Source organism: Mesoplodon densirostris, chromosome 2 (assembly GCF_025265405.1).
Source record: "Mesoplodon densirostris isolate mMesDen1 chromosome 2, mMesDen1 primary haplotype, whole genome shotgun sequence".
NCBI lineage: Eukaryota > Metazoa > Chordata > Mammalia > Artiodactyla > Ziphiidae > Mesoplodon > Mesoplodon densirostris.
Genome location: NC_082662.1, coordinates 82,112,167 through 82,256,345, shown reverse-complemented (window position 1 = coordinate 82,256,345; position 144,179 = coordinate 82,112,167). Strand labels below are relative to the sequence as shown.

At 35.4% G+C, this 144,179-nt stretch overlaps 1 protein-coding gene across 13 annotated transcripts; it reads left to right on the top strand.

Annotated features, from left to right (window-relative positions):
• Positions 1-27,019: 27,019 nt before the first annotated feature.
• Positions 27,020-139,936, top strand: ZNF644 (zinc finger protein 644). 13 transcript variants are annotated; one of them, XM_060090099.1, is made up of 7 exons: positions 62,852-62,913; positions 102,495-102,615; positions 102,990-103,075; positions 118,135-121,172; positions 121,354-121,959; positions 137,407-137,509; positions 138,257-139,936. In XM_060090099.1, exons 3-7 carry the CDS (start codon positions 103,059-103,061, stop codon positions 138,447-138,449), a joined length of 3,957 nt encoding a protein of 1,318 aa, XP_059946082.1. In that variant the 5' UTR covers positions 62,852-62,913; positions 102,495-102,615; positions 102,990-103,058; the 3' UTR covers positions 138,450-139,936. The 13 variants fall into 13 exon arrangements, with proteins under 13 accessions (XP_059946075.1, XP_059946085.1, XP_059946086.1 ...); XM_060090092.1 differs by lacking the exons at positions 102,495-102,615; positions 102,990-103,075 and adding an exon at positions 27,020-27,104 and having other exon boundaries at positions 62,853-62,913; XM_060090093.1 differs by lacking the exons at positions 102,495-102,615; positions 102,990-103,075 and adding an exon at positions 27,132-27,273 and having other exon boundaries at positions 62,853-62,913.
• The last annotated feature ends 4,243 nt before the right edge of the window (positions 139,937-144,179 follow it).

Genomic DNA, 144,179 nt, shown 5'->3' with positions numbered 1-144,179 from the left:
TCACTTGGATTTTGGCCTTCCAATTTCTTACCTAATGATAAGATGCTTTTAAGAAGATATTTAAAAACATATTTTACCCAGTATTTTTCAGTTGTTTTTAGCAGGAGGATTAGTTCAAATAATCTGTCCTCATAGTTCTAATATTAACATGTAATAAGTACTCAATAGAAAGTCACTGATATCTTGTCCAAATGGACTGGGGAGATCTATGAAGATATGCTCAGTCAAATGTGTGCACCACAGAATTGGGACTTGCTCAGTAGTGTTTCTGAAAGTGTGCTCTTGCACTGTCTGCATCCTTTGCCGGAAAGGCAGATTCTGAACCCCGTCCTGGGCCTACTGATTAGAATTTGGTAGATTCTGCATTTTTATAATACTGGCAGGTAATTCCTATGAGCGCTGAAGTTTAGAACAACTGAACTAAGGCATGGTTCTAAATTAGATCTCATACATTCTCAGAAATGTCTCTTTTTCTAAAACCTTCTCACCTGGAATATGCATTAGCAAAGTACTCCTTTATAAGAGAGATTATTTCTCAGCACATCTTTTCATTTTCTTTATATTTTTAATACATATTCATAACAGATTCTGAGTGACAGACTTAAATTACCATAAGGAGTATATAAAACATTAAAAATCCTAAGAAGGTTTGACAGCATAGCCTTCATAAAAAATATAGAAACTGGAATCCAGTTATCAGCTGGATGGGAGAATTTAGACCACCAACTATAATTTAAATCACAAACCTGGTATTCCTAATCAGCATAAAACTTTTCACAGCTGCAACGAAATAAAACAAAAATTAAAAACAAAACAAAACAAAGGACACTTTCTTGATACATGAAAGCATACAGTATGTGGATTATATTTTTCTGTAATAGTGTTTTCCTTTGTTTATTTAATGCCACAAATATAATTTCTTTATCTGAAGTCTTATCAAAAATTCATATTCAGGGCTTCCCTGGTGGCGCAGTGCTTGAGAGTCCGCCTGCCGATGCAGGATACACGGGTTCGTGCCCCGGTCCGGGAAGATCCCACATGTCGCGGAGCAGCTAGGCCCGTGAGCCATGGCCGCTGAGCCTGCGCGTCTGAAGCCTGTGCTCCGCAACGGGAGAGGCCACAACAGTGAGAGGCCCGCGTACCGCAAAAAAAAAAAAAAAAAAATCATATTCATATAACCTTTGATTCCAGTGGAAGTCAGACTTTGGAAAGAACTAAAAAAAATAGTAATTTATTATAGAAGTATCCTTATTAGCACATACTTTTTTTTCCTCTTAGTATTTGGAAATTCAAGTGGATAGATATGTGATAACATAGCATAGAAATATTAATGGTAGGATTTGGGAAGCAGTATATGGGTGTTCACTGTAATATTCTTTCAACTTTGTTTTGTGTTTGAAAATTTTCATGACCAAAGTTTTATGACAAAAGGCTTATAGCCACATATAGCTAGTCCCTGCATATTGGTCAGCGGCAGATCCGCCACAGCCCTGCAGCACCACACTGCTCCCTCGCCCTAGAGTATCCTTCCCCTCCCTTGTTCACTTGACCAAAGTCTCCACTTTGTTCAAAATTCAATTCAAAGATCAGGACTTTTCTGATACCCCCCCACCCAACACAGATCTGGTCATGGCTTCATTCTTCTGTACTGCACCTTATACACCCCACATACTTGGCCTAAATCAACACATTATTCTCTTACAATTTTAGAGGTCAGAAGTCCAAAATGAGTTTCACTGAGTCAAAATCAAGGTGTTGGCAGAGCTAGTTCCTTCCAGAGGCTCCAGTGGAGAATCCATTGCTTTACCTTTCTTTCAGCTTCTAGTGGTCCCCTATATTCCTTGGCTTGTGGCCTCTTCCTCCATCTCCAAAGTGCATCACTCCAATCTCTGCTTTCAGCATCACATTGCCTTCTCTGTGCAGTAAAATCTTCCTCTTCCTTCCTCTTATAATTGTTAGGACACTTATGATTATTACATTTAGGGCTCACAGGGATAATCTAGGATAATGTCCCCATCTCAAAATTCTTAACTTAATCATATCTACAAAGTCCTATATAAGATAACAGTCACAGGTTTGGGGGTTAGAGCTCTGATGTCTTTTTTCAGCCTACCAAACTGATCTTTTTTGGTGTAAAAGTTAAACATACAAGTATGGTTAATTTATTCTGAAAGTCTACGTTGTTCTTACTCTTCAATATTCTTTTCTTTTTTTCTTGGTACAAGTATTTACCATATGAGCAAATAATATAAACATTACAAACAATAAAAATATGTAACTAAGGCAAATGGACATGCATATATTTCAGAATATTTTGTAGATGGGAATATTGTGAGCCTGAAAATGCAGAATTTTAGAATCAGGGTGTATATTAGACCATGACCCTTCCCATTCCCCCACAAACATACACAAAGTATTGCTTCCCCTTCACAGGCTCAGACCCTACAGCCATATTTAGACTATGGAATTTCACCCACATTGATAGGATGAGGAATAGACACATCAAGCTGGACTAATCAGATTCTTTCTTCCAAGGAATTTGGAATTTTCCATTCAGAGATGATAATGCTAACCAATGTTAGCTAGCACCTGAACTTAGGTAGCAATCCCTTGGCACACATATGAAAAAGCAGAGAAAGTGGTCTATAGAAAAAGAAGAATAGAACAAAAGTACAGAGAAACCGATGAGAGAACATGTGGTCCACAGAGAAAGAAATGAATAGAGCACGTGGTTCTGGGCTCTTTCCAGGTTCTAGTTCTTCATGAAGTGCAATGGTACATTGTACGCCTCTGTTTCTTGAGGTAGTCCTATAGTCTTACAACTCTCTCCACGTTCTTCTCTCTCTCTTTTCTTTTTCCTTCTTTTTTCCTTCTTTTTTTTTCTTGTTTCAGCTATTTTGAGTGTATATCTGTTATTTGCAGTGAAAATATTCATTATTAAGACAGGGTAGAATCTTCACTGATGCACCCTATTCTGGTATTAGAACAGGGACAATGGTTGTAGATTTATGCTTCAAAACATAGAAATTTCTTGTACATAGGATCTTACCTTTAATGAAAATCTAATCCATGTTTGAAGGGCTTTTCTTTTTTTTTTTGAAGGTAAAACTATTTTACGATGAATTTCTAGGTAACATTGCACATTTGAGGGATAAAGGATCCCAGTTTATAGGAAAATTCCTTTTGCTACTTTTTAAATCTTCTGATACCGTATTTTTCACTCTGAACATTTATCTACAGGTTATGTTGTTAAAACAACCCATTTGTCTATAGCTAAGTGGGTCTTTGTTTTCCTTTGCTCTTAAAAAAATGAATTTAGATTTGAAACAATCTGAATTTTGATGCTTTCTTTTTACCTAGAGATTGCTTCAAAGTTTAGCTGTCAGTGGAAAAGCTTTCTCTAATTTTCATCTCTTCATTTTGACTTTCATGAAAGATAATTTTTTAAAATTGTTTTCTTCTTTTCTGCTTTGAACACTAATTAGGCACAAAGGACAACTGAATTATTCCCTCAAATATTAACCTTTACACTTGTAATTTATTATGAAAAAAATGAGTTTCCCTGTCTGGAAAACAAAGTGGAATCTCAGGTTTGTCCCATAAAGCTTTACGGGATTAAAAAAAAAAAAGCGAGAGCAAACAAAATAAGAGTTTAAAATTTCTTTATTTTTGCTATTTTCCCAAAGGCTTGTATAATGCAGAACCCTCCTCTATAGTTGATAGAACAATATAAAACTACTGATTATTTACTATTTTTGACTTATAAAAATGGTGATTTCATACTGTTCAATCTAAAAGTTTCCTCATTTAATCACATATAATTTTGGTCTGTTTGAGAAATACTTTCCATTGTTTTGTTTGTTTTATCTATCTGTTCTTGGACATTTTCTATTTGGTGAAATGTTCATGGCTATCAAATGTAGTTTTTGTTTTTAGCAGCAAAATGAACAAGTTATTTCTTTTTCTCTTTTATATTATAAAATAATTTTTTTAAATGTAGACCATATGTGCTTGTGTAGATTAAATTCTAAGAGATTACTTTTGTTTTAAAACCTTTTCTTCTTAAACAGTCCTCCTATTTTTGCTTCCTTCTCTATGCTTGAATGAGGCACATCTGTTTCTGTTTTCAGTGTTCTTTTGTTACAAGATGAAGTGGAATATCAAAGCTCTCCTCCTTCAACAAGGAAAGAATGCTTTTGTTTTGTTTTTTTATTTCCTTTTATTTATTTTCATTGGTTTAAGAATTACAAATATTGTACAAAAAGGATGAACTGCTCCCTGAAAATATTCAAACAATAGGAAGCACAAAGTGAAAGCCCCTCTTCCATCTGCTTTGTTTCTACTCCCTAAGGGGTAACCACTGGTAATAGTTGGTGCGAATCCTTCCAAACTTTTTCCTATGCATATACATACGTGCGCACATATGAAAGTATGTATGTGTATATCTGTATCATTAGAAATGAGATCAAACTAAAAAGATCATTATCAACCTGTTTTTTAACCCATTAATAAGTAGTGAGAACACTTCCAGGTTAGTACACACAGATCTACATTTATTGACTACGATTGTATGAATGTGGCATAATTTATTCAACCACTCCCCACTGATGGAGATTTAGATAATTTCCAATATTTTGCTACAACAGCAAATGCTGCAATGAACATTGAGATACATCTCTTTTCTTTCTGTAGCATAGATTCCAAGAGATGGATTTAACTGAGTTAACAGTCTATATACTTAAACTTTTCAAAGGTGCTGCCAAATTGCTCTCTAAGGAGGAAATTGTACCAGTTTAAACTGCTCTCAATACTGTATGAAAGTACTCTTTTCCTTCTACTGTTGCTTTTATTGGAAATTATCAATCTTCAACATTTTTACTAGTCTGATAGGTACAAATTTATACCTCACAGTAATTTTTCTATATTATTTTCCTAATCACTAGTGAGATTAAGCATTTTGACAGTGTATTTGTTGATCATTTGTATTTTTTCCTTGATAAATTGCCTGTTCATAACCTGTATTAGTTATCTATTGCTGCATAACAAATTACCAAAAATTTAATGGCTTAAACAACACACATTTATCATCTCACAGTTTCTGTGGGTCAGGGTCTGGCACAGCTTAACTGAGTCCTTTGCTTTAGGTTTCTCACAAGACTATGGTTTCACTTGAAAGTTTAACTAAGGAAGGATCCACTTCCAAGCTCCTGTGGTTGTTGGCAGAATTCAGTTCCTCAGGGGCTGTTGGACTGAGGGTCTCAGTTCCTTGCCTACTGTTGGCCAGGATCCACTCTCAGTTCCTTACCATGTGGGCCTCTCCAACATGGCAGCTCAATTCATCAAAGTGTGCAAGTTGAGAGGCAATAGACAGCTAGCAAGACAGAGGTCACAATCTTATGTAACCTAATCACAGAAGTGACCTCCTATTGTCATTGTTGAATTTACTGGATCCTGGCTACATGTAAGAGATTACACAAGAGGAGTGAAAATCAGGAGACAGGGATCACTGGAGACCATTTTAGAGTCTTCCCACTACATATCTTTTGCCCATCTTTCAGTAGGACTGTTTGTCTTTTATTTATTGATTTGCCAGAGCTCTTTATATACTATAGATATAATTGTGTGGTGGTGGTGGTAGTGATAGTGGTGTGTGTGTGTATGTGTGTGGAGAGAGAGAGAGAGAATATTTTCTCCCATGCTTAGCAATTTAACTTTTATTTAGTTACTCTTGTCAATCTTTTCCTTTATAGCTTCTGAATTTTGTTTCTTCTTTAAGAATTTCATACTGTCCCCATACTTCTTTTAAATTATATTTTCTTATAATACTTCTTAGTTTTGTTAAAAGGGTATTTAGATCCTTAAGTCAAAAGGAATTGATATTTGTATGATATGTAAGTGGAAAATTTACTTTGCCAAAAGAATGATCAATTTACCTAGCACCACTTACCAAACAGTTCATTTATTTGATTTTTAAGAATTAAATGCTTTTTAAAGGTTTGTATATGTATGCCTAATTTATTCATATAATGGGATGATATACTAGCAGCTTCTGATTTTTTTTTCCAGAGATGTCCTCTACTGTGAACACTAAGTACTTTCAACCATTTAACTAAAGATATTTTGGAAAGATAATGGATCTGGGTTATTCTATCTCTGATAGTTACATCTATGAACCTGGGGTAAGTTACATCCCCTTTTCTTCTACCTCTGTATAGTTCCACATGTACATCTTTTGGGCACTTATTTGCAGTTGTTAATTATTTGTGTAATTAATGTCCGTCTCCTCCCACTAAACAATAATTTCCAGACTAGGTACCTCTTGGATTTTGGTTTATCCTTGAATTCCCAGTTCTTAGCTCAGGGATCAGCACATAGTAGGTGCTCAAAAATGATTTGTCTGGGAAATGTATGCATGCATACATTAATGAAAGAGTGAATGTCATTTAACTTCTTTGGGCCACCAATCTGTCATCTATAAAATGAAGAAATCAGGGCAGATTAATTCATTCATCCATTCAAAAACTTTTTATGCGCCCACTAAATGATCTGCAGTTCCCTTCAGAGAGACAAAATACAGTGGGAAAAAAATGCCTAGTACAAGTGTTGTATTTGTTTATATCTATCTATCCATTTATCTCTCTCCTTTCTATGTATAAAATTTCTTTTTTCCTATAAACGTTAGTTACAATTGGGCTATTAGTAAATCCCCTATAATGTTGAATAAATTATTAAATATGCAGAAATATTTTAATCTTAATAAGTTCTACTATGAGTAGTATTATAATTGTTGATTTTTTTTGAAATGTGTCCATTTATATTTGAGGAAGTTTTATTGATTTATGAACGTAGTTGGGTTAGTTTTATATCTTTTTCTTTTTTTACTGCAAACTCTTTTCATGTTTTCTTTGTAAATGAAGCAGATAACATGAATGTAAGAGATATAAAAGGTTTATATTTGTTGTGTCTCATTTATTTATTTTTCATTCTGCAGTTCTGTAATTGGAGCTACAGAGTGTTACACTTTAGTTTCTGCAGGCTACTGCTTGCTCTTTTTCTTCAGTTTACTATACCTTAGTGCAAATGTATTTTGCTTCCTCAAATAGAAAAATTTTAAAGAAAAAATGTTTTTCACTCCATATAAGGAAGGTTTGCTGTTGTTGCTGTTTCATTTATTAAAGCTACTTTATTCATCCAGTATTTTTCAATTTTTCAATATTAACAGACAACAGTATTTCTTAAAGTCTTCCAGTAGGTTTATGGTATTTATTATTTACTTATTTTGGAATTGATATTTGAGTGACATTTTTAAATTTAAGTAAACTATCTGGTTTGGATAAGTACATTCATTTCAAGAGAATTTACTTTATCAATAAAATTCAGCAAGAAAAGTCTTAAAATAAATAATGATCTATAAAAAAACAGCAATATTTTCACCTGTTATTCTTCATGTATTAAAAATGTTGTAATAGGGCTTCCCTGGTGGCGCAGTGGTTGAGAGTCCGCCTGCCGATGCAGGGGACACGGGTTCGTGCCCCGATCCCGGAAGATCCCACATGCCGCGGAGCGGCTGGGCCCGCGAGCCATGGCCACGGAGCCTGTGTGTCCGGAGCCTGTGCTCCGCAACGGGAGAGGCCACAGCAGTGAGAGGCCCGCGTACAGCAAAAAAAAAAAAAAAAAAAAAGTTGTAATAAACAATTTTTTCCAGAATTTTCTAATGATCTTTCAATAACTGAAAACTATTCAGTACTTGAGCACTTATTTTCTATAAGATTATATATTTAGTATTGATGATGAAGGACAAATTAAATGACCCTTTCTTATAAGTATCTTAAACAAGTGGAAAAGAACAGTTGAGAATGATTTTGACCCATTGACCTCTGCAGCCCACACACCACACTCTCACTGCAACTCTTTCTTCCATGATAAACTACCAGTGTCAGCAATATTCTGAAGAGCTCAGAGCACTTCTTTGAGAGCAGCTCCCGACATGCCTATTACACATTTACCTATAACTAGTAGCTATAGGAGAAATCCATTCTCCTTTAAGATTATATGGTACTGATAAAAAATAAACTATTTTCAAAAGTGTTGTTGATTTTTTTCTGATAATAAAAATAATGCCCACAGATACCTAAACAGATGGAGAGCTATACGATGTTCAAGATTTGTAAGAGTAAATATTGTTGAGATGGCAATTCTTTCCAAACTGATCTGTAGATTCCATGCAATACTTAACAAAATCTCAGGAGGCTCTTTTTTTTTAGTAGAAATTGAAGCTGATCCTAAAATTTATGTGAAATTGCAAAGAAACTAGAATAGCCAAAACAATTTTGAAAAAGAAAAAACATGCTGGAGGACTTTCACACCTTATTTCAGGTGATACTATAAAGCTATAGTAATCAAAACAATCAGGTTTTGGCAGAAGGATAGACATACAGATCAATGAAACAAAATAGAAAGTCCAGAATTAGACCTAAGATTAACTGATTTTTTTACAAAAGTGCTGACCTAAATCAGCCAGAAATAATTTTTTTTTCAAATAATAGTACTAGTATAATTGGACATCTTTATGCAAACAAAAAAAAACTTGGTCTTTACCTCACTCATACACAAAAAATTAGCTCAAAATATATCAGTCTATAATATATAATAGACCTAAATGTAAGAGCTAAAGCTATGGAACTTTTAGAACAAAACATGGGAAAAAAATTTGTAACCTTGGGGAAGCGATAATTTCCTAGGTGTGACACAAAAAGCACAAATAATAAAATTTTTAAATTGATAAATTTCACTTTATCAAAATTTTAAAATTGTGCTCTTCTCAGGACACCATTTAAAAAATAAAAAGACGGGCCTCCCTGGTGGCGCAGTGGTTGAGAGTCCGCCTGCCGATGCAGGGGACGCGGGTTCGTGCCCCGATCCCGGAGGATCCCACATGCCGCGGAGCGGCTGGGCCCGCGAGCCATGGCCGCGGGGCCTGTGTGTCCGGAGCCTGTGCTCCGCAACGGGAGAGGCCACAGCAGTGAGAGGCCCGCGTACAGCAAAAAAAAAAAAAAAATAAAAATAAAAAATAAATAAAAAAATAAAAAGACAAGCCATAGACTGAGAGAAATTATTTCAAGGCATATATTTCATATAGGAGTTGTATCCAGAATACATAAAGAATTCTAACAACTCAACAACTAAGACAACTCAACACAATACATTGGCAAAAGATTTGAATAGTCACTTCACTCAAGAAGATGTACAGATTAAATAAGCACATGAAAAGATGCCCAGCACCATTAGTCATTAGATAAGTGCAAATTAATATCACAATGATGTACTGCTACACACTCATTAGAATGGCTGAAATAGAAGACTGAAAATACAAAGTGTTGTATTGGATTTGAAAAAACTGGAACCCTCACACATTGTTACAGCCACTTTGGAACAATTTAGCAGTGTATATAAAGTTACCATATAAACCAGAAAATCCACTCCTATGTATCTACCCCAAATAAATGAATATATATGCCCACACAAAATTCTTTTTATAATAGCCCAAAACTGAGAATAACCCAACTGTCCATCAACTTGTAATGTAATATATATATTACAACATCAAATGTAATATATAAACAAACTATGGTATATCCATAAAATAGATAAATGAAAAAACTCAGCAATAAAAAGGAACTATATATTTAACAACATAGATGAATATCACAAATATCATACCAATTGAAATAAGCCATAGACAAAAGATTATTTATTGTAAGATGCCATTTTTATGAAAATTTAGAGAGGGCAAAACTGTAGAAAGTAGATTTGCAATTTTCTGGGGCTGAGAGTGGGAGAGGAAGTTGATACAAATGGAACTTTTTCTAGTGAGAAAAGTGTTCTAAAACTTGATTGTACTGATGTTTGTGAAACTATATAAAAATTAAAAAAACCATTCAATTGTATATTTAGCATAGGTAAATGTTGTGGTATGCAAATTATACCTCCACAAAGCGGTTAAAAATAAAGCACAGGGCTTCCCTGGTGGCGCAGTGGTTGAGAGTCCGCCTGCCAATGCAGGGGACATGGGTGTGTGCCCTTGTCCGGGAGGATCCCCCATGCCGCGGAGCGGCTGGGCTCGTGAGCCATGGCTGCTGAGCCTGCGCGTCCGGAGCCTGTGCTCCGCAACGGGAGAGGCCACAACAGTGAGAGGCCTGCGTACCGCAAAAAAAAAAAAAAAGAAAAAAAGCACAAACAGTTAAAAGAAATAACAAATTGTGAGAAAATATTTACAATATACAATCAACAGAAGATTAATATCCACAAAATATAAAAACTTCTTTAAAATACTAACAAATAAAATATCTACACTATTTAGAAATTAGATCTAAAGGGTAAAAATCACTCTCATACTTCTATGAACATATTATCACATTTCCTTCCAGACTTTTTAAATGCAAATTTTAACATAGTCGAAATTATAATTTTGTAAGCCAGATGTATTTTGGGAAGTCTGAACATTTTTAAAAATTATTTGATGAGGAGTTCCATGCAATCAACAAATTATAACAATAAAAGAGAGGAGCTCTGGCTAATAATAATGGGCAAGAAAACACATTTTGTTAGTATGGAATGAAGTGAGTAACAAATATATATTTCTTCTCACTACCACTCCTCTCTCTTTGTGACAGTAGTTAGAGCTTAACCTAAGAAATGCTATTAGGCTTCTCTTTCTCTGGTCCATTTAACCGTTAATATAGAAGTAGGAAGTCAAAGGATCTTGAGTCCATATTTTGTTTCAGGAATTGTGTTGATGGATACGGCTGAGGATTCAGCAGTGACCAAGAAGTGACAGCCTTTCAAAGTCTCTGTATCTGGATGGAAGCAACCTATGTGTCCATCAAAAGATGAATGGATAAAGATGATGCATTATATATATAATGGAATACTACTCAGCCATTAAAAAAATGAAATTTTGCCATATGCAATAACATGGAAGGACTTGGAGGGTATTAAGCTAAGTGAAATAAGTCAGACAGAGAAAAGACAAACACTGTATGACACTGCACTTACATGTGGAATCTAAAAAATACAACAAACAAGTGCATATAACAGAAAAGAAACAGATTCATAGACATGGAGAACAAACTAGTGGTTACTAGAGAAAGAAGGGGGGAGGGGCAATATAGGGTAGGGGATTAAGAGGTACAAACTATCGTGTATAAGATAAGCTATAAGGATATATTGTACAACATAGGCAATATAACCAATATTTTATAATAACCTAAGTGGAATATAACCTTGAAAAATTATGAATCACTATATTTTACACCTGTAACTTATATAATATTGCACATCAAATATACTTCAATTAAAAAAAATAAGGTCACTATCTGGAGGCAAAACCAGCATTATACAAATAATTATAAATAATTAAATTATTACAAGATGTGAGATTAAATCAGAATCCTGTGTTCATTTGTCAATGCCCAAAGTATAAGCCCACCCTTGGCCTTGTATCTTTTATGTACCATTTTCCTCATAATGTTATGTATTTTCTTGCCCCTCATTCAGCCCCTCCCTCATTGCTCATCTTCTAAACCCTTCCTCTCTGACCTCTGGATCTGTTCTAGTATCAGCAAACTGACCTACATTCTCAGACGCATCCTCCTCAAACTGGCTATTTAACATTGTAGTTCATTGAAGCTCAGGTCTAACCTCCTTCCCTTCTCTATAATACCGCCCCAGTTGAGTTCATCCTAACCCATGATGGTGATCTACTTGCTGATAGCTCCCAAATTTCTATCTCCAGCCCAAGCTGCATCCTTGAGCCCCAGATCTGTATATACAATTGCCAACTTGACATTGCCACAGCACATCTTAAAGTTATCTCAAACTCAACATGTCCCAAATTCTGAATTTGTGAGTTCTGACTGCCCCATTTGAAAAAAAGAAAAAGGAAGGAGGCAAGAGAATGACACCATAATCCATGCAGTTGTATAAGCTGGAAATCTAGAAGTCATCACTGTTCATTGTCTCCTCCCTCCTCCAACCCCCATCTGAGCTCTGAATAAACTAGCAAGTAAATTAAGAGTGAGGAAAATACAGATCAATGTGTCAGCTTTCCTACTGATGAAGGCCAGGTTGAATAATGTGATGCAGGTGTGTGGCAAAAATGAGTTTCATAACTCCGAACCCCAGCTTTAAAAGGATTTACCTACGCTGTCCCTGACAGCACCAGACCATCAGAGCCCTCTACTTACAAGGACAGGCTCTTTATCAAAAAACTTGACCCCTCTGCAGACCCCAGAGCACATGTTCCCTGTAGGCGAGCCAGTCTTAAAGAGAAGAGAGGAAGGGCTGAATCTTACAAGCCCAGTTACTCTCCCAAACTCATCCATTATGTGAAAAGAGTATGAGATGAGGCAAAAAGCCAGGAAATTTTAAGGAAAATGCCTCTTCATGAAAACCAGAGGAGTAGGGAGGCATCACTCTCCTAATACAATGTAATATCAAAGCCTATTGATTTCATGTCCAAAATATCTCTGACAACATTACCTTCTCTCCATTTCTATTACCACCTCCCTGATCCAAGCTAACATCATCTCTCAACAAGACCTCTGCAATAGCCTTCTTACCATTTCAACTACTGGAAACAACCATTCTCTCCTATTTCCTATCTGTTCTCCACACATCATCCACAGTGATTTTCACAATGCAAATTTGGTCATATTTTTTTCTTCCCATCCCTTCTTCTTTCCCCCTTATCCATGGCTTTTGGGCCCAGAGTGAGGGGTTGTGAAGGTTTCAATGAGGAAGTGACTTCTAAGTGAGACCTTAAGAATGACTAAGTATAGTTAGGTGAAAAGAAGGAGAGCAAAGCATTCCAGGCACAGGGAACAAGTGGGAAAACGTATGAGGTAAGCAATAGCCTGGATAGAGTTGTCCTGGGGAAAGAAAGTTTTAGAATGACTGGAAATAGGAGAGTGATAAGCAGACAGCTTGGTAAAGAGTTTGGAATTTTTCCTAAGGGCAGTGGGAAGGCTTTGAAGTGTTTTAAATAAGGTAGTGACCTGGATGGATTTGCATTTTCTGGCTGCTGTGTGGACACTGGATTAGGTGGGAAAGCAGTAGACTAAATGTGAGGAGACAATATGAAAGTCAAGGTGGACTATGGTGGTGGCAATGAACACCGTGAAACAAACAGATGTGAGACATCCATATCTAAGAGGTAGAAGGAAGAGATTTGATGACGTGATGACGGAGGTGGAGTCAGGAATGACTGCCAGGTTTTTAACTTGGACGGCACTTGAGAGGATACACTGGAAGGGGCTTTGGAAAGGAGTCAAGCTAGTTCGGGACATTCTAATTTTGAGGTGTTCTTAAGACAACCGAGTGAAGACATTCACTAAATAACTGCAAGTATGAGTCAGCTGGAAATAGGAGGAGTTTGTAAGAGAGATCTGATGGATATAAAAATTTGGGAGTTATCATTTAGATAGTAACTTAAACCCCCCTAAAATTATTGATAATGAGTGAGATGCTTAAGGAGAGCATATGGAGTAAGAAAAGCATCTCAGACAATCTTGAGTAACTCCAACATACAATGGTAAAGGAGAAAGACCCCACAAAGGAGACTGAGATGGACCTACCAGAGACAATGCGGAAAAACCAGGAGAGTGCAGCGCCACAGAAGTCAAAGGAACACAGTGTTTTTAGGATAAAGTAACCTCTTATATCAATGGTCCAATTTCTACCATCTACATCTCAGTTTCTAGGAAGAAATGGATCTAAAACATTTTCGCACACTGAGCCTTTTTTTTTTTTTTTTTTTTTTTGCGGTATGCGGGCCTCTCACTGTTGTGGCCTCTCCCGTTGCGGAGCACAGGCTCCGGACGCACAGACTCAGCGGCCATGGCTCACGAGCCTAGCCACTTTGCGGCATGTGGGATCTTCCTGGACCGGGGCACGAGCCCGTGTCCCCTGCATCGGCAGGCGGACTCTCAACCACTGCACCACCAGGGAAGCCCACTGAGCCTTTTTTGTTCTATCTTCCAGGAATGTTCTCCTTCCTTTTTCTGCTTTTGGAAAAAGAAAAAAAAATGGAGTTTTTTTCTTTTACTTTTTTTTTTTCTATTACTGTCTCTTAGGGCACCTTTCACAATTTACTAGTCAGTTGCTTCCATGATTATCTTCCCTGTTTCATCATGACCAGCACAATACCTGACACACGGTGGGAGTTCAATGAATGTTAGTTGAATGAATGAATGAGTGAATCAATAGGTATAAATAATATTAAGAATATCTATCACTTATTGAATATTTACTATTTCTGGGCATCTGTGCTAGTGCTTGATTTATAATAACTCTTTTAAGCCTTATAAAAACCTTGTGAGGGTGCATAAGTATCCCCATTTCGTAGATGAGGAAACTGAGGCTAAGAGAGAAAAGTAACTTCTCCAAAGTCACATAGTTATTAAGTTGCAGAGCTGCAATTCACAAACAAGTCTGCCTGATTCCAAAGTCCATTCTTTTAACTGCCATCTCTCCCAAGAGAAGTAAACATTCACATTTTACAGACATCTGTGGAAGAGACATTTTTGAACTGGCAGTTTTCCCAATTCATCTCAAATCATAGCACATAAGCAATAGCCTGCTCTTGCTCCAAGAATGCTTTACTCTGAGTCCCCACTGAGTTGCCCTCCCTACCTTCAAAACAATAAGTTTTTCCTTCATTCCCTCACCTAAGGCTGCCTACTTGATTAAACTCTGGCTTCCTAAGCAGGAGGTCTCTCTTGGGATCAATACCTTAATTCTGTTTTTCCCTTCCTTACAGTTCTTATCCCACTGATTCATGGGAATACCTAAGAATCCTTGGCTTGAAGTACCCAGAGTGGTTTCCTAGTTTTGGACTGTAGTCAACATTCTGGTATGTGAGGTTTATGAGGACAGGGACCTTGTTAATCTTGTTCATAGAATCATGCCCAGTGTCATGAAGAAGTGTGATTCCCAGCATCCAGTAGGAACATGATAGATAAAACTTGATTGAATAAGTCTGATGGTGGTGCAGCCCCAAAACTGGCTGACTATCACAGCAAGATAGACATGCTATGCTCGGGCACTTTACAGAGAGTAAAATCATAAACTCATGGATGCCAAGTACCTATCAAAAGCTCAACTGAGAAAAACCGTTTTCATGAAGGTTTGCATGAATGCTCTGTTGGTCAATCCTTCTAGACACAAAAGGAATGAGTGAGGTGAGAAGAGTAAGTTGTCTTTGGGAGGAGGGGAAATTCTTCACAAGTCACTATAGATAATTCACAAAAGTAATCTGTCTTAAGAATGACTTAAAGTTATTTATATAAGTATTCTCTGATTATTTATCTAAATAAAAATACACACAATCTAAGAATTTCCTATCTCAACAGTTAAGGCTCCAAAAACCTGGGGGAAATTATGAATTCCAAAACAAATCTTTTTCATTGGGGGGAGGGGGCTTGATCAAATTACAATAAATTCATGGATCTTCTCTTATTTTTGGTGCTCATTTCAGCAATTTCTTCTGGCAACAAGCTTACAGGCAAAATATTAATAGTTGGCTAGATGTAACCTTTATACTTGATTATGAATAGTGATCATCCTGGAATCTCCAGCCAGATTTCTTACCATGGATGGCTACATGGAAAATAAAATGCATTGACCTGTGATTTAGGAAAATATCTTGCACATGATCACTTTTCCTATAAAAAAAATCCATTCTTACCCATAGAGATAGAGAGATTAATACTTTATCTCTTAAGGGAACTTGCAGGCAGAGTCCCCTTTTTCCATTTTGTTACTTAGGAAAATTTCTTTGTCACAGAAAGCTTCCCTTGGGGGCTATTACAAGACCATTTTGTTTTTCTGCACAATTCAAAAATTGTTGCTTTTTTGGTACTAGTGCTTCTTTGCAACATTTTTTTCTTATTAGTCAGGTTGGCTATCACTGCTCTTTTCCAAAGCCCACTGCCAAACTCATCAATTTCTATTCCCAACCCTCAGGGATCTGTTTTTCCCCTTTTCACTAAAAGAAACATCCCTTATGCATTTGTGCATATTTTTTATTTTAAATTTTTGGATCACAACCACAGTAGAGGAAAGAACATGCATATATCTTTTTTATACCCCATTTCCCCCCTTTATTACTGTTTAGCTGTCTCTTCTGGTGGTGTCCTCACAGACTGAATATTGACAGTCAGCTACATGACACTGTACGCTGGCTTCTGGCCCAAAATTGTAATCTCATATGGAATTTCTTACATTATTCAAAACAGACTTAGAAAGGTAGAAAAAAAAAAACTCGTACTTTTCTATCTTCTCTTAAAGCAAAAATAATGTGATTCCAAACTCAACATTCCATATATATAAATACACACTTGTGTGTATTTAACTTTTTTCATCTGGTAGTTCTCTTTAAAAGGATAAAGAAATAATGTTACTTCCATTTGATGTAGTAGTGCCACATTATTTAATATGTAAAGATTTCTTAATAATCTGTTATCCAAACTGAGTGAGACAAGCAGTTTAGCCTTCATCTTTTATGGAAGGTCATTGTGAAGGTTTATTGAATTTTAAGGGAAAAAATTACCTAAGTTCTCACTGACAGTGTACTAGACGGCTGTGCTCATTTCCTTTTGCCCTTGGGTCCCTAGTTATAGATCTCAGGAATTCAATGTTGGCCACATACTTTTCCCAGCTCACAATACACACTCGAAAGGAGGAATATGACAAGGGTCCAGTATGAAAATAGAACATGCAATGGAGCCACCTTGATGATGGGAGGCCAAGTGATCTGTATGAGTCCCAGGGGTAACCTATACGTGGGAAGTGTCTGGTGCCCTGATGTCTGCAATGGATCAGGATGGAGCCTGGAAGAGCAAGTTGCTTATTTAGGCATGGAAGTCTGAAAGCAGGGACCATATATATTTAGACTACTGTGTATTCAGTGCCATTAGCACCTGACACCTGAGTCAAAGGGGCTCAATAGATATTTATTGGATGGATGAATGAATAAATGAAAAAAAATCTCGACATGTCTGGCAAAATGGTGAAGCAGATGCCATAGAAATCTGAGTGCTCAAAAGATTAAAGAAGCTTCTCGAAGATAAGACGTGTTCAAAGAAGTGAGAGGACTGACCCTCCCTTCATTCGTACTGCTGACTTGTGCTAGAGAAAATTACATAATGATACGGAAGTGGTGTCACTATGGATTCTTGGTTTCCAATATCAAGAGAAACCCCAATGCTGCCCAAATGCAAAGGGTTGGGGCTGACCCACTCTCTGCAGCAACTGTTTCAAAGTTGCTCCACTACCCACCAGCCTTCTGCCTACCTCCTTCAGATCACTTTGTGCAGAAAGAAAGACTGCTGCCAATTTTATGGAGAAAACGGACAGCACCTACGCAGAAGAAATAATCTCATCTGCCTGACACCCCGTGTAGAAACATGTCAAATAGAAGTGTTACCTGTCCTTGTCCAAGTCTAATCTTAGTACCCTACTATTCTACCCCTTCAAGGAGCTCACTCTTTCCATTATCACTCTTAAAAAATTTTAAAAGAGTTTTATTGAAGCTCTTTATTGAAAGTCTTTCATTGAAACAAACTGTGTATATTTAAAGTGTACAGTTTGATGAATTTTTACATATAGCTATACCTCAGATGATACCATTACAATCAAGATAATGAACATACCTTCACCCTCAAACATATCTTTGTGCCCCTCTGTAATCCCTTACCCCCACTGCTGTCTCTTCTTCCTACTCCACAATAGGCAACCAATGATCTGTTTTTTTTTGGGGGGGGGCACTGTAGGTTAATTTGCATTTTCTAGAGTTTCATATAAAGAGAATCATACAGTAAATATTCCTTTTGGGGACTGGCCTTATATATTCATCTACTGATGGGCATTTGGAGTGTTTCCAGTTTTAGGCTGTTATAAATAAAGCTGCTATGAACGTTCTTGTACAAGTCTTTGTGTGGATGTATATTTCTTTTATCTTGGGTAAATACCCAGAAGCAAAAGGGATAAATCATATTTTTTAACATTTTAAAGAAATCGCCAAGTTTTTTTCCAAGGTTGTTGTACCATTTTACATTTCCACAAACAGTGTAATTGAGTTCCAGTTTCTATACAACCTGCTGAATGCTTGGCATGGTCAGTCTTGCTAATTTTAGCCATTCTCACAGGTGTGTAGTGATAGCTTACTGTGGTTTTAATTTGCATTTCCCTGATGGTTAATGAGCATTTTTCTGTGCTTATTTGACATCAGTATATCTTCTTTGGTGAAGTACTTGTTAATTATTTTGCCCAGTTTTCACCAGGTTATTTGTTTAATTATTGAGTTTCGAGAATTCTTTATATGGATATAAGTTCTTTATCAATTACATGATTTTCAGGTAATTTCTCCCATCTGTGGTTTTCCCTTTTCATTCTCTTAACAGAGTCTTTTGAAGAGTGAAAAAATTTTTAACTTTGATGAAGTCCATTTTATCAACTTTTTCTTTCATGAATCATGATTTTGGTGTCATATTCCAGAAAACTTTGTCCAACACTAGCTCACAAAGTTCTTCTCCTAAAAGGTTTTCAGATTATATTTTATATTATTTCTATGATTCATCTTGAGTTAATTTTTATATATGGATCAAAGTTTGATTTTTTCCATATGGATAATCAATTTTTCCAGTATCATTTGTTGAAAAGACTACACTTTCTCCACTGAATTACCTTTTCAGCTTGGCCAAAAATTAATTGACCTTGCATTTGTGAGTCTATATCTTGGACCCTCTATTCTCTTCCATTGATCTATTTGTCTATTATAATGCCACAGTGTCTTGAGTACTATTTTCCATGACAGTTATGTCATAGACCACTTGCCAGCCTACAAATTGGTCTTCTTTGGATCAGGTTCCCATCCATGATCCAGTCAGCTGCAGCTGAGTGTTAGTGGGAGGAGGCTTGCAAAGTACAAAGCAGGGCTGCTAGGGACCACCTCTTCATGCGGGCTGAGAGCAGGGCAGTTTTCTTTAACATATGTTGTGCTTATGCAGGCATCAGGGTCTATCCTCAAAACATTCCAGTCTCTCTCTGCATCCAGTTTTACTCCCTTCAGTAAATTTCTCACACTGTAGATCTTTCTAAAATGCAAATCTGATAATATAATTTCTTTTGAAAAAATCCATCAATGATTTCCCATTGTCTTTAGGATAAACTCCAAGTTCTTGTCCTTTGAGATCCAACTACTGCTTCCCCTTCCATTTTCAATACTTACTACTCCCCACTCTCCACTCGTGTGCTATATGCTTGCCATATGAATTACTTACAATTCTCCAAACATGCCACACATGCTTGCCCTTCTTAGGCTTTTTTCATGTTGCTCCCTCTGCATAGGATACTTTCCCTCAATTCCTTCCCCCCAGCTAGCTTTTATAAGTTTTTAGATCCCAGTTTAGATATAACATCAATTCAGTTCAATAAATATTTATTAAGCAACTAATATGACTTAAGAACTGTATTATGAGTAAGGAATATAATATGAACATCTAAAACACTCTCATGTTCTATATAGTCTAGGGGAGGAGGTGGACATTAAGCAAGTAATTATAGTTAAATCCAAATCTACAATGATGTAGAAAACAACATATAGGAAAATCGTATTCCTGATAATGCTAAACCAACTATAATGATTCCAGCCATTAATCCTGTCCTCTGCCTGGTTCCCATTTTCCAATGCAGTGGGCTACAGTTCTTGACTTGGGATGGAGAGAGGCAAGGTGAAATGGAAGAAGTGGGATTCTGCATTCCCAGAATAATTCTGCATTATTCTCCCAACCCAATCTTCTTGGATTAGGCAGACCGCCTGGAGGGGTGGGATAGGGAGGGTGGGAGGGAGGGAGACGCAAGAGGGAAGAGATATGGGGACATATGTATATGTATAACTGATTCACTTTGTTATAAAGCAGAAACTAACACACCATTGTAAAGCAATTATACTCCAATAAAAAAATAAAATTAAAAAAAAGGCAGATGAAATGGATACCACGTAACTGGAATTTGTGGTATGATCCTGGAATTCCCAGCTAGTCATAGGACCTAGAATCATTCCCAGCACGTTTAAGCTGGAACAGTCAAGTACCAGCAGATTGCTCCAAACTCTAACCAGGAGACCAGGATAGATTCTGATTACACAGTCAGACCCCTGGAACTCTAGCAAGCAAACTATGTAGGCTTACTCCAGTCATTTCGTAAACCTCCTAATATGACCTTGTAATTTATGAAACTGAATTTTTGGGCCCAATTTGTTCAGTTGTAGTGGGTTTTACTACACACATAAGACCAGTATAACAAAGGGAAAACACGTGTACTAGATGTGGGTGTGAGGTAAGGGGGCGGGGGAAAGCCTCTCTGAGGGATACTTAACTGAAACTTGAAGAATGTAGCCCAGATGGAGTAGGAAGATGGACCTAGGCAGAGAAAGCCTTCTCCAGGAAGCCTTCCTGGGTCCCCCAGACTAACTTAGGTCCTCCTCCTCTGTGTTTCCAAGGCCCTCCTCATACTTACTCCTATCTAACACTTATCACACATATAACAATGGTCTTTTTCTTTCTTTATCTCCCTCCATTAGACTGTAAGCTCCTTGAGGGCAGGGACTTAATATTTAGGACCCAGTAGCCCATAAATGCCCTTTGTGTGAAGTAGGAAGGAGGAATTGCAGAAAGACCCTCTCTGGGCAGAGAGATTGAAAAAGGTGATACTCTGTGCAGAAGAATTAGACATAGGCTGATGCAGGCCCACAAATACAAGAACTGCTTCACAAGAAAAAGCACTTTGTGGGAAGAAAATGGCGTCCTTTCCTAAAGAAAAATTTAGCCCTGCACTAAGGGGCATGATTTGGTGAGTAGAGAACAGTCTGGAATTTAGCCTCTGCATACCTACTTGGCTGAGAGTCTTTGTGCAGAGCACAAACTCCACAACTGTACATAGTGACCATGGATTTTTCACTACAGTCTCTGCAGTGACTAGTAAAGGGCCTGACATACAACAGGTAAATATTTAAAAAGTAGTCCATAAAAATAAAAGCTTAGACTAGGGCCCTCAGTACTGCCTTAGTACCAACCAATGTCTATTCCAGATGCACATTATCAGCTATGACTATGGAGGTGCCTGGCAAAAAATGGTGGTGCCATGTGGAAGGCAGTCATTTCCAGCAGAAGGCTCACCAGTAGCTGCTGAAGATACTTTGTCATATTAGAGGAGTAATGAGGTAGCTGGTAGGACCTGTTTCTGAGTATACATGAGACTCTTTCAAGGAATTTTGCAGGGGTTTTAAGGGTCCTGCAGTAAAAAGTGGTGACAAGCCCAGTGAAGGTTACTTCCGGGTTACTTTAGGAGGAAAGAATGCACTTGTGTATGAACTATCCTCCAATGTTCTGTATCCCTTGGGAACTTCAGCCTGATCAGCATATGAACTGAGGAGATTAAACTTTGACATAGTTTTTGAACTTAGACTGTGAGCTATGATATACTGGGGCAACAACTAAGTTTGTGAAAGTCGATTTACCAAAACAGAGTTAGGGGAATTTCTAAAAGTGTCAGGCAGTTATTCTAAGGTATCACTCATTGAAATGTGTGCCATTATTACATGTACCCCTCAGCAAGAAAAAAATGCCAGTTACAAACTATAATTTTTAAAACACACCTCAATTTCAGAGATGTTACAATAATTTTTTAAAAAGTGTTACAGAATTGATGAAATATAGATGATAAAATGCTTCATATTTTTGTGCTTCTAATATATTGCTATATATCTTTAAGGAAAATACCAGTTATTTCCCTGTGAGAGCAAACTAATGGTTCAAGTTCCCTTGACAGGTACATCTTCATGGCAGAGTACAGTTTGCTATCAAAGTTTCATAACACCATCTGTTAAGATCATTTTCATATAATTCCATGCTCATTGAACAAGTAATTGGTGTTCCTGGAACCCTTCTCTACAGGGGAAAGAATATGTTGACCAATCTGCCTGAGTATTCCATTATGCTTGGCAGTCACAACTTTTACTGTAAATTAATATATCACCATGTGATTTATACATTAGTCTTTTATATGTTTCATGCATCCGAGCTTGATCAATTCTAGTCTGATTCTCAACCTGCAAAGCTAAGAGCTAAACTCTAGAGGAAATGACTCCACAGCATTATCACCACGTGAGGCACTAGTTGAACAATAAACTGACCTCTTTCTTTGTCAACTTTAAAATACAAATAGCACTTTGAGCATATGACTTTTGATCTATTCGACCATAAAATATTTGAGAGCTGACTGTGTTCTATTTATATTCACATCTTCCACAGGGCCCCGTATAGTGCTTGGAATATTGTAGGTACCACATGAATATTAGAAGAGAGGATGGCTCTACATCTCAGGGCATCTTTCAGGTATGCCTGGAGACCACAGCCATTCTATGTTGAGGGTGAAGTATGGCACTCAGGAACGAATCTGAATGAGAATTTGTAAGAGAGATTTTAATGCCTTGCAATAAAAAGAGAAATGGATAAGAAAAATAAAGATACTATCGTGTTATATTTTTAGACCTGTATTTCTACTTTGAACTAAATGTTTCCTAAATCTATTTTTTACAACTTGAAACCACCATTCTTTCCCTTCTTACAACTTATTTAGAAAATTTAAGTAAATGATACATGACAGAGATTTTAATGTTCATTTTGAAGACATTTAATTTCATTTACAATTAAACTAGAAATATCAAAGTTCAATTTCTAATTATTGCCATGTGGCTAAAGGAACACATTTGTACAATTACATCTCTTATATCTCCCAGTTATTGATTACAGAGGAAATCAATACATATAATGCAATACTTTGGCTTACGATTTTATGTTCATTTTCTTTAGTAAAACACATGGGATGGCTGAAATTACAGATGCCTTTTTTCCTTGGATGGATCTCAAGCAAATATTCTGGAACATCTGGAATCTTTCACTCTAGAAAAAATAAACAATAAAGACATTTCTCAAGTTTAATGTGGGTGAAAGTTTGATGAAGGCCTAGAAAGGGCTTTCTTCTAACTAGGAGAAGGCTGGCTAGTTAGTTGCCAAGAATCCTTAAGCAGTGGCACCTACCTATAGTGTGAGATTAGTCTCTCAGCCTTGTAAGTCTAGTCAGTTGATCTTGTCAGGTTTCCACGGTTGCTCAGACTGTTGCTATTTCCCCTTCTTTTCATTTTTTCCTGAACTCACTGCAGTGGGCTGAGCCACTCCTCTGACCTTGCTCTTACCAAGGTCACCAATGATCTTGCACACCCAGTGCACTCCGCTTACTTATATAACCTCTCTTCTGCATTTACTCAGGGTGTGCAGAGACCCTGCTTTGTGCTCACCAGTCCCATTTCCTTTTCCTCCAGGGCCTACGGCCCAACTACATTTCCCAGCCTTTGCCTGCAGTTAAGTGGAGCCACGTGACTAGATGCTGACTAATAGAAAGTGAGAAGTGATGTGTGCCACTTCTGGGCTTGTCCACTTCAGTTTACTGCACTCACGATTCTCCATGTGTGTTGTCTCTCTTTCCAGGGGATCCAGTAGAAGACACTAAGACCTTAGGGGATGGCAAAGCCAGATGACAGAAGGACCCTAGGTACTTGAGTAACTGCTTTGAGGCTTCCCCCACCCCTTCCCACTAACTTCAGTGGAGTGTGATGTGAATAAGAAGTGAAATTTTACTGTGTTAATCCATTGATATTTGAAGTTATTTGTCATAGTAGTTAAGCTGTTACCAATACTTCCTTGGCTTCTGTGAGGCTGCACTCTTGCCTAAATCTCCTCATATCCCTCTGTCCCTCCATTTTTTTACTTTCTTGGCCTGCTCTACTCATTCCTTAAATATATTTTTTTTATCTGTTTCCCTAGCCCACCATTTTCTTTCTTTACATATGTTCTGTGAACAAGTCCACACTCATGGTCTACTTCTGATATGCTGAAGAGTTAGAGTAGTAAATGTGTTCCTAAATATTGGATATAATTTTTACTAAATATGTGTATACGAAACTTATTTTGTATCATGTTTTATGAAATTTTGTTTCAATGATTTTGAAATCGTAATTGTCTATTTTCTCATCTCCCCCATTCCCTGGTAAACTGAGAGTCGATTATATCCTTTTGTCTAGTTCTTTTATTGGACTATAAAAGCTCCTAATCTACTCAACTAATATTTATTGAATATGTGCAAGGAACTGTCTTATTCCTTTTTTATTCGCTGACAGTGCCTAGTACAGTGCCTTGCATGGTATAGGCAATTGGTGAATGTTGGTTGAATTGAACAAAATTATTTACTGCATACTTTACATGTAAAAGTCTCTGTGCTGGGGTTACTGTGAGACAAAAATAAATATAAGACTTGATCTCTGTTTACTCTCTTCACCTCTCTCTATGCCAAACATCCTCTGACCTCCACCCTAATTAACACACGTCATAATATTTGAAATTCCACAAATAGACTGTCTTAACAATTTTGGTACTCAGAGGTGGGTCCTCTTCGGGTGAGGCCCTAAGATAAATCCAAACTTGGACTTGACTTTATTACTAGGATAGTATATTTTTATTTTAATTGAAGTATAGTTGATTTACAATGTTGTGTTAATTTCTGCTGTAACTAGGATAGTAGATTAATCAATGTTTCTTTTTCTTCTTTTTGCCTGCAATTCAGAAGTATTGGAATGTGGAGAATTAACCATTTTTATCCAACATGAAATTGCATTTTCTTTTTGATTAGGTCATTTGAGACCACAGCTTACTTTGTATCTTTTATTGGGCAATCCCATTCACTGGAAAAACTAATAGATTCATATACTGTGCTAATAATGTCAAGTTTTAACACTTTAACAATAGCCAGTCTGGCTTTTCCTTTCTTTCCTTTTTGTTTTCAAAGATTCTTCCCCAGGTCAGAGCATTCTTTTATTACAGTGAGTAGATGTGCTTTGTGAATTTTCTCCAGGGGTCAAACTGTTTTCCACATCTTGATTTTCATTCTCAACTACATTTTCCTTTTAATGTCTTTAAATATTTTGGCTTTGAGCCACATAATGTGTCTTTGGATTTTTCTAGTTGCCTGCATTTTGTTTTTTGCATTACCTTATTCAAGATTTCTGCCCATGGGCTTCCCCGGTGGCGCAGTGGTTGAGAGTCCGCCTGCCGATGCAGGGGACACGGGTTCGTGCCCCGGTCTGGGAAGATCCCACATGCCACGGAGCTGCTAGGCCCGTGAGTCATGGCCGCTGAGCCTGCGCGTCCGGAGCCTGTGCTCTGCAATGGGAGAGGCCACAACAGTGAGAGGCCTGCGTACGGCAAAACAAACAAACAAACAAGATTTCTGCCCTTTTCAAGGTTTCTCCCACTCATAGAAGGTTTTTTGACATCTATTTTGTTTATAAAGAAATTCATCAACCATTACTACTTTTACTATTACAATTATTACCATTACTATACTACTATTTCTATAGTATTACAGTTTAGTTGCTTAATTCTTGTATAAACAAACAATTTCATTAGTGAGACAAGTTCCTGATCATGGTTGAGTTCTATTTGCTGGTGGTGCGATCTGATGCACATCAGTCAGTCAGTGGTGTACACTCACAACAGAGTTTTTGTTTTTGTTGGTAACTGCTTTTGTAGTGATATGTTATAAGAATTTACATAGTACATTATAATTTTATTTATTGTAAGTCCAATAGCAAACTGAGAATGTCCAATTTTAATGGATTTTACAGATGAAATAACCCAAAAGACAACCCTCCAAAATTGGCTGAAAATTTATATACATTTGATTGTTTACCCATTTGTGTAAATGAAGAAGAAAATTTTGTATTTTGAAAGAGTCCAAAGAGCTGTGTGACGTTGAGAAGATTACCAAACCTCTCTTTGCCTCATTAGGTTTTAGGTTTTAATGAAATTGAATGAGTTAGAACAATGCTTGGTAAATAGTAAGCACTCAAAAGTGTTAGCTATTATTATTAACTAATTCAGCAAGTATAAATACCTGTCGTTTGGAATCTATGTTTGTTGATAATGATGATGAAGTCACCAGCCTATAGTAAAGGGAATGTTTCTCATTCTTGTCAAATACGTGCAATTACAGTGTATTCCTCTGAATGCCAAAGTCATCTTGAGGGTTTGGAAAAGCAGAGTTTTACGATAGCTGCTAAACTAACTAATGAAAACTTTTTTTTTTTTTTTTTGAGAACCCAGAGATTCAGAACAGCCAAAGAACTTATTAAGGCAGGACTAGTAGATTCCTCAGGAAATTCTGATTCATGTCAGACATGTTAGCAACTTTTATGTTTGCTCAGTTCAAAAGCAACGAGAATAGCTCCTAATCAATGTTTCTCAAAGTGTGGTCTGTGAAACTGTCCTCAGACTCTGAGGTGGATACTTGTTTAAAAAGTTTTCTAGAACTCTCTCGGGACCTACTAATTCTTTGAAGGGTAACCAGCATACCGGGTGCTTCTTATATAACTTTAATTCGGAGACCCACAACACACTCAATAATGCAGGGAGAAAGTATGTTCACAGAATCAAATTGGACCAAACCCAGGGTAGGCTTTTCCGTTAACTGAGATGCTACACTTGATGCTCTGCTTGTCCATCAAGCATCTCCCAACAATTGGTCCCCTTAAGATCCAGAAACCTTCTTCTGCCATTACTCTACAGTTGTGACCAGCAATCTCGAGTCCTTTAGCTGTTTTCCTCAACAGTAGGAAGAAAAGGGACTGTGGCCCTCTCGTGATTGTGGAAATCAAATATGGGTCTGTTCCACCTTAAAGGGCCTAGACTTGCCTAAGTGGGTCTTGCAGAGTTTGGGCACCACCATATTTGGAGCGTGCCTACTTTGGGGCGGGAACCTCCTTGAGAGTGATTAGGTCAGCGCTGGGGGAGGTGACCTTGTTGGGTTTCTGGCACCCGAGAACAGTGGTGCACTGTTTCTGCTGCACCCGTTGGTGTAATTGGCCCAGACGCTCCACCAGCGCGAAGCCGCCTGAGAGCTCCTCGCTGGCCGCCCCCGCGGCCCGCAGCTCGGTAAGAGGCGGGAAAGCAGCGCGCCTGCGCCGTGGGAACCGGGGCCGAAGGCGAAAAGCGGGGAGCGGAGGGGGGCCGTTGGAGCCGAGTAGCGTACAGAGCGGCGTGTGACGCGGGGACGCCGCGCGCTCCCAACGTCGCCCCGGTTTGACGCACACGGCACCAAACTGTGAGTTTCAGGGGTTATTTGGTCGGATTCGCCGGGACCCGTGTGGGTTTCGGGCCTCTGGGTTGTGGCGGCGGCGGGACTGAGGGTGGCGGAGGAACTTGGGGGACCCGGCCTTCGGCGCTTGGGCCCGGGGAGCTACGCCCTAGGCTGGGTCCCAACCATCCAAAAGGACGCATTTTGCCGCACAGGCTAAGATGGCGGCGGCGGCCGAGGAGGCGGAGTTGGTGCTACACAAGGAGCCCGGGACCCGGGTTCGGGGAGGCGGCGGCCGCGGCGGCCGCGGGGGGCGGCGGTGCCTGAGGTGAGCGGCGGCCGCCGCCGCGGGGCGGGACTCGGCGGAGGTGGGGAGGGGGGGACTTTTCCACGGCGGCGTCGGAGGATCCGGTAGCGGACACAAAGGGGCTGAGCTGGGCACTAGACTTGGGGGTTTTGTTTAGTCACATGAAGCTGAGCAGCCAGTGAGCAGTAGAGGGAAGGGGCCGAGATCAGGCGGCTTGGGGAGCCTTGCGGTCGCCATTGCAATGCACTGAGTAACGGGGCGGTCCGAGAGCAGCCACCAACCCCTCTCTTTGGGGCTGCTCTGCCTCGGCCAGAAGCGTAGGCTCTGGCGTTAACTGTACACACCCCTCCCCTAACGTGGGACCAGGACCGCAGAGCCCTCCCCTCCCCCTGTTTTGCAAGATCTTATGCCGATAGGTGCCTGGGAAGTAACAGCAAGAGGTAAATCGCTCAAAGTGTTTGGGTTGCCAGGGGCTTGGTGGGTGTCCAGCTAAAGCTTTTTGCTTCTCCAGGTCTGATTCCCTGGCCTTTGTGTCCCTGGGAGCTTAATCTCTGCCAGAGGAAAGCAGGTGTGCTCCACTCCTCCCGTGAACCTGAAGATGAGTTGTCCCAGACCCTTCTCAGTGATTGGAAACTTAGGTGGTGGAACTAACGGTTTCTTGTTACGAGACTTCCACAGACGACTCTCGTGTTGGGATCCATCCATGGTTTAGCAACATTAGTGGAAAACTTTTCTTGAACTGTTTTAAGTAATATTGACATAAATTTAGTTGTTATAAAACTTTTATGTTTAGACTTCATATTTTGTGTGGTCATTAAGAAGTACTCAACGAGGAGAGAAACACAGTTGAGAGCCTGAATGATGGTCCTGTTTTGTATACAAGTTAATAACTTCAACAGAAATAACCAAAACACCATCATCTATTCTGGCCAGTCCTAACTAATGCCAGGCTTGTTGCATCTGGATGATACATTAGATTTGCCTTAATAATATATTGCCTCTCTGCAGTAGTTTAGTTACATAGTTTTGGTCCCACAAGAAAAAGAACATTTCAAAAAATAGACAACTCAAATTGCTCAAAGAAAGGAAACCTGCTGTTTGCCTTCAGTCATATGTGTAAGTATCCAGGGAACTAGATGGCAGCAATATTACAGCGATAGGTTTTTGTAAGAAAAAATTATAAAGAAGTTACAGTTTAGTTTAGACATTTTAATAGGTGAAACACGAAGGCTTGACTAGTATTAATGCAGTGATAGGTATATTGCTGTTAAAATCATGGTGGTGTAAGTTTTAGAATTTCTAACAGTTTAAACTTACACTGCACTTACATCTACATCATACTTGGTATATATTTGTAATATTTGAAGTACGAAATTTGGAAACAACTAATGTTTTGGCTAGGTCACATTAACAAATTAAATTACTTGATTGAAGGGATGTTTAAGCACATTTATATAACTAGCTTTAGATCTCTGTTCAAATCGAATTCGAACTTTTCAGCATTACTTAAAACTTTGATATTCCTTGTTTCTTCCCAGATTTATGTTTCCCCCCTTTTAGGTTTTCACCTTCTAATAGAGAACACTCTTGTATTAACGAATAGGAGATATATTAATATCAGCAAAATTATTATTGAATCATATAGTTTTAGTGTAGAAGGAATCTTAGAGAACAACTAATGTTACTCTCTCTTTTTCAATATATTGAGGGCCAGAGATGATTAAGTTAATGGCGTGATGGAAAATTGTCTCTCAACTTATACCCCATTGGTCTTTTCATTGGTCACATTGGTGGGATAAGGAGGTGACTATATGCAACTAATAATGGTTATAAAACAAAACAAGGTAGTATGCTTGAGAGTACTTGTTATTCATATACTATTATATTAATGAGAAATTATGTGACAATAAAACTTTTATTTAACTTGATATGGTAACTTAGTTTATAAAGTGACTTCCAAAGTGAAACAAAATCAGTTACAAAGTACAGACATTTCAGATAATTTCAAAGCAAGGTTGCTTTTGAATTCTGAGGCTTCCAAAACAATCGACTCAGAGATTTGAAAAACAAAACAAAACAGGTAGCTTGATAAACTTCTTGGGAAGTTTGAAGTAATTGCCATTTCTACTAGTTATGAGATAAGAAATGAGATAGAGGCTTCAAACAGTGATGCTAGTGCATTTCATTTTGTAAGTGTTTTAGTTGGAAAAATGGACATACCACTTTGCCTCCTGTTAAAAACAACTTGTTAAGACTAACTAGTACTACTGCTGAGTAGTAAATCTGTAACATCTGTTAGGAAATTCAACAAGTAGTAAAATCATTTAGGATGGGATCCCACAGTTATCTTTAACTTCTTTAGATATCACGTTAAAAAAAAAAAAACAGGTAAATTGTCTTTAGGTTTTAAAGTTTTTATGGGTCTTTTAAGGTGCACTTAAATTATTGATTTTTCTAGGAAAGTTGATATATTTCTTAATTTTCAACACTATGTGAGTGGATTTAATTATACTTTGGTTTTGGGATAATTAAGATTACTCCCGGATTCTCTGTATCAATAATTATGAAGTGAGTCTGTCACCTGCAGACCTTAAACTTTTTGCAGGTTTAATTTGTCATTCAAGTTATAAAAGAGGGAGAAGTTTGCTGTAGTTGAATTGAGACTGTATTGGGTAACAGGAGGAGAGAAGAAAAACTCAACGACAGTTACTTGAAGTGGTGGGGTTACCTGCAATTTAAAAAATTTAAAGAAATTGGTTGTTAGAAAAGATCAGGTTCATCTTTCTCTCACCCCAAATATATTACTAGTGTTTAGGGTTACTTATTTAGACTCTTCTCAGAATGTGATTCTAAAGGAAAGCAGGGGATCTTACTCTTGTGGGAATGCTTTTCTCATGACTGCTTTTTCTGGCATATATTAAGGCAACTATAGCTTGCAACGAATGCAGAAATTGGAATGTTGAATTATCCAGCCCTAATTTTTAAAGAACACTAGTTTTAGCAGTTCTTTTTTAATGTTTAAAAAAATTTTAAATTGATAGTCTGTAAAATAAAACATGAGAATAAAGGATGGATACTATAATATTTTGGATAGATATTCGAATAAGCTCTAATTTTTTTACATTTATCTGTTATTTATCCATCTGGTATAGAGAATGTCTGCTTTGTAGATGGAGAATCTGTAAATATTGAACAGAATTGTGTAGCACTGACTGAAGCAGGTTTAGAAGTTGTGTCTTTTAATTCAGGTTTATTAGGAGGGAATAGCTGCTTTTAATAGTGCAACCCATTTATATCATTGAATTTTGAGAAAACAGAATATCAAACTGATTCTTGCACCAGCTCACCCTGCTGGTTGGCTAAAGGATTTCTCTTCTTTCCCCTCTTAAAACAAAACAAAACAAAACAAAATAAAACACCAAACATAAAGATCACTTGAGACCTAGAAAGTAGAACACCAAGTTCAATTCGTGGTCTTTCTTCAGATAGCTGGAGTCTCCATGAAAAAGGTGTATTCTTCTCTCTAGGGCCTCAGTTGCTGTACTGTTTAATTTTTTCTTAGATCTGCTGAAGCTGAACTGTGAAGTTACTATCCTCTCTGAATTTACTGGGAACTCTTATGTGATTAGGAGGAGTTAGTATGTTTTTGTTCCTTTAAATTCAAGATAAAAGATCCTTTGACTACTGAGAGATGTTAGCAGTCCTGTGAGATAAACTTTCCAGGAGGAGAAAAGTCGAGGATTTCAAGAGGAGAAAGAGGAGAAAAATGCTAGGGTAGCAGCAACAGCAGTGCATACTTCTCTTGGATGAGGGAAAGCGAGACTGTATTAAGATTAGCGTTTCTAAGAGATTTCCCTTGTACTCTCCCTCTACTAACGTTTGCCCTAACTCTTCTGTCTGTAAGCTGTAGCCTTCCCATTTCATTTGGGATTCTTGGAACTGTGATTTTGTAGGTAGCTTTGTTTGAAGTATGGATGAGTGATTTGTTCCTTGAAATATGATTCTGTTAGTCTAAACTGTGATAGAAGTGAAGTTGGTTAGAGTGATAAACACAGTGTTTTAGGTATTAAGCTTTTTAGTATGTATATCATTCATTGAAATTGAAAATACAGCTTTATTTTGTTTAATCGAAATATAGTTGATGTACAATATTATTTTAGTTTCAGGTGTACAACTTAGTGATCAACATTTAAATACAAATGGAATGATCACCAGGATAAGTCTAGTAACCATCAGACCCCATACAAAGTTATTATAATATTATTGACCATATTTCTTATGCTGTATATTATATTACCTCCCCATGACTTACTGATTTTAAAATTGGAAGTCTGTACCTTTTAATTCCCTTCACCTATTTTGCCCATGCCGCTCCCCATTCTGGCAACCACCCCGTTTGTTCTCTGTATCTGTGGGGAAATACAGCTTTTAAAAGACTTTGTACAAAGTCAGGAAACTAAATATGTTGTGAGTCAAAAGGATAATTCCAAATTAAAAAGCACCTAATAAAGTGTTGGGGTTAAAGTACAGTTTACAAACCATATTTACCTGTATTATATCAGTTATTTATCTAATATTTATGAAAGATGAACATTTTTATCCTTTCTTCCAGAGTATTTATCCTTTTACTTGAAAGCATAATATCTTTTCATCAGTTTCTTGAGGAAGATGTCAAACATAACTAGTATTTTCAAAACACCAATTACTGGGGAGGGGGATGGTTCCTAATTATTGTTGAATAGTTTGTGCAGGATGGGAGGATAAGGTTTAAAAAGTGTAAGCCTTGAAGTAAAACTGGTGGGGTTAAGATCTAGCTGTGTGAGCACTAGGCAAGTAGATTTAACAATAAGAAATCTTCATAGAGGTTTAGGTTTATATTACATAATTCATGTAGTAAAGTCCTTAGCTTTCTGATATGTAATGAATGCTGAGTAAATGTTAGCTGTTAGAATAATAGTTATTATTATTATCATCATTGTTTAATTGTGTTTCCTACAGTAACGTGAAATTTTCACCTGTGAGTGATCTGAAGTTGTATACTTTTTCTAATGTTCCATTTTGAGGCCCATATCTACAAAGGAAGTAAGAGACAGTCATCAAAGTGTGGCATCTCCAGTTCTAGCAGCTAAAGCTATAACCAGGGTCAATATTTCGGGAACACATTCTCTTTTATGGCTGTCAGCTAATGATGATGATGATAATAATGCATTTGGGAGTGAGTGCATTTGAGTGAAGGGCTTTCCCAACCAGTGGGTTGGTTTGCTTTGTTACAACATCCTCAATTTCTTCACTCCCCTTTAAATTTTTGACCATGAGGATGGTGGTGACCGTTAGTAGAGAGAAGCGGGTGAGTGGCTATGTGTATTTGTATATAAAGTACACAGAAACCCCAGATGAGAGTGAGGGGTGGCTTCAGCAGAAGCTAGATTGAGGAGAAGAATGTTATCTTTTCATTACTTAGTGTGAGTCAGGGGAATTTCCTCAAACAGCATTTCCTTTTGCTGTTTTCCTCTCTACACTTCTCTTTGTTTTGTATATATCTGTGCTGGTATAGTCTTAAAGTTATTTCCCACTTTAAGTTTTTCTTGTACCACCTACCTTCTCCACCACAAACACAAATTTTAAACTTTAAAAGAAACTGTAAAAGGCAGTTAGTAAAAGTACTTTTAAGTTCACATAGGAGGGGGTGTGAGTATGAAATATTAGAAGTTTAATATTTGTTGAAAAAATATTTTCAGTGGTTTGGAAAAGGAAGTGGGGGGAAGTCACTGATAATCTTGTCACCATTATATAATCATTAGTATTAAAGGAAAGGGAGATGAGACTGACATTAATTAAGCATCTACTATGTATTCCTTATAATTATGCTGTGATATATATATATATTCCCATTTCATATGCAGGAAAACAAACTCAGACTTGGGTCACGTAGATAGTAAATAGTAGAGCAGCCAAGTTTCAACCTAGGCATATCTTGATTCTACAGATGAGACCTTTCTGTTCTGCCTTCCTAGCCTTTCTTTCTGTATATCTACATTTTTACCTTATACAGTTGTAAGTTTTGTCTCCTCCTTATGAAACGTAACATTATAGAAGTGTTTTTCTGCATACCCTTATTTCAAGTGGTGTCTTATTGCCCACATTGTTTATTCATACCACCATATAAAGGTTCTTTGTCTTGGCTGCTGGACATTGATACAGTGATATTGGTCAAAATAGAAGCTGCTTATTTCTTTACTCAGTGACTAAGTTGAAAAATAATTAGAAAAAAATACTCTAATATTTTAGAGTATTAAAACACTCATATTTTAATAATAAAAGTATTAATTAGAACTAATACTCTCTGGGATTAGAAATTCTACGAGTTTAATACTACTATCTATCCTTTCTGGTGAGACATTTAACTCAAAATGGATATATGTAAAATGTAGGTGACATTTTCAGTTTATAGCCATATGAAGACAACTTTTAAAATATTTTTACGCTTTGAAATGTCTTAAGCTTCCTTGTTAAAAATCTTTAAAGTTGATATTAAATAGGTACTTAAATCAACTGTCTAGTTATTATTAATAATTCTTAATGTAATCTTTAATATATAAAAAGAGAAAAGCTTAATATTGAATTTCTTACACTCGTATTGGGTGGAGGCCATATATTAAAAGATAATTTGTGGGACATTTATAAATCGATTATATAGGTCAGCACTGCCGAGTAGAAATATGTTGAGCCACAGTGTGATTTAAATATTTTCATAGCCACATTAAACAATAAAAAGAAATAAGTAAAATTAATATTAAATTCATTTTATTTAACCTGGTATATCCAAAATATTATCATTTCAACATGTACACATTGAGATACTTGCCATTCATTTTTTTCACACCAAGTCTTCAAAATCCAGTGTGTGTTACATACTTAAAGCATAACTCAGTTCAGACTAGCCAGACTTCAAGTGCTCATTAATCACGGATTGGACAGTGCAGATATAGACAGTAAGTTCTGTACAAGTATGGAGAAAGGATAAAGTAGAAATTGAACTGAGTCTTAAAGGATAGTTGGGAAAAGAGTATGCTGGGGAAGAACATTCCCAGAAAGAAGTGATGGGAATTAAAATAGGAGACATTATTAGAAACCAGATAATAGAGTGGCTTGAATCCAGCTTAGGGAATTTGGTTTCTACGTGTGTGTGTGTGTGTGTGTGTTGGAGAGATGCTGGAGGGTGCCTAATCCATGTCTTGCACATGAGCACTTGATGAATATTGAATTAACATTTAAGTGAATTAATATGAGGCAGAATAAGAAAAATGCTGGCAGAATATTAACAAAGCCTTGTGGGTCTTATAAGGGGAAAGAGTTGCGTTTAGGGAATATTGGTGTTCTGTGATTAGAAATATGGAGAATGATGAAAAAGGATGAGAATTGAGAAAAGCTTTTTAGATTTTACCATTATTGGTGACTTGTTTTTAAATGTTTTATTTATATATAATTTACATATATTGAAGTGCACAACGTTTATATGAGTACAACTCAGTAAAATGCCACAAATAAATATACCCAGGTAACTTCAACCCAGAGCAAGATACGTAACATTTTCTTCACTGAAAAAGGTGCCTTGTGCCCCTTCTTATTAATTCTTTCTCAAAGAAGTAAGCATATTCTGATCTCCATCATCTTAAATAGGTTTGGCTTATTTTTGAACTTGCTTATGGCATATTTGCCCTTTCCAAGGGTAGTGAGAGTTGACGCCTGAATCTGTCTCTTTCTTTTCTATCATTGGCATTGTTGGGTGAATTTGGAGGTAAATCAGATGATAAGTAGTTGGTACTGTGGCCCTGCTGTTTTTTTCCAGTGTGATATATACCAACATCAGAGAGATATTTCTTAGTTTTCATTAATAGTAACTTTTTAGAGGTTAGTTTTAATGACCAGAAAATTTGTTTAGAATGCAGGGGTTTGAATTGCTTCCGTAGATACCATAGTTGTCTGGCTTGCTTTCATTACAGTATTCTCTAGGCATATAGCCAAGAAGTAGGTAGAAGAGATCTTGGATTGCCTCCTTATATAGCTGCTTTTTGGAAGCTCTTTATTAGTAGCTTCTAGGCATTATGTAAGTTAGCTTTCAGGCATTTCAGATTACTTAATAAGGTATTTGAGTATTTCTGATTGTGATTGTAGGGGGAGGAATAAATTGGTGCACTTTTGTTTACAGGTAAGTATCCACTCTCAATCAGAAAGATTTTGCCATTTATGTGTAAAGAATGAGAATGCTACCGTAAGGACAGTTGCACAAAAGTTTGAATGGTTAAAATCCATGAAGGACACTTTGTAAATGGATCTGCAATGGAATTATTGATCATGATTTTTTTCTTGTAGTGCTTGAGTCATTTTTTTCCAAATGGGATTAATGGTTACAGCATTGTTTTTCATAAATATTGAGCACTGGAAGCCTTATTGTAGTGTAACAATTGGTGCTTTTGGGAGAAAGATTTTTTTCTGAAATATGTATCACTTATAATAAAGTTGTTAAAAGTACATAACAATGAAAATATGTATCATCACATTCCAGTATGCCAAGTTTTGAGGAATATGTTTTGTAAATTGTGCAGAAGTGGACATAAAAATACTTTCTAATTAATGTTTGAATTGTGAATGTTTTTGAGCTTATGAATGAAAGTATTTATATGAAGTTTTGTTTTTTGGAATTTGTACCAAGTTTGCTTAATATACTCTTGCTCCAAAAATTTTAATTGTTGTCTTGAAGAAATAAAACCTCATCTGTGAACTTTTATTATGTAGGTTTTGTATTTGTGAAGTATAGAAGGCCAAAGTAAAATTGATTAGATTAGACATTGAAAAAGCTTGTTTATTATCTATAAAATATTAAGATTTTATATAATAGCTTTTTTGGGCTAGAGTTAGAATATTACAAACAAAACAATTAGCATGTTATTATAGCTTTAAGACCTGACTTCTGTGTGTAGAAAAAAAAATATTTAAGAGTATGTTCTATGTTTTTGTGTTGTTTTGAAAAAATGAATGTTATATTTGAATTTGGGTTTGGGAGATTTAATTTTTTTGTATTCAGAAAAACCTTGTTTCCGTGGTTGTATTTCTCCCAACCTTCACTTGTTTTAACTGGGTTAATTATTATACACAATTCATTTAGTACCACACTAGGGTAAGACTGCAGATACATAGAGCAAATGATGTGGTTCCTGCTCCAAAGAGGTCATTATCTAAGATACAACTTAAAGAGTGCTTAATAATGAAATATTTGAATTACTGGACTGACACAAAATCATGCGAACAGTATACAGTAAGACGAAAAGATTCTTGGGAAAAATACTTTTTCATCTAGATTTTGAAGAAGTGTTATGATGTAAAGATTAGTGGAGAGGGTAGGGAGTATCAGCTAGGGGGAGGGTATGTTAAAAAGCACAGAGATGGATCTTGTGGAATACAAGCATTTTCCTTGTTTGAAGTAGCATCTATTTTAAATGAATGTAATGAAAAATAAAGCTTATAAGGTTGTGGCCTGAGCTGGAGGAATCTAAAGAAGTTTGGATTAGAAATAAGTAATTCTACTAAAGGCCATTGAACAGAAATACGTGAAGGAAAATGAGAAAGATCAGCAGCCAGATATAACATGATTAGAGAAGTGATTGAAGTGAGTAAGGTCAGTTAGAGGTTATCATCTTGGTGAATGGTGGGGAGGGTATATTAGGAATAAGGACGGGTAGTTTTAAAATAAAACTGGCGGAAAATGTGGCTCCTACGTTTGTAGTGCAAAATTAAAATAAGAATGGAACCATTTTATTATCTCTGGTATTGAAAATAAACTTACTTGGAGACACAGTTTGCAAGTAAGTTATTAATACCGATTGAGGTATTATTGTACATTTGCCTTATCCTATAAAAAAACTTACGAGCTTTTTAAAAAACCTTTGATTTGAAAACTAAGTAAAACCCAAGAAAGTTATGCTATAGTGGTATTTTCTGAATTGCTCGTACTTTCAACTAAAAAACTATTTGAGATGAATAGTAAGAAGAGCTTGTAATTGTATTGCTGTGTTTGGAGTTATAATAGTACATTTAAGCCATGGTTTAAGAGATATTCTAATTGGTATGGGAGTTGGTATGAAAACAAAAGATAACAAAAATTAATACCTGGACTACCAGTGTTTAAATTTTTAAAAAATAGGTATTGTTTTAAAAACTGGGGACAGTTGAGAACACACTGCTTTTATGAGGGGGATCCCTAAAATGTAGTTCCCTCTGGGATATTTAAGATGTAATATGTTTGTCTTTACTGGAGTTTTTAAGAGTTCTTAAACTGAATGTATACTGTTGTCTTACAATGAATACCATTATTCTTAAAATGGAATTAGAAAATATGAAAAAATTATAAAAGTAATATAATTTTTAAAGTTTTTTTCTGCCTTTTCTGCCTTTTTTAGAGTTAGTAAATAGAACAGAGTTTAGGAGTTAATAGAGTCTTGGAGTTTTAAGACAGTATGTTAGTCTTATAACAAGTTTATATTTTAACCACTCTCACAGTTAGTATAGACTTAACTTTGGTTAGTAAAGAAGTTAGTGCCGTTTCTGGCACCATGGTAAAATAGGGAGGTACATTTGACTCCATCCAAGTTACCTGTGGAGGCAAATCAGCTAAAGCAAAAGAGAATAGGTTGTCCCCTACCATCGGTGGGAAAAAGATTTCATCCACCTCTCTGAAATTTGGGGTTTCTATGTAGATAGAGTGGGTGAGAATAGATGACAGCAGAACAATCTACTGTTCCTCGATTATTGGATGAACTGGTGGTTTGGGAATAGGAAGCTTGCTTGAAAGCCCTGCCCTAACCTCTTTTTTAAATAGTTCCCTATTTATACTTTTTTATGGCTGCAAACTTACTGGAAATAGACCTATCCTCACCTGTGTTCGCTGCCGTGGGTCTCTGCACGCTGAGAAGCCATGAAAAATCACTGCATAAATAAGGAGAGGCAGCAGTTTAAACGGGTTGGAAACTAGGAAACCAAACTGACTAATCCATGTATATTGATCCCACTGAAACAGCTCATACAGTAAAGGAGGAGATAGAGGTAACCATCAGTGGCTGTGATGGAAACAAAAGTCTTATGCAATGAAACTGAATGTCTTAATGGTGGCATTGCCATTAACAGTGATACAAATGTCTTCCTAAGTAGGTGTCCTTTGGTGTGACGTTGCTCACCTAGTCGTCTCCTGGTTTATCTCATTTTCCAAGCCTTATTCACCAACTTTCCTGTCAAATTTGATTACCCAGTACCCTTCTAACAGCTTTTTCTTAAATTAATTGGAATTGATTTCTTTCCCACTCTCCTCCCCTTTACAAATTGAATTAAAAATTCTTGATATGTGGTTTTATAAAAGTTTTATCTAAGTAAAAATAACAAATGTTTGAAATAAAGAAATGGCAAAAATGATACTAAAACTTGCAAGTTTCATTCATATCAAGCAAAGACTAAAACTTTTCTAGGCCAAAACCTTTGAGAAAAAGGAATTTTTTAATTAATAAAAAATTAGGGCCACTAAGCAATATTAGGCTTGAGCTTTTGTGTGATGAACTCAGAGCACTGAAACATATGAAGTAGAGTTTCTTTGGAGAAATTGGTAACATCAGTCTTTTCAGGAGACTTTAACTCTCAGATTTTAATAGATCAAGTAAACAAAAAGGCTATAAAGATTTGAATAACAATATGCTTTATTTAATAGGTGTATGTCAAACTTTGTTCCCAATAAAGAAATACACTTTTTTTTCCAATTTATGTGAATTAAAAATTTTTTTTAAATGTCTTGGGCTTGAGAATTTGAAATTTTAATAAGAGAAATTATATAGGTCAATATTTTTTGACTACAGTATAGAAAAGCTAGATATTAAAGCCAAAATGATTGTAACTACTTGGACGATTAAAACTCTGTATCCTACTGGAACTTGAGGCTAAATTTCATACTATTTAAAAAGGAACAACAGTGAAGACATGACACATCAAAACTGATGAGATGAATATCTTTTTAAACATGGTGGATTAAATAACCATTTACTTTGATATCAAACCCCTACTAGAATTATAGTAATTTTTTTTTTAATCATAGGCTGTCAAGGACAAAGAAAACTGGAAATTTGATCACAGAAGTAAAACTTTGGAAGCTGGAAAGCAACAACTTCGTAGCTCTAAGAAAACTCAACTTTCTACTTTCAGTGGGAAGGCCTAGAATGGTCTACAATTATGCTGTTGAACCCTGGGGTACTTCAGGAATTTAGTGGCTGCATGTACCTTGAAAGAATTGTCTAAGAGTTAATAACAAGTTAACAACACTCACGGTGCCAAGAAACTTTATCCAAGTTTCTTTTCTGATATTCAAAGGGAAAATCTCTGTTCTTGAACAGTAGGCAAGCTCACGTTAAGGGTGTCTGTCATACTCAAAAACAGAGAATTGAGTAGAAATTTACCTGTTGAACTGGGAATCATCCACAGTCTCTTTTCTCCTCCTAGTTCTGAGAATACTAGGTATCAGGCTTCTACCCCCAGATGTGAGATTGGAAGATTCATCCTGCTGTAGCAAACTGATTATCAGGAAAAAAGACCAACAGATAATAATAGATAAGGATCCACTAGGGAAATCATCAGGCTGATCATCTCACACTGACACCTACCCATTAACATAGTACTTCAAGGCAACTTTTTTAAAAAAGATTCTTTTCCATTATAGTTTATCACAGATACTGGATATAGTTCCCCATGCTACGCAGTAAGACCCTGTTGTTTATCCATTCCATACATAGCAGCCTGCCTCTGCCAATCCCAAACTCCCAGTCTATCCCTCCCCTGCCCCCAGCTGCAACCCATAAGTTTGTTTTCTGTGTTTATGGGACTGTTTCTATTTTGTAAATAAGTTCATTTGTATCATATTTTAGATTCTCCCCATATAAGTGACGTCATATGGTATTTGTCCTCTGACTTACTTCACTTAGTATGATAATCTCTAGGTTCATCAACTAGACAACTTTTAGGTGTTTCATTTTAAAATATGAGATTAAGGATCATTAAACATTTTAGGATAACCACAATAAGAAAGAGAAGAAGGAAACAGAAACTTTCTATTAAGTTTTAAAACTTTCTATTTAAGTTTTAAAAGAAAACTTTAAAAAGTTACTGATATCTTTGCAAGTAAAGGGATAATTGTATCTTTGAAATAAGAAAGGATGCTATAAGAAAGCAGTCCTCAGAAAAAAAGACAAGCTCTTTCTTAGACATTTAGAATATGGAATACTTAACAGAAGAGTTAGAAATTTAGGATGTTAAATTTCTGGTTGAAGGTTAGAAGATAAAATTGAGAATGTCTTCCACAAAGTAAGACAAAAGAGATGTAAAGTAGGAGAAGATAAAATTAGAGGATCACTCTTGGCAAGTTCAACATGTGAAAAATCAGAATTACAGAATGGGAGGAAATGGATGGAAGCAATTATTTTAAAATAATTGAACAAAAATCTCGAGTTTTCACATGAAAAGGACTCGTAGCATGCACAGCATGGTGACTGGAAAAAAAAAAAGAACCATATAAATGTACAGCATGATGGAATTACAGACACCAGAAATAAAGGGAAGATCCTAAAAGCTTTTGGTTATGGAGCATATAAAAGATTAGGAATCAGTAACATTGGATTATTTTTAATATTAATAATATTAATATTATTAATATTATTTCAATCAGTAATGAAATAATGCCTCAGAATCCTGAAGGAAAGTTATTTCCAAACTACTAATTCCGTACCTTCCCAAGCTGTCAAATGTGGGAGTAGGCTAAAAATATGAAACATGAGGTTGTTAGAATATTTACTTCAAATATACTGTATCTCAGGAAGTTACTAGAGTACATGGGCTCTATCAGAATGATTGGATAAATCAAAAAAAAGGAGGGATCCAGGAAACGGGATTTAGTACAGGAGAAAATGATGATTGTTCAGGGAGATGCAAGGAATGTGGCTGTGCAGCACGTCTGAAGAATAATCAGTTCCTGAGGAGGACAAAGGGATCTAGATGGTATGTCTTCTGAAAATACACACACAGGATATAGAAAGGATTTTTGTGACTTTATTCATAAGGGATATTTATCTGTAGTTTTATTTTCGTGTGTTTGAGAAGGATTGGTGTCAATTCTTTAAACGTTTGGTTTAAGAGAAGCCATCTGGTCCTGGCTTTCCTTGTGGGGAGTTTTTTCATTACTTACTCAATCTCTTGTTATCTATTCAAGATTTCCTGTGTCTTTTTTTTTTTTTTTTTTTTGCGGTACGCGGGCCTCTCACCGTCGTGGCCTCTCCCGTTGCGGAGCACAGGCTCCAGACGCGCAGGCTCAGCGGCCATGGCTCACGGGCCCAACCGCTCCGCGGCATGTGGGATCTTCCTGGACCGGGGCACGAACCCGTGTCCCCTGCATCGGCAGCCGGACTCTCAACCACTGCGCCACCAGGGAAGCCCTCCTGTGTCTTCTTGAATCAGTTCTGGTAGTTTGGTTTTTTTCCTAGGAGTTTGTCCATTTCTTCTAGGTTTCTTAATTCGTTGCCATTCAGTTGTATGCTTCCCTTATAATTTTTTATTTCCTATTATAAAGGAAGCATTAAAACCTTTTTCATTCATGATTGTAATACACCTTGAGATATTTTAGGTTTGGTTTCAGACCACCACAATGAAGTGAGTCACATGAACTTTTTGCTTTCCCAGTGCCTATAAAAGTTATGTTTACACTATTCTGAAGTCCTTTAAGTGTGCAACAACAACATTATGTCTTAAAAACAGTGTCCATACTTTAGTTAAAAAAAACTCCATTATTAAAAAAAGCTGACCATCAGCTGAGCCTTCATCAAGTTGTAATCTTTTTGCTGGTGGAGGGTCTTGCCTCAGTGTTGACGACTGCTGACTCATCAGGGTGGTGGATGCTGAAGGTTGGGGTGACTGTGACAACTCTTAAAACAAGACAATGGTGAAGCTTGCCACGTCGATTGACTCTCCCTCTCACTTGAACGCTTAGAGGCCACTGTAGGGTTATTAATTGGCCTCATTTCAATATTGTTGTGTCTTAGGGAATAGGGAGACCTGAGAAGAGGGGGAGAGGTGGGAGAACAATCAGTCAGTGGAACTGTCAGAACACACAATATTTATTAAGTTCACCATCTTATGTGAGCATGGTTTGTGGTGCCCCCAAACAGTTACAATAGTAACATCAAAGATGACTGATCACTGATCACCATAACAAATGTAATAATGATGAAAAAGGTTGAAATGTTGTAAGAATTACCAAAATGTGACCCACAGACACGAAGTGAGTAAATACTATTAAAAAAATGGTGCTGATAGACTTGCTGGATGCAGGGTCACACAAACCTTCAGTTTGTTAAAACACAGTAACTGGGCCTCCCTGGTGGCGCAAGTGGTTGAGAGTCCGCCTGCCGATGCAGGGGATACGGGTTCGTGCCCCGGTCTGGGAGGATCCCGTATGCCGCGGAGCGGCTGGGCCCGTGAGCCATGGCCGCTGAGCCTGCGCGTCCGGAGCCTGCGCGTCTGGAGCCTGTGCTCCGCAACGGGGGAGGCCACAACAGTGAGAGGCCCGCATACCGCAAAAAAAAAAAAAAAAAAAAAAAAAAAAACACAGTAACTGCAAAGCTCAGTAAAACAAGGTGTGCTTGTAATTTGTCTTTTTTTTGGGTCAGTACCTAGCTGAAGGTTTGTCAATTTTGTTGATATTTTCAAAGAACCAATTTTTGGTTTCATTGATTTTTCTTTATTTTTAAAAAAATTTCTGTTTCGTTTCTGCTGTAGTCTTTATTATTTCTTTCCTTCTGTCTGCTTTGGGTTTAATTTGCTCTTTTTCTGCTTCCTTAGGCTGGATGGTTAGGTTATTGATTTGATATCTTTTTTTTTTGCGGTTCGCAGGCCTCTCACTGTTGTGGCCTCTCCCGTTGCGGAGCACAGGCTCCGGACGCGCAGGCTCAGCAGCCATGGCTCACGGGCCCAGCTGCTCCGCGGCATGTGGGATCTTTCTGGACCGGGGCACGAACCCGTGTCCCCTGCATTGGCAGGCAGACTCTCAACCACTGCGCCACAAGGGAAGCCCTGATATCTTTTAAAGTAGGCATATATAGCTATAAATTTCCCTTTAAACACTGCTTCCACTTCATCCCACCAGTTTTAGTGTGTTGTGTTTTTGTTTTCATCTCAACATATTTTATAATTTCTCATGTGATTTCTTCTTTGATCTAATGAATATTTAGGAGTTTGTTGCTTAATTTCCACATATTTGTTACTTTTCCAAATTTTCTTCTGTTATGAATGTCGAGTTTCATTCCATTATGGTTGGAGAACATACTTCATATGATTTGATTTCTTTTAAATGTGTTGAGACTTGTTTTATGGCTTAACGTATGGTCTATATTGGAGAATGTTCCATGTGCACTTGAGAAGAAAGTGTGTTCTGCTCTCCTTGAGTATTCTGTAGCTATCTGTTAGGTCTAGTTAGTTTATAGTGTTCAAGTCTTTTATTTTCTTGTTGGTCTTCTGTCTGGTTCTATCCGTTATTGAAAGTGAGGCATATAAGTCTCCAACTATTTTTGTTTTTGTCTGTTGTCTGTTTCTCCTTTCAATTCTATAAGTTTCTGCTTCATATATTTTGAGGTCTTGTTGTTAGGGATATATATGTTTATAGTTCATAATTTTTAATGAATTGACCCTTTTATTATAAAATGTCCTTCTTTGTTTCTAGTAATGATTTTTTTCTTAATGTCTTATATCTGATAAGAATATAGCCACTCTAGCTGTCTTTTGGTTATTGTTTGCATTGTACATCTTTTTCTATCCTTTCACTTTAAATTTACTTGAATCTAAAGTGTCTTTGAATATGAAGTATGTCTCTTGTAAGCAGCATATAGTTGGATTGTGTTCTTTTACCCATTCTGCCAAATCTCTGCTTTTTGACTGGAATGCCCAATTAATTTGCATTTAATGTAATTACTGATAAGGTAGATTTTATGTCTTCCCTTTTGCTATTTGTTTCCTATATGTCTTAAGATTTTTTTCTGTTGTTGTTCCTTTATTCCTCTATTATTGTCTTCCTTTGTGCTATTATTGTCATGCAGATTGTCTTTCTATGTCTTTTAAATCCAGTAGGAGAAAAAAAGAGTCACAAATTTTTAAATTACAGTGTCTTTTATGTTTACTTATCAGGTTACCTTTACATGCCCTTTAATTCTTCAGGCATACTCAAGTTACTGACTACTGTCCTTTGATTTCAACCTGAAGGACACCCTTTATTATTTCTTGTACAGCAGGTCTGCTAGCAGCCAGTTGTCTCATTTTTTGTTTATCTGTTGAATGTCTTAATTTCTCTTTCATTTTGGGAAAGTAGTTACCGAATTATTGGTTGACAGTCTTATTTTTTTCAGTACTTTGAATATGTCTTCCCATTGTCTTCTGGCTTTCATGGTCTCTGACATGAAATTAGCTGTTAATTTTATTGAGGATTTCTATATGACAAGTTGCTTGTTCAGGATTCTCTCCTTGTTTTTTGAGAGATTGATTATGAAGTATCTAGGTGTGAATCTCTTTGAGTTTGTCCTACTTGTGATTCCTTGAGCTTTTGGGGTATTAAGATTAATGTTTTTCATTAAATATGGAGTAATTTCAGCTATTATTTATTCAGATATTACTTCTTCCCCTGTTTCTCCTCTCTTCTGGGACTCCCATTCTGTATTGGTGTTCTTAATTATGTCCTTCAGGAATATTAGGCACACTGTTTTGTTTTTTCCTTTACTTTCTGTTCCTCAGAGTGGATAATCTCAATTGATGTATCTTCATATTCACTGATTCTTTCTTCTGTCTGCTCAAATCTGCTACTAAAACCTTGTAGTGAATTTTTCATTTTCATTCTTGTACTTTTCAGCTTCAGAATTTCAATTTTGTCCTTCTTCATGATTTCTATCTCTTTTTTTTAACCAATTTCAAGAACTATACACATTTTATTTTCTACAGACCTGAATTTGACTTTTTAAAGTTAAATTTACACACATTTACATGCACAAACTCTATCTGTATATTTTTAACAAATGTATATACATTTATATCCTACATCCCTATAAAGATGCAGAATTTTTCTATCACCTCAGAAATCTTCTTGTGTTGATATTTTCTGCTTGTGAGACATCCATACTTTCCTTTAGTTCTTTTGACATGGATTTCCTTTAGGTCTTAGAACATATTAAAGCTGATTTATAACTTTGTTCACTAAGTCCAATGTCTGAGTTTCTTCAGAGACAGTTTCTTTTGACTGCCTTTTTTTCTTTTAATGTGTGTATGAGCCATACTTTTTTTTTTTTATTGTCTTGTCATTTTTTTGTTGAAAACAAACTGCATTTTAAATAGTGTGGCAGCTCTGATGATTAGATATTCTCCCCTCCCCAGCATTTGTTGTTGTTACTGTTTGTTGTTGTTAGTTTGTTTAGTGATTTTTCAGAACTAATTCTGTAAAATATGTATTCTTTGCTATGTGTGGCCACTGAAGTCTCTCTACTCAGTTAGCTTAGTGGTCAGCCAATAATTGGACAGTGATTTCCTTAAACGCCTGGGACCAGTAAGTCTCCCAGTATTTGTTGAGAGGCTCTGTGTGTGTGTATGTGTGCTGGGGCACACCTTCAGCACTCAGCCAGTAAATTTGTAACTTTGCCTTACCCTTTGTTTCCTGTTTGTGCAGAACTTCCAGGTTAGCCAGAGGTGAGCACTTAGCGCCTTCTCAGGCCTTTCCTGAGCATATGTACAACCTAGAGCATGTGTGCAGCTCTGGGCACACATTTGACCATCTAGATTCTCAGGAATATATTGGAACTTTTCTAAGCCCCAGTTTTTCTTTTTAAGCTTTTTGGTTAGTCTATTGTTGGTCTTATCTGTTACCCACTGCCTCAGTCAGCTGTAACATGATATGATTTTTTCCAGTCGTTTTTGACAAATGCCCTTGGGGAAAGGCTTTTTTTGCACTGAGTGCCCTCTTAGGTCAAATTTAAGATAGCTTTGGGAGTGGTGTCTTCTAGGAAACCATCAGATATGTCAAATAATGACAGTCCTCTGAGAATGCAGTAGTGAAGGAGCTCTCACCCTCTTCTGCCCCCCTCAGGTAACTGCCAGGCTGCTGGTTTTCACCAGGCCTGTGGACTGCTGGCTTTCAAGTCTACTGTGGCACTAGGGTGGGAGGATGGGAATAGGGCAAAATAAATGCCACAAAGTTTGCTGGTCTCATCAAGATTCAGCCATCTTTCTTGAATAAACTCTCCCCAGATTGCTGCAAGTCTTTGGTTAATTTCTAGATTTTGGAAAACGTTGACTCTGTTTTTGTCAGTGTTCTTGTTGGTTTTATGGAGACGATTTTTGAATCTCCTTATTTTGGTATTTTTGCTGGTGTCTTACCATTGAGTTTTCAAAATTCTTTTATATATATAATTTTATTTTAACACACTAGTCATTTAAAAAAATATTTATTTATTTTTGGCTGTGTCAGGTCTTAGTTGCGGTATGCGGGATCTTTGTTGCAGCATGTGGGATCCTCTGCTGCAGCATGTGGGCTCCTTGTTGCGGTGTGCGGGCTTCTCTCCATTTGTGGCACACAGGCTCAGTAGTTGTGGCACGCAGCCTCTCTAGTTGTGGCCCACATGCTCAGTAGTTGCGACGCGCAGACTTAGTTGCCCTGTGGCATGTGGGATCTTAGTTCCCCAACCACGGGTCAAACCCATGTCCCCTTCATTGGAAAGGCGGGTTCTTAACCGCTGGACTACCAGGGAAGTCCCCAAAGTTCTTTCATATTTTAGTTATGAGTCTTTTGTCAGGCATGTAGTTTGCACACATTTTCTCCAAATTTGTCCCTTGCTTTTTAATCCTCTTCACAGGATCTCTCATAGAGTAGAAAATTTTCATTTTGATCAAGTCTGGTTTATCACATTTTTTCTTCTAAGGAACATGCATTTGTTATTTCTAAGAACACTTTTCTGTCTTTAGAGCTTGATGATTTTTTTCTATCTTCTACAAGGTTAATAATATTACATTTTTCATGTATACCTATAATCCACTTTGAATTAACATTGGTATAGAATGTCAGATTTAAGTCAGTGTTTTGTTTTGTTTTTTCTCTCCACATGCATCCAGTTGCTCTAGCATAGTTTGTTGAAAATACTTTTTTTCTCCATTGAATAGCTTTTGCACTTTGGTCAAAAAATCCATTAGCCATCTTCCTGTAGGGCTATGGAATAATTTGGGGAGGTTACAGAGGGATATAAGAGGATAAGTCGTTTTCTTACACTAGAAATAATCAGATGCAAAATGAAAAATCAAGATATAACTGTATTGTTTAGAAATTGGTGGGGGAGGACTTCACTGCTGTTTTTCATAACATGCTTTATTTGATTTTTAAAATATATATCTGTATAGCTTTGATTAAAATAAAATCAAAATACTGTAGGATAATGCTAGTGCCTTATTTACGGAAAAATTCAAAGCCTTAAATGTCTGTGTTTTTAGTTTTGAGACATTTTTTACTGTGTAAAAAATGCTCAGATTAATGCATGGAAAAAATGTCCAACTTAAGTATTCAAAAGTACATACCTGCTTAGTCACCCCCTGTCAAAAATTAAAACATTGCCAGATCCTCCACTCTGCTTCTTCCCAAACCTCTTCTCTGTTAGGGTATTACCATCCTACGTTTTCTGGTACTAACTTTTTTGCTTTTTCTTTTTCCTATTAAAAAACACATTTTTGAAATTTTTTCTGTTAATGAAATTATGTAAATGGGTCCTGGCTTTTCCAGCTTTGTTTATGGGCTTTAGTTGTATTGTTGCATATAACTGTAATTCATTCACTTCCATTGCTGTACAGTATGTGAATAGTCCATGGTTTATTCATTCTATTTTTGATGGAAATTTGAGTTATTTCCATTTTTAGGCTTCTGTAAATAATGCTATGCATTAACTTGTACGTGTCTCCTAGTACACACATGCACATGTGTATATTTAGTAAATACCTAAGAGTTTAATAGCTTGGTTTTAGAGTGTATTTATGTTTAATTTCAGAAGATATTCAACATTTTTTCCCAAAGTGTTTGTCGCAATTTATAGTCATCAACAGAGTTCCTTTTGCACTTCATCTTCTCCAACCCTTTATACTGTTAATCTTTAATTTTAGCCATACTACGGGGTGTGCAGTGCTGTCTCATAGTGGTTTTATTTTCCATTTCCCTGATTGCAAGTGTGATTGAATACCTTTTATTATGTTTATTGAGCAGGTTTTGTAAATATTTTGTGTATTTGGAAAAGAATGTGTATTCTGCAGTTTTTAGGTATTTACATGTGTCTGTTAAGTCACGGGTCCCCAATCCCCAGGCTGCGGACCAGTACTGGTCCACAGCCTGTTAGGAACCAGGCTGCCCAGCAGGAGGTGAGTGGCCGGCGAGTGAGGGAAGCTTCGTCTGCGGCTCCCCATGGCTCACATTACCACCTGAACCCTTCCTCCCCCCACCCACTGCCACCCCCGCCCCTGGTCCGTGGAAAATTGTCTTCCACGAAACTGGTCCCTGGTGCCAAAAAGGTTGAGGACCGCTGTGTTAAGTCAGTTTTGTTAATCATGTTGTTCAAAACTTCTGCATCCTCACCAGCTTAACTTCTGCATGCTTGTTCAATTAGGGAGGTATGTTAAAATCTTCTACTGCTATTATGGATTTGTCTTTCTTGTGTTGCTGTTGATTTTTGGTTTACATATTGGAATCCATATTACTAGGGGCACACAACTTTAGAATGGTTTCATGTTTCTGATGAGTTGAACCGTTTATCATTATTGATTCTTTTTATCTTTGGTAATGCTTTTTTGCTTTGAAATCTACCTTTATTGATAAGAACATAGCTACACAAGTCTTCTTATTGTTAGTGTTTGTGTGGTTCATTTTCTCCCCCCAACCATTTATTTTAAATTTTTCTGTGCCTATATGTTTTAGAAGTATTTCATGTATACACCATATCATTGTTGTTTTACTTTCAGTCCCATCTAACACTCTTAGTCTTTTACTTATAACATAAAATTTATTTAGATTTCATAATATTACTGGTTATTGGGACTTAACTGAATGATCTTATTATGTGCTTTCTATTTATTAGGACTGTTGTATTCTTTTTCTCACTTTTCTTGTTGTCTTTTGGATTAACTATTTTTATTACTTCTCCCCTTCCCCCGTCTTATTTTTTTAACTGTTGGTTTTGTCTGCTAGCCACAAGTATCTTTTTGTTTATTTGAAAATATCTCTTTTTCATTTTTGAAGAATAGTATCACTGGATACAGAAGATGTTCCAATATCCACTTTTGTCTGGTGATATGTCAACCATTACTTGTATTCTCATTTCCCATATATAACCAGCCACTTTTCTCTGGCTGCACTCAAGGTTTTCTCGTTGGCCTTTAGTAGCTTGACTATGATGTATATGTAGAAATGGTTCTTTGTGTTTATCCTGCTTGGGTTTGTTGAGATTTTTGTATCTATAAGTTAATGTTTTCTACCACATTTGAGATTTTTTTCTCATTATTTCTTCAGCAAAAATTATTTTGTACCTTTTTTACTCTTCTCGCATTCCATTACATCTTGTTGTACGTATGTGTTGAGTTGGTTGTCATCTATTTTGGACTGCCTGATATTGTCCTACTGGTCTCTGAGACTCTTAATTTTTCTTCAGTCATTTTACATTCTGTTTTTTGGATTGGACAGTTTTATTGCCCTATCTTCAAGCTCATGAGTTCTTTCTTCTGCCATCTCTAATCACCTCCTTTGGGTGAATTTTTATATCATTTATTTTATTTATCAGCTTTTTCTTTCTTATAGTTTCTGTCAACTCTTTGAATGTATTTTCTTTTAATTCTCATAACATACTTTAACATAGTTGCTTGGAATTCTTTATATGCTAACTCCTATATTCAGGGTACTCAGAATTATGTCTATTGACACCCTTTTTTTCCTGAGTATGGATCACTGTTTCCTGTTTCTTTGCATATCATTTAGTTTTTGCTTGAAAACTGGACATTATGAATATATTTTAGTGACTGGACTCTTTTAATGTTCTTCTGAGAATTCTTGTGTGAAGTTTATAGTCAGATTTTGAAGCTTCATTGTGGTTTACATGTTTCTAGAGATTCCACTAATTCCCAGCTGTTCTGCTGGGCTTGGATTCTGTCCTCTGACACTTCAGCCTTGTAGGGCTTCAGCTTCTTGCTGCCTAAACTGTACACAGTTGAATGTACCCTGATGAAAAAGCATCAAACTCATAGTAAAGCTCTGTTTTTCAAGTGTAGCTTTCTCTCTGGCCTCTGTCAGCTTTTCCCCCTCAACTCCTTCAGTTTTCCTCTGTGCATACATAGTTTATCAGTCATCCAGTGATTTGGGCAAAGTTTACCCTGAAAATTTTTGTTATATTCCTTTTTTGGTTGTCTCACTGCCATGCTTTCTCCATTTAAATTTACAACGGCTTTTCCATGCCTCAGTTCTGAGCCCTTTGGTGATGTTGTCTTTCTCCAGAGATAATTTTTGTTTGTTCGTGCCACACCTGAGGTCTCCAGCATTCTGGGTTTACCTTAATTAAATTTTAAGGATTGAGATTTTTATTTGGCCACCTAGATGTGTTCAGGTGGGGCTGCAGTGCATGTAAGAACTTTTTTTTTACTTCTGGTTCACTACAGTTTAATCCTTTAGGGTCTCACCTCAAATACTGGGTAACATTTAGTATGGTACTCACCAGTTCTGAACCTTGCAATCTCCATTTGATCCCCCTAGGTCTACAACAGTGTCAGAAATAATGATCAGTTTCTCAACTGCATCAGGTGGATTGGCAAATAACCCAAAGGTAAAAGCATCCTCAGGTGCTGGGTTTCTATCTGTAGGTCTCCATCTTTTCTTGGATCTTGGCCTGGTCATTCTTCACTGTTGTGTTAACTTTTTTTTTTTTTTTGCGGTATGCGGGCCTCTCACTGTTGTGGCCTCCCCTGTTGCGGAGCACAGGCTCCGGACGTGCAGGCTCCGGACGCGCAGGCTCAGCGGCCATGGCCCACGGGCCCAGCCGCTCCGCGGCATATGGGATCCTCCCAGACCGGGGCACGAACCCGTATCCCCTGCATCGGCAGGCGGACTCTCAACCACTTGCGCCACCAGGGAGGCCCTGTGTTAACTTTTTGATGCCATCAAATTGATGGTTTTTAATATCTTGTTCAGTTTTTCTAGTAGGTCTCAGTGGGTGGGTTGATAAATATTACCTCTTCTGCTATTATTGCAGTTATTTGAATTGACTTTTTTTTTTTTTTTTTTTTTTTTTTTGCGGTATGCGGGCCTCTCACTGCTGTGGCCTCTCCCATTGCGGAGCACAGGCTCCGGCCGCGCAGGCTCAGCGGCCCTGGCTCACGGGCCCAGCCGCTCCGTGGCATGTGGGATCCTCCCCGACCGGGGCACAAACCCGCGTCCCCTGCATCGGCAGGCGGACTCTCAACCACTGCGCCACCAGGGAAGCCCTGAATTGACATGTTTGAATCAGTGAGTGCAAATGATAGCACTAGGATAATGTCTCTGTCTCGGTTTTGATTTTTTTCTGTGGTGACTTTATTCCTAAATATGTTAATCTCCATGAGGTGGCAAAGATGGCCACTGTCTGCTATGATCTACGTCATTGTCATAGCTGTTATTTCCACTGAAGAGTATACCTTTCCCAGTAGTCCTTGCAAACATCATGAGAAGGATTCCAGATTTCCCATTCTGGACTACATCCCCATCCATAATAAAATTATGATGGCTAGGAGAACAAGGTACTCTGATCAGCCTGGATATCACTTGTACGTCCCTTGATCCAGGGGTGGGCCTAAGATTGGTGCAACTTTAATAGTTGAGTAAGAGTGTCTCCTTAAAGGAAAATACCATTAGCATAAATAGGAAAAAGAATGTTAGGCAAGGTAGCAGATTGCTCTGCAACAGCTTATATAGATTTATGGCATATCCTGAAAGATTTCATTGTATTCTTGAATTCAGTAAAACTATCTAGCAACAAAATTTCATGAAAGATTGTAGTTGACTGATAACATTACTTGTTAAAATGATTTTGCTCAGTTTATATACCTCTGAGATTGACAAACTGTGACATGTTTTCTAGAGTCACTGTTAGTAAAATAATAAAAGAGATTTTTTTTTGTGTGTGGTACGTGGGCCTTTCACTGTTGTGGCCTTTCCCATGGCGAGGCACAGGCTCCGGATGCACAGGCTCAGCGGCCATGGCTCACGGGCCCAGCCACTCCACGGCATGTGGGATCTTCCCGGACCGGGGCACGAACCTGTGCCAACCACTGCGCCACCAGGGAAGCCCAAAAGAGATTTTTATGTCTCCTTTTCCCTTGCCTTCAAAAGTTAAGAGACCTAGATCAATTGTTAATCTAAAATAACTCTTTCTAGGGATAAGAATAATATGGTATCTTTAAGATAGAGTTGCTATATCAGTTAGCTATTGCTGTGTAATAAATTACTCTAAAACTTGGTCTAAAACAAACATTTATTATTAGAACAAGTCTATGAGTCAAGCAGTATTTCTAGTCTTGGCAGGGCTCGTTTAAGTCTGCATTCAGAAGCAGCTCAGGAGGGTGATTCTGCTGCTCTTGGCTGGCTTCTCTAGGATGGCCTGGGGTGGGACATCTGGGCTGTCCTCTTGTTCTCCAGCAGATTAGAGTGGGCTTGTTCTCATGGTAGTGGCAGGATTCCAAGAGAGCAGAGGCATACATGGTCTCTTGAAGTCTAGCTCAGAACTGGCAAACTGTGACATTTGTTACATTCTATTGATCTTCCTTATAAGGTCAAGCCCAGAATTAAAAGGACTGGGGAAAGATTCTACCTCTTGGTAGGAGAAACTGCAAAGCCTTATTGCCAATTGCATGAGTAATGGGATGGTACAGAATTGGGGTTATTTTTGCAGACAGACTTTTTGACTCATGTTGTAGAATTAATTTTTGATGTTATTTTGTTCTAGGTCGAGCCCCATTATATTTCAGTAGGAATTGAGTTTAAGTATAGAAGTTGTGACAAGTGTAAATTAAATACATTGATCTGTCCAGTAGTCCAAATGACTTGTTTTACTTGTTTCATGGGATGTGTCTGATGAGATTTTGGAAGCATTGTTCATGTACTGAGTTACCAAATATAGGGTAATTGTAGTGCCAGTTGTCTGAGTTGTAGGTGTTAATAGATGATTAATTTGTATCTTTACTCTTTTAGTTATAAATGACAGTTTTTTTGTGTTTATTATTATCATTCTAACCTTCTTAATTTGAGATTTGACTTCATTTTTTCCCTGCTTATTCTTTGCATATTGTGATATTTTAAATAGATTTATTGAAGTACCTTTGACATATAATAAATCACATATCCTTTATCCTCAAAGGTTTCCTTGTGCCCCTTTGTAATCCTTTCCTATTTATTGCTCCTCCCCTAATGCCCAGACAATGACTGATCTGCTTTCTGTCATTTATGGAGTAGTTTGAGTTTTCTAGAATTTTATGTAGATGAAGCTATGCAGTGTGAAATCTTTTTGTCTGCATTTTTTTTCACTCAGCATGATTATTTTCAGATTCATCTGTGTTGCATGTGTCATTAGTTAAATTCTACTTATTCCATTTTACAGATATAATTTAAGGATTAGTGTGTTGCTGGACATTTTTTCCCTCAGCCTTTGGCTATTACAAATGAAGATGATTATTTGTATGTAAGCCTTTGTGTGAACGTTTCTTTGGGTGAATACCTAGGAGTAGGTGTATGTTTGACATTTTAAGAAATGGTGAAACTGGGACTTCCTTGGCGGTCCAGTGGTTAAGACTTCTCCTTCCAATGCAGGGGGTGTGGGTTCGATCCCTGGTCAGGGAGCTAAGATCCCACATGCCTCGTGGCCAAAAAACCAAAACATAAAACAGAAGCAATATTGTAACAAATTCAATAAAGACTTAAAAAAAAAAACTAAAAACAAAAAAAAGACACGTTGAAACTGTTTTTACAAAGTGATTGTACCATTTTATCTTCCTGTATGTGTGAGTTAGAGTTTCAGTTCCTTCACATGTTCACCAACACTTGGTATGGTCAGCCTTACTAACTTTAACCATTCTTGTAGTTGTGTAGTGATAACTTGTTGTGGATTTAATTTGCATTTCCCTATTGACAGATGATACTGAGCATGTTTTCATGTACTTACTTGTCATTCATGTATCTTTGGTGAAGTGCTGCTTCAAATCTTCTGCCCATTTTATAATTGGGTTGTTTGTTTTGTTGTAATTGAAGTTTTAAAAAAAGATTTATTGGGATATAATTGACATGCAGTGAAATACACATATTTAAAGTGTACAGTATGATAAGTTTTGAGATACATATATATACACTCAGGAAGTCATCACCACAAAACAGGGTAATGAATATATTTATCACCCCAAAAGTTTTCTCTTGCCACTTTGTAATTCTTCCCTCTTCAGCTACATTCCCCTTTTGGGTCTGTGTGTCAAAAGCATTTAATCTAGGGTTGCTATAGTTAGTGCTGCCTGACTTCAGAGGTTTTATACTCTTTCTAAAGGGAACAGGCATTTCTGACTTTGTGTGAGACTAGGGCAATAATCCCTCTCATCCTTTTGAGTGACTCTTTCCTTCACCTTGGGTAGTTTCCACATAGGCTTGTTCTAATCGTTATGCAGCTGAATACTTAAGGGTGTTTTATCTCTATGCAGTTGTCCTCTCCAGTATTCTGCCCTGCAGTCTCTAGCTGTCATGGCTTCGTTGGACTTCCAGCTGAGTCTCCTCAGTTCAGGGAGACCATCATATTCTACCTGGGTAGCTCTTCCCTGGGGGGCTGTATTTTCTTCAGGTGGTAAGTTGGGAATGTTGGAAGGCTCACCGCGTTTGTTTCTCTTCTTTTAGGGTTCACCATCACTGACTGCCTAATACCTGAAAACTTTCATTTCATATATATTTTTTGGTTTCTTAGGCTTTACAGGTGGAGGGCAACCTCAATCCTTGCTATTCCATCTTGGCCCTTGTATGTATTTTTTTCTTGATATTTCTTTGTTTTTTTAAGTTATAAAATACACAACATTAAATTTACAATCTCAACCATTTTTAGTTGTACAGTTCAGTAGTGTTAAGAACATTTGTACTGTGCAGCCAGATCTCTAGAACTTTTTATTTTGTGAAACTGAAACTCTACCATTAAACACTAATTTTATCCCCCCCTTTCCCATCCTTAACCCTTGGCACCTACCTTTCTACCTTTTCTTCTGTTATCTTGACTATGTTAGATAATTCATACAAATGGAATCATACAATATTTGTTATTTTGTAATTGGCTTATTTCACTTAGCATAATGTCCTCAAGTTCATCCATGATGTAGCATGTAACAGGATTTTCTTTGTTTTTAAAGACTACATAATCCATTGTATGTATATACTGAATTTCCTTTATCCATTTATCTGTTGTTGAACATTCAGTTTGTTTCCACCTCTTGAATAATGCTACAAGGAATATGGGTATGTAAATAATCTCTTTGAGATCCTACTTTGAATTATTTTGATATATACCCAGAACTAAGATTACTGGATCATATGCTAATTCTGTTTTAAATTTTTTGAGGAACTGCCATACTGTTTTCTGTAATTGTTACACCATTTTACATTCCCACCTACACTGCACAAGAGTTCCAATTCTCTGTATCCTTTCTAAAGCTTATTATTTTCTTTTCTTTCAGTAGTGGCCATTCTACTGAGATGTGAAACGATATCTCATTGTGGTTTTGATTTGTATTTTTCTTATGATTAGCCGTGTTGAACATCTCTTTATATACTCTTTGAACATTTTGTATATTTTTTTGATATTTGTCTATTCAGATCTTTTGCCCATTTTTTAATCAGGTTGTTTTGGGGTTTTTTTTGTTGTTGAATTGTAAATGCTACTTACATATTTTGGATATTTAACCCCTTATCAGATATATGATTTGTAAAAATTTTCTCCCATTCTGTAGATTACCTGTTCACTCTATCTATTGATTCCTTTGAAGAAGAGGAGTTTTTAAGTTTGTGGTAGTCCACTTTGTCTATTTTTGCTTTTGTTGTCTTTGCTTTTGGTGTCATACCCCAAACTCAATCTCATGAAGCTTTTTGCCTTTTTTTCAGGGTTTTAGCTCTCATGTTTATGTCTTTGATCTATTTTGAGTTAATTTTTTAATGTTGTATTAGGTAAAGATCCAACTTCATTCTTTTGCATGTTTTGATCCAGTTTTCCCAGCACTATTATAAATGGGATTGTTTTCATAATTTTGTTTTTCATATTGTTCATTGTTAATATGTAGAAGCACAACTGATATTTGTGTATTGGTTTTGTATCCTGCAGTTTTGCTGAAACCATTTATTAGTTTTAACATTTTTAAAAGAAGTTTTAACATTTTTTAAAGAATCTTTAGGACTTTCTATGTATAAGAGCATGTCATCAGCAAACAGGTAATTTTACTTCTCCTTTTCCAATTTGTGTGCTTTTTATTTTGTCTTCCTGTCTAATTGCTCTGGTTTGTACTTCCAGTATTGTGTTGAGTAGAAGTAGCAATTGTGGGCATCTTTACTTTCTTTTTGCTCTTAGAGAGAAAACTTTCAGTCTTTTACTGTAGGGTATGATGTTAACTGTGGGCTTTTCTCATGTGGCTTTTACTATGTTGAAGTGGTTTCTTTCTATTTCTAGTTTATTGCATGTTCCTATCATAAAATGGTATTGAGTTTTGTCAAATGCTTTTTCTGCATCAATTGAGGTGGTCACGTGGTTTCTATCCTTCCTTCTGTTAATATGATGTATTCCATCAATTGATTTTTATTTGTTGAACCATCCTTGCATTCCAGGAATAAATCCAGTTTGATCATGGTGAGTATCATTCTTTTGATGTGCTAATGAATTCAGTTTGCTGGTATTTTCTTGAGGATATTTGCTGATATTCATCAGGGATATTTGTCTGTAGTTTTCTTTTCTTGTTGTGTCTTTGGCTTTGGTATCAGGGTAATGCTGACCTCATTACCCTGAATCAGAATGAGTTTGTGCATGTTCTTTTATCTTCAGTTCTTTAGAAGAGTTTGAGGAGAATTCTTCTTTGAATGTTTGGTAGAATTATCCAGTGGAGTCATCTGGTTCTTCTTTTTTTCACTGAGAGGGTTTTGATTACTGCTTCAATCTCCTTACCTAGTTACAGGTCTGATCAGATATTTTAGTGCTTCATGATTCAGTCATCATGGTCATGTGTTTCTAGGAATTTATCTGTTTCCTCTAGGTTGTCCAATTTGTTGGCAGCTAATTGTTCATAGTAATGTTTTATAATCCTTTTGGCATTTGTTATAATGTCCCCTCTTTCATTTGTAGTTTTATTTGAATCTTCTCTCTTATTTTCTTAGTCTAGCTAAGAATTTGTCAATTTTGTTGATCTTTTAAAAAACAAACTCTTGGTTTTGTTGATTTTTTCCCCCCATTTCTGTTCTTTATTTTATCTCTGCTTTATTCTTTATTATTTCCTTCCTTTTGCTAACTTTTGGTTTAGCTTGTTCTTATTTAAGTATAAAGTTAAGTTGATGATTTCAGATCTTCTTTTTTTAATGTAAGCATATAAACTTCCCTCTTAGTACTGCTGTCACTGAATCCCCTTAGTTTTGGTATGTTGTGTTTTCATATTTATTTGTCTCCTAATATTGTCTAAATTCCCTTGAGATTTCTTCTTTGACCCATTGGTTGTTTAAGAGTTAGTTTAGTTCTTGTATTTGTGGATCTTCCTGTTTTCCTTTTGCTTTTGATTTCTAGTTTCATTTCATTGTGGTGAGAGAAGATAGTTTGCATGATTTCAGTCTTAAATTTGGTAAGACTTGTTTTGTGGCCTACCTTATACATATTTTTGATGGGTTATTTTTACTTCAGGGTTTAATTCTGAAGCCTTTTCTAATTTGTCAGTGTTTAATTTTCCAAAATATGTTCATGCCTTTTCAATATACTTAAAATACTTGAAAAATGAAGACATTACTTTTTATTTATTTTTAAAAATAAATTTATTTGTTTATTTATTTATTTTTGGCTGCGTTGGGTCTTTGTTGCTGTGCATGGGCTTTCTCTAGTTGCATCGAGCAGGGGCTACTCTTCATTGCAGTGCACAGACTTCTCATTGCAGTGACTTCTCTTGTTGTGGAGCATGGGCTCTAGGTGTGTGGGCTTCAGTAGTTGTGGCACATGGGCTTAGTTAATCTGCAGCATGTGGGATCTTCCCAGACCAGGGCTCGAACCTGCGTCCCCTGCACTGGCAGGCGGATTCTTAACCACTGTGCCACCAGGGAAGTCCCATTATTACTTTTTAGAAATTTTAGATTTATAGGAAATTTGAAAAGAATAGTACAAAGACTTCTCACACTGTCCTTCTTCCCCCATGCACACTTTGTTTTCTCTATTATTAACAACTTACTTTAGTCTGGTACAATTGTTACAGTTAATAAACCAATATTGTTACATTGTTATTAACTAAAGAACATAGTTTATTCAGATTTCCTTAGTTTTTAGCTGATGTTCTTTTTCTCTTCCAGGATCCCATCCAGGATACTGCATTACATTTAGTTGTCATTTCTCTTTAGGCTCTTTAAGGCTTTGTTTTTGATGACCTTGACAGATTGAGGAGTATTGGTTAGGCATATCGTAGGATTTTCCTCTACTGGAATTTGTCTGATGTTTTTCTCATGATTAGACTGGGATTATGGGTTTTGGGGAGGATATATTTGAGATTTTAGTTTGCAGTTTTCTCTTAAAATATACCTTTTGAGGTAAAACCAGCTATATCAGTTACTTTAAGTGTTTTCTCTTTTCTGTATCCCCCTTCCAGTATTCACCTAAAGAATATCCTAATTATATTATACTTTTAAGGTATGGATTTAAAAGGAACTTTCTATCAAACTTCCTTATAAAATCCACCTTTTAAAAAAATATAGTGTTTAAAATGGCCTGGTTTGTCTCTTTGGGGAACAGATACAATTAAAAGTGGGGTTTTCCCCCAGACTTTGAAATATAACTGTGAGCAGAACAAGATAAAAAAATTAAACAGCTAAAGTCAAAGTTAGTTATTGTATGTAGTATTTGTGTATGCTTTGTTTTATTTATTGTGATAAATGTACATATAATGAAATTTAACATTTTAAACATTTTGAAGTATATAGCTCAGCGGCATTAAGTACATTCACTTTGTTGTGCAGACATGTATATCCTTTTGTATTAGTCGGCTAGGGCTGCTATAATAAAAAACCACAGACAAGGTGGCTTAAACAACAGAAATTTATTGTCTCACAGGTCTGGATGCTAGAAGTCCAAGATTTGAGAGTTAGGTTTGGTTTCCACTGATTCCTGTCTCCTTGCAGATGGCTGTTTTCTCACGGCCTTTCCTCTGAGCCTGCATCCCTGGTGTCTCTGTCTCTTCTTATAAGGATACCAGTCATATTGGATTAGGGCCCTACCCTTATGACCTTATTTAACCTTAATTTAATTTAACCTATTTAACCTTTAACCTTAATTACCTCCTTACAGGCCCTATCTCCAAATAGGAGATATCTACTACTACTAAGTTAGAGCTTCAACTTTGGAATTTTATGGGGACATAGTTCAGTCCATAACATCTTTTATGTAGTGCTTCTAATTTATCTCCCAGAGAACCTGCCATCATCATCAATATATTAGTTTCCTAGGCTGCTCTCACAAATTATCAAAAACTAGGTTGCTTAAAATAATAGAAACTTAATTCTATCACAGTTCTGGAAGCCAGAAGTCTGAAGTCAGTATCACTGGGCAGGAATCAAGGTGTCAGCAGTGATGATCTCTCTCCAGACTCTATAGGAGTATCTGTTCCTCACCTTGTCTCAATTCTGGTAGCTGCTGTCATTCCTGGCCTTGGCTGCAGTCTTCAAGGCCATTGTTTTCAAATCTCTTTCTGCTCTGTCTTTACCTTCGCTGTGTATAGTCTGCATGTCTCCTTCTTTATAAGGATACATGTGATTGTATTTAGGGCCCATCCAAATGATCCAGGATAATCTCTCCATCTCAAAATCTTTCACTTAATCACATCTGTAAAGACACTTTTTTTTCTTTTGCCATATAAAGTAAAATTTACAGGTTCGAGGGAGTAGGATGTGGATATCTTTTGTAGGACCATTTTTTAGCCTATCATACTGAGCAACTCATAGTAGACTTCTGATGTTCCCACTTTGATTTATACTTTGTAATAGGTCTCAGTATCTAGTTCTGGGTGGGTAAAGGCTGGTGGCAGCGGGTGGCAGAATATTCTCATCTCTTCTAGACATTATGCAAAAAATTCTAGGCCTGTGTTCTCAGTGGGTGGTCCCAGAAGTGTCAGCATCAGCATCACTTTAGGAACTTAGAAATACAAATGATCAGGCTGCAGTCTTAGACCTGCCAAATCAGGAACTCTGAGGGTAGGGCCTAGCCATCTCTGCATAACAAGCCCTCTGGGTCATTCCAATGCACCCTGAAGTTTGAGAACCACTTTTCTAGATTATTGACATTATTAGTATTAAAACCATATTCCCTATCCTCTCCAAAGTTTTTCTGCTTAATGCTAATACTTAAATTAGGATTTATTGTCCACAAACTTTGTTTTCTGTAGAGATACAAACATTTAGTACCAAATCTGGGTACTGATAATCAGTGAAATTAATTCATTTACTCAATAAAAGGTTGCACTGGGCTAATTTTTGTCAGTTGTATTTTACTTAGATGTAGTCATTTTATAAAGTAATGTTACTGGGATCCAGAAGTGATATGAATTTTTTCTCTAGTCCTTGAAAATGTGGATAAACTCATTAGCCTGAATTTTACTTTATCTTCTGTATCCCTGTGTACATTTGGGGATACAATACAAAATTTCTAATCTTTCATTCTGCCTACATTGTTAGGCTTTTATTATGTGCTATCCAATGAAAGTGCTGAAGTGAGCTAAATGAATTCTTTTCCTCAGTGTGTCCACATTGAGGCTCAGAAAACACACAGGTAAACAGAATTGATATAGAGCTATCACTAGTTGCTATAACAATTGAGAAACACAGCTTTACATAGTTGAAGAAGTTAAAGAAGGATCTGCCAGGGTGACTGAGCTAAATATCAAAAAACTAGTAGAAAGGTGTTAGCAAGGTTAAGGAGAGATAGAAAGTAGGTATAGTTCACCATGTGAAAAGGCAGGAAAGCTGAGAGTGCATATGGGCTCTTCTGGTAGTTGAAGGGGTTTAGTATAGTAGAAACGTGCAGTGAAGGGGAAAGTAAAGATTGGGGATAAATAGATGAGGCTTAGGTCATTGATGAGTACTTTTGAAGGCCTTGAGGCATAGATGTGATGTCTTCGGGGTAGCCATTGCAAAATGATTACTTACATAGTTTTGGGAAGGATGAATTTGAGAGGATAGTGAGTCTAGAAATAGAACAGTTACAGTAATCTAGGTGAGAATAGTAGTAGATATGGTGGTGCCATTTTTTGAGAATAAAAATTCAGAAGAGTAACGAGCTGGTTTTAGGAATGGGGGAAAGGTGATGTGTAGAGTTCAGGGTAAGATATATTGAGTTTCATCATTTGTGAAGTGTGATAAAATTAGGGGTGGGTAGATTTTTGACAAGTAAATTTTCAGTGGAGTGTTGGGGTGGAGGTCACCTTATACTAGATTGAAGGCTAAATTGAGGAAGCAGGAGAGTATCAATATACACTATTCTCTAGAATAATCTTCACTGGCATTTAGTAAGTAATCAGTGTTAGCCATTATTATGGCTATTAACATACACTTTTATGCCATCTCACTTTTTTTTTTCTTCAATTCTTGGTGTATTTTTTGGTATGTATGTAATAATATTAGATAAACATTGATATAGATAGAAGTGTGTATTTTATTAACAAGTAATAATTTTAATTATGCTATTGCCATACTATTAATATTAATGAAAACAAGAGAACTAAAAAGTTTGTTTCTCATTTGAATAGATGATTGTTCCTCAAAAAATGGTACTTAGCAATAGTTTCCTGAAGGTTACTGTAATAATTCAATTTATAGTTTTTAATTTAAAAAGATTAGTGTATCATAGATGTATTTATTCATACCTGAAGGAAAAAAACTAAATGATTGCCTTTACATGTATTCTTTCAGGTTTGATTTAATTTCGAATGAGATTGTTCTTGCAACGAGATGTTAATAAGACAAAATCAAGGTAAGTAGAAGACAACTTTGTTAAATATTACATATCAAAGTAGGAATAATACAAAAAATTTCTGTTTAAAAAGCGTGCCTCCAAATCCAAAATCAATGAGTTTTTAAATTAAATTTTGAAATACAAAGAACCAACTTTTTGATGCTCTTGGTCCAGTTGATTTGATGGAAGTGAAAATATAGCTGTCAAATTGTGAAACTAAAGTATGCAGTTGCCAGTGACTATTAAACACGTTCAGAAATCAAGTTGATGTTTGGTTTAGCCACTGGGAAACCAGTTCAGTAAGAGATTTGCTAGGTTGCTTCAGTGTTCCCTTCTTAGTGGGTTATAGTACTTGAGTAGTCTTTGCTTTTGTGAATTTTACTTTCTTATTTCCATGAACAAAGAAAGCACTTCTACAGTTGTTTAAATTTGCCAAATTATGACTTCTTTATGTTAATATAATGTTCAGAGTTATAAATGATTGTTTTACTATTTTTTGTATCTCTACTGAATGACTTTTCTAACTTAGCATTCTGATTTATTTTCATTTTTTAAGACTGTTGACTTCAGAAAATTGAATTGTGATCATGTACTTTTGGTCTGATATGTGACAGATTGCTTTTTAATAATATAAGTTTTTGAAATGTTAAAAAGGTGCATTTACTATCTGTTGGTAAGTGAACATGGCTTCAGGATATAACCAGATTAAAAAAGAATACTTTGATTACATTGCAGTTAACTTGGGTCTTTCTAAATCTAACTAGATGTTTCAGCTGTCAAGAACTTGCTGATCTCAATGGTTAAAAAAAATAAAAAAAAAAAAGCCTAGGATGAGAAGTGCTGTAGTTGAATAATGTTCAGTTAAATAGTGTATTCTCAATTAGTGGTTTAGGCATAATCTGAAGGAAAGTTTCCATTTTATTGGTATTATGTAGTAATAATAGTAGTGGTAGTGTGGAGAATACTTACTGTATTAAGTGCTTCTCATGCCTTATTAATCTTTATGGTACCTCCTATAAGGCAGGTACTGCTGTCTAGAAAATTTTTATTTTTTGGTTAATAGTGAGCTATTTCTTTTTCTTTAGAAACTTTATTTTCACAGCATTATAAGGAACACTTGCCTATATATCTTTCTGAAGGGGAGAAGAAGGTAGATTTTTGTACTTAAAGTCTTCTAGTGATTTTTGTTTGCTAATTGAATATGGTGTCTATTAGAATGTTTGTTCTGATTTCTTACAAGTTAGATATTGCTCATGGGGTGACACTGGTTTAACTTATTCTGATTTTATTCCAGCACAATTATATATCACTTTTCTTTTTTGGTTAAGGTATAATTTACATTTTTACTAAGTTATGTATGGTAAAATGTGCAAAATTTAAAGTATAGAGCTGAATGAGTTTTTATGTATATGTTCACATGTATAACCACCATGTAATTTAAGATGTAGAACACTGTCATTGTCCCAGAAAGTTCCTCGTGCTCTTTCCTTTCCAATCCAATAGCCTTTCCCCCAAGGTAAGCATCTTTCTGAATTCTGTCAGCATAGCTTAGTTTTACCTGTTCTTGAACTTTATGTACATAGAGTTATGTAATATGTACTCTTTTGTATCTGGCTTTTTTCATTCAACATAATGTTTCTGAGTTTCCTCCATGTTGTTATGAGTACCAATAGTTTATTATTTTTTATTGGTGAGTAATATTCCATTGTATGAACACAATAAAAATTTTTATGTATTTTCTCTATAATTTTGTTTATTGTATTCTCCATGTCTCTGACCTCACTTGCCAACTTTCTACACTGCTTTCCTTCATCTAGTTGTCTCCTTCATTGTCCCCCATCACCTGCACAATAAAATGTAAACTCATAACATGGTATATAATGATCTCACTGCAGCTATTCCAGAATGCCTAGAATTATCTGAATAAACCAAATGTGATGTTCATAGTGTTAGTTTTAGTTCTGTGTATATGTTGTCACTCTTTCCGACCCCCTTGCCTCCCCAACTGCTAATATATTTTCTCCTGGTTGTCAGCTAATCTCCTGAAATAGTCCATGTCAAGCATCATCTTGTCCTTTGAGCCAGACCTGGCCATACTGCAGTAGTCTGTTTTCCTTACTAGACTGTGAGCTCTTTGAAGGTAGATACCATCCATGTCTTATTTATCTTAGTAGCACAGTGCCAGAGTACTGTGTATACTTAGTGATTTGTTAAACATAGAACAGCTAACAAAATTCTCTCTCTAACACTAGGGGTTCAGAGTACTGGCTGGAATGGGATGAGAGCATTGGCACTTCAGTTGCTGTTGGACTATAGGAAGGAGCCAATGAAGGCAATCCAAAAGTAGCATTATAGGCATTTTGGAAAGAGAAATAAAATATCCTCCTAGTCTTCTTTCAGTCCAGTTGGAATAAAATGGCTAATAATATTCTTAGTCCAGACCTTAAGGAAGATTGAGTGTCGTTGATTTTGATTACTCTTTCCAAATAAAGGCATTAATCCATGCTATGGAAATTGGAGTATTTACTACTAGAAGTATTCTCTTTGTGAGTTCCTACTAGTTACTTCTTTCATTTAAAGATTTTAAAAGATGTGTTAGACTAATACAAGTAGAAGATTAAGAAGACTGGTCACATCTTTAAGAAGTGAAGAAAACTTTTCCTCATTTTCCTGGGGGTAAAAAACTGTTGGAGTGGAGGAAACAATTGAATCATAGTCTGGAATGGTAACATTTTTGATTCCTGTAGCTTAGGAAGCTTGCTATTTGCTGAGAAGTATTTTTAAAGATTATGTTTTATCATTATAGATCTATAATTTATATAAACAATATGCTTTCTTAAGAAATGAAACTTTAAAAAATTTTTAAAGCATTTTGTGCTAGTTTTCTTCTTTGAGGTTTGGAATTGGGCTAGTTGGGTTGGCTATCATAGTCACCTGGGCGGTTTTTATGCCTGAAGCTTTATTGCCTTCTAGCAAGTCCAAAGCAAGGAGAGGTTCTTCCCCACTAGGATCAATTTGTTACTTTCCCTCCCTGCAGCTTCTACCATAAAGCTTGAACACAGAGTTGGGCATTGACCCCTTCTCATGCTGTTCCTTCTGTCTCCCTGCAAGGATTTTTCTTAAGACACAGATTCTTATCAAATGTAGAACCTTGGTTATTTCTTTTATCTCATCCTGGATGTAAAGTGTGTTTAGTTCTCTTGTTGATAAAATTTGATTATTGAGAGAAGTTTACCCTTGAGATTGCTTGACTTATGTGTCTCTAAGAGATTTTAGACTAGTTTTTCTTCTCAGAGGCTGACAGGTGTACCTCGGTTTCAGACACTTCCTCTTCATTTTGTACTTCAATATTTAACACAGTCAGATGCTGCTAAGCTTTTTTATTTTGCAGAATCCCTGAATCCAGGGATTTAAAGTTCTTTATGAATGTCTTATATTAGCTTAATTTCATTAATTTCCAAATTAACCTTTTCGTGCTTCCATTCTTTAGTAGTACTGTAGATGTGCTTCCCTTTGTTGTACTGTGAAAAAGAAAACTTTTTAATTAATGAAATAGTTTGTTTTTAATTCTAGATAAGATTGCACAATGTACATTCAACTTTTTCCAAATATATTGCCAAGCAACATTTAGTATTTTCTAAGCTTTATCTTTTTATATAAAAGCCACATATGCTTATATGTATAAGCAGACAGTACAGAAATACTTAAAATAAGAAGTAAAACTCTCCTCTCTCGCTCAGCCCTGTACTCCCCATAAGTTATCCAAAATGGCTGGTATGTATTCTGCCTTGTTTTTTCACTGTTTTCCAATATGTCTTGGACATTTTTTTCATATATGCATTACATGTAATATAACTGTTTCCTTCTTAATAAATACTTGGGTAAATCTCAGGGTTTTTTTTGCTGCTAGAGCAGTGCTACAGTAAATATTCTTAACTATATCATTGTGATTGTGTGAGAATGTCTATAGGATAACTTGTAGCAATGGATTACTACAAATGGTCAATGGATGTGTACACTTTAATTTCTGATATATATACTGCAAATGAGATTGTACCACTTAATATTCTATTAGCAGTTTTTGAGAATATTTGTTTTCCCAGACCCTGCTAAATATTAACCAGTGTTTTAATCTTTGCCAGTCTGATCGTTGAAAAGTGGTATTTATTTGACTGTGCATTTCTTTGTGAGATTCTCAAAGGCTTGAAGTATCACCATCATCATAGCTTAATCCATTGAGAACATATAATTTGCAAAAGATTTTTTTTATTGTTAAATCCATCAATTAACATACCTTCATGTTTTATGTACTACCTTCAGTTACTTAATATTGAATAACCAGATTCTTTGTCTTCTTTGTTCCCTTCATAAAGCTATTTATTTAGGATAAATATTTTCTTATGATGAATTCCTTTATAGTTTGCTACAAACTAATGTTAGCATAGTCTGTAGAAAGAAAATAAAAGCCATTACTAAGTATTAGGTAAATTAAGTCTAGATTAATAGCATGCTGCCAAAATCTGTTGTCTGTTGGAACTCAAGCATTTGAAAACTTTCCTTGTTTGTCATTTTTTTGCTGCCTTCAGCAGTAAAAAAAAAAAAAAAATGTGGCAAACGTCATTCAAATATGTAAACAGTAAACCATAAAACTGTCCTGTCAGACCAAACAATTTTGGAATTGCTGTAGTTTAGTCTTCTATAGTAGGTCTAAACTGTAAATAAAGGTGCTAAATAAAACAAGGCATTCAGTAAGCCTTTATTGAAACCTAACGTTCTAGGCACTATGCTATATGTTAAGTATGCATTGGTAATTAGAATCTCAGTTCTATATAATTAATTATAAGTCATGAACAGAATACTGACTGGTATGTATAGGGGAGTATAGTGGGACTAAGGAGGGAATTTTGAAGGAAGATAATGAGAAAGGCTTTATAGAAGAGGTGATATTTGAATTGTACCCTGAAGGAAAGAATAGAATTTTGATTGTAGGATGACCTTGGGAAAATATGGACAGAGGGGGTATAAACTGAAGCTCTTATTTTAGTTTCCAGAAATTATTTTGTAAAACAGTTTCATTTAACTGGATGTCCATATTGTCAGAGTTACTGATATTTTCTTAAGTGTACTCAAGTTTAAAATTTACTACAGCCTAGGAATTCATTGCTTGAACTACTTCCTTGTTTGGCTTTTTCAAACTTTTTTTTACCAAGTCTGATTTTGAACCCACCAAGAAATAAATTATACTGTAAAAGGCTCCATACTGATCATTAATTTAAATATTATAATATTACATTTAAGGGTATGAGGTTCATAATAAGAAAAGGAAAAAAAACTGGCTTGAGGTCAGGTAGATAGTTGCAAAGATGGAATTAGAACCTGTCTTCTGACCTCTGATCTACTGTTCTTTTGAGATGACCATTAAAGCAGGCATTTGAAACCTTTTAGAGTCTTCTAGCTAGGCTGAGGACTGTGGGCCTGTCACGTGATGGTAAATATTTGTTTAATGTTTTGTTGATTCATTCAGTGTTTTATGAACTGGTTGCTATAGTTAAATTGGTTGTAGCTCATACTTGATACTAGTCACTAGTCTGAGGAGGAAGCATGACTAAATATGTAATTACAATCAAATGTGATTAATGTTTTGATAGTCTGTGTCCTGGATTACAAATACCATGTCTGTTTTATTTATTGATATATAAGCACTTAGGACAGTATGTTTATTAAATGATAAAGATTTATTGAATGACTAAATGGAAATATGGAAAGGCCTCCCAGAAGAAGTGACACTTAAACTAAAACTTGGAGGAACTTTTGGTGATTTGTCTAAATAAAAAGTTGGGGAAAGACTGCTGTTAGTAGAGGAAGTGGCACGTGGAAAGGATGAGAGGTAAGAGAAAGGGAAGATTGGTGGAACTGAAAGAAATATGGTATGTCTTGAGTGTAGTGTTCTACATGCAGTGAGGCTGAGAGGAGTGGCTAGTGTCAAGAGATAAGACAGAGTAAGGCTTGAGCTATTTTATTGAGGGTCTTATAAGTCACTTTAAGGAAGTTGGATTAACAGAGTAATGAGATGCCATTCAAGGAGTTTAAGTGTGACGATGTGATGTGATCAGATCAGGGTTTTAGAAATGTGGAGAATTAAAATGGAGAACAAATTAGTGGAGAAGCTAGATTGGAATCAGAATGACCCGTTTGTAGGGGGACGCTGCTGGCCTGACTTTAGAGTGGTTGTAATGGAAAAGCTGTAGTTGGATTTGAGAGAGATTTAGACAAGAAAATAGATCAGCTTTGGTGATGAATTGTAAAGGAATTGGTGGTAGGAGAGTAAGGAAGGAGTTGAGGATGATATCCATGTTTCTGGCCTGGCAGTAGTGCGATATTCACAGATAGGAACGGTGGAGAAGAAGCAGGTTTATAGAGAACAAGAGCTAAATTTTAGCTATATTGAGCTTGAAGTAGCTCAAGACATCTGAGTGGAAATGTCAGGTGGCAGTTAGATGCAAGAGACCTGTAACTTAAAGAGATCTGAGAGTCATCAGCATTAAATCTTCATAATATCTCACAAATTTATTTTTTGTTTTGATATTTCTCTGTAAGATATTACAAAGCATCTTTATATATGAGCTATTCAGTTGACGTAAAGATTGTTGAAAATGAGTTGCTCCATATAAATTTATGAGCTGCTGTTTTTATTAGATTCTAGTCTCTGCTTACTCTTAATTAAACAAGATTTAATACTTTGAATGAACAATTAATCATACTATTGATGGCAATAGTTTTACCAAAGATACTTGAGTAGCCTAAGGATATATTAAATGTGTTAAATCTTGGATTTCCATTAATAGTGTCTAATACATATTAGCTAAATATGAACTCTGATATTTGATAATTCAGATATTTTCCTGCCTGTGTAACAAAGTTTAGGTTAAAATGGTCGTGAAGTCTTTTTTTTTAAAATATTTATTTATTTTCTTTCTTTCTTTCTTTTGGCTGCGTCTGGTCTTAGTTGTGGCACGCAGCAGCTTCGTTGAGGCATGTGGGATCTGTCATTGCAGCGCACATGGGCTCTTCGTTGTGGTGCGCAGGCTTCTCTCTAGTTGTGGTATGTGGGTTTTCTCTCTCTAGTTGTGGTATGCGGGCTCCAGAGTGTGTGGGCTCTGTAGTTTGTGGCACGCAGGCTCTCTCATTGAGGCACACGAGCTCAGTAGTTGTGGTGTGCGGGCTTAGTTGCCCCGCGGCATGTGGGATCTTAGTTCCCCGACCAGGGATCAAACCTGTGTTCCCTGCATTGGTAGGCAGATTCTTTACCAGTGGACCACCAGGGAAGTCCTGGTCATGAAGTCTTTAGGTTAATTGTGATTCAGCAAATCATTAGGAAAAAAGGTACATGTGACAGTAGGACTTCGCCTACTTCGTTCACCATTGTATACTCACCATCTAGAGCTGTTCTTGGCACAGAGGAACTCAATTAACATTTGCTGAATAATCAGTCAATGTTTACATATAACATTTAATATCTAATCAAATTTTATTTTTAGTCAAATGACAGGCGTGGCAGACAAGTTAGTTCTTCCAACTTAAAAGGTTATTCTTTTACTTGAGTAATATTTCCCCCCTTAAATTACCCTGTAACCATTCATATTTATACTGCCTTCCTTCCATTCCAACAAACATATTTCACTTTCTAATCAGAAATATTTTTTTCAATAAATTTATTTATTTTATTTATTTATTTTTGGCTGTGTTGGGTCTTCGTTGCCGTGCGTGGGCTTTCTCTAGTTGTGGTGAGCAGGGGCCACTCTTCGTTGCAGTACGTGGACTTCTCACTGCAGTGGCTTCTCTTGTTGTGGAGCACAGGCTCTAGGCCCGCAGGCTTCAGTAGTTGTGGCACCCAGGCTCAGTAGTTGTGGCTCGCGGGTTCTAGAGTGCAGGCTCAGTAACTGTGGTGCATGGGCTTTAGTTGCTCCGCGGCATGTGGGATCTTCCTGGACCAGGGCTCGAACCCGTGTCCCTTGCATTGGCAGGTGGATTCTTAACCACTGCGCCACCAGGGAAGCCTTAATCAGAAATATTTTTAATGACATTATTGAAACATGTCTTCTACTAAAATCACAATCAGTTTGGATACTTTCATTTGTGTATTCTAACATCACCATATTTAAACTGAATTAGTCACCTTTACTCTCAAAACCTGTTCTTGCTAGCGCCCCATTCTCTTGTCATTGAGACCAAAATCCCTCTGAATATTTACATTGCTTACTTTCTGTCTTAAAGATTTGGTCAGTTACTAGGTCTTTTTGCCTTTACCTTGTCAGTGTAATGTGTATCTTTCCTTTCCATTCCCATTGCTGTTTTGTTTATCCTCTCTATTGTATTCATCTGTGAATGATATGTCTTTGCTCACTTCATTTTATTTCTGTAAGATCATTTGATTCAGTTTTTTAGGAAGTTACCCTAATTACATTATTTGCTCAAAAAAAAAACATTTAACAACTCCTTAAGGATAAATTTAAATTTTTAGATCTTACATTCAAGAGCTTTCAAATTCATGTTCCAGTCAACTTTAATGTTTCATCTCCTACTATTTTCTTAAATAAACATTTTGCTGTAGCCTAATTGATTAGCATTGTTCTTGGAAAATCCTGACACTTTCACAGTTACTCATATCACCACTCTCATCCTCAGTTCATCTGTACCCTTGAAATTTAACTCATCCAAGAAAGTTCAACTTAAATCTTGGCTCTGTCTTGAGGACATAGTCCCTAGGAAGTTACTTTCTCTGTGTATCTGTGATGATTGTAAACTGAACAACCTATTGATTCAATGACTTAAAAGCATGAGAAGATAATAAATAAGATACTAAATAATAACATCTCCTACAGTACCCTTGGTAGGTGATAGGCTCTTATATTTTTTGACTGACTGATTAATACTTAAACTATGATAACCTTAGATTTATTTCATAAACAAAAGTTTATATAGTGTTTACCTGTCTCCACAGTTGACAAACAAGCAGATTTTTTAAATCTGATTGATTAAAACCAAAACCATGATAAGCCCAGATTTCTTTTATTTAACATTATATAGTGCTTACTATATGCCAGGCATTGTTATAAGTACTTTATAAAATATCAACTCAATCCTTAGTTTTCAGGTAAAGAAACTGGGATACAATGAGCTTAATTGACTTAGCAGTGGAAGGGCTGAGAATTGAATTGGGTAGTCTAGCTTCAGAGTTTGTGCTCTTAAAGGCTTTTTATACTGCCTCTCGTAAGAGCTGTGGAATAATTTTGCTATGAAGAAAAGAAACCATGTATAAAAAGCTATAATCAAATATGTAGTCTTATCTCATTTAGACTCTCACCCATTTCTCCTTCACCCTCAGGAGAAGGTATTATTTTGGAGCAATAATACGGTATTGTTGCCCAACTACTCTCATTGGTAATTTTATTTTTAAAAAATTTTTTTCATTGATAATTTAAAAAAATTAATGTTGATAGACTTTCACACTTAGAAAAGTTACTATATAGTATAAAGGGCTCCTCTGTACTCATACCCAGATTCACCAGTTAACATTTTGCGACATTTGCTTTATTTGTGTTTTCCTTATCTGTATCTATACACATATTTATTTGTTGTCATTTTTCTCCTGAACTATTCGAGACTAATTTGCATACATCATGTCCATTTATCTGTGAATACTTCAGTATCTATTTCTTAAAAATAAGGACTCTGTCAGGAAATGTACCATTGGTGCAGTATTATTGTCCTATCTAATCCATAGCTCATGTTAAAACTTTACCAGTTGTTTCAGTAATGTCCTTTATATCATCTTTTATTTCTCTTTAATGATCTTGGCATTTTTGAAGAGGGCAGTTTAATTTTGATGTAATTGTAGTTTCACATACAGTTAAAAGAAATAATACAGAGATCCCTGTACCCTTTACCTAATGGTAACATCTTGCAAAAACCGCAATACAATATCATACCCAGGATACTGACTTTGATATAGTCAAGTTATGGAACACTTCCCTCACAAGAACCTGGAGGGATGCCTTTTTATAGCCAACTTGCTTCCCTTTGCCTGGTCCCCTAATCCCTTGTAACTAGTAATCTGTTTGCCATTTTTATAATTTTGTCATTCCAAGAATGTTGTACAAATGGAATCATACAGTATATAATCTTTTGGTATTGGCTTTTTTCAATCGGCACAATTCCCTCAAGATTCATACAAGCTACTGTGTATGTTGATTCATTCATTCCTTTTTATTCTGAGTAGTATTCCACAGTGTCAGTGTACCACAGTTTATTCACCTATTGAAGGATGTCTGGGTCAATTCCAGTTTGGGGATATTATGAATAAAGCTAATATGAACATTTGTGTATAGGTTTGTGTGTAAACATCAGTTTTCATTTCTGTAGAATAAATGCCCAAGAGTGCAATTGCTGGGTTGCATGCTAGTTGCATGTTTAGTTTTATCAGAAATGGCCAAATTGTTTTCCAGCAGTGTATAAATGATCCAGTTTCTCCACATCTTTGCCAACATTAGGTGGTAGATGTGACTTTTTTTAGCCATTTTGAAAGCTGCGTAGTGATATCTCAGTGTGCTTTTTTTTTTTTTTTTTTTTTTTTTTTTTTAACGGTACGCGGGCCTCTCACTGTTGTGGCCTCTCCCGTTGTGGAGCACAGGCTCCGGACGCACAGGTTCAGCGGCCATGGCTCACGGGCCCAGCCGCTCCGCGGCATGTGGGATCTTCCCAGACCGGGGCATGAACCTGTGTCCCCTGCATCGGCAGGTGGACTCTCAACCACTGCGCCACCAGGGAAGCCCTCAGTGTGCTTTTAATTTGCATTTCCCTAATGGCTAATGATGCTCAACATCATTTCCTGTGCTCATTTCCATTTTTATACTCTCTTAGGCAAAATACCGTTTGTGTTTTTCACCCATTTTCTAATTGGGTTTTTTTGTTTTTTTTATATTGAGTCTTGAGAGTTATATACTCTACCCACTAGTCCTTTGTCAGATACGGGGCTTGTAAATGCTTTTTCCTGTTCTGTAGCTTGTGTTGTCTTCTTAACACGGTCTTTTGCAGAGTAGAAATTTAAAATTTTGACAGGCCCATCAATTTCTTCTTTTTGAATTGTGCGTTTGGTGTCAAGAACCCTTTACCCTGGATCCCGAAGATGTTTTTTGTTTTGTTTTGTTTTCTAAAAGTTTTATAGACTTGCATTTTACATCCAAGTTCATAGTGATCCATTCTGAATTAATTTTTTACAAGTTGTAAGACTTAATTCAAGGTTTTTGTTTCTTTGCCTATGAGCATCTAATTGCTCTAGCACCATTTTGTTGCAAAAGGCTACCTTTCCTCTGTTGACCTGTTTTTGGATCTTTGTCGAAAATCAGTTGGGCATATTGGTGTAGATCTATTTCTGGGTTCTCAGTTCTGTTCCTTTGATCTATATGTCTATCCAATACCATGCTGTTTTGACTACTGTAGCTGTATAGTAGGCCTTAATTTAGGGTAGAATGATTCATCCCACTTTATTCTTACAGATTGTTTGAGCTATTCTAAGGCCTGTATCTTTTCATATAAAGTTTAAAATATGCTTACATGTATCTACCACAATCTTTCCTGGGATTTGATAGGATTTGCATTAAACCTATAGATTGATTTGAGAAGAATGAAATTGAAATCTTTACTATATTGAGTCTTCAATCTATCTTCCATTTATTTAGGTTGATTTCTTTCATCAGCATTTGTAATTTCAACATACAGATATTTTACATGTTTTGTTAAGTTTGTACTTGAGTGTTTCATTTTATTTGGATTGATCGTTAGTGGTATTGTGATTTTAATTTCAGATTCTGTATGTTTATTGTTAGTATATAGAAATGCAATTGCTTTTTTTCCTTTGAGGGAAAATTCACCTAAAATAAATTATTAATTTTAAAGCATAAAATTCAGTGACCTTTTAGTGAATTTGCAGTATTGTGCAACCATGACCTCTAAGTAGTTCCAAGATACTTTGACACTCCCAAGGAAGAGATCCTGTACCCATTAAGCAGTCACTATTCATTCCTCCCTCCTCCCAGCCCCTGGCAACCATGAATCTGCTTTCTATCTCTGTGATTTTCCCTATTCTATATATTTCATGTAAATAAGATCATACAGTATGTAACCTTTTGTGTCATGTTTATTTCACATAATGTTTTTTAGGCTCATCCACTTTGTAGCAGATGAGTACTTTATTCCTGTTTATGCCTGAGAAACATTCTATTGTATGACTATGCTAATTTCTTTATCCATTCGTCTGGTCTGTGGATGGGCATTTGGGTTGCTTACACTTTTAGGCTATTATATATAGTGCTGCTGTGCACATTTGTGTAACTTTGTTTGAATATCTGTTTTTAATTCTTTTCTGTGTATACGTAGAAGTGGAATTAATGGGTCATGTGATAATTCTGTGTTTTAACTTCTTGAGGAACAGCCACACTTTTCCATGGCGACCGCACCATTTTATATTCCCACGAGGAATGTACAAAGATTCCTATTACTCTGTATCCTTGCTAACACTTATTATTTTTCAATTTTTGGATTATAGGCATCCTAGTGGGTATGAAGTGGTATCTTATGGTGGTTTTGGTTTGCATTTCTTTTTTTTTTTTTTTTTTTTTGCTGTACGCGGGCCTCTCACTGCTGTGGCCTCTCCCGTTGCGGAGCACAGGCTCCGGACACACAGGCTCCGCGGCCATGGCTCGCGGGCCCAGCCGCTCCGCGGCATGTGGGATCTTCCGGGATCGGGGCACGAACCCGTGTCCCCTGCATCGGCAGGCGGACTCTCAACCACTGCGCCACCAGGGAAGCCCTGGTTTGCATTTCTTAAATGACTAATGAGGTTGATAATCTTTTCATGTGCTTCTTGGCCATTTATAGATTGTCTTTGGAGAAATGTCTATTTAAGTCCTTTGCCCATTTAAAAAATTGGATTGTTCATCTTTTTGTTGTTGAGTTGTAGGGGTTCTTTTTATATTCTGGAGACTAGACCCTTATCAGAAAAATAATTTGCAAATATTTTCTCCCACTCTGTAGAGTGTCTTTTCATTTCTTAATGTCCTTTGATGCACAAAAGTTTTCAATTTCGATGAAGTCCAATTTATTGTTTTGTTTTTTGTTGCTTTTGTCATATCTAGGAATCCATTGTGAAATCCAAGGTCACGGAGACTTATTCCTATGCTTTCTTCTAAGAGTTTTATAATTTTAGCTCTTATATTTAGGTCTTTGATCTATTTTGAATTAATTTTTTGCATATGGTGTGAGGTAGGAGTCCAACTTTATTCCTTTGGATGTGGATATCCAGTTATCCCAGCATCATGTGTTGAAGAGACAAGACTTTTCCCATTCGGTGGTCTTAGTGCCCTTATTGAAAATCAGTTGGCTATTGATGAATGGGTTTATTTCTATACTTTCAATTCTATTCCATTGGTATATCCTTATGTCAGTACCACATTTATTATTGTAGCTATGTAGTAAGATTTGATTTTGGAGATTGAGTCCTCTTTGTTCTTCTTTTTTAAGATTGTTGTACTGGCTATTTGGGATCCCTTGCAAATTCATATGAACTTTAGGATCAGCATTTCTATTTCTGACAAAAACACTGTTGGAATATTGATGAGGATTGCACTGAATCTGTAGATGGCTTTTAGGTGGTAGTATTGCCATCTTAACAATATAAAGTCTTCCAGACCATGAACACAGGATACAGGATGTCTTTTCATTTATTTATGTCTTCTTTTTTTTTTTTTTTTTTTTTTTTAATGTGGGCCTCTCACTGTTTTGACCTCTCCCGTTGCGGAGCACAGGCTCCGGATGCGCAGGCTCAGCGGCCATGGCTCATGGGCCCAGCCGCTCCACGGCATGTGGGATCCTCCCGGACTGGGGCATGAACCCGTGTCCCCTGCATCGGCAGGCAGACTCTCAACCACTGCGCCACCAGGGAAGCCCCTATTTATGTCTTCTTTAATTTCCTTTAACTGTGTTGTTTAGTTTTTTGTGTATTAATTTGCTTCTTTATTTAAATTTTTCTCAAGTATTTTATTCTTTTTGAAGCTATTGTAAATGGAATTTAAAAATTTCATTTTCAGATTTTTCATTGCAGCTGATTTTTCTATATTCATGTTGTATATTGCAATTTTTTCTGAACTTGTTTATTAGCTCTAATAGGTTTTTTTTGTGTGTGTGTATTATTTAGGGTTTTCTTTATATAAGATCATGTATGCTGCAAGTAGAGATAGTTTATTTCTTTCCAATCTGGATACCTTTTATTCCTTTTTCTTTCATGTTTGCCCTAACTACAACCTGTTATACAATGTTGAATAGAAGTGGGAAGAACAGACTTCCTTGTCTTGTTCCTGATCTTAGTGGGAAAGTTTTCAGTCTTTCACTATAAAGTGTGATGTTGGCTGTGGGTTTTTCATAGATAGTCTTTATCAGGTTGAGGAACTTCCCTTATATTCATACTTCATTAAGTGTTTTTGTTATGAAAGGGTGTATAATTTTGTCAGATGCTTTTTCTGCTTTTATTGAGATGCTCTATTGGTTTTTGTTTTTCAGTCTGTTAATGTGGTATGTTACATTGGTTGATTTTCTTATATTAAACTACCATTGAATTCTGGGATAAATCTCAAATGCTCATGATACATAATCATTTTAGTAGGTTATAGATTTATTTTGCTAGTATTTTGTTTAGGATCTTTGCATCCATATTAATAGGGAATCTTTTCTTTTCTCATGATGTCTTTGAAATCAGTTTAATGCTGGCCTTATAAAGTTGTTAGAAAGTGTTTCCTCTTCTATTTTTGGTAGAATTTGAGAAGGATTGATTATTAATTCCACTTGAAATGATCAGAAGAGTTCACTAGTGAAACCATCTGGTCTTGGGCTTTTTCTTTTAGGGAGATTTTTGATTACTGAATCAATCTCTTTACTTATTATAGGTCTTTTCAGATTTTTTATTTCTTCTTGAGTTATTTTTGGTAGTTCATGTGTTTCTAGGCATTTGTCCATCTCACCTAGGTTATTAACTTGTTAGTATACAATTGATTGTAGTATACTCTTATACCCCTCTTACTTCCATAAGGTTGGTAGTAGTGTCCCTCTTGCATTTCTAATTTTAGTAACTTGAGTTTTTTTTTTTTCCTTGGTCAGTCTAGCTAAAGCTTTTTCAGTTTTATTGATCAAAGAACCAATTTTTGGTTTCACTGATTCTGTTATTTTTCAAATCTCTATTTTGTTTATTTCCACTCTAATCATTATTATTTCTATCATTTTGCTAGTTTGCAGTTTAGTTTTGTTATTGTTGTTCTTTGATGTGTAAAGTTAGGTTATTGATATGACATGTATCTTTTTTAATGTAGGCTTTTATAGTTATAAATTTTCCCCTGAATACTGCTTTTGCTGCATCCCATAAGTTTCAATATGTTGTGTTTTCATTTTCATTTATCTCAAAGTATTTTCTTATTCCCTCATGAGATCTTCTCTGGTCCATTGCTTGTTTTAGAAGGTGTTTTTTATTTCCACATGTTTGTGAATTTTTTAGGTTTCCTTCTATTACTAATTTCCAGTTTTACTCCATGTAGTCGAAAAAGATACTTTGTATGAGCTCTCTCTTTTTAATACATGGAGACTTATTTTATGGACTAACATATGGTCTGTCTTAGAAAGTGTTCCACGTACACTTGAGAAGATATGTATTCTGCTCTTTTTGAGTGGAATGTTTTGTATATATCTGTCAGGTCTAGCTGACTTATGTTGTTGTTGAAGTCATTTATTTCTTTATTGATCTCTGTTGGATTTTTCTATCCATAATTATGAAACTGGGGTATTGATGTATCCAGCACCTATTATTGTAGAACTGTCTTTTTTCATTTCTGTCAGTTTTTCTTCATATATTTTAGGTCTTGATTGTTAGGCACATATATGTTTATACCTGTTGATTTTCATAATGAATTAACCCTTTCATCAATATATAATGTCCTTCTTTGTTTTTCGTAACAGTTTTTGTTTTGAATTCTATTTTGTCTGATATCTGTATTGCAACTGTGGCTCTTGTTTGGTTGATATTTTCATGGAACATCTTTTTCCATCCTTTTACTTTCCATCCTGTGTATTTCATTAAGTGTGAATCTTGTGAACAGATATAGTTGGATCATGTTTTTCTTTTTTTTTTTTTTTTTTTTTGCGGTATGCGGGTCTCTCACTGCTGTGGCCTCTCCCGTTATGGAGCACAGACTCCGGACGCGCAGGCTCAGCAGCCATGGCTCACGGGCCCAGCCGCTCCGCAGCATGTGGGATCTTCCCAGACCGGGGCACGAACCCACGTCCCCTGCATCGGCAGGCGGACTCTCAACCACTGCGCCACCAGGGAAGCCCTGGATCATGTTTTTAAATCATGCCAGTTGCTACCTTATCATTGGTGAGTTTTGTTTAGAGTACTTACTGATAAGTGAGGACTTTTGCTATTTTGCTGTTTTTTGTATACATATCTTATAACTTTTATTCCTTATTTCCTCTATTACTGCCCTTTTAAAAATTGTAGTTTAAAAAAAACCCCATATAACATAAAATTTACCATCTTAACCTGTTTTTTTTTTTTTTTTTTTTTTTTTGCGGTACATGGGCCTCTCACTGTTGTGGCCTCTCCCGTTGCGGAGCACAGGCTCTGGACATGCAGGCTCAGCGACCATGGCTCACGGGCCCAGCCGCTCCGCAGCATATGGGATCTTCCCAGATCGGGGCACAAACCCGTGTCCCCTGCATCGGCAGGCAGACTCTCAACCACTGCGCCACCAGGGAAGCCCTCCTTAACCATTTTTTTTTTTTTTTTTTTTTTTTTTTGCGGTACGCGGGCCTCTCACTGTTGTGGCCTCCCCCGTTGCGGAGCACAGGCTCTGGACATGCAGGCTCAGCAGCCATGGCTCACGGGCCCAGCCGCTCTGCGGCATGTGGGATCTTCCCGGACCGGGGCACGAACCCGTGTCCCCTGCATCGGCAGGCGGACTCTCAACCACTGCGCCACCAGGGAAGCCCCTTAACCATTTTTAAGTGTACAGTTCAAGAGTGTTAAGTGTATTCACATTGTTATGAAACAAATCCAGAACTTTTTCATCTTGGAAATCTGAAACTCTATACCCATTGAACAACAACTCCCTTTTTTTCCCCTCCTTTCAGTCTCTGGTAACTACATTCTTCTTTCTGTTTCTATGAATTTGACTACTTTAGATACCTCATACAAGTGGAATCACCAATATTTGTCTTTTCAGACTAGCTCATTTCACTTAGCATAATGTCCTTAACGTTCGTCCATGTTGTAGCATGTGACAACATTTTCTTCCTTTTTAAGGCTATATAATATTCCTTTTGGTGTACATACCACATTTCCTTTATGCATTCATTTGTCAACTGACATTTGGGTTGCTTCCATGTCTCAGCTATTGTGAATAGTGCTGTTATGAACATGGGTGCACAAATATCTCTTCAAGACTTTTAAAATTTCTTCTGGGTATATACCTAGAAGTGGGATTGCTGGATCGTATGATAGTTATATTTTTAAGTTTTTGAGGAACCTCCATACTGTTTTTGCACCACTTTATAATGCCAACAGTGCACGCCGTTTCCATTTTGTCCACATCTTCATCAACACATGTTATTTTGATAGAACCATCCTACTAGATACGAGGTGATACCTCATTATGATTTTGATTTGCATTTCTCTGATAATTAGTAACGTTGAGCATCTTCATATGTTTGTTGGCTATTTGTAGATCATGTTTGGAGAAATGTTTATTCAAGTCCTTTGTCCAGTTTTGTAATTGGGTTGTTTGTTTTTTGTTGCTATTGAGTTATATGAGTTCTTTATATATTCTAGATATTAACTCCTTATCAGATATATAACTTGCTAGTATTTTCTCCCTTTCTGGAGATTGCCCTTTTTTTTTCTATTGATTGTATCCTTTCATGCACAGAAGTTTTTAAGTTTGATGTACTTCCATTTCCCTGTTTTTGCTTTTGTTTTCTCTGCTTTTGGTGTCATATCCAAGAAATCATTGCCAAGTCCAATATCATGAAGCTTTCCCCCTATGTTTTCTTCTAGGAGTTTTATAGATTTAGGTCTTGCATTTAGGTCTTTGATCCATTCTGAGTTAATTTTATATATGGTATGAGATGAGTCCAACTTCATCATTTTGTTTGTGTTTATCCAATTTTCCCAGCACCAGTTGTTGAAGATACTATCCATTCTCCATTGAGTGGTCTTGGCATCCTTATTGAAGATCATTTGACGGTATATATGGGTGTATTTCTGGACTCTCTCTTCTATTCCTTTGGTCTACTTGTCTGTTTTTATGCCAGTACCAGAATATTTTATTTACTGCAACTTTGTGATATATTTTGAAATCAGGAAGTATGAGACCTGAAACTTGGTTCTTCTTTTTCAGAATTACTTTGGCTATTTGGGATCTCTTGAGATTTAATATAAATTTTAGGATGAATTTATCTACTTCTGCAAAAAATTAAATGCTACTGGGAATTTGATGGTGATCGAATTGAATCTGTTGATTGCTTTGGATAGTTTGGATATCTTAAATAAGTCTCCCAATCCATGAACACTGGATATCTTTCAGTTTATTGTTCTCTTTCATTCCTTTCAGCAGTATTTGTAGTTTTCATTGTTCAAGTCTTTCATCTCGTTGGTTAAGTTTATTCCTAAGTATTTTACTCTTTTTTGATGCTATCATAAATTAGATTGTTTTCTTAATTTTTTTTTCAGATTGTTCATTGTTAGCGTATAGAAGCACACCTGATTTTTGTGTGATGATTTTATATCTTATAACATTGCTGAATTTGCTTATTAGTTTTAAAAGTTTTTTTGTGGTATATTTCAGGTTTTTTACATAAGCTCATGTTGTCTGTGAATAGAGACAATTTTTTGTTTTCCTTTCCAATTTGAATGTCTTTTATTTCTTCTTCTTGCTTAATACCTCTTGCTGAGACTTCCAGTACTATGTTGAATAGAAGTAGCAAGAGCATACGGCTTTGTCTTGTTCCTAACCTTAGAGGAAAAGCTTTCAGTCTTTCACATTTAGTATGATATTATCTGTATGCTTTTCAGGAATGGACTTTATTATGTTGAGGTAGTTTCCTTCTACATGGTATCAAGTTTTGTCTGATGTTTTTTTCTGCATCAATCAAGATCATGTTTTTGTCTATTCTGTTAATGTAGTGTATTACATCCTAGTACATTGATAATTTAGTTTATCAATTACATTGATTGATTTTTACATGTTAAACCATCTTTGTGTTTCAGGAGTAAATCTCACTTGGTTGTATAATAATTCTTTTAATATGCTATTGAAGTCAGTTTGCTAGTATTTTGTTGAGGATTTTAACATCAGTATTCATCAGGGATATTGAACTGTAGTTTTTTTGTGTCTTTGTCTGGCTTAGGTATCAGGGTAATGCTGGCTTCCTTTTCAATTTGGGGGGAGAGTTTCAAGATAATTGGTGTTAATTCTCCTATAAACATTTGGTAGAACTTCCCAGTGAAGCCATCCTGTCCTGGGCTTTTCTATCTTGGGAAGGTTTTGATTACTGCTTTAATCTCCTTACTAGTTATGGATCTGTTTAAATTTTTTATTGCTTCATGATTCCATTTTGAGAGGTTGATTGTTTTTAGGAATTCATCTCTTTTTTGGTTATCCAGTTTTTTGGTGTACAGTTGATTCTGGCATTCTCTTATAATCCTCTTTATTTCTGTGGTATTTTAAGTCCCCTTTCATTTCTTATTTAGTTATTTGGGTCTTCTTTTATTCCTTTGTTAATCTAGCTAAGGACTTGTGAATTTTGCTGATCCCTTCAAAAAGTCAGTCCTTTTTTTCCCCTTGTTTTTCTGTTCTCTGTTTCACTTATCTTTGCTCTAATGTTTATTAATTTTCTTCTGCTAGTGTTCTTCTTTTCTAATTTCTAGAGGTGTAAAGTTAGGTTTTTGATTTAAGATCTTCTTTTTTAATGTAAGTACTTAAATCTGTATACTTACCTTTTAGTACTGCTTTCATTTGTCTTAAGGTATTTTTTAATTTCCCCTTTTCCTTTTTTCTTGACTCATTGGCTGCTTAAGAATGTGTTGTTTAATTTCCACAGATTTGTGGATTTTCCAGTTTTCTTTGTGTTGTTGATTTCTAGTTTGATTCCATTTTATCAGAAAAGGTATTTGTGTCATTTGCATCTTTTTGAATTTGTTATGATTTGTTTTATAGCCTAACATTTGGTCTATCCTGGAGCATGTTCCATGTGCACTTGAGAAGAATATGTATGTTGTTCTTGAGTAGATTATTCTGTGTATTTCTGTTAGGACCTACTGGTCTATAATGTTGTTCTCTATTTCCTTATTGATAATCTATGTGGTTGTTCTATCCATTACTGCTTTATTTTGTGTTTATCTTTTTGTTGTGTATCATTTTGACTTCTCATTTCCTTTTATGTGTATTTTTCAGTTATTTTCTTGTATTTACCTTGACAGTTACAATTAACATCATATACTTATAATAATCTAGTTTGAATTAATACTAACTTTGTTTCAATAGTGTAAAAGCTCTGTTTCTGTTCCGTTCCATTGGTCCTCTTGTTACTGTCCCATGTTACATCTTTATATATTAATACTGGCTTTTATGTTTACCTGCGGAGTTGCCTTTCATTATTCTTTCTTTTTATGACTTTGAGTTGCCATAATGTATCCTTTCATTGCAGTCTGAAGGACTCCCTTTAACATTTCTTATAGGGCAGGTCTACCAATGATGAAGTTTCTCAGCTTTTGTTTACCTGGAATTGTCTTAATTCCTCTTTCATTTTTGAAGCATAATTTTGCTAGGTATAGAATTCTTGGTTGACAGGTGTTTTCTTTCAGCACTTTAAAAATATCATGTCAGTACTTTCTGGCCTCCATAGTTTCTGATGAGAAAGTACCTTTTAATCTAATAAGGACCTCTTGTCTATGATCCCTTGATTCTCCATTGCTGCTTTTATTATTCATTCTTTGTCTTTGAATTTTGACAATTTTATATTAATGGGACTTAGTCTGGATCTCTTTCTATTTATCCTGCTTGGAGTTGGTTGTGTTCCTTGTTTGATTAGATTCATTCCTTTTCAGGTTTTGGATGTTTATGGCCATTCATTTTTGAAATATTCTTTCTACCTCTTCACTCCTCTACTTCTTTGTCTGTCATTATAAATGTGTTGGTAAACTTGGTGGTGTCCACAGGTCTCTCAACCTCTGTTCATTTCTCTTTATTCTTTCTACTCCTCAGACTGCATAATTTCATTTGACTGATTTTCACATTCAGTAATTGTTTCTTCTGCTTGCCCAAACCTACTTTTGAAGCCCAGTAGTGAATTTTTCAATTTAATTATTGTTCAGCCCTAGAATTTCTATTTAGTTCCTTTTTATAAATTTTTGTTTGATTTATTTCTCTTTATTGATATTCTCTATGTTGAGATACTGTTCTCCTGGTTTCCTTTAGTTCTTTCACCATGGTTTCTTTTATCTTTTGGAGCATATTTACAACTGTCAATCTAAAGGCTTTGTCCAATAAGTCCCATGTCTGTTCTTCAGGGACAGTTGCTATTGATTGTTTTCCTATGAATGGGACATACCTTCTTGTTTCTTTGCATGCCTTGTAATTTTCCTTAAAAACTGGACCTTTTAAATATTATAACATGATAGTTGTAGAAATCAGGTTCCTTTCTCTCAGAGTTTCTTGTTGTTACTTAATTTGGTTTGCAGTGATTTTTCTTAAAAATTTTTAACTGTATTTTTGTCTCTGAAGTCTCTGTTCCTTTAGTTTGGGGTCACCTACTGGTCTGACAGAAATTTCCTTACAATGCCTGGAGCCAAAAAAAAAAAAAGCAGAAGAAAATAAAACAAAGAAAAATTTAAGAAGATAAAACTTTTCCAGTCCTTGCAAATTGACTTTATTTTCGGTCACTCCTCCAATTCTTAGCTAGGTTATTTACAACTCTGCATTAGCCTTCATTTCCTGCTCCCACTGAGCCTAAAGATTAGCTAGAGGTGGAAGCTTAGGGTTTTTTTTCAGGTCTTTTCTGACCTTGTATCCTGCCCTAGGCATTGACATGGATTTCTGGATTCCCCATTTTATACAAAAGCTTTTCACAGCCCTTCTTTCCCGAACTATCTCTCTTCCCAGCTTTTCCTCTCAATCTTTGTAATATCCTCTTCTTTGCTGCTTTTCTGTTCTGAGACATATTTGAGTTAGATGAAACAAAGACACACATTTCTTTGGTCTTTTATCCAACCCCCAGACAGGCTAAAACAAACACACACATTCTTTTGGAACAAGGTCTGCTCTGCTCTTTGAGGAACCAGGTCCTCAGAACAGGAATGCTGAGTGATGTCTTTTTGACTTTTGCTGTACTGTGCAAGGGGTTGGAGCTAGGCTAAGTTAAAATGCCACAAAGCTCTCCTACCATTTTTAAGTTGCTTTTTCTTGATTCAGTATTCACTTTGTTGCTTCAAACCTTTTACTGTTTTCCAGAGTTTGGTAAAAGCTGTTTCTGACAATTCGGGGGTTTTGTTTTTTGTTTTTGTTTTTTTTTTGGACTCTTGGTCTTTCTTTGAAGGGACAGGCCCTTGAATTTCCTTACTGTATTCGTCAGAGTTGAATTTTCTTACTGTATTCTACAGAGTTTTCGAGGGAAACAGAACTAATAGATTGTGTGTGTATATATATATATATATATATGGAAAGATATTTATTTCAAGGAATTAGCTCATGTGAATGTGGAGGCTGACAAGTCCAAAGTCTATAAGGTGGGCTGGCAGGCTGTAGACCCAGAGAAGGGCTAATGCTGCAGTTCAAGTCCGAAGGCTGTCAGGCTGAAGGCTCAGGAAAGAGCAGATGTTGGAGTTCAAGTCTGAAGGCCATATGCTGTTGAATTCAGTTTTTCATTCTAACCAGGCCTTCACCTGATTAGGTGAGACCCACTCACATTATGGAGGGCAGTCTGTTCAGAGTATAGCAATTTAAATGTTAATTTCATACATAAACACCTTCACTGAAATTTCATGAATGAGGTTTAACCACATATCTGGGCACCATGGCCCAGCCGAGTTGACATAAAATTGCCATTACTTTTACTGTGCCATTTTAACTGACACCCTACAATTGAGTTGTGTGTGTTTATCTTGTATCCTGTGACCTCATTGTTCTCACTTCTTAGTTCCACAGGTTTTTTTCATCGACTCCTTGGAATTTTTTATGTAGGCGTTGATGTGTTATGTGCAAATAGGGACAATTTTATTTTTTTCCTTCCAATGTGTATGCCTTTTGTTTCCTTTTCTTGCCCTTTTGCACTGGCTAGAACTTCCAGTAATATATGGATTAGTGTGGTGAAGCTGGACTTTCTTGCCTTTAGAAGATTTTAGGAGGAAAGCATTCAGTCTTTGTACCATTAAATTTAATGTTAGCAATAGGTGTTTTTAGATGCTCTTTTTCAAGTTGAAGTAGTTTCCCTTTATTCCACTTGTTGAAAGTTTTTATCATGAATGAGTGTTGGGTTTTCAGTTGATATACTCATGTTATTTAAAATAATTTTCCAATTTGTAATTCTCCAGTGAAACCGTCTTGGCCTAGAGATTTCTTTTTGGGGGTTTTACAATTTAAATTCAATACCCTTAAGAGTGATTGGGGTATTAAAAATTAATTTCATATTTAGTGAGTTGTAGTTGGTTATGTTTTTCAAGATATTGGGGCTTTTTTTATTTTTGACCACAACAAAAGCAACAATGATTGCAATTACCAAACACGAAACACACTCATACTATGTCATAATATTGACATTCATTCCATTAATCCTCCACTGTAACAGCTCCTTTACTTTGCAGTGAAAATTGATTTGTATATTTTTTGCCTCAGAGTCCTTGTGGGATTTTTCTTTATTCAAACAGAAAGTCAAAAACATTATAATCATCCTCATCAGTTCACTCAATCCCATGTAATTAATTTTTTTCATCTTTATCTTTTGTTAGCACTTTTATGAATTCATCAGTTTTCCATTAAAGTTCAGAAAATGCTTATTCATTCAGTTCAGCAGTATAGTAGTCAGTTACCAGAAACCTGTACTTGTCAGAGTCCTTTCCATGAATTCCTTGAGGATGAAACCCTTTTATAGGAATATTTTTGCAAAAGCATCAGAGTACACCCAAAACTGTCTGTAAATGACAAAAGACTTAAAAATGACTATGGTTAAAAATTTGATGAAAGTTCATAATAATGCAATCAACAAGGAAATTTGGTTATTTCTGAGATATACATTTTAAAGTAATAACTAGAATTATGACTTATAACATTATACAGAACATATAAGATTTTTAGAAATTTCATGTAATGTCTGAAACATTTATATTAACATGTTTCCATACAAATAACCCAAAGAAAGTTTAGTATTAGTTGTTTTGTTTGTTTGTTTGTTTATACTGCAGGTTCTTATTTGTCATCAGTTTTATACACATCAGTGTATACATGTCAATCCCAATCGCCCAATTCAGCACACCACCATCCCCACCCCACCGTGGTTTTCCCCCCTTGGTGTCCATATGTTTGTTCCCTACATTGGTGTCTCAACTTCTGCCCTGCAAACTGGTTCATCGGTACCATTTTTCTAGGTTCCACATACATGCGTTAATATACGATATTTGTTTTTCTCTTTCTAACTTACTTCACTCTGTATGACAGTCTCTAGATCCATCCACATCTCAACAAATGACTCCGTTTCGTTCCTTTTTATGGCTGAGTAATATTCCATTGTATATATGTACCACAACTTCTTTATCCATTCATCTGTCGATGGGTACTTAGGTTGCTTCCGTGACCTGGCTATTGTAAATAGTGCTGCAGTGAACATTGGGGTGCATGTATCTTTTTGAATTATGGTTTTCTCTGGGTATATGCCCAGTAGTGGGATTGCTGGATCACATGGTAACTGTATTTTTAGTTTTTTAAGGAACCTCCATACTGTTCTCCATAGTTGCTGTATCAATTTACATTCCCACCAACAGTGCAAGAGGGTTCCCTTTTCTCCACACCCTCTCCAGCATTTGTTGTTTGTAGATTTTCTGATGATGCCCATTCTAACTGGTGTGAGGTGATACCTCATTGTAGTTTTTATTTGCATTTCTCTAAAAATTAGTGATGTTGAGCAGCTTTTCATGTGCTTCTTGGCCATCTGTATGTCTTCTTTGGAGAAATGTCTGTTTAGGTCTTCTGCCCATTTTTTGATTGGGTTGTTTGCTTTTTTAATATTGAGCTGCATGGGCTGTTTATATATTTTGGAGATTAATCCTTTGTCCATTGATTTGTCTGAAAATATTTTCTCCCATTCTGAGGGTTGTCTTTTCGCCTTGTTTACTTTTTTTCCTTTGCTGTGCAAAAGCTTTGAAGTTTCATTAGGTCCTGTTTGTTTATTTTTGTTTTTATTTCCATTAGTCTAGGAGGTGGATCAAAAAAGATCTTGCTGTGATTTATGTCAAAGAGTGTTCTTCCTGTTTTCCTCTAAGAGTTTTATAATGTCTGGTCTTACATTTAGGTCTCAAATTCATTTTGAGGTTTTTTTTGTGTATGGTGTTAGGGAGTGTTCTAATTTCATTCTTTTACATGTAGCTGTCCTGTTTTCCCAGCACCACTTATTGAAGAGACTGTCTTTTCTCCATTATATATCTTTCACTCCTTTGTCATAGATTAGTTGACCAGAGGTGTGTGAGTTTATCTCTGGGCTTTCTATCTTGTTCCATTGATCTATGTTTCTGTTTTTGTGCCAGTACAATATTGTCTTAATTACTATAGCTTTGTAGTATTGTCTGAAGTCAGGGAGTCTGATTCCTCCAGCTCCATTTTTTTCCCTCAAGACTGCTTGGGCTATTTGGGGTCTTTTGTGTCTCCATACAGATTTTGAGATGATTTGTTCTAGATCCGTAAAAAATGCCATTGGTAATTTGAAAGGGCTTGCATTGAATCTGTAGATTGCTTTGGGTAGTGTAGTCATTTTCACAATATCGATTCTTCCAATCCAAGAACATGGTATATCTCTTCATCTGTTGCTATCATCTTTAATTTCTTTTATCAGTGTCTTATAGTTTTCTGCATGCAGGTCTTTTGTTTCCCTAGGTAGGTTTATTTGTAGGTATTTTATTGTTTTTGTTACAGTGGTAAATGGGAGTGTTTACATAATTTCTCTTTCAGATTTTTCATCATTAGTTTATAGGAGTGCAAGAGATTTCTCCACATTAATTTTGTATCCTGCAACTTTACCAAATTCATTGAGTAGCTCTAGTAGTTTTCTGGTGGCATTTTTAGGATTCTCTATGTATAGTATCATGTTATATGCAAACAGTGACAGTTTTACTTCTTCTTTTCCAATTTGTATTCCTTTTATTTCTTTTTCTTCTCTGATTGCTGTGGCTAGGACTTCCAAAACTATGTTGAATAACAGTGGTGAGAGTGGACATCCTTCTCTCATCCTGGATCTTAGAGGAGATGCTTTCAGTTTTTCACCATTGAGAATGATGTTTGCTGTGGGTTTGTCATATATGGCCTTTATTATGTTGAGCTAGGTTCCCTCTATGCCCACTTTCTGGAGAGTTTTTATCATACATGGGTGTTGAATTTTGTTGAAAGCTTTTTCTTCATCTGTTGAGATGCTCATGTGGTTTTTATTCTTCAATTTGTTAATATGGTGTATCACATTGATTGATTTACATATGTTGAAGAATCCTTGCATACCTGGGATAAATCCCACTTGATGGTGTATGATCCTTTTAATGTGTTGTTGGATTCTGTTTGCTAGTATTTTGTTGAGGATTTTTGCATCTCTATTCATCAGTGATATTGCTCTGTAAATTTCTTTTTTTGTATTATGTTTGTCTGGTTTTGGTATCAGGGTGATGGTGGCCTCATAGAATGAGTTTGGGAGTGTTCCTTCCTCTGCAGTTTTTTGGAAGAGTTTCAGAAAGCTGGGTGTTACCTCTTCTCTAAATGTTTGATAGAATTCACGTTTGAAGCCATCTGGTCCTGGACTTTTGTTTGTTGGAAGATTTTAAATCACAGTTTCAATTTCATTACTTGTGATTTGGTCTGTTCATACTTTCTGTTTCTTCCTGGTTCAGTCTTGGAAGGTTATACCTTTCTAAGAATTTGTTCATTTCTTCCAGGTTGTCCATTTTATTGGCATAGAGTTGCTTGTAGTAGTCTCTTAGGATGCTTTGTATTTCTGTGGTGTCTGTTGTAACTTCTCCTTTTTCATTTCTAATTTTATTGATTTGAGTCCTCTCCCTCTTTTTCTTGATGAATGTGGCTAATGGTTTATCAATTTTGTTTATCTTCTCAACGAACCAGCTTTTAGTTTTATTGATCTTTGCTATTGTTTTCTTTGTTTCTTTTTCATTTTTTTCTGCAATGATCTTTATGATTTCTTTCCTTCTGCTAGCATTGGGTTTTGTTTGTTCTTCTTTCTCTAGTTCCTTTAGGTGTAGGGTTAGATTGTTTACTTGAGATTTTTCTTGTTTCTTGAGGTAGGCTTGTATAGCTATAAACTTCCCTCTTAGAACTGCTTTTGCTGCATTCCATAGGTTTTGGATCATTTTGTTTTCATTGTCATTTGTTTCTAGGTATTTTTTGATTTCCTCTGATTTCTTCAGTGATCTCTTGGTTATTTAGTAACGTATTGTTTAGCCTCCATGTGTTTGTGTTTTTTACGTTTCTTTCCCTGTAATTCATTTCTGTTCTCATAGCGTTGTGGTCAGAAAAGATGCTTGATATGATTTCAATTTTCATAAATTTACTGAGGCTTGATTTGTGATCCCAGGTGTGATCTGTCCTGGAGAATATTCGTGCACACTTGAGAATTAAGTGTAATCTGCTGTTTTTGGATGGAATGTCCTATAAATATCAATTAAATCTATCTGGTCTTTTGTGTCATTTAAAGCTTCTGTTTCCTTATTTATTGTCATTTTGGATGATCTGTCCATTGGTGTAAGTGAGGTATTAAAGTCCCCCACTATTTTTGTGTTACTGTCGATTTCCTCTTTTATAGCTCTTAGCAGTTGCCTTATATATTGAGGTGCTCCTATGTTGGGTGCATATACATTTATAATTGTTATATCTTCTTCTTGGATTGATCCCTTGATCATTATGTAGTGTCCTTCCTTGTCTCTTGTAACATTCTTTATTTTAAAGTCTATTTTATCTGATATGAATATAGCTACTCTAGCTTTCTTTTGATTTCCATTTGCATGGAATACCTTTTTCCATCCCCTCACTTTCAGTTTCTATGTGTCCCTAGGTCTGAAGTGGGTCTCTTGTACACAGCATATATATGGATCTTGTTTTCGTATCCATTCAGCAAGCCTGTGTGTTTTGGTTGGAGTATGTAATCCATTCACGTTTAAGGTAATTATCGATATGTATGTTCCTATGACCATTTTCTTAATTGTTTTGGGTTTGTTTTTGTAGATCCTTTTCTTCTCTCGTGTTTCCCACTTAGAGGAACACTTCTCTAAGTTCCTTTAGCATTTGTGGTAGAGCTGGTTTGGTGGTGCTGAATTCTCTTAGCCTTTGCTTCTCTGTAAAGCTTCCGATTTGTCCATCGAATCTGAATGAGATCCTTGCTGGGTAGAGTAATCTTGGTTGTAGGTTCTTCCCTTTCATCACTTTAAGTATATCATGCCACTCCCTTCTGGCTTGTAGAGTTTCTGCTGAGAAATCAGCTGTTAACCTTATGGGAGTTCCCTTGTATGTTATTAGTCGTTTTTCCCTTGCTGCTTTCAATAATTTTTCTTTGTCTTTAATTTTTGTCAATTTGATTACTGTGTGTATTGGCATGTTTCTCCTTGTGTTTATCCTGTATGGGACTTGCTGCACTTCCTGGACTTAATATACCTCTCATCTGAGAGGTATATTAAAGTACTTAGAACAAAAGTTGTAAATCTGGGAGAGAGTTATAGCCTTGTTTTATATCATTTATGATACAAATTTGTTTTAAAAGTTCATTTTGACCCATTTTAATTATCATTATGATATTGTCATAAAGAAACAGTAAATGTTTGTACTTTATGCAAAATTTATACAAGTCAATCTGGAGATAGTTACTGTTTAGGCACCTGAAAGCGAATGATAGAACAGTTAATGTTGTAGAGATTTATATTATTCATATGTAGTAGAAATAGTAGAATTACTAATAGAAATTAGTAGAAATATTAAATAAGCTTTTATCTTTTGTGCACACAATGATGACTAGGGAAAGGCTACCCAGAATCATGCAGTATGTCTAGATAAGACACTTGAAGTTAATAAAAAGAAAGTTTGCTTTGTTTAATTACCAAAATTGACTGATTGCAGACTTTATTATTCACTTATAGGTAGTCTGCTTTATCTGTATCTCTTCATTAGTATTCAGTCACATTCTAGTTGCTTAAAAACACAGTGTATATAACAAAAGACATGGTGCGTGTTCTCTTGGAACTTCAGTTCAGTGGGAGATACAATGATAATATCAATTGAATATTTGAAAGATATTAGTGCTCTGAAAGGAACAGTTCTTCAAAAGCATATGATAAAGGAACTTGACAGAGTGTTTGAGGAAACCTTCCTAGAGTAAGGGATGTTTAAGCTTTGATCTGAAGGAAGATTATGAGCTAAGGTTAACTGAATTTATGTGATAGAGGGCTGGGGAGAGGAGAGCAGAGGATTCCAGACCAAAGAAACTCCATCTGCAGAGGCTCTGTGATGAGAAGGAATATGTTGGGAAATTTGAGAGGGCCAATGTAGTTGAATCCCTTGAGAACTGTTAGGAGGAAAGTGTGTGACAAGACTAGAAAGGTAGGCAGGGCCCAGCAAAGCCATTTCAGCTATGTTAAAAGATTTGGGGTTTGCTCTGTCTTGAGACAGAGGAAAACGTTGTGTTCCACAGAGGAGTAATGAACTTGAAAAGATCACTCTGCTGATATATGTGAGGAATTGGTTAGAAAGGAACAAATAGATCCATTTAGAAAGCGCAGATGCATTAATTTTGTAAAATTCTTTCTGCTGGGCCTCCCTGGTGGCGCAGGGTTGAGAGTCCACCTGCCAATGCAGGGGATACGGGTTCGTGCCCCGGTCCGGGAGGATCCCATATGCCATGGAGCGGCTGGGTCCATGAGCCATGGCCGCTGAGCCTGCGCGTCCGGAGCCTGTGCTCCGCAACAGGAGAGGCCACAACAGTGAGAGGCCCGCGTACCACAAAAAAAAAAAAAAAAAAAAAAATTCTTTCTGCTTATGATAGTACACACAAAAAAGTAGTCACTCCAGGTACTGTTTTAGGTAACAGGGGTGTATCAGTGAACAAAACATAAGTCTCTGCCCTCAAAGAGCTTACTTTGTAGCTGGGAAGAGAAAACAGATAATCAAATAACTATATCATCTTTCAGGTATTAGTAAGTACTGTATTAGTACTTGCTATTAGTAAGAAAAGTAAAACCAGATGGGGGGATAAAGAGAGACTGAGAGTGCTATGTTATTAAGGATGGTCTAAGAAGGACTGAGGAGGAGATAACTGGCACTGAAGGAACTGATCTGTACATATCACATATATTTGGAGGAAGAATTCCAGGCAGAGAACACTGAGTACTAAGTACAGAGTATGTGGGGCCTGGTCAAGGAAGAGCAAGGAGGCCAGTGTAGCTGAGGTACAGTGAGAAGAGTGAGAGTGTTAGGAGATGAGGTCTAGGACTAAGTGCATTATAGTTGGCTTGGATGTGAACTATATAACAATTATCACTTTGATATTTTATATATATAGCTTTATACTAAAATTTAGTAATTTCTTTTGCTGGTAGTTGTTCATGAAATTAAAATAGTATTATTAAAGTTCTGGACTTAATTCCAGTGTGTGGAGTGGGGAGGGGGGTTCCCCCACACCACCAAGCATTTCTCCAGATACCAGTTGGTGTCCTACAATTCAAGTCAGTCCTGACACTATCTACCCAGAGACAGCATCAGATTCCACAATAAGGGTTTAGTCCTACAAGACTACACTCCCCCTCTGCCCAGTCACACACACACACTTCCGGTGCCATTTGCAAGCCCAGGTTGTCACCTATGCTTCTGACTAATTGGCTACAGATAGGAGGTTGTCACGACCCTGTCCTTGGACTTCAGATGCCAGTTTCAAGTCCAGGTTTTTACCTGTTCTTCTGGCCAACTGGCTCTAAATCAGAGCTTCCCATGACCCCCTCATTGGGTTCAGTTAATTTCCTAGAGTGGCTCACAGACCTTCAGGAAATCCATTTGCTCACTAGATTACCACTTTATTGTAAAAGGATATAATTCAGGAACAGCCAGATGGAAAAGATGCATAGGGTAAGTATGTGGGAAAGGGGCTCAGAGCTTCTATGCCGTTTTCAGGTAAGCCCCTCTCCCAGTATCTCCATATGTTCACCAACCCAGAAGCTCTCTGTACCTCATCCTTTTGGGATTTTATGGAGGCTGCATCACATAGGCATGATTGATTAAATCATTCACCATTGGTGATTGATCCAACCTTCAGCCCCTCTCCCTTACCTGGAGGTCAGGGGAGTTGGGCTGAAAGTACAAAATCACACAGTTGGCTCCTCTGGCAACCAGTCCCCATTCTTAGGTGCTTGCCAGAAGTCTCCGTTAACATAACAAAAGACACCTTTATAGCTCTCCTGATTTAGGAAATGAAGGATTTTAGGAACTCTGTGCCAGAAACGGGAAGACCAAATACGTATTTCTTATTATAAGTCACAGTATCACAAATATTCTATCATTTAACAACTTTCAAGAGCTATTTCTATCTTCTTTTTAAATAAAAATATAGTCTTATCAAAAATACACAAATACAGAAGAGTAGTGTTGCTGCTTGAATTTCCTACCCCCTATACAAACCCCAAATTCACATGTTGAAGTCTTAATCCCGAATACCTAAGAGTAGTACCTTATTTGGAGATAGGGTCTTTTACAGAGGTAATCAAGTTAAAATTAGGTCCTTAGGGTGGATCCTTATCCAGTTATGACTGGTGTCCTTATAAAAAGGGGAAATTTGGACACAGAGACAGGTATAGAGGGAAGACAGTTTGAAACAAAATAGGAAGATGATCTACGTATGAGCCAAGGAGAGACCTGAAATAGATCCTTTCCTCGCAACCCTGAGAAGGGATCAGTCCTACTGAAACCTTAATTTTGGAGTTCTAGCCTTAAGTCACCCAGTCTGTAGTTCTTTGTTACAGGACTGCTAGCAAACTAATACAGGTATTAACTAAAAAGCAAAAGTTTCTTTTTTTCTCTATTCCGATTCTCCTCACTCTCTCCCAACACTTAACAAGGGTAGCAGATTGTTATGAAAGCTTTGGGTCTTTTACTGTATGTGTTTTATTAATTCTAGAGCAACTTAAGTCTTTTAAGAAAATATGGAATTAAAAAACAAGCAACATACACCTGAAACTAACACAACATTGTAAATCAACTATACTCCAATAAAAATTTTTTTAAAAGAGCAGCAAAAAGTAAAGTCTAAGAACTATATTCATAGTTACTTACTTTCTATGAAAAATTTAACTTTGAAACTGTAAGACCATCTCAGTAATACATAAAACTTTTTTCTTAAAAGATTGACCTATTTTGTTTTGTTTTAAAACTTTTATGCCAAGATATTTCACAGTCTTATTTACTTTAATTTATTACTTTATTAAGATTGATTTTTCCATTCCAGTATTATATTCCATTATAATCTTTTCTATTGCTTCTGCATGGTATTTTGGAAAAAGAATTTGCTACCACTTGGTGGCACTACTTGGCTTAAAAATGAATCAGATTAGCTAGTGGGAAGCAGCCGCATAGCACAGGGAGATCAGCTCGGTGCTTTGTGACCGCCTGGAGGGGTGGGATAGGGATGGTGGGAGGGAGACGCAAGAGGGAGGGGATATGGGAACATATGTATATGTATAACTGATTCACTTTGTTATAAAGCAGAAACTAACACGCCATTGTTAAGCAATTATACTCCAATAAAGATGTAAAAAAAAAAAAAGAATCAGATTGTCTGCTGTTAACTATGCCATCCCACTTAAATGACTAAATTCAGAGGGCATCTATTTGATATTAAGCAAGTTAATATTATAAATGTTTGGTTCTTATTTTGTAAATAAAATAATAATTGGTGTTGTAAAACTGCATTTTATTAAAATGTCATATGGAATATAAAACAAACCAAGCCTTAGTTTGATGGGGAGGGAAAGCATACAGATTTTTGATAGAAACCTCCTTTATTTAGTCCAGGCATTATTTATATTCTGCCTTAAACCTCTGTGTGTCTAAATTTTAGAAAAATACATTTTTAATATTAGAAACAAACATCTTCAACTTTCCTTTAATATTAATATTTTCTAAGACGTGTATTTTATTTTGTCTCATATAAAACTAAGATAGTAGATTTTTTTAGGTGATCAAAATAAATGACACATGTAGGAAAACAAATTTAAAGTATATTTTATTATGTCTTCCTGCAACATACTGAAAACTCAGGCAGTCATTTTTAATATATTTTATTTGTTTTTTTTAATTAGGCAAAGGATCTTGAAGTGTAAGATGTGGAAAGTTATGATGTCCCCAGACATGATTTTTACTTCTAAACAACTGATATATAATACCATAATAGCTAAAGTATTTGTGTAATTTTTGTTTTCTGGGTTGCATATACAGCATATAAAAGGTAATGCCCCATGGCTTTTTTTTTTTTTTTTTTTTTTTTTTTTTCCTCTTTCCAGGCCGCGCCACGCGGCTTGCAGAGCTTAATTCCCTGACCAGGTATCGAACCTGCCCCCCCCACAGTGAAAGTGCCAGGTCCTAACCACTGGACCGCCGGGGAATGGACCGCCAGGAATTCCCCACCCATGTCTTTTTCAAAATTGAAATATAATACATACAGGAAACTGTACTAAGTATACAGCTGAGTGAATCGTCACAAAGTAAACACTCCATGACCACCATAGATCAAGAAATAGAATACTGCCAGCAACCAGAAGCCTCCTATGCTTCCTTTCCCAAGCACTCTCCCTTTCCCATTTCCTGGAGTAACGACTACCTGGCTTCAAAGATGATAGCTTTTTTTTAAACCTATTTTTGGACTTTTATAAAAATAGAATTATATAGTAGTAGTATTTTGTCTCTGTCATGTTTGGGAGATTCATGTATGTTATCAGCTACCAATATAACTGTAGCTCCCTTGTACTATTTTATCACCATTTATCTTTTTACTGTTGGACATTTGGACTGAGTAATGCTGTCATGAACATTCCTGTAAATGTTTCATGGGGTACATGTGCAACATTTATGTGGGATATATACCAGAAGTAGAATAACTGGGTCATTGGTGTATGTATGTTCAAATTTAGAAGATAATGCAAGAATTGTTTTCAGAGTCATTGTACCTATCCCATCAACAGAATATGAGGATTCCTATTGCTCTGTAGTCTCACCAGCACTTGGTATTAATAGCCTCTTTAATTTTAGCCCTTCTGAAGGATACATTTCCGTGATTCCAAATGAAATTGTGTACTTTTTCTTGAATTTATTGGCCGTTTGGATATCCTCTTTTTTATTATTACTATTTAGCTTTCTATATTACTGATTTATAGGAGTTACATATTTTATGGATGAGCCCTTTTTTTTCCTACTGGAGTTTCTGTTCTTTTCCTTCTGTTTTTAGGAGTTTTTATATATGCTAGATACAAATCTTCTGTTAGTTACTTATGTTAAAAAAATGTATCCATTTTGTCTTGATTTTCACACTCTTAATGTTATCTTTTGATGAAAGGAAGATCTTAATTTTATTGTAGTCTGATTTATCATTGTTTTCCTTTATAGTCAATGCTGCTTGTGTCCTGTCTAAGAAGTCTTTCTCTGCTCCAAGAACATGAATGAAGATATTCTCTTATGTTACCTTCTACTATCTATCCTCTAGTGGTTCTCAACTAGAGGCAGTTCACCCTGCCCTCATCCCACACCTTCCACCCCATGGGTAGGACATTTGGCAGTGTTCAGAGACATTGTTAGTTTTCACAACTGGGTGGATGGAGTACTCCTGGCATCTAGTGGGTTGGCTAGGGATGCTACTAGACATTCTACAGTGCACAGAATGCTAAGTATTCTACAATGCACAAAACAGTTAATGTAGCCCAAAGTTTCACTAGTGCTGAGGTTTAGAGACACTGTCCTAGAGGCTTTATTATTTTGCTTTCTACTTTCTACCTAGAATTGATTATTGTATATTACTTTGTATATTGTTATGATGCATTTAGATTTACCTTCTACCTAGAACTTATTCTAGATATTATATGACATATAGAGGTCACCTTTTCTTTTTTTTTTTATGGATGTACATTTTATGCAACATCATTTGTTGAAAAGATTGTTTCCCAGCTGCTCTGCAGTATTAACTTTGGCATAAATCAAGTGACCATATATGTATGAATCTGTTTCTGGGCTCTATTTTTTTCCATTGGTCTACTTTATCTACCCTTGCACCAAAACTATGCTGTTTTGATTAACATGGCATTATAACAAGTCTTCATGTTCAATGAGGCAAGTTTTCCTACCTTGTTCTTCTTGGCTCTTTGCAGTTCCATATAAATTTTTACTGTCACATTGTCAGTTTTACAAAAATTGAATTGAGAAGGAGTTGACATCTTTATGTTATTAAATCTTCCAGTCCATGAATGTCATATCCTTTCATTTATTTAGGTCACTGAGTCTTAAACTCTGTGTTCTCAAGATCCATTTAAACTCTAAAAAAAACTTTTTTTTAATCTGGTTTTGGGGAACAAGAATATCCTATTAAATATTTACATAAATAATTTTGTTTTGGGGAACAAGAATATCCTATTAAATGTTAACATAAATAGTATAATTTTTTGAAAAATATACTTTCCAAAACAAAATTTAGTGAGAAGAATAGTGTTACATTTTTGCAAGTCTCTTTTATGTCTAGCTTGATGGAAGACAGCTGGATTCTCATACCTGCTCTGCTTTAATCCGTTGGGATAGCACAAGTCATATAGACTCTGGAAAACTCTGTTGTACACCGTGAGAGAATGAGAGTGAAAAAGGCAAATAAGGTCTTATTAGTAATATTATGAAAACTGTTGTGATTTTGAGAATCCCCTGATAGGGTTTCAGGGACCCCCAGGGGTCCACAGATCACACTTTTGGGAGCTGTTGCCCTAGAGATTGCAACATGCATCCTTGACCAGTAAGAGTCTAATTAATTTACCTTATATCTTTCCAGACAATGTGAGGAACCTAAAACATTTTAATTCCATTAATCACCCCCCTCACCCTTTGCTCAGTTTATTTGCTACAATACTCACCTGTTTTTAACTCCATATATATATATATATATATATATATATATATATATATATATATATATATATATTGCGTTATGCGGGCCTCTCACTGTTGTGGCCTCTCCCGTTGCGGAGCACAGGCTCTGGACGTGCAGGCTCAGCGGCCATGGCTCACGGGCCCAGCCGCTCCACGGCATGTGGGATCCTCCTGGACTGGGGCACGAACCTGTGTCCGCTGCATCAGCAGGCGGACTCCCAACCACTGCGCCACCAGGGAAGCCCCTCCATATATATTTTAATCGCCATGAGACATCATCATTGTCTTATGTCAGTATTTTAGGTTTACCCAAGTTACCAATTTTAGTGCTTTTTATTTCTGCCTGCATCTTGAGTTCTCCACCTTCAATCATTTCCCTTATTTGAAGAACACCCTTTAGTGTATACTTTGGTATAGACTTGTGCTGAGAAATTCCTCTCAGTTTTTGTTTTCTGGTCATGTTCTGTATTTCACCTTCACTTTTTTTTTTTTTTTTGCGGTACGCGGGCCTCTCACTGCTGTGGCCTCTCCCGTTGCGGGGCACAGGCGGCTCTGGACATGCAGGCTCAGCGGCCATGGCTTATGGGCCCAGCCACTCCGCGGCATGTGGGATCTTACCCGGACCGGGGCACGAACCCGTGTTCCCTGCATCGGCAGGTGGACTCTCAACCACTGTGCCACCAGGGGAGCCCTCACCTTCACTTTTGAATGACAGTTTTTCCTGGTTAGAATGCTGGGTTGGCCATCATTTTCTTTTAATTAGGCTATTATCCCTTTGTGTTCTAGCTTCTGTTGTTTCTGTTGAGAAATTAGGTGCTAGTCTTGTCAACATCTTCCAACCAAAAAGACCAGCAAAGAACACCTATAGTTGAACATGGTTTTTACTTGTTGAAGTGAAAGATTCCTCATAGTATAGTGAATTTTGGGGTGTCTTTTTAAGAGGGTATTAGAACCTATAATAGGATTGGACTTTGGTTGGGTAATTTTAGAGAGGGGCTAACGAAGTAGAAGTTTGCTCTAAATTAGATGTTGTCAGAACATGGGCACATTTGACTGCCATCTTTTTTTTTTTAATTGAGGTGAAATTTACATAACATGCAGTTAATCATATTAAGTGTACAATTCAGTGGTATTTAATATATTCACAATATTATGCAGTCACCAGCTTTCTCATTTCAAAGGTGTTTCAACACCCTGTATCTGTTAGGTAATCATTTCCAATTCCCTCCTTCCACTATCACCTGGTACCCTTTACTTTCTGTCTCCATGGATTTACCTATTCTTGCTATTTCAAATGAAAGGAATCGTACAATGATTCTTTATGTCTGACTTCTTTCACTTAGCATATTTTCGAGGTTCATCCAAGTTGTAGCATGTACTTCATTTCTTTTTTTGGCTGTTATGAATAATGATGCTGTAAACATTCATGTACAATTTTCTGTGTGTACGTAAGTTTTCATTTCTCCTGGATATATATCTAGGAGTTGAATAGCTGGGTTACGTGGTAATCCTTTCTTACCTTTTTTAAGAATGCCCCATGGTTTTCCACAGCAGGTACATTGTTTCAGTTTCTCACCAGCAATGTATGGGGTCTCTATTTCTCCACATTCTCATCAACACTTGTTATTTTCCAGTTTATTTTTTGTTGTTGTTGTTTTTAATTAAAGCTATTCTAATGGGTGTGAAGTGGTACCTTATTGTGGTTTTCATTTCAGTTTTCTTAATGACCAAGATGGTGAACATCTTTTCATGGGCTTGTTAGCCATTTGTGTATCTTCATTTGAGAAATGTCGATTTAAGTCCTTTGCCTATTTTAAAAATTGGTTTTTTTTTCTTTTTGTTGTTGAGCTGTTTATATATTCTGGATATTAAACCCTTACCAAATATATCTTGATAATGTCCTTTGCACAAAAGTTTTGGTGAAGTCCAAATTATCTATTTTTTTTTCATTTGTTCATCATGTTTTTGGTGTCAATTCTAAGAATTCATTGTCAAATCCAACATCATAAAATCCATCCCTAAGCCTTATTCTAAGAGCAATAGCAGTTTTAGTTCTTATGTTTATATTGTTGGTCCATTTTGATTTAATTTCTGTAGACAAAATGAGGCAGGGGTTCAGCTTCATTCTTTTACATGTGATTGTTCAGTTTTCCCAGCACCATTTGTTGAAAGACTGTTCTTTCCCCATCGAATGGTCTTGGCACCTTTGTTAAAAATCAGTTGGCCATAGATGTTTGGACTTATTTCTGGATTCTCAAATCTATTCCATTGGTCTATATGTCTACCCTTATTTCAGTACCACACTGATTACTATAGCTTTGTAGTAAATTTTAAAGTTATTATGAGCCCCCCTACTTTATTTCTTTTTCATTGTTGTTTTTGCTCTTAAGGGCCCCTTACAGTTCCATATGAATTTTAGGATCAGCTTATCCGTTTCTATTTAAAAAGGCCATTAGAATTTTGAGAGGGATTGCATTGAATCTGTAGATCACTTTGGGAAGTATTGTCATCTTAACAATATTTTCTTTTCTAATCCATGAACATGGGATGCCTTTCCATTTATTTAGGCCTTCTTTAATTTCTTTCAGCAGTGTTTTGTAATTTTTCAGTGTATAGGTCTTTCAACTTCTTGGTTGCATTTATTTCTAGGTATTTTATTTTGAATGCTTTTGTAAATAGAATTTTCTTAATTTCCTTTTTGGATCATTCATTGCTAACCTAGAGAAACACGATTGATTTATGTTTGTTTATCTTATATGTGCAAGTTTGCCGAAGTTGTTTATTATGTTAGCTCTAGTAAGTTTTTTGTGTGGAATCTATGGGCTTTTCTATACAGGCATACCTTGTTTTATTGCACTTCACTGTATTGTGTTGCAGATACTCCATTTTTTACAAATTGAAGGTTTGTGGCAACCATGTGTTGAACAAGTCTCTTGGCACCAGTTTTCCAACAACATTTGCTCACTTGATATCTCTGTTACGTTTTGGTAATTCTTGGAATATTTCAAACTATCAAATAGCATTGCATGCTACAGAGAAATTGTTAATGAAAGAAAGAGTCAATCGATGCAGCAATCTTCATTGTTGTCTTATTTTAAGAAATTGTCACAGTCACCCCAATCTTCAGCAACCATCACTCTGATGAGTCAGCAGTCATCAACACTGAGGCAAGACCCTCCACCAGCAAAAAGATTACAACTTGCTGAAGGCTTGGATGATGGTTAGCATTTTTTAGCAATAAAGTATTTTTAATTAAGGTATGTGCATTGTTTTTTTTAGACATAATGCCATGGCACACTTAATCGACTGTAATTGACTCTGGAAAAGCCAGGGGACTGGGGTCCCCATCATCTGCACAGTCGAAAATCCAAGTATAACTTATGGTTGGCCCTTCATATCCAAGGTTCCAGATCCACGGATTCAAACCACCTCAAATTATGTAGCACTGTAGTATTTACTATTGAAAAAAATTCGCTTATAAGTGGATCTGTGCAGTTCAAACCCGTGTTGTTCAAGGGTCAACTGTGTAGTGTAATCATAACTTTTATATTCATTGAGAAACCAAAAAATTTGTCTTGTCTTTCTTTGTTGCAGTATTCCCTTTATTGCAGTGGTCTGGAACCAAACACCTGATATCTCCAAGGCGTGCCTGTGTATAGAATCATGTCATCTGCAAATAGGTAGTTTTACTTCTTTCCAATTTGGATGCCTTTTACTTGTTTTACTTGCATAAGTGCTGTGCCTAGGACTTCCAGTACAATGTTGAATAGCAGTGGTAAAAGCAGGCAGCCTTGTCTTGGGAGGAAAACTTTGTCTTTAATCATTGATGAGTATGATGTTAGCTGTGGGCTTTTCATGGGTACCTTCTATCATGTTAAGGAAATTCCCTTCTAATTCGAGTTTGCTGACTGTTTTTAATCATGAAATAGTGTTGGATTTTGTCAAATGGTCTTTCTGCGTCTATTAAGATGATTGTGTAGTTTTATTCCTTTGTTCTATTAATATAATGCATTGCTTTTCTTATATTGAACCACCTTTGCTTTCCTGGAATAATCCCACCCAATTATGATTATAATCCTTTTAATGCGCTGTTGGATTCAGCTTGGTAGCATTTTGTTGAGGATTTCTGCATGTCTTCATAACAGTCTGTCATTTTCTTTTGGTATCTTTGTCTGGCTTTGGTTTTAGGGTAAAGCTGGCCTCATAGAATGTGTTAGGAAGTAGTCCCTCTTCTGTTTTTGGAAAAGCTTGTGAAGGATTGATGTTAATTCTCTAAATGGTAGAATTTACCAGTGAAAGCATTTAGTCTTGGACTTTTCCTTTTTGGGGTTTTGGGAGGTTTTTGATTACTGATTCAGTCTCATTACCTAATTATAAATCTGTTCAGATGTTCTGTTTCTTCTTGAGTCAGGCTTGGTAATTTGTGTTTCTAGGAATTTGTCCATTTCATCTAAATTATTTAATTTGTTAGTATTCAGTTCTAATATTTTGTTATAATCCTTTCAGTTTCTCTAAAGTCTGTAGTAATATCCCTATTTTCATTTCTGATTTTAGTTATTTGCATCTTCTTTTTTTCTTAGTAAACTTCTTTGTTAATTTTGTTGACCTTTTAAAAGAATTAACTTTTTATTTGATTCTATTTTTATATTTCCTTATCTGTGCTCTAATATTTATTATTTTCTTCCTTCTTCTGGCTTGGGTTTAGTTTGCTCTTTTTCCAGTTCCTGAAGGTATAAAGTTAGGTAATAGATTTGAGATCTTTCTTCTCTTTTAGTGTAGGTATTTACAGCTATAAATTTCCCTCCAAATACTGCTTTTGGGACATTCCATGAGTTTTGGTATGTTGCGTTTTGTTTTCATTCATCTTGAGATTGCCCTCTTAATAAACCTCATCTGTAGGGAAGGCAGGCTGAAGCTGAGATAAACATAAATGGTAAAGAAGGTAGCAATCAACTCATTTAGCAAGGGAAGGCGCTATTTGGTAGTTTGTGTTACACAGTTACCTTGTCTGAAGTCGATATTCTGTGAGATATTTTTATGTTCAACAGAACAATATGATTTAGCTGAAAACATCAGATTAGTTCTCGGACATTAGGAGCTGCTTTTTTTCTTTCTCACTCTAATTACTGTCTCTTTGTGTAGTTATTCTTTTTTTCTATATCTACTTTTAAGATGTTCTGTCTTTTATTGTCATCAGTTTTACTGTGATGTATCTAGGTGTAGTTTTCTTTCTGTTTATGTATCTTAGAGTTCCTGGTGCTTCCAGAAACCACAGCTTGATGTCTCTTGTCAGTTTTAGAAGATTCTCAGCCATTATCTCTTCAAGCATTGCTTCTGCCCTATTTTCTCTCTCCTTTATTTCTAGGATTCCCATTAAATGTGTGTTAGATCTTTTCATTGTATCCTTTTTCGGGTTCCTGTCTTCATTTTCCATCCTTTTGTCTCTCATTGCTTCATTCTGGATACTTTATTCTGACCTTTTTCTAGTTCACTAATTAACTCTTAGTTGTATTTAATTTTTAGTTTTGTTGCATGGTGGCCAGAGAATGTGCTCTATGTGACTTCCATCTCTGTTGGAAATTTCTCTGTGGTCATTATAATATATAGTCAGATTTTGCAAATCTGTGTTTTACAAATCTGTGTTTTGAAATAAAAATGTCTGTTTATTGTTGTGTAGAGTTCTCTATATATTTGATCAGTGGTCTTTAAAATTTTTCTTTGAAATGTCCTCTAAAAGAATTTTGACAAACTGTGGCATTTTTAAGTTGCATTTGTAATTTTTGTCACAAAGTGAAAGTATTTATCAATGCTTATATATTGTATACATGCTTTAAATCTAATTTCTTCAAAATCTTTGCACTGTAGATTTAATTAATTCAGCTTACAGAAAATGTCTGCCATGTAACTTATATAACAAAGCCAGTCTTCACAGCTAAATCAGAGTGACCCTTTCTCAGTAAAAACACAGCTTCCCTTTTTTTTTTTTTTTTTTTTTTTGCGGTACACGGGCCTCTCACTGCTATGGCCTCTCCCGTTGCGGAGCACAGGCTCCAGATGCGCAGGCTCAGCGGCCATGGCTCACGGGCCCAGCTGCTCCGCGGCATGTGGGATCTTCCCAGACTGGGGCACGAACCCGTGTCCCCTGCATTGGCAGGCGGACTCTCAACCACTGCTCCACCAGGGAACAGCTTCCCTTTTTAAATTCAATTCACGTATCATACGTGTCATTGTTGACAACCTTCACATTTCTGAATTTTTATTCTTAAGATTGGGGATTGGGGAGGGAGGGGAAAGTAGGTATGGAGAGGAAGAAGGTAGAGTGAGAGACAGACACTGGAATCTTGCCTTGAGTTGTTTTTCAGTGAATTGAGACTATGTGGCCTTTCTGTATCGTTTGCTTTGCTGCCATGGCATTCTCCTTAAGAAAATCTGGTATTCTCAAACCTTTTATTTGGTTCCCCAGAAGTTTTTACACATCAGAGCAATGTACAATATCAAGGTTCTGGGTGGTGGTACCCTTCTAGATCCATGAGCTATCCAGCTAACAAGACAAAGATCTGTGCCCTTGAAACTTAGTATTATGGGAATGATGCACAAACAATAACTGTAATTAGTAAGTATATTATGTAATATGTAAGAAGGTGATAAATGTTACAGGAGGAAAAAGGGTAAACTAGTGTAAGTGTATTTAAGAATGTCAGCAATAGGGAAGTGAGTGAGTTTTGTATGTAATGTTAACCAGAGTGGTCCAGGTAGGCATTATTCAAAAGAAAATGGTTGAACAAAAGCAAATTAGATGAGGAAGTTTGCCATGAGAGTACCTGGGAGATAGAGCATTCCAGCTTGTGGAATTGTCAGTGCTAAGGCCTTCATGTGGGAGAGAATGTGTTCAAAGAATAGCAAGAAAGCCAGCATGGCTGGAACTGAGTGAGCAAGTTGGGGAGAGGAGTAAGAAATGAGGTCAAAGAGTTACTGGGGGAAAAAAAGAGTTACTGGGAAGGATCTTCATAGCACCTTTTACAGGGTATTATAAGGATGTTGGGTTTTTTTCTTTGAGGGAAAAACAGGGAGCTATTGAAGGGTTTTGAGGAACTTGATCTGTCTTAGGTTTTAAAATGGTTGCAGTGTTGAGAATAGATGGTGGGTGGGCAAGAGTAGATGGGCAAGAGTAGATGCACTAAGACCAGATTAGGAAGCCCTTGAAGTAATACAGGGGAGAGATAATAGTGGACCTGGGTGTAGCAGTAGTGAGAGGCAATTGAATTCTGGGTGTAATTTGAAGATGATGGCAATAGGATTTCCTGATGGTTTGGATATGAAGTGTGAATTAAAGAGAATAAGGAAGATTACTCCAAGGTTATTGGCCTGAACAACTGATGGAGATGGAGAAAGTTGCAGATTTGTGTTTGGGAATCTTTCTTTCATAAAGTGAGAGAAAGGTGATCTTGGAAGAGGAAAACTAGAATATTTTCCTTGATCTTTTGACTTTTGGGGAGAAGTGTTTAAAGCTTCCCTTTGTGACTATCTATTTGTCAATTTCTCCTAATACTTGTAAGTTTATAATTTATATATTTTGTAGGCATTTTGTTGTGTGCATAGGGGTTCGTGAATAATATATCTTCTTGGTGGATCATGTACTTTATTAATATATAATATTCATTTCTAGCAGGTCTAGTGCTTTTGCCTTAAATTCCATTTGATTTTTCTGGTAGTAGAGACATCTATTTTCTTTTCATTAACATTTGCCTAGTTTATCTTTTCATCACCTTATCTTTCGTTTTATAAACAACATATAGAATACTTATGTTGTTTCTATATGTTAATTCTATACTTAAAAACAAAACAAAAAATAGGAATGCCTTTTTCTTAATATATGAACTTTTCACATTTATTCTGAATAAACTTATTCTGAATACTGATATGTTTGGACTTTTTTCTACTTTCTTATTTTTATTTTCTCTTTGCTTTGTTCCATTGTTGTTACTTTTTATATTGGATCAATTTTTTTTCCATTTTTTAATTCTATAGATTTGAAATTATATATCTTATTTCACTATTTTAGTTGGTTATCCTTAACATTTTAACACACTTTTAAAAGATTTTCTTTTGATCATTTTCCAGTAGTCAAAACTCCCATGTTGAAATCTTTTGGGGATCTTATTTCCCATATTATTAACTAGGAGGGCACTCAGGTGCAGGCCAGGAGTCCATCTATGGTCCACTTCCAGTCAGTATGACAAGTCACTCTGATCCAGCATGATTATCCTGAACAAAACAGAATACATGCTTCTCATTTCATAGGAATCCTTTTTGAACAACTGTCAACAGTTATTAGATTTAGTTGCATGTTTTACTAGTTTAATTGCTCACTAATGCTTATTGATTCTTCTTCACGTATTCTTTTCTATCTGTGCCTGAATATCTCCTTGAGTAATTCTCTCATCTGTAGGTGGTAAACATTTGGAATCCTTGTTTGTCCAATGATGTCTATATTTTGTTGTTATACTTGAATGCTAGTTTAGCTAGTTATAGAATTCTGGGTTAAAAAGTATTTTCACATCTTTCACCATGATACTGGCAAAAATTGTAAGAATGTGGGGAAACAGACATTCTTATACATTGGAGGTAGACATGCATATTGATAGAGATTTGGGGAAATGATTTGAAAATGTATATTAAACAAAAAATTAACATGCAATTTTAAAGGATCTACATTATCAAAATAAAAACATGACTCTAGGGCTGTCTATACAAGGATACTTATTGTAGCATGTGTATGATATAATACCATTTCTGTGAAGGTAAGAACAAAACAAATACATATGTATATATGTTTGTATGAATAAGAAAAAGGAGTAGTAGGATACACCAGACTATTACATTGGTAGTTGAAGTGGGCTATAGTGGGAAAGGTAGAGGAGATTGCAACAAACATGTTCTACTTATGTAATTTTTTCCAATAAATTTGATTTTTTAAAATGTTCCCTCAAAAGCCTGATGACACTACTGGTGATGAATTGTGTATCCTTGTTCCTTTGTAGATAGTCTTGTTTTTGTTTTTGTTTTTTTCTGGAAATGAGTAGAATTCTTCCTTTTATTCTTAGAGTTCTGAAATTTCCCCCAGGACTTCTCAAGTGACGTGTCTTTTTCTTCATCCTGCTGAGCACTCATTGAATGCTATTATTCTGAAGATTTCTGTGCTTCTTGAGTTCTGAAATTTTTTTCTGTTGTGTCCTCTTCCCTGTTCCCCTGGTTTCTTCTACAATTTCTACTCATTATAATTTGTGGGTCTAGACTTTGTGTCTCTTTTCTGTTGTTTTTTTTTAATGCTCTTCCTACTCCCTTGTAAAAAAATCTTTCTATTGGAAGAATACCTCATTTCATCAGCTTTATTCACTCTGTTCTTCACCTCACCTGTTGAGAGTTGTTTTTGTTTTTTGAGGTTTTTTCTTTTTAGTAGTTTTTTATTTCAAAGTTGTCAGCCTACTGCTACTGTACTTCTTTATTTAAAATACAATAGTTTATAGAATTTGAGGATATTAAGTATATTTACTTTCTCTTTTTATTCTTCTAGTGGTTAACCTAATTTTAACAGACATTTAAATTTATATTTCAGTCACTATTAATAAGTATTCATAATCTTGTTGTTGTGAAATACACTTAGCACATGAATTTTAGATCCCTTCACACACACAACCTTCTGAGAAAATTTTTCTGAAATGATAGGTAGGTGATAAACTTACACACTGTGTGCCCTCAACCTGAATGCTGTATAATTTGTCTTTGAATAGGATTGTATCAATATAGTCAAAGTAATTTTAATTCCAAACTTTGAAATTATTGCTCCATTGATGTAATAGTCTTGACAGTGAAAAGTCTGATGTTATTCTGATTCCTATTCTTTTGTATAAAACCTGTTTTTAGTTATTTTGTTTATTTGTTTGTTTTATTTGAGATTGTGGTCTCCTTTCTTTCCAGAGCCCTTGTCTATAACTGTTCAAGTTTATGGTTTTATTTGTCTACATATGTCTCTCTCTTCTAGTCCTTCTACTTTCATTTTGTTGGCATTTTACAAGAGAGAAAGATAAATTCATGTCCTTGATATTCTGAAAGGGATCAGGAACTCTTAGAAACTCTTGAATCCTGAGTGGCCACTTCACATCTTTTTTTCCTTAGAGCAGTGGGTCATGCACTGTAATTCCCCTCTTTATTGCTTATTGAATAGTAAAGCCCTGCCTTATCCCCACAAGACTGGTATTGTTCTAGAACCAGCAACTCTTAAGATATGCTTCTTCCTATGGCTCTTTAGCTTCTGCTCATTTATCCTGTTTATTATACCCTGGGAGTAGTGTAATTTCTCAGGTATCTCCTCCCAGAATGCGTTTCTGCTTGTAAGGGAGGGTCTCTATTATCATTAGGAGCAGTGCACAAATTCAGTGTCATCATTCTGTACATGAAGCAAGTTAATGGCAAGGGTCATGGGGAGTGAACACTTAATGAGTAATTACTAAATAACAGGCCCTTTGCTACATGTTTTATGTACATTGTCTTATTTAATCCTTACAATCCTATAAGAAGGTTCCACTCTTATTTTATTGATGAAGCAACTTGAAGTTGAAGGAAAGTGGAGTAACTTTGTCCTAATAAGCTAGACATTGTGGAGCTATTTCTCAAACCCAGGTAGGTCTGCCTCCAAAGAGTGATTGTCTTGGCACTGCACTATAAAATTTATCTAAAACCCTCTCTTTTCTGTGAGGCTTTTCTTAGCCATGGTATTTCATAGGACCTTCTACTTCCTCTGAACTGTAGACTGTATAATTCATATTACTCACTGGGGAAATAATGTATTGCTTTTTATTGATAGCAGTTTTTTATACTTATGTGTCCTATATAGTCTTCCTCAGATAGCAGTACAGTTAAAAAACAAAAAAAACTACCAACAATACCATTTGGATAGTTAGCGTTATGAATAATTAAAAATTTCCATGAAGTATCTCAATGTTAATATGCTTCAGTCTCCTTTTATAAAACAGTAATGTGCTATTGATAACATTTTGGTTTTATGGATTTGGTAATATGGAAACCAAGCATTCTGTCTCTCATGGTTCAAAATTGCTACTCTTGACCATGACCTCAGTCTCTCTCCATATGAGTGAACCTGAAAGAAATTCTGCGGCTTGCAGGATCTCAGTTCCCCCACCAGGGACTGAACCCAGGCCGTGGCAGTGAGAGCACGGAATCCAAACCACTAAACCACCAGGGAACTCTACATTTGATTATCAATAAGTACTTGCATTTTCTAAATATAATGTAGTGTTTTCTGTAACATTTTGGTGAAATTTTGTAATTACTTAAATTCACAATAAATAAATGCTTCTGGTTTTATAATTAAAACTCCAGAATTGAACATGCAGTAAGTAAAAACTTGTTAGGTCAAATGTAAAATCAGAAAAAATGCAGTGGCTGGTTTGTGATTTGCCTTTACAAAAATAATTCTTTTTTTTAAAGGACAGTGATATGAGAGAGATGCATACTTTGTTTTAAGGAAAGCAAATTTCTTATATTTGAATTTTTTACCATCCTAAATGAAGATAATTATAGAGTAGTGATTACCTTGGAATATTTTTCTCAGAAGATAATTGGAATTTTGTAGGCTGATTTTAGAGAAAGGAAAGAAGAAAAGTTGAGTAAATGGTAATATCAGTAAGAGAATTCATGTTTAATAAATATATTATTTTATAGAAAATAAAACTTCTGGGTTTTTTGGTTTTTCTAGTTCTCAATGAAAGTGTCCCACTTTCCCATCTAAATATATATAAATTTGAATTTACTTAATAGAGTTTAAATGTATAATATAGGTGAAAGGTTAATTACAGAATTTTTTGTATGTGATCTGAACCCCACTTTCAATAAAATGAAATTGTAATTTAGGGAAATAATTTATTCTCCAGATGTGAGAATGTTCTTGTTTACTTCCCATTAGACCATAACAATTTTGTGTTTCCTAAATATGATTAATATATGATTGGCAAATGAATTAATGGAACATTTATAATGAGAATTTTACCGTAACCATTGAGATCTACAAAAGTTTTTATTTTTAAATACATACAGTTGAATATGTGAAACTCTGAATTTGTTATCAAAATTGTTTGAGTTTAGAAAGAAACCAGCATAACATTTCTTATGTTCCAGGCTGTATATTAAGGCACAAATTAGCTCTTCAACTGTTGTAAAGAATTCTTTCAAAGCCACAATTGTTTGCATTTGCAGTCATGTCACTAACTTTGATGTGCTTATTCTAATGGACCTTGATCCTATGGAATCGCATATGTCTGGGGCAGAAGTTACATCAGTAGCACTTAGAACATTGTAAATTTTTGAGTTCTTGAACAAATTCCTAGCCTTCCCTGAATAACCACTAGGCAAAAAGACATCTGACATTGATACTGATTCTGTACTCAAAAATTTCCTTTCTCGTATTCCTTGTTTCTTGCTGATTATTGTCAAGTGTATAGGCACAGTAATGTTTTAATGGTAAATTTCTCTTTGCCCGTAAGAATTATTTCTTCTCTGAAGCAGTTCATTCCATATGCATATATAATATTTATCTTACCACTTTGGGTATTATTATCTCTATTTTCACTTCTAATATAATTATACGTTTTGTCTTCCTAGGACTTCTAACACTTGTACTTCTTTTGCACTTACTGTACGTGGTGGGTTAATAAATATCTCAAAATTAAGCAGAAACAGCAAACTCATCATAAACTGAAGAACACAAAGACCCAAAGTAAAATAATAATTTATGGCAGTTTAATACTCTTTTGGTGGAGGGCAGAGTTGACACAGTACCTCTGTAGTGTGGAATTGACACATTTTTGACTCATGTTAATTAAAAAATTGTGGTCAAAAGTTTGATTGGTTTGAAAGTCCTATGAAGGAATTTATCACGCATTTTAATTTTTAAAGACATGAATTGTTCTTGTTGGAGCTATGTGCATATGTGTGTCATTTACCCTGTCAAAACTGAGATGGTCACTTATCTTGTTCTGACTATATGAAAGCATAAACAACACAACAGTCAGTCATTCCGTGCAGAATATGACTTAGCACTCTCCTTTGGTTGCAGCTGCAGTTTTTTACCTTGCCTCTTCCAATTGCAAAGTTCTTCATTAGGAAATTAACCTTTTATTAATAAATGTCCATTTGTTTTTCTACTACTATTGCTTCTCATTATTATATGATTTTGCCAGGTTGTTAAAGTTATGCCTTTGTGGGCCCCCTTCTTTTATCCTCCTTGCGTTACCTGCTTCAGTTTGCCGTATAGCAGCTTCTTGAGATGTGTCAAACTATGTGTAATATTTAGTGTATTTTTCAACAAGAATTGCTTTGAGTTATTACGTTATTTATGAGCTAGTACCTTACTGTTTGTAACATCTTTCTATTAAATAATGAGGATAATACATGGCATCAGGAACAAAACTATTCAACAAGTTCAATGTAATTTGGTGGTAGGTGGTACAATTAGATCATTAGTTTGTCATGGCAATGCCACATGCTGCTGGCAAGAAAGCATTATGTTCCTGCTATTTTTTATTTTTGGTGTTGCCAATAGAAAAAACCTCTGTACATTGAGTTTTCGGGATGCATATAGCTCTATGACCTCAGTGTGTTAGTCATTTAGTGCCATATTTCATTGTTCAAGAATTAGCTTATCAAATATTACAACTAAAGGATTATTTCAGGTAATTTTGAATTTAGAGAATATTTTTAAAGTTCAATAGTATAAATTTAACTTCTGTTTTTAGCTCATTATTTCAAATAATGTTAATAGTGTAATAACCAAACATTAAACATACATAGTACATATGAGAAAGGACCTTAGAAATCATCTTATCCAATCTCCAGTGCCGTATTTCCTTCTACAGTGTTCTGACAAATAGTCCAACCTGCTGAGCCATTCAGTTCACTCTTGTGTAAGACAACCCATTGAAATGCTGAATGTTTCCTGTCTCTAGTTTTTCTTAATCTTGAGATAAAATCCACATCTTTATGATTCAAACATATTGATTATATGTTTTTTCTTCTGTATGCCAAACCTTCAAACATTTGAAGATTGCTAATTGCATTGGCTAATTGTTGGATTAAACTTGCCAGGTTTTCTCTTCATTCTTCATGTTATATGCTAGGTACCCTTACGAATGTTCAGTATTTTTTTAGAGTTTCCTGTCAGTGTGACATACAGCTTAGGATACTACCTGGATGATATCGTTATATATGGTATACTCTGTCTTCACTTGCATTGTATGCTAGGTGAGACCGGTATATATATTTGTACATTGTGTATAGTATATATATGCTTAAATACTGAAGTAATTTTAGATGTAATATTTCAGTTAATTAAGGTTATTTTTTGCAATTAGAATGACAGTTGTGAATGGTTTTCTCTTCTTGAACCAATCTCAAAATATGATTAATTGAAGTTGTCCTGTGTTTTCAAGGATAATTTAAATGAACATGGGGTTTGTGAAAATCTGACAGATCCTAACTGTAACTCAGCTAGTGGGCAACATTATAATTTATTTATAGCTATGCAATATAGTTATTAATGAACTAATGTAGAGTGAGGGCAAATTGTACTATATTTTTTGTGAAATTATACTACATGACAGAGGTTGATATTATGTAATAAGTGCCCACAAAATATTAACCTACTTGCAATAAATACAATGACTAATGTACATAAAAAATGAAATTAAGCCAATTTTCTATCAGAAAAGAATTATTTATGAACAGGAAGTGGACAGCATAGATTTGGTGACAGGAAGGTTGTATCTAATCTGAATTACTGAGTGACCTAGGAAGCTTGCTCACAGGGATTACAGAATAATTATGTTAATATGCAATTATCACCTCATTTCTTCTGTAGTAACCTCAAGATGTAGTGTGGTGAGGGTGTTATAGCAAGTGCTGATAGTTTGCAAAAATACTGATGTTTGAGATTTCTGAGACAATAAGTCTAGCTTGAGGCATATAAGTGATGATGTCATCTTGAAGACAGATCTGACCTTTGTACTTTTTTTTAATGCTCACAGTATATAACTACAGGCAGTTATAGCTGTAGAACTCATGATTTTCCAGAACCTGAAATATGTTTTATGTAGATTTAAAATTCCATTTGTAGCTTTTTATAAAGTATGTGAACTTTTTTAAAGAACATTTTAAAATTCAGTTAATAGAAAAATTGTGGTTATATGATTACATGGAGGAGGACACAGTGATAGTATCTAAACATTTAATAAAAAGATCCTAATTGATAACAGCAATTTCATTGAAATTTAGAGAGGCCAAACAATATAACATTAATTTGTTTATTTTAATTCATTAGTTTTTCCTTTTTAAACTTAATGAATAATGCCTACCTTCAAATATGCCCCTTCCTTTGTTATATTCACATAACCTAGTATTTATGACTCTGTTATATATATTTAACTATATAAAGGTGGTTGAAAAAACTGTTTGAGACAGTGTGAAATTAACTTATAGGTCAAATGCTTTCTTGCCTGGATACTCCATAAACATACTGAATGTAGGGAAATAATTTTTTATGTCAAAATTCTGGGTCAGTGCAACACATTTTGATGATCCATTGTTCTATATTGTATCTCAATGCAATAGCTCTGGGTCTTGAATACTGTTAAGAAAAAATGTATCTTGGACATTTTCGTTTATAGAAATATATTCTGAAAATTAAGCCAGGAGAATTTTTTATTGTTGCTAAAATACTAGCTTACTGATTCAATTTCTTGTAGCATATTTTTAAACTGATACAGTATATTTTTAATATTAATGTGCTAATAAAAATTTTTCAGAGCAGAGATAGTCAATTTGGAGGCAAGTAAGGTGTATTTCACTATGTAGATGTAAAGGAAAAGTTTGATTGTTAAAGACCTCATTTTATATTTTCACAATATTTAATTTGATCTTCTGTTTTTCTTTTTACTACATGTGCTTTGTATATTTAAAAATCTGTTATTCTTTCTATGTTTTTGAGCAAAACCCTTTGATATCTTCAAACTTTGAACTTATGGAAGGCTTTTATAAAGCCATTCTGGTAATGAGGATCCAATCTCCAAGCTGACATGATATTCTCATAGTTTGTCACCCTGCTGTTCAGGGGGTACCAACGAAGTTGCTTTAAATGGGAAGCGTCTGTTCCATCTCTGAACCTCTAACACCAGAACAGATGGGTGGAACATGGAACATGGAAGGTTTTACCTCTGAGGTGGTAACAGTGAAGCCACTCATTAACACTGAATTTACCACTTCGTTAGCAATGTTGCTTCCTGTTGAGAAAAGCTAATATAGGCTTTCAGATTGAGCATATATTTGTCTACCTCTGCGAATATAATAAGTAGGAAAAGAAAGTAAATGTTTTTCAGGCTAGTTTTTAAAAAAAAATCTGTCATCCATTTCTGATTTATGAGGTTGTTCCTATTTGGACATTTTACTTTTTCTACCTTAACTTAATTAGAAATGTCAGGAATGGGTAATAGTATAGCATCAAGGTTTGCTTTTCTTTTCATTGACGTTTGCACACTCCCTCCTAACACGTTTGTGTGTTGCCCATTTTTAACTTGCCTGTATGTGATGTAGAGACTCCTGCTGGGTGCTGCATTAGCACCATTTTGGAGTGATATCATTGAATATGATGTTATTTGAAGTCTATTTTTATTTCTGTGGAAATTTGCCAATCTCAAAACAGAATTCTAAGACCTATGACGGGCAGAAAAATAATTGTTGGTATAAATAATAATGCCAAAGAAGGATATTTATAATATTTACTTGTAATATTTGTTGTATTAAGGAACACATCTTGTGGAAAGAATAAGATCATATTTATAAGTGCTGCTCTAAGTTGTGAAATAAGAAGAAAATAATTAGAAGCAATTCTTTTATTCTTTAACTGGATTTAATGTTTTACACAGTATGTACTTGGTACCATAAAAGATATTAGAAATAATGAACTTTATTGCAAATGTTTTAATTTCTAAATAGCAATTGTAAATTCCTGCTGTTCTAAAATGATATTACTTGTTATACAAATTTAAAATACTGTAAAAGAAAAATGGAAGACCTTATTCTTTATCTGAGAGCAGGAACTATGTCTGTCATGTTCCCTACTGAATCCCTGCTACTAGAGCAATGCCTGGCACATAGAAAGGGCTCAGTAAACATTTGGAGAATGAATAAACTGTACTTGATACTATGTACGAAAGGAAAAGAGATATGGAATTTTATGTCAGTACTTCGAATAATTAAATACATGGGGCTGCCAAATAGTGGGTTCTTTAAATCGCACTTGAGGATTATTGGATATTTTGAAGGCGTTGCTAAAACTGCTGAGTTAAGAAATCAGAACCATGATGGAATTTGCATTATTTGAATGAGATATCCGAATTTCATAGGAAGAAAACTGTTTTTCTTCTTATACTTTAGGAACTTTTGTTTTGATTTTGCAGATGTGTTTTTATTCATTCACCACATTAGTCCTTTATTCAACAAATATTGCCTGAGCACTTATGCCAAGCATCCTGTTAGGTTCTAGGGGTATGAAGGTGACTAGGTCACTATCCCTGCTCTCAAAGAGCTTACATTCTTCCAAGAAGATAGGCAACTCCTGTATAATGTGGCCATTTCTAAGAGCAAAATAAGAACAGGGTACAAGGAAACTCTTCATAGTAGGGGCAATAATTATAGCCATGGTATGTATGTTTTCCAAACTTTCAGAAGTCTCCTTTCCTTTTAAAATATCCTGCTGTCTTCTCATAATGATTAAATATTTTATCAAAAATGCCTAGAAAAATATTGTCCACATTTTATATGAAATAAACTAAAAACTTAAGATATATTTATGATGTTTCAGAGTAGAGTAAAAAATTTTAGGTTATTGCAGTAGACTGTCAGATCATAAATAGGATAACTGCCTGTAGGGAATGCCTAGAATTTGGGGATCCAGGTTATGAAAGTTTAAAGAAACATGGAACTTCATTAATTTTAACTTTACTAATTTAGAATGAAGGATACTTTATATAAGCAATGAATGAAACCCAGTGAATAAAACATTTTTTAAATTAGTCGAATTTTAGGAGAATGTGAAACACTGAGAGCAAAGCAGTCTTATTTTAAATAAAAAAATGCTGTTTCATACATTAGCCATTGATGTTGATAGCACATTGTGCATTCAAGTAAGCTTCTCTACTGACTGGTAATTTGTTACCTTCCTCTGGGAATGGACTTTTAAGTGACAAAACTTTTACTTTTCTGCAATATTTAACAATTTACATTATTCTCTAGTGTACAATGTCCCTTAATAAATCTACTTAAGTGAGATAATTTTCTTATTAGTAATCTGTATATGAGATTTTAGATTTTTTTTCAGTCTGTAGCATATTCATTTATATTGTGTGTGTCTGTGTGTGTTTTTTATGTACTTTGCCCTACATTTTGTATATATGCAGTTTTGGGTTGTTGCCTAGCACAAAGGAAAAATTAACCACTGCAACCTTTTAAAAATCTTTCAATTTTTTAGTGTTTCTTCATCCTTGAAAAATTTTTGGGATCTTAGTATAAAAAGTAGAATTAAGCTACTAAAAATGTGTACTTTTAACTCTCCCTACGTTCTAATAATATTCTTTCTTTCATGCAAATCTAAATTTTTTTTTCCATTTTCTAGACTAAATGTGTTAAATGGGCTTGCCAACAATATGGATGACTTGAAGATAAACACCGATATTACTGGTGCTAAAGAAGAACTCCTAGATGACAACAGTTTTATCTCAGACAAAGAGAGTGGAGTTCATAAACCAAAAGATTGTCAAACATCATTTCAGAAAAACAATACATTCACTCTGCCTGAAGAACTGTCAAAGGACAAATCTGAAAAAGCCTTAAGTGGAGGCCAGTCTACTCTATTTATACATGCTGGTGCTCCTACTGTTTCTAGTGAAAACTTTATCTTGCCTAAAGGAGCTGCTGTTAATGGACCAGTTTCACACCCCTTAAATAAGACTTCCAATATGAATAAAGGCAGTGTTTCATTAACCACTGGACAGCCTGTGGATCAGCCAATGACAGAATCTTGTTCAACTTTGAAGGTGGCAGCTGATCTTCAGCTCTCTACACCACAGAAAGCAAGTCAACACCAAGTTTTATTTTTGTTATCAGATGTAGCACATGCTAAGAATCCAACCCATTCCATTAAAAAACTACCTACCTCTGCTTCAATTGGTTGTGACATTCAGAATTCAGTAGGGAGTAATATAAAGTCAGATAGCACTTTAATAAATCAAGTAGAGGTGGGTGAAGATAGTGAAGATTTATTGGTAAAAGATGATTGTGTCAGCACATTAACAGGAATTTCCTCAGGTACAGATGAATTTAGGTCAGAAAATGATACAAACTGGGATCCCCAAAAAGAGTTCATTCAGTTTCTTATGACGAATGAAGACACAGTGGATAAAGCTCCAGTTCACTCTAAAGTAGGTCTAGAAAAAAAGAGAAAGCGAAAAATGGATGTAAGCAAGATAACTCGTTATACTGAGGATTGCTTTAATGATTCTAACTGTGTACCCAATAAATCAAAAATGCTAGAAGTAGACTTTATGGAACAGAATGAAGAACTGCAAGCAATAGACTCACAGAAATATGCATTATCAAAAGTGAAACCTGAATCAACCGATGAAGACTTGGAATCTGTGGATACTTTTCAACATCTAATTTATAACCCAGATAAGTGCGGAGAAGACAGTTCACCTGTTCATACTGGCACTTTTCTTTCAAATACCTTAAAAAAGAAATGTGAAGAAAGTGATTCCGAGTCACCTGCTACTTTCAGCACCGAAGAGCCATCATTCTACCCCTGTACAAAGTGCAATGTGAATTTTAGGGAGAAAAAGCATCTCCACAGGCATATGATGTATCATTTAGATGGAAATAGTCACTTTCGACATCTTAACGTCCCAAGGCCATATGCTTGTAGAGAATGTGGACGGACATTTCGAGATCGGAACTCGCTACTAAAGCATATGATTATTCACCAAGAAAGAAGACAGAAATTGATGGAGGAAATTCGTGAATTGAAAGAACTTCAAGATGAAGGAAGAAGTGCACGATTACAATGCCCTCAGTGTGTGTTTGGTACCAATTGCCCTAAAACATTTGTGCAACATGCTAAAACCCATGAAAAAGATAAAAGGTACTACTGCTGTGAAGAGTGTAACTTTATGGCAGTGACAGAAAATGAATTGGAATGCCATCGAGGAATTGCCCATGGAGCAGTGGTAAAATGCCCTATTGTCAGTTCTGATGTAGCCCAGAGAAAAACGCAAAAAAAGACTTTCATGAAGGACCCCATTATAGGATCATCCAAAAAATCAGCTACCTATATATGTAAGATGTGTCCTTTTACTACTTCAGCCAGGAGTATTTTAAAAAAACACATGGAGTACTTGCATTCATCATCATGCATTGATTCATTTGGCAGTCCTCTTGGACTTGATAAAAAAAAAAGCGACATAATCGAAGAACCTATAGATACAGATAGTCCTAAACCATTAACTAAACAACAGTCAACAACATTTCCAAAGAACTCTGCTTTAAAACAAGATGTAAAGCGAACATTTGGATCATCCTCACAATCAAGTCATTTTTCAAAATTCCATAAACGGCCACACAGAATACAAAAAGCTCGGAAAAGCATTGCCCAGTCAGGTGTAAATGTGTGCAATCAAAACAATTCTCCTCACAAGACTGTTATGATTAAAAGCAGCATTGACCAAAAACCTAAGTATTTCCATCAGGCAGCAAAAGAAAAATCTAATGCCAAGGCAAATAGCAACTATTTATATAGACATAAATATGAAAACTACAGGATGATCAAAAAATCAGGTGAATCATATCCTCTGCATTTCAAAAAAGAGGAAGCTAGTTCGTTAAATTCTTTACATCTGTTTTCATCATCAAGTAATTCTCACAACAATAGTTTTATTTCAGACCCTCATAACTCTGATACCAAAAGGCCAGAAAGCTTCAGAGACCACAGGCGTGTAGCTGTAAAGAGAGTAGTTAAGGATTCTAAGAAGCAAAGTTCTGTTCGAGGAGAAGACTTGGATAGCTATCCAGATTTCTTGCATAAAATGACCGTTGTCGTTCTGCAAAAACTTAATTCTGCTGAAAAGAAAGATAGCTATGAAACAGAAGATGAAAGTTCCTGGGACAATGTTGAGCTAGGTGACTACACTACACAGACTATAGAAGATGAAACCTATAATGATATTAATCAAGAACATGTAAACCTATTCCCTCTATTTAAAAGCAAGGTGGAAGGTCAAGAGCCTGGAGAAAATGCTACACTTAGTTATGATCAAAACGATGGCTTTTATTTTGAATATTATGAAGATGCTGGAACTAATAACTTTTTGCATGAGATACATGATCCTCAGCATTTAGAAAATGCAGAAACTTCATTGTCAAAGCATAGTTCTGTTTTTCACTGGACTGATTTGTCTCTTGAGAAGAAATCGTGTCCTTACTGCCCAGCAACATTTGAAACAGGCGTTGGGTTGTCAAATCATGTCCGGGGACATCTTCACAGAGCAGGATTAAGCTATGAAGCCCGTCATGTTGTATCACCAGAACAAATAGCCACAAGTGACAAAATGCAACATTTCAAAAGAACTGGCACAGGAACACCTGTTAAGCGAGTTAGAAAAGGTAAGTTTTCATGCAGATAATTTGGGCTAATATGTCCATATTCGAATTCAAAGGATTTGAAGGTTTTGCTCAGATTTGGCCTTTATTAGAATCACATAATTTCATATTTCAGAGTTAATTTGTTTTAAGGTGGTCAATTTATTAAAAATTCTGATATTACTCTTAAAAATTTTTTTTTTAGCTATAGAGAAGTCTGAAACCACTTCTGAACACACTTGTCAGCTCTGTGGTGGTTGGTTTGATACTAAAATTGGATTATCAAATCATGTTAGAGGCCACCTGAAAAGACTTGGGAAGACCAAGTGGGATGCTCACAAATCTCCAATCTGTGTTCTGAATGAGATGATGCAAAATGAAGAAAAATATGAAAAAATCTTAAAGGCATTGAACAGTCGTCGTATTATTCCTAGACCATTTGTAGCTCAAAAACTTGCATCAAGTGATGACTTTCTATCTCAAAATGTTATACCTCTTGAAGCATACCGTAATGGCCTAAAGACTGAAGCTTTATCAGTGTCTGCATCAGAGGAAGAAGGGCTGAGTTTCTTAAATGAATATGATGAAACAAAGCCAGAACTGCCTAGTGGAAAAAAGAATCAGTCTCTTACACTGATAGAACTGCTTAAAAATAAAAGGATGGGAGAAGAAAAGAATTCTTCTATTTCTCCTCAAAAGATCCATAATCAAACTGCAAGAAAGAGATTTGTTCAGAAATGTGTTCTTCCACTAAATGAAGATAGTCCATTGATGTACCAACCACAAAAAATGGACTTCACTATGCACTCAGGTAAGAGGACATTTATGACTATCTTACATAATTTAAACACAGTTAATGTTTACCTTAGTGGAATATGTGTCAAAAATACTTTTTCAGAATCCTTTTATTTAAGCTGCTTTTTTGCAGAGCAGGATTGGTTATACTGTTATTTCTATATAAATCATCCGTTGATGTTCATCGGCACTGAGTTCTCTGTGCCTCATCTCTTGGTCACAATGCAAGGTGAGAACAAAAGCAAAAACAAAAAGCTGATCTGTAAAAATAAAATTTGTCATGGACGGGGGATGGTTCTTTGGATGGGAGGTTGATGTTGTTTAGAAGCATAGTGTTACTAAAAAGGCTGTCATTTTTTTGCCAGTGCTCCAAAGTGATACTATTTTCAAGATTTTAGTTGTCGGTTTTCCTGCTGCTTGGGTAAAACAAAACAGACTCTTTAAACTGAATGGATTGGTGTCTGTTGTGTGTTGTGATTAACCCAAAGAAACTTCTCCCTCTTCAATTCGTCATTGTATTGTGGGATAGTTTGCTTTTGGAGGACTGTTGTGAGTATAAAACATTTGTTTGAGGTTTTAGATTTTACTATAGTGTTCTAATAGAACAAAACAGATGGTTTAGCTTAGTGGTTATGCACCCATAGTTTTTCCTTTTCAAAGGAATATTTTGTATGTATTGGCAAATGATGTGGCAGATAAAAAGTTGCCATACTTTATTTGGTATTGCTAAGTCTGGTGTATACTTTTAGACTAGAGAAATGTTGTGTCTGTATGGGTTTCTTTTGGAGGTTAAGAATGTTGAAGATAAATTTAGATGATCTCATAATTTTAGCACTGGGTTGAATGTATCTAAGGTAAAAGTAACTGGTCAATGGATTAATAATGAATAAAATTACTGTAATGTTGGTTTGTTTACTTTGGGCAGACACTGGGATATTCCAAATATTTGTAATGCAGTGTTGATTTGAGGAAAGACTGCCTTGTATTTTAAGTGGTCTGAAAAACAATTTATCTTGTATGAGCTTCTGGTTAATAGGGTTCTTTCTTTTGTATGAAGAGAGTCTTTCAAAGATAACTTTTCAGCATTTTTCAGAGGGATAAAATGTAAGGAAGATGTGTCAGCTATGTTGGCCAAGATATAGTACACTTCAGAGAGGGAAAGCATATTTGTGGCTATCACAATAATGTTGAAGAAACCAATTGAAACATGTTGGGGGCATGAGGGTTGTCTGAGAAGTTAGGAGTTTCTTATTGTTTCAGCATGTTTACTGTGATGACTAAGATGTTAGCTTGTTGATCTTTTATTTAGCACAAAGATTTTAGCAAAATACTTTAAATCATTAACTTTCATTATTGATTGTGCATTCAGAGTAATGAACATAAAATGCCCTGAATAAAATGTTGTGTCTAACAGCTGTTCAGTGGTGTGTTTTACCACCTTTTCTCCCAGCCTTCATCAGAAAGCCTAATTTAGTATTGAGCCTTTTAAGGTTTTGTGGGTAAAACACTTTAATTACCACTTTGTCAACTAGACTTTTTAATTTTTTTTTATTGATAATGTTGTAAACTTTGAAACTTCTCAACAGAACTGTGCTATTCAAATCATAGGATTGTATTTTAGGTTTAGGAAATGATCTGCGTAACACAGAAATCTGCAAGAAAGTGATAATAGGTATTAAATCCAGAGGAGCTCAGGGGTTCAAGACACTCCTCCTTCTACCTTTCTAAAGAGCATGGGTTGGCTCTAAATACTAACTACAAACTAATAATAGGTGACTTAATTTCCCCTCCTTATCTTAAGCTAATTCAATGAACGTTTTTTAAAACCATCTTTATTGTGGTACTTTTTTTCACGCTTTTACCTAAGAAAATTTCACTTTTTGAAGTGAGAACTGGATTATAGTTTTCTTTTGAATGATAGGTATGCCTGTGAAGCTTAGAACATGTGTGCATTGCAATACGACGTTTACAAGTGCTGTTAGCCTGTCCAACCACTTACGCGCTTATGCACGAAAGAAGAGTGCTGGACTTTTGACTGGTACAGGTATGTTTGAACAGATAACACAGCAAGTCTGTTTGATACAATACACTTTTTTTTCTCACCAGACTGGTGCTAGTTCAGATGATATTTATAGCTTTCTTTTGTAAGCAGCAGTTGAGTCTGAATAAACGTTAAATTTCAGCAACTTGTAAACTGTTGGATATAATTTTAAGCAAGTTATTCTTTTTCATTTAGCTCTTAGGGCTTGATTTGAGGAAAAAGGTAACCTAATAGAGGTGTGGAACTTTTGAGTCTACATTATTCTTATTGATTTTTAAATTATACCATTTTTGATTTTTAAATTTATTTTTGTTAGTAGATTCTAGTAAGACACCTCTCTTTGGTAAAAAAGATTGTAGTTCTAGCTTAGGGAAATGCTTCGTTAGGCAAAGAAATTATAGTGAAATTTCAAATATATAACTAAATTAGAAAACTAAGCAAACTAATGAGTCTTCATTAGTCTATAGATCAACTTTTTGAAGGGGCAGGCCTTAATAATGGCCCGTGTTGACAACTGAATAGATTTTTCTTTTAATGCCCCTAAACTATATTTAGGATTAATAAATATAGCTGTGCACATAAATGTTAACATGCACATTTCTGTGTTATTTTTGGTTGGTTAGCCCAACCTTGCAGATACCTCTTCATACTGCTAGCTTGTGAAAATTTTATTAGCTTACTCATATGTAATACTGCTTCTTAAACCCTACAAAATGCCTTGCTCTTTTCGTTTGTAGCCTTTCAAGCTACCCTGCTTTAGCAAATCCCATGTCTCACATCTTAAAATATTCTCTCTTTTCTAAATAGGTCTACATAAAATTCTTTTGCCTAAAATTCTCCTTCCAATCTTTTTATTTCCCTTGCTCTTTTAGATCACTTCCTTCTGCTTTCTTCTAGTTGTTGTTTACCCAGCTTTTTTGTTCTTCCTCATGTCTTCCTATGGCTTACATCCAATATGTTCTTGCCACCAAAGAAACACTTGTATTCACACTAGTGTCTTTCTTTCTTCTGCTTCTTTGCTGTATCCTTTGACTTTATATATCAATAACCAGGGATGACTGCTGACCATTTATATTAAAAGGAGGGGAATAGAGTGAGTTTTACTTTACTGGATTAGTCCTCCTACTGTGACATTTCAGTTACTCCTGCCTTCATCAGTCTTGGAAGGTAATTGCAGACATTAGAGGCAGGGAGGCAGTGAAAATAAGAGACTGTAGAAACCGGAAATCATCATTATTGTTATCATAACCACTAACTTGTATTGAACACTTCTATGCGTCAGGCACTATGCTATGCAGCTGACATGCATAACACTTAATCTTCACCACCACCATTTCAGTTGTAAGTACTACAATTCTTTGCATTTTATAGGAAACTAGAGCTTTAGAGAACTTAAGCAAGTTGTCCAAACTTATGCAGTTAATAGTAGCAAACTTGAAATTCAAATCAGGGCTGTCTTACCCCTAGATCTTTGTTTTCAGTCACTATTACCTACCACATACAGGATGAAAGCAATTGAAAATCCTAAGATGAAGTTGGGTTCAAGGTGAGGATCATTGTGGTGCAGAGTCTAATTTGAAAGAGCAAGGAAGGGAGAGTTCCCTGGTGGCTTGGTGGTTAGGATTCCAGGCTTTCACTCCTGTGGCCCAGGTTCAATCCCTGGTCGGGGAACTGAGATCCTGCAAGCTGTATGGCACGGCCAAAAAAAATTAAAAAGAAAGAAAGAAAAAAAAAAGAAAGGGCAGGGACCCAAGAAATGGTTAGGGCTGTATTAGATTTCAGAGGGCTTTAGAAAATGTTCCATTCTGACCATTTGGGCACGTTACATAAATACTCAATAAGGTAGATCTCTCCAGTCCAGATTTTGTAGTCCATTAAAAAAAATGCCTTTATCTCATATGAAAATCCTTCAAAACATAGTATTAATTGCTTATAACTAACAGATAATGACCGTCCATTGAACAGGGGTGCATTCTCATGAACTCTTTATCATCTAAAAAGTTTCATTAGTTGGGGAAAAAGTAATATAAGATGAATGGGGATACATTTTTATGGGCATCAGAAAAGGAGATGGCTATGTTTAAAATGTTATTAAATACTAACCAAAATATCAGAAGTATTAGGAAATATGAACTGTGTGTTAGGCAGTCCTAGGGCAAAAAGAAGGGAAATGAAAAGCTGAAGAAAGTCTAGGGTGCTTTTTTCCACAGCCCCTACTCACTTTTAAGACACATAAAAATCACATGCTCCCTTGGAAATTCTGAAACTTTTCCCCTTGTTTTCAAAATCATCTTGACCAGTAGAGCTACATAAAGGATATTTTTACTGATTATTCGTGGCAGTAAGAAGTTTTTATCAGCTTTATTGTTTTTTGTTTTCCAAGTGTAGAATGTAGAGCTACATAAAGGATATTTTTGCTGATTATTCATGGCAGTAAGAAGTTTTTATCGGCTTTATTGTTTTTTGTTTTCCAAGTGTAGAATTCTGTATTATATTTATAAACTCCAGATGCCAATTCTCTTCTTCCCTATCAGTTTCACTGGTATAAAACAATGGTCCCAACCTGTTAGCCAGGAGGTTTCCACTGAGTTATTATAAGGGATTCATCAATTCATATGAGTAAAAGGCATTAGTTTTCAAGAATATGTAGATGCTGTTTTGATGACTAAAATACAAAATCATTTTTTAAAAAATTTACCTTAATCTAAGTATATCACAAAACTGAGACAATATAAAGGGAAAATAAGTAGAACTAAAGCCTTTGTGCTCCTAGTTCAAGCAGACTTGATTCATGTGAATTGTTAATTATGTGGCCTACTTCGGAAGAAAAAGCTTAGATATCCCTAGATGAAATGGTAAAGGCCTGCTTGGTTACCTGTGATGGAATAAACTCTCAAGCCTTCTTAGAAACCACCAGCTCCTGGCCTCATCTCTGGGAACTGGTGGCTTTTTGAGAAAGAGAAATATTCCAGCCAGCCTGAACAGAAGGAAAAGGATGCCCCTCTGTTTCTCTAATATTTATTTACTGATGACTCAAATACTTATAATATGATGGTTCTCAATCTTTGCGGGGGGTTATTGGCCCTTTTGAGACTTTGAAGACTATGGGCCCCATCCCAGAAACAGGCACTTATCATCCACAGATAAAAAGTTTTATATATGTAGGCGTTACATATCCCTTGAAGTTTATCATCCATGGGGCCTTCCTCTGGTGGAAAGCTAAGAAAGAGGAGATGCCAAATAAAAATGAAGTGTAAAGAACACGGAACTGGGATTCTGGAGCCCTAAGAAATCTTTCTCTTTTTTTAAGAATTAGATGTTGCTTAAAACGCCAGAACTGTGTAACATCAAACTAATTTATATGGTCACAGATATAAATCCTAACTTAACTAAAAGGAAATAATGAAGAAAGTAGGAAAGTTTTGGAATTAAAGACATGGAAGAGGTAGCCATACTTGGAACAGAGTTCAATTGTCAAGAAAGAATAAACTTCACAGGTATAAATTTTGCCCAACGCTGACCTAGTTTATCATTCTTTGGGCAGGTTCAAATGAATTGTTTAATAATTTCCATGTGCCTTCAGTTGTGGATAATCATTTATGAAGCTGTTTTACTGAGGTTTTTTCTTTAGTGGATTTTTATCTAAAGAGACTAGTTCTAAAGGGTTTACTTTATATCCTACATTGCAAATTCAAGACATACCTCTTATTCAAGAATTTATTCCAGTTAATATAGACTGCACTATTGGAAGACTTCTTTTTCAGGTTTTGTTCTCTTCAGATTGTTTTACATGCCCACACAGATTTCTTTTTCCTGGTTGATTTTTTATACAGTCTAATAAGAACATTATTAATTTTCATTAAAAATTAGAAATTTCATACAATTTATATTAAATGCTTTTGGACTTTTATTTTAACTGCTGGCTTTCTTGTGTTTAATAATATTTTAATTAAATGATATCTTTTTCATACTGGCAGTATTAAGAACACAATATATTTACTAAGTTATTAATAGAGTGACGGAGTATAGTGCCTCTTTCACTCTCACGATTGTCCTGGATTGCACAATAAATTATAGGGTCACCCTGGTTATTAAAATTTTTAAATATTTAAAATTATTCAAGGCAAAGTGTATTCTATCAACTTAATCTGCAATCAGGAACAACAAAAATATTTTGCGGTCAGAGTAACAGTGAATTTTTAACAGGTAAAGAAAGGGAAATAATTGAAGTCCAAGTAGAGAGAATGCTGTGAAAGTAAATATATCAGTAAGTTGAATTCATGTTTGCACAGTGCTTTTCTGTGGTAACATAGCAATCTGTCATCTCCTAAAAAGAAAAAAAGATAACAGTGGTATTCAACGTTTTTACTGGAATTCCATTTTACATCTTGAACTTGTATACAAACTCACATTCATACATATACAAACTCACTTGTTCACTCATTCACTCACCTGAATTGAGTATGATGCACTCTGATATTTTCTATTTTATTATTTTTCATTAAAAATAATAGTGGTCATGACCCAGTAAATTGATTTACTACCCACTAAGAAGTCACTGCCCACAGATTGAAAACACTCCCCTTAAGTGTCTCTTTTAGAAGCTGATACTGACTAGAATCAACAATAGTAATAGTTTAGAAATCATAACACTCTTTCTGTGGCAGCAAGTGAATTTTCTTTACTCATTATATTCAAATGTTTAACTATAGATCATATTTTTCAATCAACTGCTCACCTTTGGTATTTAAAGTAAATTGGAAATTTCTAGCTACTTAAAATTAATGCAGGAAATATATTTTTACATATGCAAATATGTGGGGGGGGCTTCATTTAATTATCTTCAGAATACTTCCATGATAATATTTTGGAAGTAAAGCATGATGGTTGCTGTTCTACAACAACAGACTCATCATTATAATTAAAGAATGACTTTTCCAATGAGAAAAAAATAACTTAAAGAAATTGATACTAGATCCTTTCAGTCAGTAACACTAATGCAATATATCTACACTCTTTTTTAGTGAAGTCATTGTTTTATTTTTCATACCATCCACTTTTAAGCAGAATAGTAGATTATGTGTTACTTAATGGGATCTTTTGCCTGTTTTCAGCTTTAATGGTATAATTGGCCATAGGGGCCTGCAACAACAAGTGCTAATGAACATATAACACAGTGCCAGGTGCTGAGTGGGTATATAAAAGCCACTAGAAAAATAATTCTTTTATTGTAGAAAGTGCCGTAGGAATTCTTTCTGCTGTGAGAGAAAGAAAAAAATAGTATTGTAAAAGCTTTTCAAGGTATATTACTTGTCCTTTCATGAGTGTCTTCTGTGGTATCTTTTAAAATATTATAATATTGCATCTTCAAGAAACCACATCCTTTTATAGTGATTCATTCAACCTGAAAGAGTATAAGAAAATTTCGATCTTATTATGATTAAACTCTAAAGGAGCAAACCAGCTTCTAATTAAACCAAATACATGGATAATTCCTCCAGACTAGGCTGTATGAGGGATACATGAGATATGACCCTGTATTAAAGAACTTAGGAAAGCATTATTGGCAATACATACAAAACTATCAAAGTTAGAGAACTATGCAAGATACTATACACATTAATAGTATATTGACTGTATGTGCTCTAGAAGTTCAAGTTGTTTGTTTAGTCTAGGCCTCCTTTCGAGGGGAGCTGGGAATTAAGTTGGGTTTGTTTTTTCCTGCTGTTTTTTACTGTTTTGTCTCCTTGTTAAGTAGAGCCTCAAAAAGAAAGAAAAAGGAAGAAAAGATAGCTCATGCTGATATGTTTCTTACAATGTTTAAAGTGGGAGGGAAAAATAAAAACAGTAGTCAAATAAAATTTCCATTCATTCAACAAAAGTTTTAGCTGTTTATTGTTGTACCAGGACTGTGCTAGCTCTGAGGCTATAAAGACCCTGCACTCCAGCTGCTTAAACTTAATGATGGTGATCTGTTAGGACAAGGACAAATGTACTGTTGCAGAAAGCATTGTAAGGTTTCAGCTAGACCCTGAACGTGAAGGTTGAGTAGTTTTAAACAGAAGAAGAGATGAAGTAGGACATTCCAGGTAGAGAGAACAACATAGTGTGGGATAAAGGGATGGAATTTGGAGTTCAAAAGGTGTTGGGAGAATCAGTTGTAGGTGTTTGGGAAGATGATAACGCCGGAAAGGTGGGGTTGATGCTTTGAGTGCTTGCTAAAAAATTTAAGAAGTCATCAAAGAATTTTTTAAAATAAGGAAATGACGTTTTCAGATTTGTATTTGAAAAAACTATTTCTCATAACACTGAAAGATGGGTTTCTGTAGTTTCTTGGCTATAACTTATCCTGTGGTACTATTCTTTTTTTTTTTTTTTTTTTTTTTTTACTGATGTGGTACTATTCTTCATTAAGACTGTATATTTGTGTGTATTTATCTGCCCAGTAATGTGTGATTTATTCAGGATTAGCAAGGTAGTGAATGGTTCAAGTCGAGTAAGTTTTCTGGGTAATGGAAGACTAGTGTCACAGTTGATTTCATCCCAACCATTTTTATGGTAGTGTTTCTAAAACGTTATTCTTGTTTTTGCCTTGCGAAACAGTAGACTGAATATAACTTAATTATTTGGGTATTTAGAGTCACGATTACGGATGCTAATTGTTGTATTATGCCAGCAAAAATTGGGCTATTTGCCCACAATACTGAAAAGCGATTGGCTGATTCATTCACTAATTCAACAAGCATTTTTTTCAGCTTCTTGGTGGTTTATGTATTATGCTAAGTATTACAGAGATAAATTGGAACTTACAATATGGTAGAAGCACGTATATGCATAACTAATACAAAACAAATTTTAAGTGCCAAATTATAAGTGTGCATGAAATACTGTGGAAGTTCGCATGAAGAGGAAGGTATTTTCAGCTAGACCAGGGCCCAGCAAGGTTTTTGGAAGTAGAATCTGATTTGGACCTTGAAATGGAAATGGGGGTCGGGGTGGGGAAGGAGCATGCCTGGGAAGGAGCAACTTGGGACTGTGTGGAAAGTTTATTGAAAACACTAGGAAGTAGGAGATAAGGGAATAGAGTTGGACAGGTAAAGGACATAGAATGCTAGAATGCTAACCCATGATGCTGGAATTAATTTTGTAGGGAGGAGCCAGTAAAGATTTTTTTTTTTAAGAATTTGTGTGAAGCTTTTAAAACTGTTTTTTAAATAAAAGTTAAAGGAGTTGGTGGGGAAGTGGAGAAATTGTAGATGAGGTCATTTTAGGAGTCCTGAACCAAAGTCCTGAACAAGAATAAGAGGAAAGAGATGGAGATAGGTCAAAGTTTTAAACCTTGTTATTGGGAAGATGGTTATATACCAGTAGAGTTAATGAGTCTGCTACCGGGGTGTTTGGTAAGAGAACGGTGGGCTTCATTACTTCTCTGGCTGTCATTTATCTAGCAACACAACATAATCTAGGTATCTACTGTTAACAAAGCAAACAATCACACTTACTCAGTCAGTAAGTTTGTTTTGGGGAGAATGGAGCCTAAGAGTTTTGTACTATTGTAGCATAAAATATTTACATTTTATGATGCCTGCTTTTGCTGGTCATCGGTTATACAACTTAGGAATTCTATTTGATAATCTTTTTTGACCAATATTTTGTTTTTCATAAAAGTCTTAACTAGTCCCCTGCGTTCCTATTGGTTCTGTTACTTACCAATTTTCAAGTTTTGTTTTGTTTTTTTAACAATTGACTTAATCTGGATATTTATGTTTCAATTTTTTTAACTTGTCTAATATCTTTACATCCTTAGTTGTAGTGTTGTGTTTGTTATGTTTTATGTTCTGACATGAATCTCTTGAATGCTGTTTATAATCTGGATTAAAATTTAGTAGATTTTACAATAAAAAAAGTATGTTCCTGGCGAGACCTAAACTGTAGGCAGATCTACTTCAAGTGACTTTATGGAAATAATAAAATAATACACAGATTTTCTCTTTTGGAGGTTAGGGCAAGGGGATGGCTTGCTGGAGACTGGTGGTCCCTCACTTAAGTAAGAAGTGGAAAAGTAGGATTTACTGGTTTTTTGTTGTGTCTGGAGTTTGAGGAATAAGGTTAATTCTTGCTGTCCAATGTTTAAAGTATATATTTAATTGTGGCCTTAGCTGGAAGTTAGCTAAACCAGAAATTACCTAGTCAACACCGTGTTTGTTAATAGTTCAGATTTTGGCTGGAATGTAAAAAAATACTTCAGAATTATAAAAAGCCAAATCAGATCTATTGGGATTATAGATTTGTGATATTTAGATTTACTCTTATGATTATTATGAACTCTATCTAACTTAAGTTGAACATGATTATATTAAAGATAAGTTAACACATTTTTAGGTAAGGTCATTTCCTTACTTAACTAATTTTGAATAGGAACAATCATTTAGTTACTTCTAATAAATATGAAGTGGTAATTTGGAAATACTGACACTTTTAGAGGGCAGGGAGTGTGCTTATATTCAGGTGATTCTAAACAAATGTGATTTAGAGCAGATTTGCCATTATGTATTTTAATGTTTATTCCAATTTTAGATATGTCTTTGTCTTAGAAAAGTGGTTGATATTAAATGCCTATTGTGTTTAGTAAAAGAGCATGCAAATCCAACCTACCTTAAGGAGAAATTTTAAGTTTTTTTTTCTTACCTGTTACCACAGGTACCTGTTAACTCTTAATTGAACAATAAACAGCTTGTACCTGGGGGATTGTTAGTTTTTAGCTTTTTGCAACCTAAAAAAACTAGTATGCCTCCAATTTCTGTTTATAAAAATGTGTGATAAAGTTTCATATTTATGTTTAGCTTTTCCCTTCACATTGATAATGCTCAAAGTATCATTTTACTAATCATTCCCTCTACTTTGAAATAGCAGAGGCTTCTAGACGTTGAATGTATCGATATGTACTTTTTCTTGTCCCAAGTAGATAACTTTCTTTGAACCAAGCATATAAAGCTGTTTCTACCCTTAATACAACCTCCTACTTTGTAGGGCAAACTCAAGCTACCTGATTCCTCTAGACTAATATTAAGCCATCAACTTAATACTTACAGCAAAGGAAATCTGCTTTTCAAATATTTTTCACTTCATCCTCTTCCAGGTAGAATGTTAAATTATGCTATACCTAATTAACTTTGCCATAATTGCCCTGTGATTCTAGGTTAGTTATTGTTTTTAGTTATTGAGAATGGAAACTCCAAAAATAATGAAAGTAACTTAGGGTACTAAAAAAAAATCCAATTTTAGAGTGAAAATATCAGGGGAAAATGATGGTGAAAATATGCTTCTGAGGTTGCTAATTGTGTATCTATATGTTTAATTCTGATTGGAAGGGGAACATTGCTTTCATAACAATAAACTACTTAAACTGCTTTATGTGTCCAAATATGCCAACAACCAGTTAGGAACAAAACAGATGAAATAGGGCTTTTGACTAAATGGGCAGGGAAGGGTGATTGCAAATAACAATATTTTGATGGTGAATGTTAATTTAGTTATGATGTTAGTTCTTTACCATAGAGGCTTCAGATGTTTTTAAGAAATAAATCTCCATTCTTTGAAGTCATTTGTGTAGTGAATTAAAAAGAAAATGAAATTCATTGAAGCAGTTATTGTATATAATGGGCAGAAAGGTGGAAGTGGCAAAAGGACTTATGTTAGAGCCCAAAGTAAATTACTTTTTAATGTCTCAGAAAACAGATTTGAATTTGTATCTGTTGTATTATTTATTGATTTGCTTTTTGCTGATCCAGTTTAGTTCTTTAGGCACAATTGTTGTTTTGTTGTTGTTGTATTTTGTAGCATAGCAGTATGATGTTCTTTTTGAGGGCTCATAAGTCTGCTGTATTTCTGTCTCATTCCTATTTGATCAAAACAGCTGTTTTACTGAAAGGTGTATTCTGAAAAAAATTTTATATGACCTTGTAGCTCAGCTCAATTCATTCTTCTTACAAGTAAAATATTGCTGCCAGTAGAAATGTAGATCGTTTATAAATCAGATCACTTCAAAGGTTTTTTTTTATAGTCTTCTGGTTAAAATTGATCTCTTTAAACATTTCCTGCCACCCTAAATAGGAAGATTTGAGTAACTGGGTTTATTCATTTCTAAAGAAGTATTTATACTCAAGGAAAAGAAAATTAAGAATTTCTAAAACTAATCTAGTATTTTTTGTAAATTTCAAGTATAGAAACAATGTTAGATTTAAAATACTTCGGAACAGAAAAACGGTATGTGTGTGTTTTGATTTTTGACAGTACCAAGTAAGTGCAAATAAAATTCTATTGTAAAGAAAGGCTTTGTATAAAGTTATCTATTTGACAGATTATTCATATAAACAACTTCAATAAACCTTAGGCTATTTGTCAGAAATATTGATGAGCCACATTATACTAAAACTGACTGTGTTAGTGACGTTGTTTTTAATGTTCTAACAATTCCTGGTACAGTCCAGAATAAAACTGCTTTTCCCTCTAGAGACAATAAAATCTGTTAAATGAGAACATTTGTATAATAGACATGTTTGTACATCATCTTTTTCATTTAGTGGAACATTTTGGAATATTCTTTTTTTATATATACATACCGATTTTTCTAAAATTTTGGGCAGTATTGTAGGGGTGATGGTTGGATGTTGATATTAGAAAAAATTATTCCTGTCAAATGTATTCATATTTTACTTCCTAAAATAAATGACATTTCAGGGGGTGAGAAATTTTAAAGTGATGATGGAGATATTAAGACATGGAGATACTTATGTGTAATTACCAGAGGTCCCTGGTTTTTAATATCTTAACTTTATGGACAAGTTTCCAAGGATTCCCAGTTCATGTGATTCCTTAAACTTATGTGGAACTCTGGATACTGGAGATTCTCAATCATATGCTGACAGAGTTGTCCTACTTTCCAAAGTCATAATACCTTCAAATACTAATTACTACAAAAACTATGGTATTCTCACTTAAAATTTAGTTCTGATCATTCATAAAAACAGCCATAAACTTCAGAGTTTCTAGAGTTCATATAGCATCAAAAGTCAGAAAAAAACTTTTTCCCTCTATTAAAGTCAAAAACATTTCTATAACCTCTGAGTAAACATTTCCAGTTCCATTTTTTTAAAGTATCACAGCATCTAAATGTAACTTAAATGCTTTGTAACTGATAAAACATTCTTTTGCATACTTCCCCATCACCCTCTGTCCTTCTCCCTCAATTTGCTTTACACACCTAACATTAGCATTCTGTGAACAAATATTTAACGGATTGTTAAAATGTATTTTATTTGTATTCTACAGTAATTTATTTACATTTTAAAAGGAAATTTGAATACAGTGTGGCAATTTTGACAACCAGCAAGCTCATCAAAGTAAGATTCTATCTGTAATCTCATGATATACCAAATGCTTGCTCTGTTCCACGTAACAGAGACAGGGATTGTGTGTAGTTTACCTTATAGATAGGGAAAGAGTAGCTGCCATCTAGTAGCACTTAGCCCTTTGAGTTCCTTAAACTCTTTACTTCTAGTGTATGAATTTCTTTAAAATTCACCTGAATTCAAATTGCTCACCAAAGCAACTAGGAAAAAGAAAGTGCTGACTACAGAGTATGTGTTACCTCATTCTTCTTACCGGTTATGAAGAACCTAGTTTCTACATAGAAGCTAGACTGGCCAGTGAAGAATTTAAGTGTGACTGCTAGCAACATATTCATTTAAACAAATGATACAGAAGTGTTCTACAGGAACTATAGTGTATATTACATAGGGGTAGAACAGATTTCTGTTCATACGCTGTTTAAATGTCAAAGGTTAAATTGCTAGGTTTTTCTTTATTTTTCACTCCAGAAGTATTTGTTGAGTTCCTACTATGTGCCAGACTCTTGAATGAGCTAACTAATGAGAACCTTGTAAGATTTTTCTGTTCAGATTTTGGTTGTTTAACTTTGAAGTAGCCATTCTTTAAAACTTAACTTGACTTCCTATATAGTTCTTTACTTATTAGATTCTTCTTCTGAGGATAAACAGAGAAAGACTGTAAGACCTAGATTTTACTTTTAAAGAGGCAGGTGACAGGAAGCGAAAAACAGTGGCTTGAATGAGATTTAGGCTTCTCATGGTTTTTAATTTTCTATATGACATTTCTGTTAGCATTGCCACTTGACTACTGTAAGAAACTGTTTATTGGTTTTATAATAGTAGCATCTATTCTTTTGGAGCCCAGACTTCGAACAATTCATTTCACGCAATCATTGAATAGCTAGTTCCTATTCTCTCTTACCTAGAATTTTTCCAGGGAATTTCATGTGACAGGTTAACAGAAGAAAAGCCATTTGGACAACTCTTCTGTTACATTTGTTTCCCTCCCCCTTGGATCCCTAGAGATAAATTCTTACCATCTCTTCCTGCTAATTGACCAGCAGCACCCTGGAATACTATCATCCCTTTGTCTAAAGGAATGGCGTAGTTTTATTCAAAGAATAAAATGTTATGTCCTGTCTATTCCTACCTATAAAAAAATACCTTTTTTCTTTATTAAATTAGATTTTTTTTGTAATAAATGATTGAAGGAAAAGTCAAGTAACAGAAAAATTTCAAGAACAGTTAGCACTAGAATTTTGATCCACTTTAACATAAAAATCTTTTTTTCCCCTTTTTAATCACATTTTTAAAATAAGCTATAGGAGAAAATATAAAAAGAAAAAAACGTAACAAATAGCATTTAACTTCTGGTCCATGTATGAACTTATGTGAGGTAATCTGGATCTGTATTTGTTTTCTAGCAAAATAAAACATGTGCTTGTCTATGCAACACAGATTGAGTTTAAAAATGAAAGTTGAGCATTGTTTGCCCTTCCAGATGTAGGGCTAGCGTATAATTTTAAGAGCTATTTATTATTATAAAATTCAAAGTGAATTGGTATATAAAATTGATTTTTTCATTGAACTTTTTACTGTTTTCAAAGCATGTGAGATCTGATTAATGGAGAAGTAATCAAATGCAAACTTAATGATCTCACATAAAAGGTTATAGTTTTTCTGGAAATAAGATTTAACCAGATGTTAATGTATATATATGATCATAAGAGAAAAGATTACATTGCTGTAATAATTGACCAATTTAGTCATTTCAAGTTATTTTAGTTACATTTTCTCAGTTCTAGTTTGATATGGTAAAGCATTATTTGAAAAAGGAGTACAGGAAGAGTGTATGCTGATAATATTACTGCTGTTAGAGAACCAGCTGCAAGTTAGTGCATGCTTTAGGGAATACAAATGAATACAGACTTTTTCTAACTTGATTTAGATGGTCTGACCTCCCTAGAAGTATAGTATGTATACATACTTGGAATATATGAGAAATGTTAAGTCTTTTTCTTCCCTTTTTTAGCTTTAGATTGTAAGCAAAAGAAATCAAGGTCAAGATCCGGAAGCAAGAAGAAAATGCTAACATTACCTCATGGTGCTGACGAGGTTTACATTCTCCGATGCAGGTATATGCCTATATTGCCAAATCTGCTCAGTTTCTTCAGATTTTGCTTTGAGACATATTAGCTATTTTATTCGGGATTTTTAGTTTGTGGCAGAAGGTGCATTCTCAAAAATCAAGTTACAAATGAACTTTTGGAGACAGACTTAAAATCTTATATGGCTCATAATATGCTATACTTCAACAACTAATGAATCAAGGTTTTTACATTAGCTAAGATACTGTGATTTGTAAAAGTGCCTTTTGTTTTTGTTGTGTTTTATTTGTGTGCTTTGTTTGGTTTAATTTGATATTTTTTAAATTGTCTTGAGTTCCTGCTTATTGGGAATATATTTTCTCTCCACTCATACTTCTAAGTGTAGCTATACAAACTCATTCACACCTTCCATACTCATCTTCATGCAGTTTAAGGAATTCTGAATTGGAGAGTGGTCTTTTGAAAAGAATAGTGCATTTTGGAATTACGAGTTGTTTTAAATATATTAAGATGTGTAGATGTTAAGACCTTTTAATTAATTTTAACCTAATAGTAATGTTCCCATCTCTACAAATATTAGTGGAGTTATTATGAATTGGCAGTTTTGATATTGTATTAAATCATTTTGACTTTATAGGTGTTTAGAGACTATTGTCAAGTACTATCTCCAATACAAAGTAAAGTTTGCTCCTGTGTTTATGGATTTTATGGGAATTGGTTTTACATAAAGGGAATTGGTCATGTTAAGAGAACTGTTATCAACTTATTCTCTAGGTTTTGTGGCCTAGTCTTTCGTGGACCATTGTCTGTTCAGGAAGACTGGATTAAGCACTTACAACGACACATTGTAAACGCTAATCTTCCACGGACTGGAGCTGGCATGGTGGAAGTCACGTCACTACTCAAAAAGCCTGCCTCCATTACAGAAACTTCATTTTCTCTACTAATGGCAGAAGCAGCTTCATAGAACAAGAAAACCTTTTAAATAGCAAATTTGAATTGGATGTAAATTTGAAATTCTTTGTCTTTTTTTTAAAGCCACATTAAATTATCCGTTTATAAATACTAAAGCAGGCAAATGGGGAAAAGTGAATGACAGTGACATCAGAGCAAATTGAGTGCTTCAAACAGTAAGTAGTCTCTATATTTTGTATAGGATGGGAGATGTGTTTCTGAGGTTTACTACGTTTTGTCAGTTAACTGTGTTCACTCAATGATAGATCAGTACACGTAAGCAGTCATTAATAAACTGTTGCACATGGATACTTAAACACAGACTTATTGGAAAATTATGTTTTCTGCAGTGTTACCAGAATCAAGGTTCTGTTTATTCCCCACAAGACTCGCATTGAAAATTAAGATATTATATTTTGTTTGTATATATTTAGTGTTTTGTATAATACCAGGAACCGCTAACTAAATTTACTCAACTTAGGGCATTAAATATCATGTACTTCATAGTTTGAGACTGTTCACTCAAATAGGGCAGAGTACTATTCTATCTAGTTGTGTAAGTGTTTTTTTAAAATCACATGGAACGGTTTTTTTTATACTAAAAAGTGGAGGGAGATTTGTTTAAACAAGTATTTCTAAAAGAAATATGTACATAGTCCTGGAAATTATTCATGGTAAGGAAATATTCTTTACTCCAGTTGCATTTCTCAGACAATAAAGTGGTGCATCCATGCTACCTCCTACTTTGTCAACAAAGATGCTATTTACCCTTTACATTTTTGTATCATAATAGATTTTAAAAATCTAATGTTCTTTATTGCAAGACATCCTTTTGTTAACAGATTTGTTTCTTTTTAATGTTTTACCTAAAATTTGACATGCTTACAGGACAGGTTTGCCTCTTACTTTATTTAACATTGTAGAAATGTAATTAATAAACAATGCTCACTACACAGTTTAGAATAGGCTTTCTCATTTATATTCTCCAAATTTGATCAGTTAGCAAAACTTAATACACCAATTGAAATATTTCTACATATGATGAGAATGTTTACAATTTAAATTTTAGAACTTGTTTTGGATGTGATTATATGTACAAAAATCGTGTAACACTATGCTCATGCTAAGAACCGACATAATGGAATTACTGAAATAAATGTGCTGTGAGGAATGGAAAATACGGTGCAGATGTCTTGGTCATGATAAATTGTGATTCTCCTTTTAAACTCTTTCCAAAAGCAAATTAATTCTTTTAATCTGAAATTAAATTCCATTACAAACAACAGTTTTTGTATGCAAGCACCATTTCATTTTATTTCATGTAGTATGGCTAATACTATAGTTGAAACAAGGATATGCATTGATACTTTTCTTCGTATGTAAATAAAGTTAAGAGCAGTTAAAATAAGGAGTATTTTGGTAGAGTATATACATACCTCACTGCCAGTGAAATTGCTTTCCTATGGTATATCTCCTTACCAGAAAAATCTCTAAATAAAAAAAGACTTAAAGAAAATTATAATGTCTATAGTGTGAAACATTTCTTATTTTTATCACTGGTGGAAATGGTCCACTTGAAGTTGTGTTTCATTTGATTTATGTTGTTTATACTTAGAAGGTTACTTTATTCACATACTTTATATGTAAAATTAGGAAATTGAACGAAATGGATTATTCCCAGCCAATGGTCTCCTGATCCCTGGGTTACTAGATAAGGGAAAAGTACTTGTAAGTTATTCTCATTTTTCCAAAGGCCTCATAGAAACTGCTTCTCTATAATGGTGAGTCTAACTAAAACATCAAATTTCTTAACTTTTGATTGAAAATATACCAAGTCTGTGTATAATAGTATTCTCTTACTGAATAAGTTTCATCGATATGAATATATTCTATATTTAAATAGAATATACTTTTTTCATTGGAAGTCATACTGCTACATAGCAAGTAGAGTTCAGAAATAAAGGGAAAAAAAAGATTCCTGGTGGGAAGACTAGCAATCACTAGAGCCCTTTTCAACTCTAGTATTTATGGTTCTTTGATTTAATTAAGCCAGCTATCAAGATGTAGGAATATAAGTAGGTAGTTTGACCACAGATTTCATAAGCAAACCTAGATTACATTTTTTATGTTAAACTATTTCTAAAACAATATTTCTCCTTCTGGATATAAAAAGAATTAAATCATCAAAATACAATAATTCAGAATGGAAACAGTAAGCTAGAGGGATTCCTGAAAAGTAAATTAAACAAAGAACATTTTTTATAGTAAAGATATTTGGGTTACAAAATTTTAAAAAGTTCTTAGGGAGCAAAATTTGTCTTTTATTTGACAACTAGAAAGTTAATGATATATTTTCATTTGGCTTCCACTGGAAGAAAATTATAAAATATTGTCTTAAGTTACATGATAGAGTTTCATGTTAAAACATGCACTAATTCAGTATTCAGTATTGCTGAATTTTCTTTTATAATTCCTTTATTATTGCCTAGATGTTTGAGCCTCTTTTGTATTTGAGCTTCTTTTTCTTTTTTAAAAAATCTTGTTAAAAGCATTGATTTATTTAATAGCATCAAGACAAAAAAAGTTAACTTCTTCAAAAGTAGTATTTTCCACTATGCTTCTTTAGAATATATTAGAACCATGGCATAGCTAATATCTCTATTTTAGATTTCACATGCTTAGTTATGGGTTAGAGGGAATGATAGTTTTTCAGTAGTAATTTAATTAGACAGAGTTTTTTTAAGGACATACACATAACCTCTCAGGGACTATACAGTTAAAACATACTGGTCCAAAATATAGCTCTGATTTTTTTTCTTCACTAAGAAATTGTAATATATGCTCATTTTAGAAATATTAAGAAAATGAAAAAGTAAAAAATGGGGAAAATCACCTGTGGTATTATGACTCAAACACATTTACTTTTTTCTTTTTTTTCTTTTTGTATATGATCTTTATTACGTTCTGGTAGTTTTTGTCAATTCCTATTTTGGATACATTTGTCATGATGGAGTACTGAATACAGTTTATCTGCATCATTATATATGACTGTGTATGACCTTCATTCTGAAACACGTTTACTTTTAACAGCTTGTTATGTTTCTCTTATTGTTTCAATATAGTTATGAATATAATATAATTTATCCCAGTATCTCATTTTCCCAAGTTTATTTGAAATTTAAGTGCTGCATTGTATAGACTAACCTTTGAATACTCAATCTTGAGCATTTTCCACCAACAACAACCAGTTCTCTGATGCTCCAGACACCAGTTGGGTGTCCAACAGTTCAAGTCAATTCTGACATTAACTACCTGGAGTTAGCGTCAGACTCCATAGGTTAAAGGGTTCAGTCCCACAAGACTGCCCACACTTGAGATGCCACTCACAAGTATCAGGTCACCCATACTTGTGATCAACTGGCTATAAATCAAAGGTTGCCACAACCCACTCTTCAGGTTCAATAATTTGCTAGAACGGCTCAGAGAACTCAGAAAAATACTTGACTTTAACAGTTTATTATAAAGAACATAACTCAGGAACAGTGAAATAGAAGAGATGCATAGGGCAAGGTATGCTGGGAAGGAGGTGGCATGGAGCTTCCATGCTTTCTCTGGGTGCGCCACCCACCCAGCACCTTAATGTGTTCACCAACCCAGAAGCCCATCCCTTAGGGGGTTATTATGGAGGTTTCACTATGTAGGCATAATTAATTAAGTAATTGGCCATTGGTGATTAACTCAATCTCTAGCTCCTTTCCTTTCCCTGAAGGTTTTGGCAGGGTAGCGGGACAAAAAACTCCAACCCTCTAATCATGCCTTGGTCTTTCTGGTGACCCACTCCCATTCTGAAGCTATCTGGGGGCCTCCAGCCACCAGTCATGTCATTAGCATATGAAAGACACTCTCATCACTCTGGAGATTGCAAGCGTTTTAGGAGATGTATGCCAGGAACCAGGGACAAGGAGCAAATATTTATTTTCTATTATATCACACTAGATGTAAAGCCTCTATGTGACTAAAACTAGTCAGCATCAATGATATTTCAAACCATGGACTATAATTAAGCATTCACCCCTGGTATGGAAGGTAGCTATCCAATTTATTGCAAAAATGGGAACTTGTTTTCTTATTCTGAGGGCCAGTCAAGTTCAGTCATTGATCTTTAGTCAATAGCTCGTAACTTTAATTTCTCGATTCTTCAGCCTACATTATAGACATAGATACAACCTTTATTTTTCTTGATTACTTTGATTACGAATAATTGAATAATACTTTTAATTGCTTAGGTGTAACCAACAGTAACAAGTAAAACTTACAGAATTGATACCTCATTCTTACATTAAGTCAGAGGTCAAGGTGAACAAAGAGTGGGATATAATCTAATTAATTACTAGGGTTTTTCCTTGTTATTAACGTTTTGGACAAGAAAAAATACATGGACTTCCTCCACAGTAAAAATTTGTCGTATTTCTATTCTAGTCTTGTTTTTCTATTTTATAGACTTTTCCTTTTTAAAAAAACACAAGATCATGCTTTGTAGAAATTAACCCTTTATTCTCTTAGCTGTAGATCCACAAGCATTTTCATACCACTACATATTATTCTTAAACATACTTTAAATTTTTGCATAATGTTCCATTGTACCACATAGTATTTACACCTCCATTGTTGATCATTTTATGTTGTCTCTAGGATTTTGGTATTATAAAGAATGCTTTTGACGAACATTCTTGCAGTACATTGTACGCATCCAAAATTATTTTGTTAGGATGAATTTCTAGCAGTAGAATTGGTAGATTAAAGAGTTGGATATCGTTCACACATTTGAGGCTTTATATATGAATTTCCAAATTGTTATACAGGGAGGCCATTATAACTTTGTGCTCCTACCTGCAGCTTATGAGAATGGCTTACAATTCCTTTCATCCTTGCCAGTGTATTTTTAAAACTTTGCTTGTTTAGTAGGTAAAAAGTGGTATCTTGTTCATCTTTAAGTGACAAATGAAAACAAAGTAAGTGAATTTTTTATCACAAAGGCATTAACTTTCTGATTTAAAATAATAAAAATACATATGAACATGTTTTACTAGATGATGTGTCTAAAATAACTTCAACTTTGATTTTGTAATTCGCCAGTGGTATAATAGAGAGTATAAGTGCCTTTATACTTTGTAGTCTTTCAAGAGATCTTTGACTATTATTTATTCCAAAAGTTTGTTTGTATATCAATATGCATTCTTCTGTGAGTTCCATAGCACTTCTCAGATACTCAGAATGGGCCGTGACGCCTCTTCCTCCCCAAAAAGTAAAGAATAGCCACTTTAAAAGTATTATGTGTTGCCATAACAACTGTCAAATGGTTTATATTTTTTATTATAATTCTAGGCAAATTCCCAAAAATCTTCTGGCACATGTTTTTTGTTTTTATACGGTAGGGAGAAGAGATAGTGTGAATTATTTTGCTTCTTCTGAACAAATTGGTAAAAAAGATGATTATTTGTTTTGTTAAAGATATAAACCTAGAGAGTTTGTTCTTTCTTAAGCTATTAAGGTCAGCCTCTGGAATTTTATTTTTCTATTGATGAGTTTGGCACATTTCAGCAAATACTTTAAGTAAGGAGCTTTTCGATAATGTTTAGTCCCATTTACAACTTAAAACTTCAAAAAAATTTAAACTTCGTTTATAAAGTCAATATATTGTTTCTATTTTGAGAATCTCAGTACCCTGATTTAAGACCTTCTG

Bases quoted from the DNA above. Each gene is read 5' to 3' on its own strand.
- ZNF644 (XM_060090092.1), top strand. From the start codon at position 62,870: ATGAGATTGTTCTTGCAACGAGATGTTAATAAGACAAAATCAAG. The intron at 62,914-118,134 runs GTAAGTAGAAGA...TCCATTTTCTAG, and splicing joins GTTAATAAGACAAAATCAAG to ACTAAATGTGTTAAATGGGC. The intron at 121,173-121,353 runs GTAAGTTTTCAT...TTTTTTTTTTAG, and splicing joins TGTTAAGCGAGTTAGAAAAG to CTATAGAGAAGTCTGAAACC.